This window comes from Microcaecilia unicolor, chromosome 14 (assembly GCF_901765095.1).
Source record: "Microcaecilia unicolor chromosome 14, aMicUni1.1, whole genome shotgun sequence".
NCBI lineage: Eukaryota > Metazoa > Chordata > Amphibia > Gymnophiona > Siphonopidae > Microcaecilia > Microcaecilia unicolor.
This window is the reverse complement of record NC_044044.1, coordinates 21,461,391-21,585,412: the sequence shown is the minus strand read 5'-3', so window position 1 is coordinate 21,585,412 and position 124,022 is coordinate 21,461,391. Positions and strand designations below refer to the sequence as shown.

The following is a 124,022-nucleotide window of genomic DNA, read 5'->3' as shown; positions in this document are numbered from 1 at the left end:
GGGACCCTCCCCACAATAGCCAGGCCCCCTGCAAACAATCACAGAATCTATGATGAGGCAGAATTGGTGTGTAGAGCCTGAGCTCTTTCAGTAAAACTTGGGGACCATTGGTCAATTTTAGCAGTCAATATATTTTTCTTTCCGTTCTCTTAGTTTACCCGCATTTCACCCTCTGTCAACTTCCCGTTTGCTGCCCCTTTATTCCCATCCGTATTCTCTTATTTTAGCCACTCTGTACTTAAATTTGTAAACTTTGTGTACTGGATCAACTTTAACCTGTTGTATAATGTAATTTTCTAGTAACTTTGTTAGCCACATTGAGCCTGCATAAGCTGGGAAAATGTGGGGTACAAGTGAACCAAATAAATAAATAAAAGGTGCCGGAACTCAGTACCCCCAAGTACCCCTTCAAAAAAAGCTCTGGGTATAAAGTAGCACATATGAGTTTATCTTGTTGGACAGACTGGATGGACTGTACAGGTCTTTCTCTGCCGTCATCTACTATGTTATTCACATTAACATAGTAACATAGTAACATAGTAGATGACGGCAGAAAAAGACCTGCATGGTCCATCCAGTCTGCCCAACAAGACAACTCATGTGTGCTACTTTTTGTGTATACCCTACTTTGATTTGTACCTGTGCTCTTCAGGGCACAGACCGTATAAGTCTGCCCAGCACTAGCCCCGCCTCCCAACCACCGGCTCTGGCATAGACCGTATAAGTCTGCCCAGCGCTATCCCCGCCTCCCAACCACCGGCTCTGGCATAGACCGTATAAGTCTGCCCCGCACTATCCCCGCCTCCCAACCTCCAGCCCCGCCTCCCACCACCGACTCTGCTATCCACTCGGTTAAGCTCCTGAGGATCCTTTCCTTCTGAATAGGATTCCTTTATGTTTATCCCACGCATGTTTGAATTCCGTTACCGTTTTCCTGTCCACCACCTCCCGCGGGAGGGCATTCCAAGCATCCACCACTCTCTCCGTGAAGAAATACTAATTCCTTTTGGCTTCCTCGCGTTTGTCACACTGGAATCGCTAGCGTGGCTTTGTAAAAGAAGCCCTTAAATGGTTAAAGCTATCCATGCAAATGCCCCCAATGTTTTTGTTTTAAATAAAGAAATGATGCTATCAGCCACCTAAAGTCCTTTCAAAATGTGCCCTCACTATGTATCAGCGTGATGTCTGCTTGAGTTTCTGAAGAAAATCTGCTTTTTCAGCTGTCCGTGCTGTATACATGCTTTACTTTTTTTTTTTAATGTGACACCTGCATGGGGGTGAGGGGGGATGGAGGGGTGCTCTGATGACAATAGCACAAGGACACCCCTTAGTTATATTGATAGCAGTACTGCAGAAGATAGTTCAAGTCTGAAATTAAAAAAAAAAAACAGGACACCAAAAGAAACAGGTGAAGAATCATTCCAAAGTCTCTTCTCACTATCTCAGGAATGTATGTGTTATCCCTGCGGTTTTCTGATTAGCAGATATTGGAGCTGACAAGGATCAGCAGAAGGACTTAAGTCCACATTACATTGCATTGGGATAAACATAAAGGAATCCTGTCCGGAAGGAATGGATCCTCAGAAGCTTAGCCGAACTTGGGTGGCAGAGCCGGTTGGGGGAGGCGGGGCTGGTGGTTGGGAGGCGAGGCTAGTGCTTGGCAAGACTTCTACGGTCTGTGCCCTGAAAACGGCAGATACAAATCAAGGTCAGGTATACACAAAAAGTAGCACATACGAGTTTATCTTGTTGGACAGACTAGATGGACCGTGCAGGTCTTTTTCTGCTGTCATCTACTATGTTACTATTTATACAGCTGTGACGATAATAAATAGAAATATATTCTGATATTTGTCATCTTTTGCTCGTACCTGACCCAAGGAAGAGAGAAAATGCATCTTCAGTCCTATAAAAAGCTATCACCTTATTTTCCTTTTGTTTTATTTCGATGTATTACCTTTAACGTGGACTAACATGGTTATCACATACCAATACATAGAGCCTTGGCAGGATTACACAGGCCGTTCCGGGCTCCAGAGGCTTTACTTATTAGGAAAGGGTTATGGAGAGGATGCCCAGCTCCTACAGATACTTCCACAACGTCCTCAGGATGACTTATGAATGACAAGGCACAGGAGAAGACAGCCTGAATCCCTGTGGAGCATTTTCAGGTACCTGCAGCCTTCGGGGAAAATCCTCCCTCTGGTGCACCTAAGCCACTAACCACCAGGGGGCAGGCAGCACTAAACTTTTCAAAGCCGCTCTCGCATACCATCTGCCAGAGTGACCTGGAAAGTTTCCATTGTCATTCTTCTTTCCTATGGAAGTTATACATTCTTTTTCTTTCTTTTCAACAATGTATCTGTTATATGCTTGTGATTTGATATAATATATCAGACATTATTGTAAACCGCCAAGATGGCTTCCAGTAGGTAGTGTATGAAATACACATGAAACTTGAAACAGGAGCAGCAATACATCTTTTGGGGGGAGGTTGTGGGGAGAACAACTCAACCTCTTGTCTGTCACCCCACCACCGCCATCCTCACTAAAACACGCATACCCCATATCTGCTGATGCTGTCTGTGTGAGTCAAAAAGTTGGTTGGTGGTCGATGTCATTCCTCTGCCTCTGTGTACAATGACTGGGGTGGGGCAGGGTGAAGGGCAGAAAGGCATCTTGTGCATTGTACAAAGTAGAGTTACTTATCTGCAATGTAGGTTCTCTGTGGACAGCAGAATATTCTGTCCAATGGGAGCCATCGGGTGATAAGTACATATAAGTACATAAGTATTGCCATACTGGGACAGACCAAAGGTCCATCAAGCCCAGTATCCTGTTTCCAACAGTGGCCAATCCAGGTCACAAATACCTGGCAAGATCCCCAAAAAAGTACAATACATTTTATTCTGCTTATCCCAGAAACAGTGGATTTTCCCCAAGTCCATTTAATAATGGTCTATGGACTTTTCCTTTAGGAAGCTGTCCAGACCCTCTTTAATCCCCGCTAAGCTAACTGCCTTTACCACATTCTATGAATTCCAGAGTTTAATAACCTATTTGTGGCTGACGCATCCTGCTTGTCCTAGGAGAACACTATTTATCACAGAACCAAATTCACATCAGCGTAATGTTCCTTCAGCCCCTGAGTATGAGTGTCTGCTAATCTGGGAGAAGCTCAAAGCAGGGTTATAGCCCTGATAAATCATTTAGAGTCCAAGAGAGAAAATAAAGAACTTAACAGGAAGATCTCCGCTAATCATCAGAGTCCAGAGACAACCAGACAAGCACCGAAAGGCAGGGATTGTCTGTCGTTTCTCTTCGGTGCTCTTTAATTACATAGAAACATACAAAATGATGCCGAAGACCACACGACCTATCCATTCTGCCCATCCATGCCATCTGTTATTTCTTCCTCTACCTTTGCTTCCATTATAACACTTTTACGTGCTGATAGCACATGCTGCCAGATTCTGTACAGCACACCTAGCATTCCACGCTGAAATCTGAGTGTATTCCATAACACTGCGTTCAAAATTTGCACCCTGGCCCATAAAATCGTTCACGGTGAAGCCCCGATCTATATGTCAGACCTCATAGACCTGCCAACCCGGAACACAAAAAGGTCATCACGCACATTCTTGAATCTCCACTACCCCGGTTGCAAAGGACTGAAATACAAATCAACATATGCATCCAGCTTCTCCTACATAAGCACGCAACTATGGAACGCACTACCAAACGTTATAAAAACAATGCACGACCTAACAATCTTCCGAAAACTACTGAAAACCAACCTGTTCAAAAAAGCCTACCACAACGATCCATCCTAAATACTAGAAAACGAAACGTCACCAAAACTAGACGAAACGGAACTCTCTTACACTCGACTGCTTCGTTTACGCAGCCACTAATGAACGTTACGCACTACTCATGACCACTCTACTTTCTTATGCAGGATATGAACTTTCTATATTTGATTGTTTATAATCTACTCTATAATTTATGAACTTTAATGCAGTATCACTTTGTATTTCTCAACCCGGAAACGGCGATGGCCACTCCGGCACAATGTAAGCCACATTGAGCCTGCAAATAGGTGGGGAAATGTGGGATACAAATGCAATAAATAAATAAATAAACAAACAACATGCGTAACTTAATTGGCTTAACAAGCCTATCAGCATTTTTAACAGCACTTAACAAGCAATAATGGACACTAATTGACAATAATTAGAATTGACGCGCGCAACTTACTAAGCGTATTCCGTAATGAACTGTGCCTAAATTCTTATGTGTGCAGTTCAAAAGGGGCGTGTTCATGGGTGGGGAAATGTGCATTTCGTGGGCAATCCCAAATTTACACACTTAGTTATAGAAAACGACCCAGTGCGGGTAAATCTATGCACGGGGGATTTGCACCACATTTTCACTGGTGTAGATAGAGGTACGTAGTTTTAGGCGCTAGAATATCAACTAACCATATCCCGTATACTGCGCCTAAATCTTATAGAATACGCTTAGGCAGAAATGTTTTCCGTGCGGATTTTTTAAGCAGCATATATAGAATCTGACCCATAATGTTTATGTTTATTGTAGTCCTAATACCATCTTAGCTTAAGAAAAAGGTCAAAGCAGGGCTGTCGAGAGGGGAGGGCGGGAGGGGGGGGGGGGCAAAATTCCTCCAAGGGAGGCCCGGTGCTGGGGTCAGGCCGCCGGCGCTGCAGTCCCCGGTCTCACCTGCCTGCCTCCACGGCTCCGGGCCCCCTTCATTCAAAGCGGCAGTCGCAGATTGCCTCTCTTCTGGCCTTCCCTCCCTGTGTCCCGCCCTCGTGGAAACCGGAAGTTACATCAGATGAGGGCGGGACACAGGACGGGAAGGACAGAAGAGACGCGATCTGCGACTGCCGCTTTGAATGAAGTGGGCCTGGAGCTGTGGAGGCAGGCAGGTGAGACCATGGACTGCAGCAGCGGGGGGGGGGGGGGGGGGGCGGCAGCGGCGGGGGGAGCGACAGGGGGCAGCAGTGGCAGGGGGCAGAGGCGGGGCAGCGGGGGGGTTGAGGCGGGGCAGCGGGGAGGGCGGAGGCAGGGCGGCCTTGCCCCAGGCCTGGCCTAGTCTCTCGGTGGCCCGGGGTCAAAGCAGTGTTCAGCACCATATATAGAATTCCCTAGAATATTCTACATGAGTTCTCACCAGAGTCTTATACAGGGGAATCATCACCTCCTTTTTCCTGTTGGCCATTCCTCTTCCTATGCACCCAAACATCCTTCTGGCTTTTGTCATCGACTTTTCTACAATGTTTGGCCACCTTAAGATCATCCCATACGATCACACCCAAGTCCTGCTCCTCTTTCATGCAAAGAAGTACTTCAACCCCTAAACCATACCATCCCCTTGGGGGTTTTGTAGCCGAAATGCATGACCCTATATTTTTTTAGCATTAAATCTGAGCTGCCAAATTCTGGGTCATTCGTCAAGTTTCACTAGGTCCGTCCTCATGTTATCCACACCATCAGGGGTGTCTACCCTAGTGCAGATTTTAGTTTCGTTGCCAAGAGGCAAACCTTACCAGACAGCCCTTCAGCAATATCACTTACAAAAATGTTTAAAAAACCCAGCCCCTTTCCTTTCCCCACCTACTGCATTATTTTAGAAACACAGGTACCAACAACCTAGCCAAGAAAGTTTCTTCAAACTGAGACAAGATAGGTGCAAGAGAATTTTTGAATTTAATTATCAAAATCTTGGTGAGGGACGGGGACAGACTAGGGACCTGAAGTCCCACACACATGCACATGTATAGGGAGGCAACACCCAAAAGTCATTTACTCTGGCAAACAGGCTATTTGAAAATCAACCACAATCCTTGTAGGTCAAAGTACATGCTGATGGTTCTTCGGATTTGTGTGGCTGTCAAGACATGTTTTTTTCTTTAATCTACAGCTGTTCTTTGCTGACACCCCAGGTGACCACCTAGTTTTGCTAAATGGTTAAGCCGACCCTGATCAAAGGGACACACCCACCCACACCGGGAGATGCAGGCAACGCTTTCTCGACATGGTGCAGCTACTCCATCACATGAGTCGTAGAGAGAGATAAATGAACAAGTTTTATTGAAATCTGATTATCCTCCGATTCCAGTGAACTGTCACGCCAACAACCCTCTCTCCCCAATACACTATTATCTCATTAGCTGGGAGGTGGGATGGGAAGGAATAAAGGGTGATCAACTATGACGAAAGGGGCAATTAGCCAAATATTAAGGGCAGTGGCCTATGCTATAACACACATACACTGTGGCTGGGGAATACCAGGACTGTTACTAGGTGTAGGTAATCGCTCTGGTCCCCACCCCCAGCCCTACGTGCCACAGGGGACGGCACATACCAGCCCTGCATAAAATCCCTCTACACGCCCAGATCTCATGAATGGGGTTACACAGACAGATATCTTCTTCTTCAGATCAGACAGAAGGCAAGTGAAGGACACACATAGGAGATTAGGGATCACTAGGGGAGTGAGGAGAGGCGTCATTCGCAAGTACTTTAGAAGCAGGGAACGAGCAATAGGGCAGCTCCCTCCCCATCCCCCACCATATACAGCTTGACTGATTGGGGAAGGACCATGCCTCATATTTACTACCCCCCCCCCCCACTACGTCCTCCAGTTGTCCCTCCAGACAGGGCCAGCACCCAACAGTTGAAGGCGTCTCTTGCTGAGACATTAGACAAGGTTGAGATGTTGATGGTCTGCAATCCCATATCGAGTCTTGTGCGTCTCAAACAGCTGGATGAGGTTCTGAAGATAGATTTTATGCAAGGCCTCAATCTCCTCAATGCTGGGGTTCAGGTTCTTTGGAACAGGGATCGGCTCCCCAACTGCGAAGAGAGAAGGGGAGAGTTACACATAGAGTCGAAGCGCTCAATCTACAGTATGTAACATCACTCATGAGTGGAGACATATTATAGGCTATCAAAATGTCTTGGGGAGCGTGGAACACTCTAGTATTGAAACAGCAACCTAGGGCCAGATATATTAGGGGATTTCCTTCCATTTTGTGCCCATGGGGAAGCATTTTTGGCCAAAATACACATAAGGAGAAAAACTCGCATGGTCAATCATCACTCATAAACAAGCGACTGCCAAATTCATCATTTCATTTTGTTTCGTGATTTTGATGTTTTTGAAAAATATAGGATTTTTATCATATGGAGGTTTTTCTTCCCATGTAGAATTTGGCGATCCTATTTTCCAACTTGATTATTATAATACAGTACACAGTACACTGTGTCAAGGTAGTCTCCTGTTTTCTTCAAGCGGTTTTTCAAAGAAACGTGGATCTATGTCGGTGAATCTGGGTCTCCATTATGGAGTCCAGGTGTGCGGATGTTATAATGCCGTTGTATCGCTCCATGGTGCGACCGCACCTGGAGTATTGTGTTCAGTACTGGTCTCCGTATCTCAAAAAAGATATAGTAGAATTGGAAAAGGTACAGCGAAGGGCGACGAAAATGATAGTGGGGATGGGACGACTTTCCTATGAAGAGAGGCTGAGAAGGCTAGGGCTTTTCAGCTTGGAGAAGAGACGGCTGAGGGGAGATATGATAGAAGTGTATAAAACAATGAGTGGAATGGATCGGGTGGATGTGAAGCGACTGTTCACGCTATCCAAAAATACTAGGACTAGAGGGCATGAGTTGAAGCTACAGTGTGGTAAATTTAAAACGAATCGGAGAAAAGTTTTCTTCACCCAACGTGTAATTAGACTCTGGAATTCGTTGCCGGAGAACGTGGTACGGGCGGTTAGCTTGACGGAGTTTAAAAAGGGGTTAGATAGATTCCTAAAGGACAAGTCCATAGACCGCTATTAAATGGACTTGGAAAAATTCCGCATTTTTAGGTATAACTTGTCTGGAATGTTTTTACGTTTGGGGAGCGTGCCAGGTGCCCTTGACCTGGATTGGCCACTGTCGGTGACAGGATGCTGGGCTAGATGGACCTTTGGTCTTTCCCAGTATGACACTACTTATGTACTTATGCAAGCTGAAGCTTAAAAGCTTAAAGCTGTACTAAAATTAAATAGATATTAAGCTTAACGTATAGTTATGAAAAAAAGAAAAAAGAAAATCTTGAAAAATGTAAGCAAATAATAAGGATCGATGAGGATTACGATAACACCCATGAATTATGCTTGGCTCATTTAAGCCATTATTGAGGTAGTTACGTGGATCTGATGATCTTATTAAAAAATTGAACTAGACCATACTATTTTGAATATGACATTATTAAGGTGATATTGAAGGTGAGTATAATGAGATATTATCATAGGAACATATGAGTATCTCTAGCATTTAGTTCGCTAAAAATGCTACTGTGCCTTTGCAAAAGACCCCCTGAATGAGGGACTCGGACAGATGAAGCCAAGAATCTATACATTTCTATGCTGATATTAGATTTTTTTTTATAATTTTTAAAAAAAAATTCTATAGTTACTCTTTCCTTGAATGATTAATACCTTTCCTATGAAAGACTGTAGTTCTTTTGCTTTTCTGTTGAAAATTATTGGTCTTGTAAACTGCTTTGATACGTGAGCCAGTGAAGGGCAGTGTCTTAAAGGCAACCTAAGCTTATGAGTGATTTAAGCTTGAGTCCGGGATTTTTTCCTCCTTATGTTTATTTTGTTTATGTTTTATCTTTTTCGAAGAGAGTTGATTATCGGGCTCATTTTTGAAAGAGAAGGACGCCCATCTTTCGACATAAATCGGAAGATGGACGTCCTTCTCTCAGGGTCATCCAAATCGGTATAATCGAAAGCCGATTTTGGACGTCCCCAACTGCTTTCCGTCGCAGGGACGGCCAAAGTTCAAGGGGGGCGTGTCGGAGGCATAGCGAAAGCGGGACTTGGGCGTGCCTAACACTTTGACGTCCTTGACCCATAATCGAAAGAAACAAGGACGTCCCTGACGAACACTTGAACAACTTTACCTGGTCCTGTTTTTCTTACGACCAAGGCACAAAAAGGTGCCTGAAATGACCAGATGACCAGCGGAGAGAATCGGGGATGACCTCCCTTTACTCCCCCGGTGGTCACTAAACCCCTCCCACCTTCAAAAAATATCTTTAAAAATATTGATTGCCAGCATCTATGCCAGCCTCAGATGTCATACTCAGGTCCATGACAGCAGTTTACAGGTCCCTGGAGCAGTTTTAGGGGTGCAGTGCACTTCAGACAGGTGGACCCAGGCCCATCCCCCTCCCTGCCTGTTACGTTTGTGGAGGAAACAGTGAGCCCTCCAAAACCCACCACAAACCCACTGTACTCACATCTAGGTGTCCCCCTTCACCCCTTAGGGCTATGGTAGTGTTGTACAGTTGTGGGTAGTGGGGTTTTGGGGGGGGTTGGGGGGGCTTAGCACACAAGGTAAGGGTGCTATGTAACTGGGAGCAATTTATGAAATCCACTGCAGTGCCCCCTAGGGTGCACAGTTGGTGTCCTGGCATGTCACGGGGACCAGTGCACTACAAATGCAGGCTCCTCCCACAACCAAATGGCTTGCATGTGGTCATTTCTGAGATGGACGTCCTTGGTTTCCATTATCGACGAAAATCAGAAACGACCAAGTCTAAGGACGACCAGATCTAGGGATGACCAAATTTAAGGATTTGGGCGTCCCTGATGGTATTTTCGAAACGAAAGATGGACGTCCATCTTGTTTCGAAAATATGGGTTTCCCCGCCCCTGGATCGGGACGTTTTGTGAGGACGTCCATATCAAAACATTGACGCCCCTTTCGAAAATGCCCCTCTATAGGTAATTGGCTCTAGTCTTTATGTATTCATTAGTACTTCTTGATATTTTTGTGTTGTTATTTCGTGAAAACGTTTTTTGTCTCTCCTGGTACGGTTTGCAACGCAAATCCCATATCATTTTTGTAGCTTTCCTTTGCACCGCTTCCAGTCTTTTTACGTCTTTAGCAAGATACAGCCTCCAAAACTGAACACAGTACTCCAAGTGGGGCCTCACCAATGACTTGTAGAGGGGTATCAACGCCTCCTTTCTTCTGCTGGTTATACCCCTCTCTATTATTGTGTATTGACTCTATTCTTTTGCATTGACTGCAGCTGCTCTTTGCCACCAATCACAAGCTGCTGCCCTAGGAAACTGCCTGGTCTTGCATGATGGTTAAGCCAGCCCTGAATAGTAGAGGGTGATGCATGACAGGAGTGAGACGCATTGCCAGAGCTGGGGAGGGGAGAGGAAGAGTCTTAGTGCTAGGCTCACAGGATGCATTTTGGTTTCACAACCCTGAATTCTGAATGTATTTATAGGATATCCTTTTGTCCACTACATAGGGAACTTTTACCCAAAATACTATTTGCATACCAGCTGAGAGAGAGAACCAAAATTAAAAGCTCTTTGAAGTGTTAACTCCTTGCACCCCAGCTCTGGATGTTTCACAATCACTCACTATGTGGAAACACATCAGGGGAGGATAAGCTTTAACCTGGTCCAAAGTGCAAATACTTTTGGAAAGGAACAAGCTTGTCAGCAGCTTGCAGGGCTGAGGCCCAGTGTCTGGGCCAGAGAGGAAGGCTCCCAGACACGGGGCTCTTGTGAAATACGTGAATGACCTCTGTATCTCCAGCTGGCACAGCAGAGTGCATTCTCACCAACCCATAGCCCACCCCCATTCCAGGGTCAGGCCAAGCGGATGAGGACTCACCCACGGTGTGAATGGGCCGGCGGAAGGGCAGGAGGCCGAAGCTGTACTGGAAGACTCCCCGGGCATGAAAGAGGGGCAGTGCCAACCCCATGAATTTCTGCAACTTCTCCTGCATCAGTCGGATGAGGGAACCTGGTGGGTTCTCCACCTGGTGGAAAAGTTCATTCTCCCCGAAGGAGAAGACGGGGACCAGATGAGCCCTAGGGAAAGAAAATGACAAGACACAGCATTACCAGCATGGATGTTACCTTTCTAAGCTAAGCAATGCATTCTGGGATCTGTAGTCTTACTCTAAGAACTACATGTTCCACCATGCCTCAGAAACTAACTTCTGGGGCTCAGAGGAGTTTAAGGAGGTGATGCCCTCATCCATGGTTCAGTATGACGTTGGGGTCAAAAGAGGGTTAAAGGTGATGGTGGCTTCACCTGAAGCTCAGCACGTTAGGGTTAAGAGAGATTTGAAGCGCATGGTGGCTTTACCCCTGGCTCATTGCGATCTTGATGAAACCTTTTCTGCTCAGGATTTGAAGGGTCAGTGCCCCAGGTCGGGCATCCAGGGACTCTGGGGGACCCCCCACAGCTATCACTGCAACTTGGCCCCCGCTTTTCTGGCTCAGCAGGTGAACAACGCTTTTCTTCTCAGAAGAGACCAGACCTAAAGAAGAAGGAAATTCAAGGGATTAGGAAAGAGAGGAAGAAAGAGCAGCCATAGAACGACTCCTCTACTGGGACACAGACAGGCTTATTTTCGAAAGTGATCGCCGGGCATCTTCCGACATAAATCGGGAGATGGCCGGCAATCTCTCAAAAGCGGCGAAATTGGTATAATCGAAAGCTACTTTTTTGACACCATCGCCGCTTTCTCGTCGCCGAGCCGGCGAAAGTTCAAGGGGGCGTGTCGGCGGCGTAGCGAAGGCGGGGCATGGGCGGGCATGGGCGTGGCTACCAGATGGCCGGCTTTCGCGGATAATGGAACAAAAAAAGCGGCGTTCATCAGTATTTCGCCGGGTTTACTTGGTCTTTTTATTTTCACGACCAAGCTTCAAAAAGGTGCCCCAACTCACCAGATGACCACCGCAGGGAATGGGGGATGACCTCCTCATACTCCCCCAGTGGTCACCAACCCCCTTCCACACTAAAAAAATAAAAATAAAAACCTTTTTTGCCAGCCTGTATGCCAGCCTCAAATGTCATACCCAGCTCCCTGACAGCAGTATGCAAGTCCCTGGAGCAGTTTTTAATGGGTGCAGTGCACTTCAGGCAGGCAGACCCACGTCCATCCCCCCCCCACACCTGTTACACTTGTGGTGCTAAGTGTTGAGCCATCCAACCCCCCCCCCCAAAACCCACTGTATCCACATGTAGGTGCCCCCCTTCACCCATAAGGGCTATGGTAATGGTGTAGAGTTGTGGGGAGTGGGTTTGGGGGGAATTTGGGGGGCTCAGCACCCAAGGTAAGGGAGCTATGCACCTGGGAGTTGGTGTCCTGGCATGTCATGGGGACCAGTGCACTACAAATGCTGGCTCCTCCTACGACCAAATGCCTTGGATGTAGCCGGGGTTGAGATGGCCGCTTTTAGCTTCCATTATTTGCTGAAAAACAAAAGCGGCCATTGGCCGGTTCGAACCATATTATCGAAACAAAAGATGGCCGGCCATCATTTTCGATAATATGGTTACGGCCAGCTGTTGCGCCACCGCCAAAATAGATCGCCGGCGATCTATTTCGTTGGCGCCGTTCAATTATGCCCCTCAGAGCGACTTAGAGAAGGGGAAAATGGAGCTGGTCACATTTCAAATGAAATTATTGCTCAAAATGATGGAGGCTTAACAGTATAGAGCCACTGCCTCAAGGGAACTCGAGAACTCTTTGACAGAAACAACCACTGCTTGACAAAGGGTAGGTAGCACTGTATTATAGTACTATGCACCTACATTTCAGATGCCCTCTACCCCAATTATTTTAGTGAAGTGGAGGAGCATGAACGTGGGGGGGGGGGGGGGGGTCAAGGAATTCTCTCAGCTGGCGTCTGTTCTCACCCGATTTCATTATGTAGTCCCTGAACAGCGGCACCTTGAACCAGAAGGGTAGTATCAAAAGGTGGGGCCTGAGCCCTGGGAAGAGCTTGGAGAAGCCCGTGGCCTCCGTGCAGAAGTTCCCGAAGGCTCCGGCCACCAGGACGCCATGGGGGTGGAAGCCAAACACGTAATTCTTGACCGGGTCCAACTCTGCCGTCTTCACCAGCTGTGAACAAGAGCCGATATGAAAAGAGAGAGAGAGAGGAGGGCATGAATTATTTAAAAAAAGAAAATCGTATGACTCTACTTGTTTCCTTTGTATTTGAACAAGACCTAGAAGAGGTCAAGCGTTTATTCTTTAGAAACTCTCAATCCTTATTCTATGGTGAAACGATTTGGATGTATAATCTAAAGCCTGCCCACGTGATTCTTATCGATGATTGTTATACATTGACCATGTTTCTCATTATCCTTATTGCTACCCCATATCCATTCCTCTCCATCTTCCTATGCCTACCTTCTAACGCTCATTTCCTTCTGCACCCAGTTCCTCCCATGTTCAATTTATGTATTTATTGTATTTGTATCCCACATTTTCCCACCTTTTTGCAGGCTCAATGTGGCTTACAATGTATCGTTCTTGGCGCTTAATGGAACAGAAATAGACAATTAGTGTTACATAAAGATCAAGCGTTGCATAATAGAAAGTTAAACTATCTTACAATGTATCGTTCTTAGTGGATAATCGATCAGGAAGTAGACAGTTAGTGTTGCGAGAGGGTGCATGACATTATAAAGAATTAAACAAGCAGATATCTGAAAAGGAACCATTCCGATTATAGGTAAAGTGGAGATATATTACGTTTACACTTGTTGGTCTTTACTTACCTGTTAACTCCATTAATATTGCGTTTACTACAAATTGTATATTCTTTTTTACACTTTGTAATTCTTCATATTGTTACTATGTAAGCCGCATTGAGCTGCCATGAGTGGGAAAGCGCGGGGTACAAATGTAACAAAAATAAAATAGATACTATTGGAGATTCTACATAGAATGTTGCTACTATTGGAGATTCTACATGGAATATTGGAGATTCTACATGGAATGATGCTACTCTTTGAGATTCTACATGGAATGTTGCTATTCCACTAGCAACATTCTATGTAGAAGGCTGCGCAGGCTTCTGTTTCTGTGAGACTGACGTCCTGCACGTACGTGCAGGACGTCAGACTCACAGAAGCAGAAGCCTGTGCGGCCACATTGGTGATCTGCAAGGGCCGACTTCTACATGGAATAGCAACATTCCATGTAGAATCTCAAATAGTAGCAACAGTGGAGGAGTGGCCTAGTGGTTAGGGTGGTGGACTTTGGTCCTGAGGAACTGAGTTTGATTCCCACTTCAGGCACAGGCACCTCCTTGTGACTCTGGGCAAGTCACTTAACCCTCCATTGCCCCACGTAAGCCGCATTGAGCCTGCCATGTGTGGGAAAGCGCGGGGTACAAATGTAATAAATAAATATGGATGTGACCAGGCAAACTCAGGTAGAAGAAGAGCTTTTCTGGCTATTAGGAAGGATGTTTTTGGCATTAGGTGCCTCATTCTATCTTAATTACCCTTGCAAATGTGTAATAAAATATTTAGGTCTTGGGCCCCTATGTTACAGCAGCCCCCTAAGCCTGCTTGAAGCTGAAGGGGGTTCAGCCTCTTGATGGGCATTGGAGGTCCCCTCAAAACTTTCTGACCTGAAGTTACAGAAGAGCACCATACACAACTCGGACCTCGGGTCGCTCCCTCCCAGTCAAGCTTTCAAGATATCCAGAATGATATCAAAATGCAAATGGACCACACCTTCTTTAAGAAATTATTGAAGACTTACTTCTTTGTTGCAACCTACTCCCTTTGTTCCCCTGCTGATTTATATTCCCCTTCCGTTCCCCACCCTGCTAGTTTTCCACTGTTAGTCAATGCTCCCCTTGTTTGACCTTTTTTTTTTCGCTTTATCTGTATCTTCATAATTTGTAATTCCTCCTAATTTTCTGTAAGCCACATTGTGCCTGCATGTGTGGGAAAATGTGGGATATAAATGAACCATAAATAAAATAAATAATATGCATTGAAAGATTTTACATATGAGGGAGGCACTTAATGCAAATCTCTTATGCATATTCAGTTAGATACCATGAAAACCTGACTGCTTGGATGGGTCTCAAGAACTGGGTTGAAAACCATTGCTCTGCCCTCACAGGAATGGGGCTACCATTGTGCCACACCTTACTTACAAATAGGGATCTCTCCACTAATGGAAAGAGGAAGAAATATTAAGAGAAAGTTGGAATAATGTTTTTTGAAAATTTTATAATAGACATAAATATCTCCAGGTCCAGCCCAAAGCTATCTGACGACCTAGGCGAGCTTTCAACCATGAATTCCCCATCCCCCCGAGAGGCAGCTCATGGCCCTTCTCGTCCAGCACCTTCCCTTTCCTTTTGTATCCCAAGTGTCCACATCACCCCTTCCTTCCCCCCCCCACTTCTTCCAAGGTGTCTAGCATCTCCCCTTCCCTTTCCAACCAGTGACGTAGCTACATGGGGCCAGGGGGGCCTGGACCCCCGTAGATTTGGCCCTGGACCCCCCGCCAATGACCCTCTCGACCCCCTCTCCCGCCATCGCTGTCGCCTGCCTTTGCTGGCGGGGAACCCCAACCCCCGCCAGCCGAGGTCTTCTTCTTCCCGCAAAAGGCTTCCTTCTGTTTCTGATGTCCTGCACGTACAACGTGGTTGGAATCCCCCGCCAGCAAAGGTAGGCGATGGCGGGTTGGCGGCGGGAGGGGGGGTTGAGAGGGTCGGCGGCAGGGGGAGGCAAAGTCGGCAATGACGGGGGGGAGGGGGTCGGCGGCGCCGGGGGGGGGGGGGCTAAAATGTGCCCCCTCACCTCGGGCTCTGGAACCCCCTCCCGCCGAAGTCTGGCTGCGCCCCTGTTTCCAACCCTTCAAGGTGGCACAATTTGAGGGATTGGCACTTGCATGACAGCATCTCTAAATAAGACAGCACAGCCGGTACGGGTTTGGGGTCTACTGCGGAGGTCAGTGTAAGCTCAAGGCCCTGCTCTGCAGTAGTGCTTCCCCTCAAATTTTGCCACTCTAGGCGGATGCCTACTGGTTGGACTGGCCCAGCCCTGAATATCCCCCCCCCCCCCCACAGCGCCTCAGCTCACCTTGATAGGAAAGTAATCCCGGAAGTGTTTCCATATGGTCCAGCTCCTCATCCAGTCCGACCTTCGACCTCCTGAGGCTGGAGTGTCCCTGTCCAGGTAGAGCCAGGCCAAGCAGAGCAGACCAAGGTACCAGACGTCACTCAGTAGAAGAAGGACAAATAAAGCCAGACAGCATTGAGCTGAGTAAAGGAGAGAGAGAGAAAGAGAGACCACATTAAAGGCACTATGGGATTCCCAACCCCCCTCTCCCCGGATCATCAGAGACTGCTCTATACACAGAAGAGGATGAATTAAGATACTAATGCTTTACCACCCCTATGATCAGAGATAATAGCAAGTAAATTTATGTTTCTCCCTTACATGATGTGAAACCCTGCCCAGTGCATCCCAGGATGCACTGGGCAGGGCTGGACGCCTCCTTTTTCGAGATGGCGCTGTTGAGAGAGGAGAGGTCTACCTCCCTTCTCCAACAAAAGTACAGGGGGCAGGGAAGAGGGCTGCTAGACCACCAGGTCAGGGGGGGCTTGATTTGCGGCCCACTGGGCCACCATGGATTTTCTTGGGGGATGCTAGGGGGGGTTAGGGGGGCTGGAGACCCACCAGATCTGTGGCCCCACTGAACATATATTGGGGGGGGGGGGGTCAGGGGGACTGGATGTTCCTGCTCCTGTGGGGGGGGGGGGCCTGCTAGCATGCAAATGCATGTTGGACAGGGCTCATCATTCCTGCCCAATGGTCTGTAAACCCCAACGCCAACTCCAAGCTGGAGTAGGGTTTGCCATGGACAGTGCACCAATGTTTGACTCACTGCTCACTGGCCATTGGGAAGGAATACAGTAGCATGCATTTGCATGCTAGTTGCGTTCAGAGCCCACGAGCGCATTGTTTCACATGCTCGGGGGCTAATAGCCTCTAGCGCCTGCGTTTGCTTCTGATCATCGGCCCCTAAGAGCCCCAGGGTAGACCCAAGACATGAGGGACCTTGATAAGGACTTTTGTTCTAGGGCTGGATTTAAAATTCTGCCAACAAAAAAAAACCCCATAAATGCATAAAAGGTTTGCCACAGTTTCAAAACACTGTGGCGTTGCCTAAGATTATAACCCACTGCATCTTCTGCAAGGGGAAAAGCGATTATGCAAGTGAAAACTGTACTTACTGGGTGGGAGGACAAGAGAACATCTGTCTGATTTTTAAACTTAATCCTTGGGACCTTAGACCCTGCTATGCATGCTGTAGAACATTTCCTGGAGCATTTCCTGCATGCCTCCCCCCTCCCCCCACTCCCTCCCGGAAGCACCCGAAAATTATGAGTCAATATTCAGCATCATTTAACCAGACAGGGTGTCTCCTCCTGCCACACTGACCAGGCGGGGAGCAGATAGTCAGTGGCACTTAACTGGAGAGGGCAGCTGAAAACTCATTGCCTTATCATCTCTACCTATAATAAGTTCAAACCCTCAGCCTTAATCACTCCTGATCTTACCCTTCCGGTCTCTGAGAGTCTAAAAATACTTGATGTAATTGTTGATCGTAACTTATCACTCGTGAATCAAACAAACTCTACCACCAAGCATATCCGGTGGCAGCACTCGGACAGATGTGTTCTAAGTTAACTTGGTGGCTACCCAGGTACCTTCTCTGAATATTGGTGGTACCTGGGTAACTCCTGGAAGACCTGGATGGGGGGTCGACATTGAATATCTGAGACTAATTCAATTGGTGGCAGCCGACATTAAAAAAAAACCACTGACCACTTCTGGAAGAATAATGCCCTGTGTTTCTGATGATCAGAAAATCTGGTCTTGGAAGCTTTTGGTGCAATATATTTGTTTGGACGTCCTCCAATCAGCACAAGCCTGGTGCTCGTGCACCAATGCCAGAGGCTGGTGCAGAAAGCAGCCGCGGGGGGGGGGGGGGGGAGGCTGAATGTGGATTGTACGTGCTGAGGGATACAGAGAGGAACTGAGCGCAGGTCTTCCGCTCAGCCATCTCTCTCCTCTTCAATCTGTTCAAAACTCTGCCGCACAACTAATATTTCACCAAAGTCGTTATGCCCATATCAGCCCTCTCCTGAAATCGCTTCACTGGCTCCCTATCCGTTTCCGTAAACAATTCAAGCTCCTCTTGTTGACCTATAAGTGCATTCACTCTGCAGCCCCTCACTACCTCTCCACCCTCATCTCTCCCTACACTCCTTCCCTAGAACTCCGTTCGCTAAGCAAATCTCTCCTAATTGCACCCTTCTCCTCCATCGCTAACTCCAGACTCCGCTCCTTCTATCTCGCCGCACCTTATGCCTGGAATAGACTTCCTGAGCCACTACGTCTAGCTCCATCCCTGGCTGCCTTCAAATCCGGGCTAAAGGCCTACCTGTTTGATCCTGCTTTCGACTCCTAACTTGTAACTTTTATCTTATCCTTGTGTCCTTCTGTCTGTCCTTCCCTTATCCTTATTGATCCTGTCTGTTTGTCCTGATTTAGATTGTAAGCTCTTTTGAGCAGGGACTGTCTTCTTCATGTTCAATTGTAAAGCGCTGCGTATGACTGGTAGCGCTATAGCAGTGATTTATAGTAGCAGTAGTAGTAGTGACAGCTCGTGCAGGAAGACACAGCGCAGGTTGCATTAAAATGTATGCTAATTACGGTATTCTGTGCAATGCAGAGTGTACGCTGCCCACTTTTGATGTGTGCACAATGCCAGAATCCTTCTGCGAGGGTCCAGGGTAGTGTAGAAAGTTTTGCAGAGAGGATTTGTTCTCAGTCTTAAAAGTGCTGGTGTTCGAAGTTAGGTGCGAAATCTGCGCTAATCTCATATTCTATACAGGGTGCTCTGCGCCCAGCGCTGTTTCTAGAACACTCATTTAGCGCGGATCTTTCTGGTTCCTAACTTTGGGCACTGTTTATTGAAGGCGGCCCTCTGTGTATATCATTTTTGCACCTACCGATATTTATGCAGGGAGTAGGATTCAACATATGCGCTTGTAACTATGAACGTCATGCAATTTTTACAATCCCCAATTGTCGACAGGCCAGCACACCTTCCCCCTTTTCAAGGAAGCCAGAAAACATTACGGGTACTGTATTCTTGCAGTAACGCCTCAGTTCCAATCTTCCACCCCCCACTTTCTCCGTTTCCAGCAACACCTTGTAGACATCCAGGAGCTCTACCCTTCCTGAAGAAAACCAACCATAACCCTTTTTATTAGAATTATTTATTTATTCATTACATTTGTATCCCACATTTTCCCACATATTTGCAGGCTCAATGTGGCTTACATAATACCGTAAAGGCATTCGCCAAGTCCGGTGGGGGATAAGTACAAAAAATGTTATAGTGGGATAGGGAAGATAAGATTCACCAAGTTGGGTTTGAGGTAAAAAGGTTTGTTCATGTCCAGTACGATCTTTGATAGTGAAGTGTTGCAGGGTTGAGGCATTTAAGTTGGGTCAGTCGGATATGCCTTTCCGAATAGGTGGGTCTTTAATAATTTTCTGAATCTTAGGTGATCGTAAGTTGTTTTCACCACTTGTGGTAGTGCGTTCCACAGGCGCGTGCTCATGTAAGGGAAGTTGGACGCATGGGTTGTCTTGTATTTTAGTCCTTTGCAATTTGGGTAAGAACGTGATGAACTGGTACTATTCCCGATTGGGAGATTGATTGATTAGGTCAATCATGTAACCTGGGACTTCACCGTAGATAATCTTATGGACTAAGGTGCAGATTATCCAGAACCCGGCCAAATAAAGTTGTGTGACCCTCCCAGGTGTGCAGAATGATAATGTACCTATGGAGAGCCCAACTAGGTCGTGAACCCAAATGTGAGCTTTGTGACCCCTTTAGGGGACCTGACGCACAGTTTGCGAAGCTCTGTTCTAGTCCCTTTATATAGGGTAACAGATCTGACCCCTTTTCTCTCTGTAGCAAAGGTAAGTGAGTGTTATAGAAAGGGTTAGTCAAAGCAGAACGAGGCTGTTGTTGAAAGAAAAATTGCCCAAGGATCACCATAGAGAGGGAACTTTGTAGTTGCTATAATGTCCAGAAGAACATTCTGCTTACTTACCCAGTGCCAAGAAGGAGAAGATCCACTGTAGCACAGCCAGTGTCTGCAGCCTCCGTCTCAGGGGGATAATCAGAGGGGCAAACTCAATTTTCATGCTGAAGACCTAAAGAGGAGGTGGGAATCCTTGAGCCCCTCAACAGAAATGCGGGCAGAGTTTAGTAGAGGTGCCCAGGCTCCTGGAGAGAGACTCAGGCACAGATCCTTGGTTTCCTAATAAGAAATAGAGAGCTCCAGGCCCCTGGGTAGAGATGCAGAGACTGCAAGTTTCTTAGGGGAGAGACTTAAGCAAGTAGGATACCTGCAGTATCCTAGAGAACCCAGGCTGAAAGGCTGGGAGAGAAAGAGACAGGCAGAGGGAGGGGAGTTGCAAGGATTTATTCTGAGGACCCTCCCACAGGGGGGGGGGGAGGGGGGGGAGCGGGGCAGGAGCTGGAAGGAGTTCCCTTGGTAGGGGATGTAGAAACAGGCTAGAGGTACAAAAGGATTTCCATGCCAGCTCCAGTTAATAGGAATGACACTTCAGGACTCTGCAGGAGAGGCTGTGATTAGGCTGGTGGATTTTTGGGCAGCTGTCCTGCATCCAGCTATACTTAACCCCTTGTGTTCCCATCTGTGGCACCCTGCGGCTGGTCAGGAGAGAGTTAGAGGTGATTTCTGACTTACAACAGGAGGGTTAAAGGGTAGGGGTCTGTGCAGGTGATGTACCTGCCACACAGGTGGGCCTATGCGCAGAACCTAATGCCGGCGCTAAAGTCAATTAGCGCTGGATTAGCGCCAGCGTGAGTCTGCATAGAATGTTCAGCAGGGTGTAGCGCAGGAAACAGTATTTAAAGTTAGTCGAACGGATGTTAATGAGGTCATTTCCTATTCCCTCCCCAAAGCTCAGAGAACAGTGCAGAAAGCAAAAAAGGTTTGCACAAGTTCCTGGAGGAAAAGTCTTGCCCCGGGATTTGTAGCATGGAATCTTGCTCCTCTGCGGTAAGCGCTACCGCACGCTTACCGCAGCATAAAATGGTATACCGCGGGCATGCGCACGTGTCCTATGGTATGTACCAAATTAGCGTCCCAATGGCTTGATTTTGTGCGTTTTCCACTTGGACATTTTTTTGTTGTTGTTTTAATGGTCCAAAAAGATAGATGTACTGAGCACCACAGTATCTAGGAAATGGTCATTTTCAAAGAAAAAAGATGGGCGCTTTTCTGGTTTGAAAATGGCCATTTTCACTACTTGGGTTTTGGATGTTTTCAGCAAAACGTCCAAAGTCAGATTTAGATGTCATATCAATAAACAAACAAAATAAAACATGGAAAAGAATCACTGCACCAGTGATTTCACAGTAAGAATACTGAAAGGTAATTTTAAAACAATACAGGAACGTAAGACCTTTGAAATAAGAATGATTGAATATTTTGACACCCAACAAACAGGACTTAATAAGGATCTGGGTTTTCTAACCCATTATAAACCATAAAGTTGTATTTCTCTGTTTATTTCTCTGTTTATTACCCTCCTCTCACCTACCAACACCCATTCTGTTAGAATATCAATGAAATGCTTTGATGTCCCCATGCATACCCCCACCCTCCCACTCTGTCAGACTGTCAAAGTAATGCTTTGATGTTTCTCTTATATATACTATCTGCTACCACATTTGCTTATTTCCGATCTGACGAAGAAGGGCAACCTTCGAAAGCTAATCAAGAAATGTATTAAGTTATGTCCAATAAAAAAGGTATCATCTTATTTGCTTATCATCTTGTTTCCATGTTTTATTTTGTTTGATTTCTATTGATAACCTTTAAGAGTGGACTAACACGGCTACCACACCTCTCTACTTAAGACGTCATATCAAAAATGCTCCTGGCATTAGCCTCTACTAAAATGAGAAGAGCCCTCGATAGAATGCAAAGACTTGCTCAGAAAGGTATAGAATCTGTTCTAAATTCTAAAGTCTTTAAAACCATCATCAAGTGTATAATACAGTGCAGTGGAGGGTGTCCAGGACTGTCCTGCAATAGCAGGGGGTGATGCATGGCAGGAATAAGGTGCATTTGCCAGAGCAGTGGGGGCAGAGAGTGCAGAGGAAGAGTCTCAGTGCTAGACTCACAGGAAGCATTTTGGTTTCACAACCCTGAACTCTGAATTTATTTATAGGATAAGTCTTCTGCCCACGATTAGGGAACTTTAACCCAAAAACGGCATTTGCATACCAGCTGAGTGAGAGAAGCAAAATTAAAAGTTCTTTGTATGCAAAAGGATCCCCGCAATTCCCCATTGGTTAAGGGGGATTTGATGGGTCCTAAGATTGCCCCCTATATACCCAGAAATTCAATGCTGGAGCCCAGACGAGGCATTGAATTTCTGGGGATAAAGCCAGCAGTGGTCAGCAAAACTCTGATCAATGCCGGCTGACTATTGGGTCCTGGGTTTTTATCCCCTTGTGCTGCTTCCAGGTCAGGTCCACCCCTGAAAAGGCATGACAGAGAAATTTCACCTTTAGCTTTAAGGGCTTTAGTGACACATGGATCACATGTAAACTCCTTACAGCACAAATGGATCTTTCAGAATCCCTTATTACAGGAAAATGCACTGAGGGGAGATAAGCTTCGCCTTGACCTAAAAGGTAAATACTTTCAGAAAGGAATGAGTGTGTCAGCTGCTTACAGGACCCCAAGCAGTACAATATCTATCCCACCCTGTATGGTCAGTGGCCCAACATCTTCCTTCTCCCCTATATCGCTTCTCCTTCCCTATTGCTGCTGTTGTCCAGCATCTCCCCACCCCCCACACACTTCCCAATACCACAGCCCCCAGCTTTTCTTCTTTTTCCTTCCCTGGCAGTTCCTGTCATTTACTGAATTTTAGTCCCTAATGTGTGCGACTTGGTATGTATAGTTTAACCCCCTTGTACTCCTTGTCTGTTGATCCAGCAACTGATCAGAGGGAGGGATAGCAGTGCCGTTCCTGGGGGGGGGGGGCGGGGGGGGTCCACCCCAGGTGCACGCCGCTGGGAGGGGGGGTGCCGCATGTGCCTGTCCTTCGTTCATTCCATGCTCCCTCTGCCCCGGAACAGGTTTCGAACGAAGGACAGGCACGCGCGGCACCCCCCCCCCCCCCCAGCGGCGGCGTGCACCCGGGGGGTTCTTTCACGGGGGGGGGGTGTCCTTTCGCCGGGGGGGCGCGCTGCATCCGGGCGGGGCGCTGCACCCGGGGGGCGGGGCGCATTGGCGATCTGCCCCGGGTGTCAGCCTCCCTAGGAACGCCACTGAGGGACAGGGGTATAGGAGGTCTGTGGAGGTAGCGTACCTACCCATGGAGCACACATTCTCACTCAGTGCTTGGGACACAGTTAGCCAATGAATATGCATGAGATAGATTTGCATAAGATGGTAGTAAATGCAAATCCATCTCATGCATATTCATTGTGGATATCCTGAAAACCTGGCTGGCTGGATGTGTCCCAAGGACTGGGTTGAGCATCACTGCCATAGAGGGATTGGGGTTCCACCTGCAACCTTTGTCAGAGCTGCCAAGCTACCCATTCCAGGAGGGAGACTTTTTTTGGCCGGTCCTGATTTTAAAACTTACATCCCAAAGCAGTGTAGTAATTGTAGTCCATGATTCTATTCATTGAAATCAGTGCTGCAGGTCCCATAATGCACCAGGATGAGGTTGACAGAAATCCAGGACCGGCCAAAACGTCTCCGTCCTGGCAGCTCTGCTTTGTAAACATTAGAAAAGCACAGACATATTGCAGGAGGATGCTGTTTGGGTCTTTCTACCTCTTGAAGTTCCCCCTATGCTAATCTCCGTCAGCTTCAAGATGTCTCCCAGTACAGGAAGGTCCCAGGACTGTAGGAACCCAGTTCTAAAGCTGATAAGTTATCCAGTTTCACGAAAGACATTTTAGGCCCCATAATGCACCCAGATAAGGTTGCCCCCTACTTAAAATGGCTAACTTTGCAGTTATAAAATTCTGTCCCTCCCTCCTCCCACCCAACCCTGCTGTAGCAAGATCAAGGGACAAGACTGTAGGCCATAGTAATCGTAACAGCCAATCAGAGGTCAGCACCACTTATGGGGCGGGACCCTTGCCAGGAGTATCCCAAAATAGAGAACACGTGATGTATCACGGACACACAGACATGATTATTGCACACACCAGTCTGTAAACATATAACCACACAAGATTTTTTATAATGATATATACACATTAATACTACTTCAGTAATTAAAAATTATAGACACCGTATGTTATCACACTGAGTATATGGTACTATTCAGATTCACATAACTTTATTGGTATGACAATATTAAATGTTTCCCCAAAGTAATACATTTAAGGGTTGATATTTGAAAGGACTTATCCATCTTACCTAGTAAATCCCACCAAGACAGATCTTCAGCAGCTCTATCTGGATAGTGCTGGGATGAGCCACGACCCAAATAAATATCCAGATAACTCGGGACTGTGATAAATCTGTCTGGAAGGTGGCTGGATATCACCTCTGTCCAGATAATGTCAGCAGCTCATTGCTCTATCTGGATATTCAATGGTCGCCATTATCCAGGTCAAGAGTTCCCAATCCTATCCTGGGGGAACCCCAGCCAGTTGTTTTCAGAATATCCACAATGAACATGCGTGTGAGAGTTCTGCATACTAAGGAGGTTGATCTCATGCATATTCATTGTGGATATCCTGAAAACCTGTCTGGCTGGGGTTTCTCCGGAAACCCACCAAAATACAGTTCGGAATGAAGAGAGTCAAATATCCAAGAAAATACTCCTCAAAGCCTACAAAATGCGTCACAATACAGGGACCAAATGAATAGATGCTGGTACTCAATTGCCAGGCCATCCTTCAGGGGTGATCACTGAGGGACTCACCCCACAATAGCCAGGTCCCCTGCAACCAGCCATAGAATCTATGAAAGGGCAGCACTGGTATGCAGAGCCTGGGCTCTTTGATTAATCTTGGTGAACAAGGGATCAATTTTAGCAGGCAATAGAAAAGGTGCCAGTACCCTCCCCCCAAGTGCCCCCTGAAAAAAGCCATGCATGCAGTCCACTAAATATGTGAAGACAGGGAATAGAGGCCTCATTACCAGTGCAAGAGCACACACCTTAGCCAAGCCAAGTCAAGAGGGAGGAGTAGCCTAGTGGTTAGTGCAGTGGACTCTGATCTTGGAGAACTGGGTTTGATTCCCACTACAGCTCCTTGTGACTCTGGGCAAGTCACTTAACCCTCCATTGTACCAGGTACAAATAAGTACCTGTATATAATATGTAAACCGCTTTGAATGTAGTTGGAAAAAACACAGAAAAGTGGTATATAAGTTCCATTCCCTTTCCCCTTTCCTCCACCATTAGGCTTCTTAAATCACTGCAGTGCAAAAGTGCTTATTGCATGCCGAAACTCATCTCCCAACCATCTTTCAAATATGCACAAAAATAACATGTGAATCAGCCCAAACCAAACTTAATGTAGCTTGAGTCCTACCCTCTTGAAAATCTACCTCTCATCCCTCAGTTATGGTATGGGCCTTAGATAGCACCCACCCACCCCCTCGTGATTTGATTACATCTCAGGTTTCCCCCCAAATTCCTGTTTGCAGTAGTTTAAGGTTGAGTCTGGAGTTCCATACAACATCAAAGGCTTTTGAAAAGTCAATAAGACATGTAAAGATTATGTCTGTTGATCAGTGTCTGTAGGGTAAAGATATGGCCAGTGGTTCGACGCCATGGAAAGAGGAAGGCGTCTCTAGGGATTAGACACCCCCTTCGCTCAGAGCTCTGTATTAACATTCTTTCCTCTGAGTGGGGGGGCGGGGGGGGGGGCTATGGTGATGTCACACAATCATTATGATCAAACACCATGCCTCACAGCTGCATATACCGTCCCCTCTTCAGAAGGGGACACTCTGGGTGCCTCCTTTCTGGCTGTGTTGGAAATCTTGTGATTCAGGCTGGAATAGATGAGTCCACCGTCCGACTCCACCTTCAACGGAGACAAAACAAATCTGAGTCATGCCAGGACCCTTGACTCCTCCCTACATTTCCCCTAGATCCCCTATCACCTTCCTCTCCCCACCTCTAACCATAGGAGCCAACTTTTCAAAATTATTGGGGGTGCTAAGCCCAATGAAAATAACCCCTCCCTGGACACATACAAGGAATTTTCTCAATATTGAGGGTGCTCAAGCACCCACAGCACCCACAGAGTCGGCTCCAATGCCTCTAACAACCTCTGCTCCCCCCCCCCCCCCCCAGTCCCATTACTGACCTTCTCCTGGGATTCCGGTGAAGACTGTGCAGGTTGTCCAGACACTGGGGGAAGAATGTAAGCAGGTTAGAAAAGAGAAAGACGGGTACGATTTCGTCAGACTCAAAGTGTACAAGCCCTAAAGGCTGGAACTAACCTCCTTTCCTGATGTTTTCATACATCTCAGGCTGAGCTGCTTCGTTTTGGCTTCTACAGAGCAATAATGTAAAATTATACAGTGTTACTTGCATATAAGGGACAGTGGGGAGAACCAGCGTTTTAACTCTAATAAAAACATCTACACTGTAGTTTATGTATTGGGGACAATGGTGGGAGCAGGTATATTATCCTTAAATGTTTATGTTTTCGTTTTTATTATTGTTATTATCCAAGGTGGGTAACAAATCAACATCAAACATATAAACGGCGAGTGACCGTACTCACTCGCAAATGCCCAGTAGAGACTTCCCTCTCTGCCCCGCCCCCATACGTGATGACAGGGGCGGGACAGAGAGGGAAGTCTCTACTGGCATGCTGCAGACGTCGGAACCGCTCCCCCTCCCCCGGAATCGCCGCCGCCCCTCCATCTGGCCCGAGCACTGTGAACTTATATCAGCACGCAGCAGCAGGCACATCAGCAAAGCTGCCGTCGGGTTTCCTTCTCTGCCTTTGTCCCGCCCTCGCCGACGTTACGTCACACGAGGGCGGGACACAAGCAGAGAAGGAAGCCCGCCCTGACGGCAGCTTTGCTGATGTGCCTGCTGCTGCGTGCTGATATAAGTTTACAGTGCTGCTCGGGCCGGGTGGAGGGGCGGCAGCGGCGACTCCGGGGGAGGCGGGGCGGCGCCGACCTCGGGGGGGGGGCCTCAGAAACCCCCCCATTCCAAAAGTAGCCCGTTTTCACGGGCTCAACGGCTAGTACACAATTAGAATACATTCAATGAGCAACTGAAGAAACGCAAATCAGGGGCGTAGCCAGACAGCCAGTTTTGGGTGGGCCTGAGTCCAAAGTGGGTGGGCATGGAATTAATGTCCTCCCCCCCCCCCCCCCCGTCCCTAGCCCCCCTCTGCTCTGCTTTGCTCGCTGCTCTTTGTCCCTCCCTCCTCCTGCAAGCTGAAAATATTAAATACCTGAGTAGCTGAACATTTCCTCCTGCTCTGGCAGTCCGTGCTCTTCCAAACAGCAGGCCAGCAGCACTTTCTTCAAGCTGATGCCACAGCCAGCAGGCTGTGAATACATGAAAACGGGCTGATGTCAGTGTCAGCTCAAGGCAAGTGCTGCCAGCTGCCGTTTGGAAGAGCACCGGCTGCCTGAGGAGGAAATCTTCTGCTGGTGGGGTTTGAGGATCTCTGCCAGTCATAGAAAGTGTGCCACAATTTTGGGTGGGTCTGAGTCCAAATAGGGTGGGCCTTGGGGACATGAACTAGGGCACATGAATTGAGGTAGAAGGGTGGGGGGCAGACTCAGGAGTAATGTCAGGAAGTATTTTTTCATGGACGCTTGGAATGCCCTCCCGCGGGAGGTGGTGGAGATGAAAACGGTAACGGAATTCAAACATGCGTGGGATAAACACAAAGGAATCCTGTTTAGAAGGAATGGATCCGCGGAATCTTAGCGGAGATTAGGTGGCGACGCCGGTAATTGGAAACAAAATGGGAGCTGGGCAGACTTCTACGGTCTACACCCTGATCGTGACTGAATAGATATTGATGGGCTGGATTGTAAATTTTAAGGGGTTTCGATGTTAGCGTCAGAACTTAGTACAAGAAGAGTGCTGGGCAGACTTCTATGGTCTGTGCCCTGAGAAAGGCAAGGACAAATCAAACTCGGGTATAAAGTATCACATACCATGTAAAATGACTTTATCTTGTTGGGAAGACTGGATGGACCGTAAAGGTCTTTATCTGCCGTCATTTGCCATGAAGAATCAACATGAGTGATTTGGTTTGTATTGTCTAGTAGGGATTGCGGAGAGGGGGTGGACTAAATACATTTTTTGATTAGCTTTCGAAGGTAGCCCTTCTTCAGATCAGACTAGACTAGTATAGAAACTGTATGGGGGATGGGAGGGGGAGCTGAGAGTGCAGGCAACCTGTGTATTAAGGCAACACCAGCTTTATCCCTGAGGGGACAGGAGCTAAGGTGCTAAGTTTCGGTCCAGAGAAAAGGAGATGGGAAGAGAGGAGAATTGAGAAGACATTAAATTGCCGGCCCAGATGTCTTTGATTCCCACAGCTTGACCGATGAGTAAATCATTCCTTTTGCTTACCCACTAAATTTGTAACCAGATTCACTGAGTTGGGGGTTAGTTTATGTATTTATTTATTTTCCAAATTTATATCCCACCCATTCTAAAATCCTTGACGGGGTTACAACAGCAACAACACACACACAATTATGAGACCAAAGGGCAAAAAGGTGAGAGAACGTCTCCTAGAAAGGAATTCCCTCTCTTTCCCAACCCCTGCCCCTAGACCCATAAAACAAACTGTAGACCTCAAAGCTGCCAAAACCTACAGACCAGCAAGGGGCCGGCTAAAATAATATAAAATCAAATGGTTCAATTCATGTACGTGGGAAAGTGAGAGGAATGTCAAACAATATGGTGTAACTCACATATGGGGGACAGAGAGAGGTGAGCAGCCATTTTATCCTTAATAGAGAGTTGATCTGTTTGACGTAACCCAAGGACCTATTATTCTGTAATTAGAATATGATACCTTTTCCGTCTGAAATAATTACATGGTATCTGCGTAGAGGGGACACTATGTGGAACTGATCAGTTAAAAATACAACTTACCCCTCTTTAGTGTCTTTTCCTGCTTGTCTTTGTCCTATCAATGGAAGAGATATAAAAAGTGTTTATACCACAGGTGAAAGGAGGGAAAGAGAAAGGGTGAGAGGTAAGTGGGATAGAGAAAGAGACAGGGTGGGATGAGAAACAGGGAGAGAGAGAGAGAGAGAGACGATAGGATGGGAGAGAGAGAGAGAGAGATGGTAGGATGGGAGACACAGAGAGAGAAAGAGAGAGATAGTAGGATGGGAGACACACAGAGAGACAGAGAGGGCAGACAGGGATAAAGAGGTGGAGAGAGGGTGGGATGGGAGATAGTGGGAAAGAGAAAGAAAGAAAGAAAGAAAGAAAGAAAGAAAGAAAGAAAGAAAGAAAGAAAGAGACAGGGAGGGATGGGAGACAGAGAGAGAGAGAGAGAGAGGGATGCTAGGATGGGAGAGAGAGGGGGGGTTGGAATTGGAGAGAGAGACAGAGAAACAAGGCGAGATGGCAAACGGAGAAAGAGGTGGAGACAGGGTGGGATGGGAGACAGGGGGAGCGAGAGAGAGAGACAAAGAGAGAGGAGGGTGCGATGGGAGAGAGAGAGACAGGGTGGAATGGGAGACAGAGAGAGAGAAAGAGAGAGAGGGAGGGAGGGATAGGAGATGGAGGAGAGAGAGAGAGAGAGAGAGAGAGTGACAGAGAGAGAGAGAGAGAGAGAGGGTGGGATGGGAGACACTGAAAGAGAGAGGGGAAGAAGGAGGGAAAGAGGCAGGATACATGAAAGAAATAAAAGAGGGAGACAGGCTGTGTTATGGGGAGGGGGATACAGGGGACTCTTGAGGTAAAGGTGATATAGAGAGAGGCCACAATATCATTGGAACAAGGGCAACTACATAAACCCCTTTAAGGAATTATGGTCTCTGGAATCACCTGCCCCAGGGAGGAGGGAGGGAAATCTTGTTTCACAGAACTAATTAGAATAGAATGAATTCAGCAAAGGCCCTGAAATCCTATTACCTCTGTTCCTCCTCAGGACGAAGCAGGTGGTCCCAATGATACAGATCAACAGGAGTGTGCCAGCCACCACACCAATGATCAGAAAGATGGATGGTTTCCCGCTTCCCTGGTCTCTGTCGATGGGTTCCCTCCATGTTTGAGTTGCTACAGAGGTGGTCTGAGTTGATGTTTGGATTGTGGTAGAGGTGCTCACTGATGAGGAACAGAGCAGAAAAGAGAGGTGAGGGTTGAGAAGGGAACCATTTATCTGCTTAGAATGTGCAAAGAAAACCCAAGCCCTGCCCCTTAAAGGTGATAAAAACAAAATGGCCGCTCTTAAAGCCCCTCTCATGCCTCCCTTCCCTCCTGTTTCAATGCAGAGCTGCTGTGGGAGAGGAACTGTAAAAGGGAGCTTTCCAGAGTGCCACGCTGACTCCCTCCTCCTCCCCCCATCGCCCACCCTATCCATGCGGAGAAAGTCAGCTGCTGACTGCCACCCCCTCCGCTGCAGCTGGAAGCCTTCTGACATGAGGCTTCGTTCCTTCGTTCCTCGCTCCTCACTAGCATGTTGCCAGTTGACTCCATGCCATAATGGACAGGCTAGTCCAATCCTGGCTTTGCCCCATGGAATGCATAGAGTTGTATGTTTATTTAAAAGATTTGATATACCGCCATATCTTGTCACAGGTCATAGCAGTTTGCAATAAAAAAATAAAATGTAAAGCACACACTTAAAAGAATAGAAAGGAACTTCCTAAAAAATAGGAAAGAACATGTTGCATTCCATAAGAACAACATAAAAGTTGCCTGTCCGGCATCACTTACAAAGGGGGTCCCAAATGAGAACTGAAAAAAAATGGGTTTTCAGCAGTACTTTGAATTTACATACAGAGAGTTCTGATTGAATTCGAAGGGGAAGGTTATTCCAAGCTTTGGTGCTAAAAAAAAAAAAAAAAAAAGCTGAGTTCCTAGTTGATTCGTAATTAGAATATTTTGGTGATGGAAGTGAGCATTCATAGATCAGAAAACATGAGATGGCATATATGGAATTGTTAAAGAGGAAAGATAAGAAAGTGTACCTGAATGAAGTGCTCTATGTGCGATGTATAAGACCTTAAAACGGGGGCAAAGGTTTATTGGTAGCCAACGGAGATGCATAAGTAGTGGATTTCTGATCTTCTTATGGAACTCAATGGGACAGTTGGAGCTTTAGGTCCACAAATGCCATGTAACAGACCAGGTCTGGTTTAACTTCTTCCATGTGGAATGGAGCCAGTTGGCAACCCTACTCTACACCCAAATGGTCACAGCCTTTGCTCTTCACTAATGAGTTGCATAGGTCACCACCAACTTCCCACCTCACGCCCTTCCTCATGTCTCTCTCAGGCCAACTCATTTCCATCCTTCCTACCCTCTTCCTTGCCATTTACAGCTATAGTAGCAGCAAAGGATCTAATGGCCTCAGCAACAGCAGATCTGCAGCAGAAAGTCAGTACATTAAGTCCTTCTAAATGGGCTTCCTGCTAACAGTGGAGGAGGAATGACCATGGTGCAGTTACGAACAGAGCAGAGAAGGAGTAGGGGGAGTTGGCTCTTCCCAAACAACGAAGGAGATGTATAGATGGTTAATCGTCTTTATTACAAAACATCAAAAACGACTCGACACAGCGGCTGTGTTTTGGCGTCTAAGCGCCTGCTTCAGGAGTCCACGTAGAAAACGGTAGAGGAAATCTCTCTCGCAGATGGTGTCCAAAGAGCTTTGATTCCCCAAATCTTCAGCAACATTAAAAGAGACCCGACATGGCTCGTGTTTCAGCCTTGCATCAGGGGTCAATATGTGAAACTGCAAAAAGTACTGACTGATTGCCATATCCACCAATGTTCCTGAAGGTTATACTATCTTTTTGTAATATTTGTTTAGAAACTACTCACAATTGTATATTTAGCGTCATGCTCCCAACCATTTGGAATTCTCTGCTACGCTATCTTCACCTAGAATCTTCATTTCAAGCATTCAAGAGAGGTCTGATAATTTTCGTCTTCACTGATGTCTTTGGTAGTTAATATGTTGCTAGTGGTTGTATGAGAGTGTGGGAACTTGACCCAATGGCCGAGAGACTTACATAATCTTTATTATCTTTATTATGAACAGAATTAGAAAAGGTACAGAGAAGGGCGACAAAAATAATTAAGGGAATGTGACGACTTCCCTATGAGGAAAGTCAAAAGCAGCTAGGGCTCTTCAGCTTGGAGAAAAGAGGGGAGATACGATAGAGGTCTATAAAATAATGAATGGAATGGAACAGGTAGATGTGAATCACTTGTTTACTCTTTCCAAAAATACTAGGACTGGGGGGCACGTAATGAAGCTACTAAGTAGTAAACTTAAAGAAACCAGAGAAAATTTCTTCACTCAACGTGTAATTAAACTCTGCAATTCATTGGCAGAGAATGTGGTAAAAGCAGTTAACTTAGTGGGGTTTTAAAAAAGTTTGGATAACTTCTACCCATTATTAAGATGGACTTGGGGAAAATCCACTGCTTATCTCTAGGATTTCCAGTGGGTGATCAGCAGCAGTAGGAGAAGAGACCGACTGTCCCTTGACAAAGCATACGAGCGAAACAGGCACCTGTCGGGATAGTAAGGAGTCCTGGAATCGTTTGAGGACATGCACACAGATAAGTGTTTGTTATCTCCACTGCAGTAAATGAGAAAACTCCTACTGAAAGTACATTGGTCATATTTTTGAACAAGTTGACATTTTAAGTTTGACACAAAAGAAGAAAAAAGGACACTATAAGCATTAAAAAAATATACAAAAATTGATACGGATGGCAGGAGGCCGTCTATGATTATAATTGTCATGTTGATTAGGCATATCAAATCGATGAGAATCTATTTGCCTCGGTGACTGTATGAGACTCCCCCTTATCATAATAATTTGGTGACCAGTTGACTTGAGTTCTACCATTTAGTTGGGGGTATACACATACATTTGTGGTAGAGCACCGCCACTAGGGTTTTGACAGTATCTCTAGGATAAGCAGCATAAAATGTATTGTACTCTTTTGGGATCATGCCAATACTTGTAACCTGGATTGGCTACTGTTGGAAACAGGACACTGGGCTTGAAGGACCTTCAGTCTGTCCCAGTAGGGCAAACACTTAATGTACTTATCTACATATTTTATTTCATTTTTTAAATATTGTTTTGTAAACCACCATGACGACATCGCCTTTGGAGGTATATCAATATGCAATAAACTTGAAACTGAAGAGACAGTAATGCATTTCCTCCCGTACTGAAATATAAGAAATGCACATTTTCAAAGCTTACACATCTCATTCTCTAAAAATTGACAGTAGAATTCTTTTGTGCTTTTATTATCTGATCATTTCCTTTTCTGTTGAATTGGTCTATGTCTCTCTTTACCACTTTCTATTGTTGGTTTTCTCCTAAATCCTTCTTCAGGGTCTCATTTCCATTTTCTGTTTCTTCACTCTCCCTGTTTTCTCCCCTTCATTCCCTAAATGAAGGGGAGAAACACAGCAGCCGGACTCGTATTTGGAAAAACGAAATATGAAAGCGCCAAACCCTTAAGAGAAAAACTACATTGGCTCTCATTAAAAGAACGCATTGCGTTCAAAGTTTGCACCCTGGTTCACAAAATCGTTCACGGAGAAGCCCCGATCTATATGTCAGACCTCATAGATCTGCCAACCAGGAACACAAAAAAATCAGCACGCACATTTCTTGAATCTCCACTACCCCAGCTGTAAAGGGCTTAAATACAAAACCAAATATGCATCTAGCTTCTCCTACATTAGCACTCAACTCTGGAACGCACTACCAAAGACCATAAAAACAATGAACGACCTAACAATCTTCCGAAAACTACTGAAAACTGACCTATTCAAGAAGGCATACCATAATGATTCTTCCTAAATACCAGACAACTAGACGTCACACGAACTAGACAAAACCGAACTCTTTATACTTGACGGACTACCTCGTTGCTACCAATATAAGCTACGCAATACGCACTACCACTTTATTTCTTATGCTGGAAATGTTCTTCTATAGACGACTAGTTAACTTATGTTATAACCTATTCTATCAAGCAGGAACTTCTACGTAATACCATTCTGTATTCCACGTTACTATGTGTGTGCCTTAATGCAATATCATTTGTAATTCTTCACCCGGTAATGGTGATCGCCATTACGGCATAATGTAAGCCACATTGAGCCTGCAAATTGGTGGGAAAATGTGGGATACAAATGCTACAAATAAAGAAATCTGACATTGATCCTTCTGTTTCATTTTTTTTATATCCTTATCTCTCATCTGCCTTTTTACCTAACTAGATTTCATTCTTCTCACCCCTTCTTCAGTCTCCCTTCTTTTCACCTACTTCCCAGCTTTCTAGTTCCAACTCTTACTTCCCTAAATCTCAGATTCTGGATCTGGTTTGGGAGGCAGTTGAAAAGGACAAAGATATTTGGACAAGGCCAGAGACAAAGGAATGTGAGGAAAGTTGGGCATGGGGGAGGTAAAAGGGAGATCCTCTGTCCTTGGCCTTCTTCAAATACCTCTGTCCTTTTCAACTGCCTCCCAAACCTTCCCCAACCATCCAGATCCTTCAAACTGTTTTTGCTTCCCATATTTCTGCACTTGCTCTCACAGCCCTACTCATATTCCTTACCCCAGTCCCTGTTGTCCTCATAACCCTTGCTCAGTTTCTTAGTCCCCAGTCTTCCACCCTATCCAGTCCCCGAGTCCTCACTCACAATCCTACCCAAACTGTGATTCCCCGTTTACACTCCAAACCCAGCCGGTCTTAGAATCTGTCTTCTTCTGCCCCCACCCACAGGAGCCAGCTTTGTGGATGCCAGTGGGTATCGAGTACCCCCACTATTGAACAGGCTCCTTCATTGTGCCCATGGAAGGGTACTTTGTATTGTGCTTGACAAGCACCCCCCATACATTTTGAAATTTCGGCACCTATGCGCCTACTAATTCTAACAGTACCCACCTAAGCCTGAACCCAGTACCTTCTTTCCTGCCTCCTTCTCCACTTCCTCAGCACCTGCCCGTCTACATGTGTATTGTTTGTTTACTCTTTCCAAAAATACTACATAAGTACATAAGTAATGCCACACTGGGAAAAGACCGAGGGTCCATCGAGCCCAGCATCCTGTCCACGACAGCGGCCAATCCAGGCCAAGGGCACCTGGCAAGCTTCCCAAACGTACAAACATTCTATACATGTTATTTCTGGAATTGTGGATTTTTCCCAAGTCCATGTAGTAGTGGTTTATGGACTTGTCCTTTAGGAAAACATCTAACCCCTTTTTAAACTCTGTCAAGCTAACCGCCTTCACCACGTTCTCCAGCAACGAATTCCAGAGTGCGTTGGGTGAAGAAACATTTTCTCAGATTTGTTTTAAATTTACTACACTGTAGTTTCATCGCATGCCCCCTAGTCCTAGTATTTTTGGAAAGCGTGAACAGACGCTTCACATCCACCTGTTCCACTCCACTCATTATTTTATATACCTCTATCATGTCTCCCCTCAGCCGTCTCTTCTCAAAGCTGAAAAGCCCTAGCCTCCTTAGTCTTTCTTTATAGGGAAGTCATCCCATCCCCGCTATCATTTTAGTCGCCCTTCGCTGCACCTTTTCCAATTCTACTATATCTTTCTTGAGATGCGGCGACCAGAATTGAACACAATACTCAAGGACCAGGGGGCATGCAATGAAGCTACAAAATAGTAAATTTAATACAAATAGGAGAAATCATTTCTTCACTCAATGTGTAATTCAACTCAGGAATTCGTTGCCAGAGAATGTGGTAAAGGCAGTTAGCATAGCAGGGTTTAAAAAAGGTCTGGATGAGTTCCTAAAGGAAACATCCATAGACCATTATTGAAATGGACTTGGGGAAACTCCACTGCTTATTTCTGGGATAAGCTGCATAAAATGTATTGAACTTTTTTGGGATCTTGCCAGGTATTTGTGCCCTGTTTTGGCCACTGTTGGAAACAGGATGCTGGGCTTGACGGATCTTTGGTCTGTCCCAGTGTGGCAATACTTATGTACTTATTTTCTTCTCTAATATTCCTTGATCCAGCCTTTCATCCTTTTTACCCCAGCATCTATCCCCATGCCTCCCTTGCTTTTTCCTCTCCCTTCTCACTGCTGAGCGTCCACCCGTTTCTCCCACCCTCCCTCCAGCGTCTGCCAACATTAGATTATTGGCCCAGTCCCAGCTCCAGCTCTCTTCCAACCCCAGTAAAACCTTCTTCCATACCAAGAGTCTCCCTTCCAGCATCATTAACCACCCCTAGAATCAGCCTCGAAGCCCCCCAGTTTCATTCCTCACCTCCTCCCTCCCCCCTTCTTGCCACTACCCCCACTCCTGCAGTCCTGCTCTTCTTCAGCCCATCTAACCTCCTGTGGCCGGAGCCCGGGTGCTGGAAGAGGCAGGGGCGGGTTTGGAAAGAAAGCAAGATGCAGATTTCCAGTACAGATATTAATGGTCTTCAGGAGTAGCTGCTAATAACAGTACAGCCACATTTAATCACACTTTACCTGCCACACTGAGCGCCGTCCCTGAGATGTTTTGCCACACTTCAGTTCTTCCACCGCTTCCTATCACTTCCACTCGGCAGAAGTACCTTTCACTGTCCTCCTTCCTCAGGTCTGTTATTTTGATAGAGGCTGTGTTTTTCCTCAGTGGGTCCCCATCCAGGAAGATCCGTCCCCTGTAATCCTGATGGGTGAATTTCTCAGTGTGTCTATAGATATAACCTCCATGGAAGTTGTTAATTCTCCAGTACACGTTCACATTCTGGGTGGGCCCAAAGTCCCTGGGGTAGGAGAAGGAGCAGGGAAGGGTGACGGACCCCCCCACCACAGCTGAGACTGACTCCGGCTGAAACACATCGAACCTGGGATGCTGGGCAGAGACTGGAAGCAGAGAGACAAATTATAAACTGGATAAACTGATTGTGCGAACTGTGGAAGATAATTACTCGGAGACATTTCAACTATGGTCACCGACAGTGACCTAACAGATGTCACAGGTCAGGAACTTGTGACCCATCCACTCTGCCTACCTATCCTTTTCTTGTGTTTCTACTTGATAACATTGAAATCCCCATTAAGTACTGAGAGGGGAAATTATCAACATGGGCTATTGTTAATTTGGCTTATTTTAGAACAAGTTGGGTTATTATAGTACAAGGGACAGGCAGGGATGGAGGAGATTCCATTGGGGATGGGAGGGGGTGTGAATGTTTCTGTCATTGCTTGTTCCCTCCAGTGGGTACACATGAGTGCGTTAAGCCAGTGGTTCCCAAACCTGATCCTGGAGGCACCACAGCCAGTCAGGGTTTTGGGATATCCACAATGAATATTCATGAGAGAGATTTGCATGCAGTGGAGGCAGTACACTGACCCAACATAACAATACCGGTCACTTGCGACACAACATAACCAAAAACTGCAACGGACATTACCTGACTCTTCTTCCCCCTTTTCCTCTCTAAGTTCCCCCCAACTGTTTCCTACCATACATATACCTCATTATACCACAATATCACTTTGTATTCATTCATACTATGTATTTGTTCGAACCGTAACTGGCTAACGCCGTTAACGGTTATATGTAAGCCACATTGAGCCTGCAAAAGGTGGGAAAATGTGGGATACAAATATTACAAATAATAATAATAATGCAAATCTCTGTCATAAATATTAATTGGGGATATCCCAAAACCCTGACTGGCTGGGATGCCTCCAGGACCAGGTTTGGGAACCTCTGCCTTAAGCCCTGGTATTTAAAGGTTTGAATTTAAGACCATATATCATTTTGCTATCCTTTCTCTGAACCGCTTTCATCTTGTCAAAATCCTTACGAATATCTGGCCTACAGAAATCAACACAGTTCTCAAAGGTAGGCGATCATTGGTTGCCTATAATTGTGCTATTTCTACAGAGCAGACGTTCTTGACCGAGGACACACCAAACCAGTCTGGTTTTCAGGATATCTGCAATGAATATACCAGTGACGTAGCTACGTGGGGCCAGGGAGGGCCTGGGCCCCCATAGATTTGGCCCTGGACCCCCCTGCTGATGACCCTCTCGACCCCCCCTCCCGCCGCCATGGGCTACCTTTGCTGGCGGGGGAGCCAAATCCCCGCCAGCTGAGGAGGTCCTCTTCTTCCCGCGAAGGCTTCGTTCTGTTTCTGACGTCCTGCCTCACAGAAAAAAAAAAGAAGCCTTGCAGATCAGTCAGGCTTCGTTCTGTTTCTGTGAGTCTGACATCCGACGTCAGAAACAGAACGAAGCCTTCGTGGGAAGAAGAGGACCTCGGCTGGCGGGGATTGGGATCCCCCGCCAGCAAAGGTAGGTGACGGCGGGGAGGGTTGGCGGCAGGAGAGGGGGGTCGAGAGGGTCATCGGCAGGGGTCATCAAAGTTGGCAACGACGGCAGCTATGGGTGGGTCGATAATGACTGGGGGGGGGGGTCGGTGGTGCCGGAGCGGGGCTAAAATGTGCCCCCTCACCTCGGGCTCTGGACCCCCCTCCCGCCGAAGTCTGGCTACGCCCCTGGAATATACATAAACAGGGTATCTGTATTTCAATATAGCTGTATCAATTTCTACAACACAATATATCAATCACAACTGTACATAATTACAAATCTATATTATCTCTCAAATCTACTCTTCCAAAATCCATATACTATTATGTGTATTTTGGAAGAGTAGATTTGAGAGATAATAAAGGTTTGTAATTATGTATAGTTGTGATTGATATATTGTGTTGTAAAAATGAATATACATGAGACATATTTTCACGTACTAGCTCCATCGTATGCAAATCTATCTGATACATATTCATTGTGGGTATCCTAAAAACCTGACTGGCTGAGAACCCCTGCCATAGTGAATGAGACCTTAAAAAAAGAATATTCCCATTGCCACGGCCTTCTCTTTCCTGAGGTTCATCTACCGAAAGACCTGGGGAAATGCTTTAATTGAAGGGCGGCTGCCTCCATTCCCAGGCCCCCCCCCCTCCCCTACTGCCAGAGTTGGCTGCACAGGGTAATGAAGTGGTCCCCAGGCCTATCTGAAAGTGAAACGCTTATTACAACAAAATACAGTTGAGCGGAGACACAAGAACAGGCAAGTGGGGGGGGGGGGGGGGGGAAAGGGGAGCAGGGGCGTAGCCAGACCTCGGCGGGAGGGGGGTCCAGAGCACAACGCTAACCGGGCGGTAATCGGCAGTGTACGCACACTGACGCTTACCGCCCAGTTAGCGCGTGAGACCTTACCGCCAAGACAATGGGTGGCGGTTAAGGTCTCAGGCCGAAAATGGACGTGCGCTCATTTTGATTTTGCCGCGCGTCTATTTTCGGCCACAAAAAAAAATGACTTTTTTTTTTCCGGGCGCGCTGAAAAATGGAACTGCGCGATCCAAAACAAGTGCCTACAGCAGCGCAGGCCACTTTTTAGTGCGCCTTAGTTTTTCCACCTTTCTTAATACGAGGGATTCCCAATTCTATTACCATCCTGGTCGACTTTCTGTGCGCCTTCTGGAGATCAGCCCCCACCCTTTTTTTCAGGTGGGGAGGTCAAAGCTGAACAAAATATTCCAGGTGTGATTGCGCCAAAGCCTGACCAGAGGCACAGTAATGCCCTTGAATTTCTTATCGATGCTTTTCCAAATCAAATTTAACATCTGGATGACTCTTTTGTCCACCATTGCCCACTGTGCCAATGGTTCTCCACAGTAACTCCGAGTCCCCTCTCTTGATAGCAGTTCCCCAGAATGCCCCCCCCCTCCTCTGTACTGGAAGTTTGGATTTTTTTGTCCCTGTCTGCTGCACTTTCTACTTGTCTATATTAAATTGCATTTGCCATTTGAATGCCTAAGTTCCTACTCTTTCTAGATCCTCTCTCACTTAGCTGAGATTGGGAGGCAGGGCTGGTGTTTGGGAGGTGGGGCTAGTGCTGGGCAAGACTTCTGCGGTCTGTGTCCTGAAAATGGGGCTAGTTCTGGGCAAGACTTTTGCGGTCTGTGTCCTGAAAATGGGGCTAGTTCCGGGCAAGACTTCTACGGTCTGTGTCCTGAAAATGGGGCTAGTTCCGGGCAAGACTTCTGCGGTCTGTGTCCTGAAAATGGGGCTAGTTCCGGGCAAGACTTCTGCGGTCTGTGTCCTGAAAATGGGGCTAGTTCTGGGCAAGATTTCTACGGTCTGTGTCCTGAAAATGGGGCTAGTTCCGGGCAAGACTTCTACGGTCTGTGTCCTGAAAATGGGGCTAGTTCTGGGCAAGACTTCTGCGGTCTGTGTCCTGAAAATGGGGCTAGTTCCGGGCAAGACTTCTACGGTCTGTGTCCTGAAAATGGGGCTAGTTCCGGGCAAGACTTCTGCGGTCTGTGTCCTGAAAATGGGGCTAGTTCTGGGCAAGATTTCTACGGTCTATGTCCTGAAAATGGGGTAGTTCTGGGCAAGACTTCTACGGTCTGTGTCCTGAAAATGGCAGATACAAATCAAGGTAAGGTATACACAAGAAGTAGCACATATGAGTTTATCTTGTTGGGCAGACTAGATGGACCGTGCAGGTCTTTTTCTGCCGTCATCTACTACGTTACTATGTTATATTGTATTGGCAGTACTTTGTCCGGTGGTGCGGAGGGCTACCCTGATCCTTAAACTTTTAGATGGGAGGCGGGGCTGGTGTTTGGGTGGTGGGGCTAGTTCTGGGCAAGACTTCTGCGGTCTGTGTCCTGAAAATGGGGCTAGTTCTGGGCAAGACTTCTACGGTCTGTGTCCTGAAAATGGCAGATACAAATCAAGGTAAGGTATACACAAGAAGTAGCACATATGAGTTTATCTTGTTGGGCAGACTAGATGGACCGTGCAGGCCTTTTTCTGCCATCATCTACTACGTTACTATGTTATATTGTATTGGCAGTACTTTGTCCGGTGGTGCGGAGGGCTACCCTGATCCTTAAACTTTTAGATGGGAGGCGGGGCTGGTGTTTGGGTGGTGGGGCTAGTTCTGGGCAAGACTTCTACGGTCTGTGTCCTGAAAATGGCAGATACAAATCAAGGTAAGGTATACACAAGAAGTAGCACATATGAGTTTATCTTGTTGGGCAGACTGGATGGACAGTGCAGGTCTTTCTCTGCCGTCATCTACTATGTTACCACGTTACTATGTACATAATAGTTTGTGTTCTAACTCTACACAGTTTTATAACCTCTCTGAATTTCACAATCTCACTCACTACTCCGTTCTCTAGATTATTAGTAAACAAGTTTTAATAGTGCCCGGCCTAGTACCAACCCTTGGGGCACTCTCCTGCGTACCCCTCCAGTTTGAGACCTGGTCATTCCATTCAACTCACTATCACCTTCCCTTTAGCCAGTGTCTGTACATTGTCCCCCATCCCATAGCCTCTCAGTTTCTCAAGTAATCTCTCATGTATTACTTTGCCAAATGGCTTTTTAAAGTTCAAACATATATTATGCTCACTGGCTCATCTTCTTCCTTTTGTGTGGTTACAACCTCAAACATTCTAATGATGAAACAGCCTTAGGAATGACAATTACCGCTTTCACACAGTATTCCTGTCACACCCTCCTCTATCGCACTGTATCTATCATGCTCATCTATATTGTATATCAGACCCATCACATGCTGAACATATGATTGAGATAAATATTTCTTTGAAAAGAAAAAAGTCCTTTGTCACTTACCATCAGAGGTACAGCACAGGAACATTACCGTCAGTACCAGGAGTGCGGCCATACTGATATGAAGCACTAATCTTCCCTTCCCAGAGATGGACCTCACGTTACCTTCTGCCTCTTTCTATCCCTCCCCAGTGCAACCTGTAATTACCTTCTGACCATCTCCTTTCTAGCCCCCTCCTCATCAATATAGCATCTTATTAATATCTGACTGAGTCTATCTTTCCTCTCCTCTGCCTTTCTCTATTCCTTCCCCAGAACAGTATCTTTTCTGTCTTTTCTTTGGGTTATCCTTTGTCTGTCTTTTTCTACCCCTAGCCTCAGAGTCACTCTTCAGCTGTCTCTTTTGGCTTCCCTCCGATTATTCAGTTCTCTGTTGCCCAGCTGCTGTTGTTTCTTTCCTTTACTTCTGCTAAACACTATCATACTGACATCACACTCTGGTGTAATTTCCTTCTGTAGTATTTCCCCCAAAATGTTTGAGAAATACCAAGAGGCATCACAAGAGACACAGACCCCAGCACTTACCCTCCCCCCCCCCCCGCACAAAAGCGCTGTTTCCCCAAGATTCACCCATCACCTCCCCCTCCCCCACTCCAACACACTGTCATAAGATTTACACATTTATTGATTGATTTATTCTATGACTTGGATTAAAATGTGTTCAGTTCATATTTGTTTTTAACGGTTCAATAGGCACTTATTATTGTATACTTTGTGTTGTTTTGGTTTTATAATGAGTGGAGTGGAACAGGTGGATGTGAAGCGTCTGTTCACGCTTTCCAAAAATACTAGGACTAGGGGGCATGCGATGAAACTACAGTGCAGTAAATTTAAAACAACGCATAATTGCATTTGTATCCCACATTTTCCCACCTATCTGCAAGCTCAATGTGGCTTACAATTTTCCGTCATGGCTTATGTCATTTCAGAATACATATACAATTGGTCATATATATAGAACATGAATGCTAAATGAACAGTCGGGCAAAAAAAGGGAAAATATTCAAATGGTTTCACATATTGAACATGGATTGCATATTAAAATTAAACAATACGATATAGGGATAACGTAATCCAATTGTTAAGTAAATGATGGTGAATTACAGTTCCAATTATGTCATTATGGTCTTATTAAAGAGATGTGTTTTCAGTGCCTTACGGAAGTTAATTAGGTTACGAATTATTTTCAGGTCCAATGGTAGAGCATTCCACATTTGTGAACTCAAGTATGAAAAGCTGGATGCATGTATTAGCCAGGTGGAAAAACCCACTGATCATCCCTGGAAATGAACTTTGAGAAATAGTATCTACTTTTTCAGATCTGCTGGTACTTGTGATCTGGACTGGTCCCTGTTAATGCAAGATACTGGGATGGTGGACCTTGGTCTGGCTCTGCTTGGCTTTTCTTATATATGTTTGTTTGTTTTTTAAATTCAGATTTCAGTTTACAGTCTTTTTCTCAAATGGTTTTGAGCAGAGAAGTGAAATTGCAACATCAACCACCTTGAGAAAGAGAAACGGTTGCAGGAGGAAATCATTTGCACCCGATGGCCAAACCTATCTCCGCTGCATTTCGCTTTCACTGGATTATTTTTACCGCAGGAGGGGTTTGGACACAGGAGTTCCATATCTCTCCCCTACGGGTAACATTTCTTTGCTGGTGTGAGTTCGATTTACAGAGAAGTGACAGTAGGATCACACTCCAGGAAGCATCAGCAAGAGACGCAAGCTCAGGATGAAGAAGAAACTGAGCCGGAAATTTTCCCTGTTGGTGTTAATCTTGGTGACCGTAGGTAAGCAGAAGCTCCCACACCCTTTCTTCTACCAGAGGGTTCTGAGGTCTTCCCAGCCCGCTGGCAATGTTTGCCCTTGTAAGTGGTTACCCTTATTCTGTCCCTCTCTGACAAACTCATAAGACAGCCACTGGTCTTGAGCAGTGCTTCTCAACCCAGTCCTTGAGGCACACCTAGTCCAATCAGGTTTTCAGGATGTCCACAGTGAATATGCATGAGATAGATTTGCATTCCGAGGAGACAGTGCAGGCAAATCTATCTCATGCAGATTCATTGTGGACATCCTGAAAACCTGATTGGACTAGGTGTGCCCCAGCACTGGGCTGAGAAACATTGGTCTAGAGGAAGGCATTACAGTCCAGGCAATTCCTCTGATGCTGCATGGAAGGGGAATTACTGGGTTCAATGACATAACAAATTGCTTGTGTCTGGATTTCAGCTTTGTTCTTCTGGTCTTGTTCCCCATTCCTCTTTCTTTTCTGTCTCGATTTATTTTATACTTAACTTCTTTTTAAGGTCTGTCAGTTTTTGCCTGCTCCTTTGGACTTGCAGATCAATTAGAACCAGCTTCTGTTGGGCTAGAGTGGCCTGAGTCTTTTCAATGACCTAAGTACCTACCCACATTTCTTTTATGTCTTCTCAGCCCCGTTATTGCAGCAATGGAGTTTGACCACAGGCTGCCATCGCTTGTCTCTGAGAAACTATCTAGGTTTGACCCTTAGGTGTCACTGTTGAGCAATGGCCGATGTGTTCTCCATTCCCCATCCTCTCAGAGGGTGTGAGCTCTGCCTTTGCAGCATCCCAGCCCCAGCTGGACCAGGGAGCAGAAGTCTGCCCTGGGAACTGATTTTTAGATCAACCCCTTCCCAATACAGCCTTCCTCACAGTCTCCTTTTCAGGTGTCAGGTTTTTAAAAAAAAAATCTTTTTCTGTATTTATATCATTTTAACACATTCTACATTTGGGATCCATTGTAAGTTAAATACACCCTACAAGTTCCACTTACAAACTGGAATACCTCTATGCCATACTTTGTATTGCTGTTTGAATATTTTTACATCTGTAATTGCCTATTGCTCATGTTTGATCTATTCTTATTGTACACCACCTTGAGTGAATTCCTTCAAAAAGGCGGTAAATAAATCCTAATAAATAAAAACATAGCACTGAGGAAACATTTGAGTAGCCAGAAGGATTGTATTTCATAGCAGCATCTGTTGACCTTTCTTAATTTCCTGAGTGTGTGCAAGGTTTCTGAGGTTTTCAGTCCTCTGCCAAAAAAACTATTTCTTCATTCTAAGTTCTTCATTCTAACAACAGGGGGACTTCTTCATTTTGACAGAAACCAAGGGGGCAAACAATGAGACAATACATTGCATTCAATCATTTAACGGACTGTAAAATGAACATATCCAACAGACTGCCAAAACCTGTCGCTTCTTCCTCTTCAACATCAGCAAAATTCGCCCTTTCCTCTCTGAGCACACCACACGAACTCTCGTCCATGGTCTCATTACCTCTCGTCTTGACTACTGCAACCTACTCCTCACCGGCCTCCCACTTAGCCATCTATCCCCCCTTCAATCCGTTCAGAACGCTGCCGCACGTCTTATATTCCGCAAGAACCGATATATCACCCCTCCCCTCAAGTCACTTCACTGGCTTCCGATCAGATACCGCATACAATTCAAGATTCTCCTCCTTACCTACAAATGCACCCGGTCTGCGGCTCCTCACTACCTCTCTACCCTCATCTCCCCCTATGTTCCCGCCCGTAACCTCCGCTCACAGGACAAATCCCTCCTTTCAGTACCCTTCTCCACCACTGCCAACTGCAGGCTCCGCTCATTCTGCCTTGCCTCACCCTATGCCTGGAACAATCTTCCTCAACCCCTACACCAAGCCCCCTCCCTACCCATCTTCAAATCTCTGCTTAAAACTCACCTCTTCAATGCTGCCTTTGGCACCTAACCTTTCGAGAAATATAGTATGCCCTATCAGATCGACTCTACACTTGTCTTTTAGATTGTACACTTGTCTCTAGATTTACACCTGTCTTTTAGATTGTAAGCTCCTTGAGCAGGGACTGTCCTTCCATGTTAAATTGTACAGCGCTGCGTAACCCTAGTAGCGCTTTAGAAATGTTAAGTAGTAGTAGTAGTAACATTAGCAGGAGTCGCATTTGAGGCTAAGTCCAGATTCTATATACGACGCGGCGAGTTATGTCTGTTAAATTGGGTGCATGACCAATTTACGTGCGCACCTTAATTGAGTAACAAACCAATCAAAGTTGTGCCAGAAACACTTTGGGCAGAACATTGATGGGTTTTGCCAGTCAAGCTCTCAAGCAACCCTACCGACCCAACTTAAATGCCTGTACCCTGCAATACAATGAAACCAAAGCTCGTAATGGACATATAATTCTTCCTTTCTATGATTCCCTAATGTGTCTATACACACGAACCTTATTCTACCACAACATTACTGTATTTGTTCATACCGGAATTGGCGAACGCCTTTACGGTACTATGGAAGCCACATCGAGCCTGCAAATAGGTGGGGAAAATGTGGGATACAAATGTAACAAATAAATAAATTGGCCGATAACAACCAATTAGTAGCACTAATTGGCAACAATTGGAATTTACATGTGCATCATTTTAGGCGTATTCTAAAAAAGAGGCGCGCGTAAATTCTAAAATGTGTAGCTGAAAAGGGGGGCGTGGCCATGGGAGGAATGTGGCCGTGTTGAGGGTGTTCTTCAAATTTAACGTACGTGGTTACAGAATTTGGGGGAGCGCACCTACATTTTGGAGCGGGTATTTGCTCAAGGCTTTTAGTGGCAGAAATGTAGATGCGATCTCCAGCCCTATATGCTATTCTGTAAACCACACCTAACTTTAAGCGCGGATTGTTGAATAGCGTTAAGCAGTATTTTTGGATACGTTTCTTTTTTTTAGACGCCATGTGACGCTATAAGTCTGTCTCCGAAGAGAGGGACTGTATATGCATGACCTGTTCTGAATTATGTGCCTCAAAACTCTAAAAGCAGGTCAGAAACACAAAATATGAAAAACCTTTAAATACACCCCTTCGTTTATATGGATACTGATAAGCAAAGAAAATACTTGAATTAAGCTTTTCCAGAGGTACTTGAAGGAAGTGTCGCCTCCTGGCTTTCATGATTTCTCTGACACTGGGGAAAATTCTGATCAAGCTCCCTAAAACCTTCTTTTATAACTTAAGAAAAAAAAAATCATTCTAAAAATCCAGCCATGATTCAAGTCCAGAGCCATATAAATGTTATTGAATGATAAGCTATGTTTTACATGGTTTATGGAGGTCTCTTAGACTTGTTAGTTGATGCGAAGTGCTCATAGTTAGAAGTTATCATTGTTCACTTTTGTTTTGTGAAAACTTAACTTAGAATATATTACTGTGGGATAAACATAAAGGAATCCTCCTCAGAAGGAAGGGATCCCCAGAAGCTTAGCCGGTGGTGGGAGGCAGGGCTGGTGGTTGGGAGGTGGGGATAGTGCTGGGCAGACTTATACGGTCTGTGCCAGAGCCGGTGGTGGGAGGCGGGGCTGGTGGTTGGAAGGCAGGGATAGTGCTGGGCAGACTTATACGGTCTGTGCCAGAGCCGGTGGTGGGAGGCGGGGCTGGTGGTTGGGAGGCTGGGATAGTGCTGGGCAGACTTATACGGTCTGTGCCCTGAAAAGGACAGGTACAAATCAAGGTAAGGTATACACAAAAAATGACACGTGAGTTTATCTTGTTGGGCAGACTGGGTGGACCGTGCAGGTCTTTTTCTGCCGTCTTCTACTATGTTACTATGTTACTGTGTGGTTCCTGGAGTCTAATGGGTCTCAGTAAGTTGCTGAGTGGCAAAGATACTGGGGCAATTTACCCAGTTACCTTCTTTAGCCGAGTTTTCAGCCAATGCTAGCCAGATAGGTTTGTAGCTAAATCATAATCAATTCCCCTAAATGTAGCCAGACCAATTTCTCCAGCTAGATTTAGAGAAAGCGACTTCTGTGTCCAGAGAAGTGCACCACAATTTCGCTGGTCCAGCAGAAACTCCATCGCCCCTGAAATAGTTTCAAACTCATCTTTTCTTTTCTCATCGGCTAATTTTGTGCATCCTGCGAATTTAGCTGGATGTTTTATCTGTTCAGCAGGAGAAAGTTTTCAAGGTCAAAAAGGTTAACCAGCGAACTTTGCAAGTTAGCCAAGTGAAATGTTATAAACTGGCCCTTCCATTGTCCAGAGAGGAAAGAACTTGCTGACCTGGAGAACGGGAAAGACTGAGGTTCACTCCTGCATCTGTCTTAAGACTTGGCCCTGGACCTCGGGTACCAGGTCGATCAGCCGCAGCATCTCCCCTATCAGGAGAGTAAAGACTGTCACTCTTCCTTTCCAGTATCCTGCAAGGACGGTGAGGTGTTCTCAGGATGCATCTTCTGTTTCTTTGGCAAACCTCATTCCTTCATTGTCCCACAACAGAAATCTCTCTTCATACTAAAGACAGTATAGTAAATTCTAAATAAACAAGAAACAGAAAAAAAAATATTTAGGTTCTATCAGGTTTTGTGGTTTATGATGTATGTCTCTCTCTTTGCCTTTCTCTCCAGCCTCTGCCCAGGATTCCAGGTATGAGGTGTTTCAGCCCGAACTGGTCTCAGCTGTGGTGGGGGAGGCCATTATCCTCCCCTGTTCCTTCTCCTACCCCCGGGAGATAGAGCCCATCTGGGACGTGAGAGTGTACTGGAGGATTAACAACTTGCACGGAGGTTATATCTACAAAGACATGAAGGATTTCATCCATCCAGAGTACGCAGGACGGCTCTCCTTACACGGGTTGCCTATGGTGGATAAAACAGCCTCCCTCCGAATAACAGGCCTGAGGGAAAGTGACAGTAACAGGTATTACTGCCGAGTGGTGATGACGATGAATGATGAAGGGACTGAAGAGATGCAAAACGTCAACGGGACGGAGCTCAGAGTGTCAGGTAAGTATTACAGATCAGCGCTTTCACTTGAAACAGGGGGTAAAATAAAGAGAGCAGTGAAATACGGCAGCTAAAGAAAATGAAAGGGGCCTGGAGGGTAGAGGAAACTTTGCTCAGGGACTGAACTGGAGTAAATTTTAAAACATAGAAATAGAACGGCAAAAATAGGCTGAAAATTGTGAATCAAACGTTCAACGTTGGTTATCCAGGTAGCAGCGCTGCCGAGAGACTAGGCCGGGCCCGGGGCAAGGCCGCCCCGCCTCCGCCCCCCCCCCCCCCCCCCCCGCCGCTGCCACTGCCATCGTCTGATGTAACTTCTGGTTTCCGTGAGGGCGGGACACAGGGAGGGAAGGCCAGAAGAGACGCGATCTGCGACTGTCGCTTTGAATGAAGGGGGCCTGGAGCCGAGAAGGCAGGCAGGTGAGACTGGGGACTGCAGCGCCGGCGGCCTGACCCTGGCGCCGGGCCCCCCTTGGAGGCCCGGGGAATTTTGCCACCCCCCCCCCCTCTCGGCGGCCCTGCCAGGTAGCAGGGGCTGGTACTATGTGGCCATAACTGGATTTTCAGCGGCGTTATCCAGATAATGCCACCGAAAACTGGGTGGAGCCAAGAGTTATTTGGAGATTGGCAATATTTAACCGTGTTAACTAACCAGATACTGAGGACAGCAGAAATAAAACAAAACAAAATAACCACAATAAAATAAGGTGATACCTTTTTTATTGGACTAACCTAATACATTTTTTGACTAACTTACAAAGGCTAGGACTTTCTTCCTCAGGTCAAAAAAAACATAAAATCATTCCAATGAGATTCTCAAGGGGAAAGACAGGGGTGTGAAACAGGGAGAGACGGTTGGGCGATCAGAAGGTGAAAGGAGCAGTGATTTATAACGTATGTCTCTTTGGTTCCAGTCTCTCTCCTAAATTCCAGTTATGAACTCTTTCAACCCAAGTCAGTCTCAGTTGGGGCAGGGGAGTCTGTCTTCCTTCCCTGCTTCTTCTCCCACCCCCGAGTGATTGACCCCATCTGGGACTTGAAGGTCTTCTGGAGACTGAATAGCTCCAATGGAGATTATATCTTCAGAGACAAAGAGCACTTCGTCCATCCAGATTTTGCGGGACGCATTTCCCGGCACAAGGCCCTCTGGGTGTCGAAAAGAGCCTCTATCACAATCAAGAATCTGAGGGAGAATGACATTAACAGGTACTTCTGTGGAGTGGAGTCAGCGAATGAGGAAAATAGGGAACAGTGGCAAAGCGTTGGAGGGACGGAGCTCATAGTTTCAGGTAAAGTATGATATTGTGTCAACCTCCTCATTGTTATTCTTAATATTAATCTCCACTGTTTTATTTATTTATTTCTTACATTTGTACCCTGCGCTTTCCCACACATGGCAGGCTCAATGCAGCTTACATTGTAACAATATAAATAATTACAAAGTCGTAAGAAGAATATACAGTTTGTAGTAAACGCAGTATTAATGGGATTAACAAATAAGTAAATTGAACATAGGAGGAATTGGGTGCAGAAGGAATTGAGCGTTGGGAGGTAGGCGTAGGAAGATGGAGAGGAATGGATATGGGGTAGCAAAAAGGAAAATGGGAAACATGGTCAATGTATAACAATCGTCAATAAGAATCATATGGGCAAGCTTTGGTTAGGTTGAATCGTTAGGGTAGGCTATCTTGAAGAGATGGGTCTTCAGTGCTTTTCTGAAGGGCAAAAGGCCGTTAATGGTACGGATGGATCTTGGTAGAGCATTCCAAAGCTGGCTACCTGAAAAGGAAAAATTGGATGCGTAGAAGGATTTGTACTTAATACCTTTGCAGTTGGGGAGGTGTAGATTAAGGTAAGTATGGGAAGACGTCAAACTGTTCCTGGTTGGGGAAATAATCCCCAAATAATGTGAGGGAGGAGATTGGTTGCACATGTAAACATCTGCGGCTCCACCTCCTTCTCTCTGAGGTTTGGCTTCTTACGTGTCCTTAGAGCAGCAGCTGTCCTGCATCTGGACCAGACCACCTTATCTAGGGTATAGGTGGCGCTTTCGTTTCTACTCTATCTTGCCCCTCACTACCTTTCTACCCACATCTCCCCTTACGTTCCCGCCCGTAACCTCCGCTCACAGGACAAATCCCTCCTCTCAGTACCCTTCTCCAACACCGCCAACTCCAGGCTCCGCTCATTCTGCCTTGCCTCACCCTATGCCTGGAACAACCTTCCTGAGCCCTTACGCCAAGCCCCCTCCCTGCCCGTCTTCAAGTCTTTGCTTAAAGCCCACCTCTTCAATGCTGCGTTCGGCACCTAACTCTTACCGTTCACAAAATCCAGACTGCCCCATTTTGACCGCCACTATTGGACTGACCTTTAATTTGTCTCTTAGATTGTAAGCTCTTTGAGCAGGGACCGTCCCTCTATGTTAAATTGTACAGCGCTGCGTAACTCTAGTAGCGCTTTAGAAATGTTAAGTAGTTGTAGAATTCACATACCACATGCGCTGAAACCTTCTGCAGCCACTGCTAGAGACCTGCCCCTCACACTGCCAGCACAACTGAGGCTGTGGTGACACCAGATTATGAGGCATCAGTCAGGGGTATATAGCTACCGTTCAGTGAGCCCTGGCAAAAAGCCCAGGGTCACCCAATGGATAGAGTTGTCTGTTGTGCCACCCTCTTTACATTTGCTTCAGCTCCTCGGTCTTCCTTCTGTCACATCCCACCCACAGGAAGTTGCTTCAGAAGAGTCGAGATGTGACAGAGGGAGGACTGAGGAGCCAGCTGGAAGCAGTGTGTCTTTACGTCACTGCTGCTGAGGGATAGTGATCCAATGTAACATAGTAACATAGTAGATGACGGCAGAAAAAGACCTGCACGGTCCATCCAGTCTGCCCAACAAGATAAACTCATGTGTGCTACTTTTTGTGTATACCTTACCTTGATTTGTACCTGTCCTTTTCAGGGCACAGACCGTATAAGTCTGCCCAGCACTATCCCCGCCTCACAACCACCAGCCCCGCCTCCCACCACCGGCTCTGGCACAGACCGTATAAGTCTGCCCAGCACTATACTACTACTACTACTTAGCATTTCTATAGCGCTGCCAGGGTTACTATCCCCGCCTCCCAACCACCAGCCCCACCTCCCACCATCGGCTCTGGCACAGACCGTATAAGTCTGCCCAGCACCATCCCCGCCTCCCAACCACCAGTCCCACCTCCCACCACCAGCTCTGGCACAGACCGTATAAGTCTGCCCAGCACCATCCCCACCTCCCAACCACCAGTCCCGCCTCCCACCACCGGCTCTGGCACAGACCGTATAAGTCTGCCCAGCACCATCCCCGCCTCCCAACCACCAGTCCCGCCTCCCACCACCAGTTCTGGCACAGACCGTATAAGTCTGCCCAGCACCATCCCCGCCTCCCAACCACCAGTCCCGCCTCCCACCACCGGCTCTGGCACAGACCGTATAAGTCTGCCCAGCACCATCCCCGCCTCCCAACCACCAGTCCCGCCTCCCACCACCGGCTCTGGCACAGACCTTATAAGCCTGCCCAGCACCATCTCCGCCTCCCGCCACCAGAGGGGGTGGGGTAAGAGAGGAAAACATGCCAGACCACAAGGGTTCTAAGTAGTCCAGGGAGCAGAAGATCCCAGGGGGGAATTGAACTCAGGTTCTCAATGTAGCAGCAAACAACACCTACCACTGAATCAGTACTAGCATAAAGTTTCAAATACTTTATAAACCCTACTACTACTGGTTTCTCTGCTCTGGGGACTAAGCCTAAAGGAAAGGAAAGAATGAGGTTCATACCTGCCTCCCTCGCCATCTTTGCACTGGATCTGAGGTGCTGGGTACAATAGCCATTTCATGGGGCAGGGGGAATTCATGCATCTTTTGTTCCTTTGGACATCTCATTCCCTCATAGCCCCACAGCAGAAATCTCTCATGTTTAATTTCTGTCATCACAAATGAAAGGTCTGTGGTTTAGAACATTTGCATTTCCGTCTCTTTCTCTAGGTTCTGCTCAGAAACCCCAGTACCAAGTGTTTCAGCCTGAGTTGGTCTCAGCTGTGGTGGGGGAGTCAGTCATCCTTCCCTGTTACTTCACCTACCCCCAGGAGATTAAGTCCAACCAGGGCATGAACGTGTCCTGGAGAATTAACAACTTCCATGGAGATTATATCTACAATTACGGACAGAGATTTACCCATTCAGATTACAAGGGACGGATCTCCCTGTCCGGATTTCCATGGGGAGATAATACAGCCTCTGTCAGAATAAGTGACCTGAGAAAGAATGACAGCAACAGGTACTATTGCCAAGTACAGCTGAGGAAGAACGATGGAAAGATTCAAGAGGTGCAGAGCATCAACGGGACGGAGCTCAGAGTGACAGGTAGAGAGAATGTCACCCCCATCCTTACCCTTAATATAAATCTCCATTCCTGGGAGACAATTCTGAAGTGGGTGAGAGTAAGTTGATGTGGAAAGGAAGAAACGGGACGCAGTTTTATCTGATCCAGCCCGCTAATTCTCCTGCCCAATGCTCCCTTTAAGGTGGATGAGAATCCACTGCCCATGTTCCTATCATTGGGAGTGGAAAAAGGGGTGGATAAGTTACTGTTTCAGTCTGAGAGGCATGAAGGTGCCCTTGGCTTCTGGTAGAACTTGCTCACCCCTTGAAATTGAAATTGTGACCTTCCTGTATCGTGCCCAACGATAGGAACAGAGGCAGAGGACCTCCATCATGGTGCCCCCATACCAAGACTTTAATCCACCGCGCTCCATCAGGTCCCTAAACCTCTTCTTTCAGCTGCTGTCATATCCACTGAGTTCTGTCTCTCTTTCTCATTGTTAACTAATTAAACATCTAGTAATCTATACTACAATAACATTTATCATTTTCACGTTAAATTCTGTGGCTGGTTTTAACTGGAGAAGCCATTAACTTCTGTCATGAGATGTTTATCCCAAACTTTTCTATTAAGTGGCATATCTTGCTCCACCACCAGGGGGGGGGGGGGGTTATATTTATTCACCCCCTTCCCCAACCATACTGTAATCCTGTCATTACAGAGACAGTGCTCAGATGAGGGCTACACACCAGTTCGCCTCCTGGGATCATAGGTCCTAAATCTTGCTATTAAGTGTCACCATTGCACAACGAGTACAAATCCCTAACCCCCAAGCTCTAAGTAGTATCTGTAGCTTTACTCAGTCCAGGGAGTGGAAGATCCCAGGGGGGGCAATTGAACTCAGGTTCTTCACATAGCAGCACACAGCACTACCACTGAACCAGTCTTAACATGAAATTTTTAAATGCTTTAAAAATCCTACTACCTCTGGCTTTTCTGCTCTGGGGGCTAAGGAAAGAATGAGGTTCATACCTTCCTCCCTTCCCATCTGAGGTGCTGGTACAGCAGTCATTTCATGGGGCAGGGGGAATCTTCTGTTCTTTTGGAGATCTCATTCCCTCATATCTCCACAGCAGAAATCTCTCATGTTTACTTTCTGTAACAGATGAAAGTTTTGTGATTTAGAACATTTGTCTATCTGTCTCTTTTTTCTTCTTCTCTAGATTCTGCTCAGAAACCCCAGTACCAAGTGTTTCAGCCTGAGATGGTCTTAGCTGTGGTGGGGGAGTCAGTCATTCTTCCCTGTTCCTTCACCTACCCCCAGGAGATTGAGCCCATCCGGGATGCGAGAGTGTCCTGGAGAATGAACAGCTTCCGTGGAGATTATATCTACAAATTTATCCCGAGTTTCACCCATCGGGATTACAGGAGACGGATCTCCCTGACCGGGTTTCCCTGGGGGAACAATACAGCCTCTATCAGAATAAGTGACCTGAGAAAGAGTGACAGCAAAAGATACTACTGCCGAGTACAACTGATTAAGAATGATGGAGTGGCTGAGGAGGTGCAAAGCGTCGATGGGACAGAGCTTAGAATGATGGGTAAAGTATTAAAGAGACTGTCACCCCCATCCTTATCCTTAATATTAGTCTCCACTCCTGGAAGACAATTCCCAAGTGGTGAGAGTAGGTTAATGTGGAAAGGAAGATATGGGGAGACGTCTTATCTAATCCAGTGCTCTAACTCCCCCTCCCCTGCCCAATGTTACTTGTAAGGTGGATGAGAGTCCACTGCCCATGTACCTACCTTCGAAGGAGGGGGGGGGGGGCAGCAAAGTTGCAGCTTCAGAGAGGCAGGTAAGTCCCCCTTGTAATTGAAACCGTTGACCTACCTGCTCTGTCCCCAATGATAAGATCATGGGCAGTGGAGTCTCATCCATCTTAGAGGGAACGTTGCCCCCAATCCAAGGCTTTTATCTACCACTGCCCCTGGCCCTGGCCTCATCCCCTCCACTCCCAATAGGAGTCTCCCATCAGGCCCTGAGGCCCCTAATCCTCTTCTTTCAGCTGCTGCTTGCTCCAGTGTACACTCGTTTCCTTTCTGTCTCTTTTTCTCTCTGTCTCTCTCTCTCTCTCTTTTTATCTTTCTCTCTTCATTCTATCTATCTTCTCTTTCTCTCACTCTCTCTCTGTCTGTCGATCTCTCTCTCTCTCTCTCTCTCTTTATCTTTCTTTGTTCCTCTTTCTGTCTCTATTGGTCTCTCTCTCTCTCTCTTTCTCTCTGTCTCTATTGGTCTCTCTCTCTTTCTCTTTGCTCCTCTTTCTCTGACTTCTCTTCCTGTCTCTATTGATCTCTCTCTCTTTCTCCCTCTCTCTCTCTCTCTCTTTCTCCCTCTTTGTTCCTCTTTCTCTGTCTTCTCGTTCTCTCTGTCTCTATTGGTCTATGTGTGTATCTCTATCTCTCTCTCTTTCACACACAGACACATGACTATATGGGGTGAAAACCAGGGATCTAATGTTATCCCAGTAATTGGTGAAAGGACAAAGGAATATTCTCATTTTTTTTTATTTGCCCTTCGGGGGAGGGGGGCAAAGAGGAGGGGCTGGAGCAGACACTTTCAAAGCCTGCAGCAGTCTACTCAACTGGGATGATGAGTAGGGGTGGGGTGGGGAGTTGGGGGGAAAGCAGAAACCTCAGAAGTTCAGAACACAAGTCAGAGAGCTGTGATGTAGGTGGAGGGAGAAGATGGAAATAATGAAAGGGGCTGACGTGAGGAGGGGGGTGAATGATTGGTGGGGATTGGTGCCAGAGGACGAATGTTGGGAAAGATATGAAGGGGTTCAATGCTTTGAAGATGGGTGCAACAGAGGGCTGATGTTGGGGCAGTTGAGGAGTAGGTGAATATCTGGAGAGGCTGAGAAGGGATGAATGGTTGGGGGATGGTGCAGAAAGGGAAAGTTAAACCCTGCTGATAGTCAGGGACACTTAACCAGTTAGTGCCGGTCTTGGGCCAGAGCTAAACGAATAAATAGCTAATGGTTAGTGCAGTGGACTGAGAATCTGGGGAGCTGGGTTTGATTCCCACTTCAGCTCCTTGTGACCCTGGGCAAGTCACCAGTGGCGTACCAAGTGTTGTCCAGCACCAGTCTCTGGCGCCGCCACGTTGCCTGCCCTGCTCTGTCTTCCCCTCACGTCCGGCACGCTCCTTTTAGTGAAACTGAGCATGCTCAATTTCACTAAAAGGAGCATGTAGGACGTGAGGGGAAGACAGGGCAGGGCAGGGGACCGGCGCTGGACAAGACTTCGGCTGGTGGGGGTTGGGGATCCCTGCCACCTAAGGTATTTGCTGCAGCAGTGGGTGGGGAGTGGCAGGGGGGGTCAGTGAGGCAGCGGGGCGGCAGACCAATATGTGCCCCACCACCTCGGGCTGTGGCCCCTTCCCACCTCTAGGTCTGGCTACGCCCCTGGTGTTCCTTTTTTTAAATCTACAGACAAGCAAATAAATAATGATGTCTCATTTTCACCGAGGGCAGAAGAGGCTCCCACAGTGGACATAGACGACAGAACAAGGGAAGCGAATCCAGGCATGGATGAGGAAGGCAGAACCAAGACAGCGAATTCCGACGGAGACTACCACAACTACTAAACATCCCTAAGCACTGTCCCCTGGAATCTATATATGGCGTCGATTCAAGATGTGCGCTCAACTAAATTGGCTAACAATTCAATTAGCGCCAATAATTGAGTGCTAATTGACACTGATTTTGGATTTGCGTGCACATCTTGTTATGCATTGTTCTATAAAATGCGCACCCAAATACTAAAGTGTGCAATCCAAAAGGGGGTGTGGCCATGGGAGGAGCATGGGTGGGTCAGGGGTGCTCCTAAAATTTACACGCATCTATAGAATTCCAGAGATGTGCACCCAAATTGGGCACCAAGAATTATACTTGGTTTTTAATCAGGCGTAAGTCCTGGTTGCCCAAATTTGGGCGCTGAAATTGACACTCAATGATATTCTATCATTGAGTGCCCATTTTAGAACAACGTTGAGTGCCGATTATTGACCACCAGGACATACGCCTGGTTAAACCAACCCACAGTTCAAAAATCCTTCCTTCAAATTTTAAATGTTTCGAATCATTCAAAAATACTTGCGCTCTACAACAAAAAAAACCCTTAGCTTCTGTTGTTGGGTCTTCCTCCAACGGTGGCCAGTGTTTCATGGTCTTCATTCAAACAACCACGGCATAAGGGAATACGTTTGACCCTGTTATGAATATATTGCCTTCTTTTCAGCATTGACGCTGAAACCCAAAAGGCGCTGGCGTTAAAAAGAACACTTAAAAGCTACCGACCAGCCACCACTCACCTTCATCATGACTGGACCAAAACAAAGCAACATCATCTGGAATTTCAAGAAAATCTGTCATCGAAGAGCAGCACACAATTGAGAAAAAATCTTGCCCACGCTTCAATTAAAAACATGAATCCATTCAATTGAAGCATTTAACCCACGGGGGAAGACCCAACAACAGAAGCTAAGAGAGTTTTTTTTAAATATTGATTTTGATGTACAGCAGAAGTATTTTTGCATAATTCAACATTTAATGCCTATGATGGATTTTTGAACAGTGGGTTGATGTTTTCTGAAGCTTTTTCCTTCCTGCCTTTTTCCTTTAACTTTCACCTGAAACAATGGAATAATTTTGCTATAAGGTATTGTAGACACACAAAACAGATCCTTCCCTGTAGAGCTTACAGTAGTCAAAACAGTGCTGTGTACATCTGATATGAGCTATGCAAATAATTATACAGGGTAGATATTCATTCATTGGCGCACACCTTGTTCCCATCATATATCTACTCTTGGCCCCTCAGCTATATGGTAAGCCGTATCGTAGAAAATCTTTAGCATCATATCTATAATAGTTGAATGTTCTAATGCTGTTTATTAGGTGTTTCATTAGTATTATGCTAACATTGTATTATATCTCTGATATTTGAATTCCAGCGCTGTTAAATGTGTATATTTTTGATACCGTTTCATGGTAGTTCTGTTATTAGGTTTCAATGTACTGTTTTCAAATTTACTTCATTTATTCTATTTAGTTTACTTTTGGTTATTTTACTATTGTTATGCTGTTAACAAAGTTATTAAGTTTTATGTTCAACTGTACACTGCCTTGGATGAATCTCCTCATAAAGGCGGTTAATAAATCCCAATGAATAAAAATATTATCTCTGGATATTCAATGCCAGGTCATGTACGGTCACTGGTATTGAAAATCTAGGTTTATAAGACTGGTTATCTCTTTTCTGTACACTGCCTTGGGTACTTAAGTAAATCACTTCCCAGGGGAATACGTTGTCTGACACGACATCATGTTTCGCTGTTTGGCTGCTTCAAGGATATCTCCCCGTCTTGGCGCTATATCATCTTGATCGGTTAAGAATGATGTAGCACCAAGACGGGGAAACATGATGTTGTGTCGGACAACTTATTCCCCTGAGAAGTGATTTACTTAAGTTAAGTGCTAATGTGTCATTAAGCTGATATAAGAGTGATTAACCCTTTGTAGAAGTTTTGAATTTAATGGAGAATAACTAAAATACAATAAGAAAGTTATATATAAAAGCAAAGCATAAAATACACTTGAAGACCGGTGATGACAGGAGAGTGGAGGCCAAAATCAAAGAGTGCCCCATGATTCCGCCAAGCTGAGGACTTCTCCAAAACAAATTTTAAGTTCTAATACCACAAGCTCAAAATATATGTTTTGAAGTATCGTCTTTTGAACTTCTGCTAAGTAGACGAGCTTTAAGGGAGTCTAATGGGGAAATTAGCATGTGTGGTAAATATTGGAGTGGAGGAGTGGCCTAGTGGTTAGGGTGGTGGACTTTGGTCCTGAGGAACTGAGTTTGATTCCCACTTCAGGCACAGGCAGCTCCTTGTGACTCTGGGCAAGTCACTTAACCCTCCATTGCCCCATGTAAGCCGCATTGAGCCTGCTATGAGTGGGAAAGCGCAGGGTACAAATGTAACAAAAATAAAATACATACTATTTGAGATTCTACATGGAATGTTGCTACTATTGGAGATTCTACATGGAATGTTGCTATTCCACTAGCAACATTCCATGTAGAAGGCTGTGCAGGCTTCTGTTTCTGTGAGTCTGACGTCCTGCATGTACGTGCAGGACGTCAGACTCACAGAAGCAGAAGCCTGCGCGGCCACATTGGTGATCTGCAAGGGCCGACTTCTAGTGGAATAGCAACATTCCATGTAGAATCTCAAATAGTAGCAACAGTGGAGGAGTGGCCTAGGGGTTAGGGTCAGTGGAGGAGTGGCCTAGTGGTTAGGGTGGTGGACTTTGGTCCTGGGGAACTGAGTTCAATTCCCATTTCAGGCACAGGCAGCTCCTTTTGACTCCGGGCAAGTCACTTAACCCTCCATTGCCCGCTGCATTGAGCCTGCCATGAGTGGGAAAGCGCAGGGTACAAATGTAACAAAAAAAATAAATAAATTAAACTGTATTTCTATCTTGTACATCAACATTAATAAGAAGAAATGGAGAATTAAGGAGGAAAAAGCCTCTATAAGTCAGTGGTCTGAATTGAACACAGAACAGCACTTCTTCACTGGCTAGAAAAAACTCCAGTCCAGTTCACTCTCCTCCCCTATTTTTCAGTTTATCAATTTTTTTAATTTTATAACTTTTATCTTCTCGTTTCTCATTGCCCAAAAAATGTTGAGTATGGCACGTGCTCTTAAATGTTTTCACAAAATTCAAAAGAATATTGCTTATCTTTTATGTGCTTTCAATGATGTACAGAGGTGGGTTTTTTTTCCCTTCCTTAATGCTCTGTTTCCTCTTCTTAATGCTGACCTAAGCTACAAGGTAAAAATACAGTTTAATATTTACCACAGCATATTTTTGTAACCACATTTAGATTTTGAAAAGCGCTTTTCAATTTTTGTGGAATAGTTCTTGATATTTTGAAACAAGCATGTGGCATGTGGAGGAGTAGCCTAGTGGTTAGTGCAGTGGACTTTGATCCTGGGGAACTGGGTTCAATTCCCACTGTAGCTCCTTGTGACTCTGGGCAAGTCACTTAACCTTCCATTGCCCCTGGTACAAAATAAGTACCTGAATATATGTAAACCTCAGAAAGGCAGTATATCAAGTCCCATTTCCCTTTCCCCCTTTCCCTTATGACATCACAATATCAGAAGTGAGCCAAGTATAGGCATGCAAGCCATTGTGACATCACTGATGAGGTTGGCTCTTATTGGTGGAATGAGTGGAGGAGTAGCCTAGTGGTTAGTGCAGTGGACTTTGATCCTGGGGAACTGAGTTCAATTCCAACTGCAGCCCCTTGTGACTCTGGGCAAGTCACTTAACCCTCTATTGCCCCTGGTACAAAATAAGTACCTATATATATGTAAACTGATTTGAATGTAGTTGCAAAATACCACAGAAAGGCAGTATATCAAGTCCCATTTACCCCCCCCCCCCCCCCCCACACTTAATGGAAAATGGGGCCATCTTATTGCAGTGCTAAAAGTCACCTCAGTGCACATGAAGGACCTGCACTGGGGATAGCCTAAAATTTGATTTAATTCTTGCCTTTGATTGCCATGCGTATCGTCCCTTTTTTTCCCCATCATTATTATTATTATATTGTAAACCGCTGAGATAGTTTTTCTTTTTTTGCATTAAATCAAACCAAGATGAAATTTGAAATGCCATGCTAGTAGATTTGACTCTTGCCACCCCACTGCTTATTCACTACCATTGGCTTCCCGTCCAGTTCAGGGTATAAGTTAAGATTCTGGTCCTGACAACCAAAGCCCTCTATACAGAAACCCCACTTTATTTGGCTTTCCAGATCTCCTCAATCTATGTAAGAACACCATGTGATGGCCCCTATCAGGGCTTTTTTTGAGGGGGTACTTGGGGGTACTGTGTACCGGCACCTTTTCCATTGTCTGCTAAAATTGACCCATGGACCCCAAGTTTTAATGAAAGAGCTCAGGCTCTACACACCAATTCTGCCTTGTCATAGATTCTGTGACTGGTTGCAGGGGGCCTGGCTATTGTGGGGTGGGTCACCTCATCCCTGAAGGGTGGCCTTAGCATTTGAGTACCGGCACCTTTTTTGCTAGAAAAAACACACTGGTCCCTATTGTGGAAAAAGCAGAGAGTGGGAACAGAATCAGGCTCTCCAAAGAATACCTTAGTCGTTAGATGTGACTTAAAAACTTTATTGGAGGATGACTCAACAAGGTACCAAGTTTCGGCATACACGGTGCCTTCCTCATGAGTCTTGTTGTCTGTATATGATGGTGTAGATCCTCGGTATGCAGATTTTAGAAGAGTGTGGTCTTTAGAAAGACCTTTTGATGCAGGGAATGTGTCACTCTAGACGTCCCTAGTCATCCTCCGATAAAGCTTTTTAAGTCACATCTAACGACTCCGGTATTCTTTGGAGAGCCTGACTCTGTTCCCACTTTCTACTTTTTCCGCACTAGGGATCATCGTGTGCTGTTCTCACATAGATTGAGGAGATCTGGAAAGCCAAATCAAGTGGGTTTTCTGTATACAGGGCCTTGGTTGTCAGGACCAGAATCTTAAAATTACACCCGGAACTGGACAGCAAGCCAATGGTCGTGAATAAGCAGTGGGGTGAAAGAGTGAAAGACCAAAATTGTCACAAGCATCAATCATACCCTGTGCAACATGTTCCCAAATACTCCCAGCAAACTCACATGATGCTAGCAAGGGAAACCAATGGCGTCAGCTGTACATAGCTAGCTATGACGGTGATTAGCAGCACCTGACCTTTGAGTGTGTCCCTCTGTTGCATTATTAATGTTTACAGTGCTTTCCTGTGCAATGATAAATTTCTTTTCTTTTCCAGTTTTATTACACTGTATGTGCCTTGAAATGCTTGCTAAGATTGTATATCAAATTCCCAATAAACCATAATAGTGATAGGAGGGGTTGGCTCTTTCTGTTGCTGGAAGGTGGAGTGAGAGAGTGACAGGCAAGATGGGGGGGAGGGGGAACATAGAGTGACTGGTAGAGAGAGGGGAGAGAAAGTGATTGGTAGGGACAAGGGGGGAGGAGAAAGTGACTGACAGTAATGGGGGAGGGGAGAGAGAGTGACACAGTGATGGGAGAAGGGGAGGAGAAGGTGACTGGCAGTGATGGGAGGAGCGGAGGGCAGAGAGAGTGACTAGGGAGACAAGGTGGGAGGAAAGAGCGACTGGTAGGGACGAGAGGAGAGGAGAGAGTGACTGGTAGTGATGGGGGGAGACAGAGTGACTGTTAGGGACAAGGGGAGAAAAGAGAGTAACTGGCAGCGATGGAGGAGGGGAGAGTGTGACTGGATGGGACAAAAGGTGGAGTGAGAGAGTGACTGGCAAGATGGGGGGAACATAGAGTGACTGGTAGTGAGAGGGGAGAGAAAGTGATTGGTAGGGACAAGGGGGAGGAGAAAGTGACTGACAGTAATGGGGGAGGGGAGAGAGAGTGACACAGTGATGGGAGAAGGGGAGGAGAAGGTGACTGGCAGTGATGGGAGGAGTGGAGGGCAGAGAGAGTGACTAGGGAGACAAGGTGGGAGGAAAGAGCGACTGGTAGGGACGAGAGGAGAGGAGAGAGTGACTGGTAGTGATGAGGGGAGACAGAGTGACTGTTAGGGACAAGGGGAGAAAAGAGAGTAACTGGCAGTGATGGAGGAGGGGAGAGTGTGACTGGATGGGACAAAAGGTGGAGTGAGAGAGTGACTGGCAAGATGGGGGGAACATAGAGTGACTGGTAGTGAGAGGGGAGAGAAAGTGATTGGTAGGGACAAGGGGGAGGAGAAGGTGACTGACAGTAATGGGGGAGGGGAGAGAGAGTGACACAGTGATGGGAGAAGGGGAGGAGAAGGTGACTGGCAGTGATAGGAGGAGTGGAGGGCAGAGAGAGTGACTAGGGAGACAAGGTGGGAGGAAAGAGTGACTGGTAGGGACAAGAGGAGAGGAGAGAGTGACTGGTAGTGATGGGGGGAGAGAGAGTGACTGTTAGGGACAAGGGGAGAAAAGAGAGTAACTGGCAGCGATGGAGGAGGGGAGAGAGTGACTGGATGGGACAAAAGGTGGAGTGAGTGAGAGAGTGACTGGCAAGATGGGGGGAACATAGAGTGACTGGTAGTGAGAGGGGAGAGAAAGTGATTGGTAGGGACAAGGGGGGAGAGAAAGTGATTGGTAGGGACAAGAGGAGAGGAGAGAGTGACTGGTAGTGATGGGGGGAGAGAGAGTGACTGTTAGGGACAAGGGGAGAAAAGAGAGTAACTGGCAGCAATGGAGGAGGGGAGAGAGTGACTGGATGGGACAAAAGGGGGAGGAGAGAGTGACTGGCAGTGATGGGGGAGGGGAAGAAGAGTGACTGGAAGGTACAAAGGGGCAGGAGAGAGTGAATGGTTGCACTGGATCAAGATGTTAATCACTTAAAGAGAAATTTTGTAATAAGTCACTTATTTATGCTCCATCTTGTACGCCTAAAGGTACAGAATGCTGACATTTAAGTGCCCAAGTGTACACTTACCTGTGAAAATATCATTTGGGCATCCACTTGGTGAGTGCTCAAATGGCTATTTGTAGTGTGCATGTGGGTTACTCCCCGTCTATGGCAGGTGTAGACTGGGGCACCTAGACGTACACAAATATTGGGGACCCTAATGTTTACCAGGATTCAATAAGGACGCTTGGGCCCATATTATCAGGCACCTAAATGGGGGGGGGGGGGGGTCCTGTGGTACAATTGCCCCTTAGTGCACAGACGGACCCGCCCCCCCCCCCCCCCCCCTGTGAATTCTACTCAGGGCATCCACTAGATCTGTTACTAGCTGGTAAAGCCAATTTAACAGAGGTTGCGAATGTGGTTCCAACACAAGTCTGTATACTTACAGCGGAGAAAGACTTAACACGTTCTAATGCACAGCAAGCCGCCGTAAGATCAGCCTCAGAGATTTTACGACAATCCTGGTTTTCAACTTACATCCCAAAGCAGTATGGGATTTGTAGTGCCTGATCCCTGCCCATTGAATTCAATTCTGCAAGTCTCATTATGCACCAGAATGGGGGTGGTCAAAAATCCAGGACAGAATCAAAATATCCAGTCTAGGAGTGGAAAACCTGGCATCTCCGCAGCCTTTAACGTTACATCCACAAGATGCATTTCTGGGCAACCTGGGCACTGCAGCATCCAGCCTCCCAAGACTTCTAGAGCTGAAGTCCCTGCCCCCTTGAGATGAGGGTTTGAAGGAAGTGGGGAAAAGGAAGCTGGAGGTGACCTTTTGGAGAACTCAAGGTCTGTGAACCTTGTCATGGAAGTACTCGGCCATAGTCTTAGCAGAAAGTAAAGGATGAGTTGGGTGGTGGCATGTTTTCAGCAGGGTAAAGAGACGGCAAAGGCTGGACGCAAGAAAGTTTGTCAAATGGACATAAGACTCTTGTTTTGCAAGTGCAAGAGCAGACTGGAAGGAGGTCAGCAAGAATTTGAAAAATAAAAAAGCCAGCATGGGAAAGAGATTTTAGCCCAAGGTGCTCTGCAGAGCAGGCACAGGAATGTGGCTAGTGGATTCTGGAGGGCAACCAAGGCTGGAGTTTGGAGCATCTTACAGAACGGACACTCCCACTTATCCCATTCTCCATTCTGTAAGATGCTCCAAACTCCAGCCTTGGTTGACCTCCAGAATCCACTAGCCTCTTCCTCACTGACAACAAAGGTAACCTCCATGACAGAATCTTCAGGGAAAAGCCAAGTCTTATAACATCGCCTCTGCAGGTGGGGAGATTGGGCCCTGCCTGCCTAAGAAGTGAAAGGCACCAGATTGTGGCAGCAGGTGGGGAAACTGGGCCGGTCACTAAACAAGAGCAGGGTACAGAGAAGGAGGAAAGGCTGCTCCAGGGGCCTCACACCCTACTTGCTGTAGGCAATTCCTCTTTCATGTCCCATTGACTTAGTTCCTTGCACTATTCTTTAATGTTCCTGTGCACTCACAATTCTCCCCCCCCCCCAAATAATCCAACTATTTATTCACTCAGCCCCCCTACTAACTCACCACTTCATCCTCAGCCACATTTATTAAACACCCCTATCCACTCACTCCACTATTCATCATCTCTGCACCTACTCACTGACTTAGTCCCCTCCCCCCCAATCCCTTACACACTCAGTATCTTGGCCTCCTGCCACTTATAAACCACTATTCTATCATTCACTCACTCTCCTACCACTCATAATCCCCCACCACCACCACTCATAACCCCTCCATCTACTTATCACCATGACTACTCATAGCCACTCTGTCTACTTGGTCACTCATTCTCTCTGCTCCAGCTGTTCAGTCGCTCACATTCCAGCCTTGCACTTGGTTAGTGAAACATGCTCTTGTGTGATGCATACAGCATGACACGTACATTTCAACTTGTTCCCAAATGCTTTTGTGATCAGAGAAGTGATTTTGCTGCATCACCCAGCACAAGAACAAGACCACGAGAAGAGATCAGAAAACTAATAACAATACCCTTTGGCAAAAGCCTTCTTCCTCTGCATCTGTCCTCCCCCCCCCCCTCATCACTGGATTATTTCTACTACACAAGATATTTGGAAACAAGCATTGGTTTCACTTCTTCCTTTTGCTAGTAAATGTTCCTAACCAGACTCAGCTTCATGTAAAACATTTCTAAGGAGGTTCAGCCAGAGAACAGCCAGAGAAAATACAGCCGAGGTTCCAAATGGAGAAAAAATTCACCCAGAAAGTTCTGGAGACGCTCAGTGGATTCTCCCTGTTGGTGCTAACCTCAGGCTTAGCGAGTAAGTACAGGCTCCCACCCCTTCTGGGGATCTCCCCCATCTGCTTTTATGTCTGTTCCTGTAAGTCGTGGAGGGGCATAATTGAACGAAAACGTCTATCTCCATGGGCGTTTATCTCCGAGAATGGGTCCGTGAAGGGGCGGACCGAACCGTATTTTCGAAAAAAATAGACGTCCATGTTTTATTCGACAATTTGTGAGCTGGGCATTTTTGTTTTTCAGTGATAATGGAAAATGAAAGCACCCAGCTCAAAAACGAATAAATCCAAGGCATTTGTTCGTGGGAGGGGCCAAGATTCGTAGTGCACTGGTCCCCCTCACATGCCAGGACACCAACCGGGCACCCTAGGGGGCACTTTTACAAAAACAAAAAAAAAGGTAAAAGAGCTCCCAGGTGCATAGCACCCTTCCCTTGTGTGTTGAGCCCCCCAAATCCCCCTCAAAACCCACTGCCCACAAGTCTTCACCATTACTATAGCCCTAAGGGGTGAAGGGAGGCACCTACATGTGGGTACAGTGGGTTTGGGGGGGTTGGACGACTAAGCATTAAGCAGCACAATTGTAACAGGTAGGGGGGGATGGGCCTGGGTCCACGTGCCTGAAGTCCACTGCACCCCATAACAACTGCTCCAGGGACCTGCATACTGCTGCCAGGGAGGTGGGTATGACATTTGAGGGTGAAAATAAAAAGTTGTGAAACATCATTTTTTTTGTGGTGGGAGGGAGTTAGTGACCACTGGGGGAGTCAGGGGAGGTCATCCCCGATTCCCTCTGGTGGTAATCTGGTCATTTAGGGCACTTTTGGGGGCCTTATTCGTGAAAAAACAGGGTCCAGGAAAAGTGCCCTAAATTCTAGCTACAAACGCATACGTTTTTTCCATTATCGGCGAAAGGCGCCCATCTCTCCTCGGCCGATAACCACGCCCCAGTTCCACCTTCGCCACGCCTCCGACATGCCCCCGTCAACTTTGTACGCTTCCGTGATGGAGTGCAGTTGAAAACGTCCAAAATCTGCTTTCCATTATACCGATTTATTCGTTTTTGTGAGATAAATGTCTATCTCCCGATTTGGGTCGAAATCTAGGCGTTTTTCTCTTTCAATTATAAGGTGGATAGTCTCCCGTCCTTCTCTTTCTGCTAAAATCGCTGGAGAGATGTGGTAGCCGTGTTAGTTCCCTTTTAAAGGTAATCAATAGAAATAGAATAAAATAAAACATAGAAAAGAAAAGACGATGATACCTTTTTTATTGGACTAACGTAATACATTTTTTGATTAGCTTTCGAAGGTAGCCCTTCTTCGTCATTGCTTATTCGTGCGGCTATATGCGGTGTCTTCGACCTTGAGTAGACAAAGGTGGTAGCCGCGTTAGTCCAGATGAAGAAGGGCTACCTTCGAAAGCTAATCAAAAAATATTAAGTTAGTCCAATAAAAAAAGGTATCATCTTATTTTCTTTTCTATGCTTTATTTTATTCTATTTCTATTGATTACTTGTTCAAAATCAGGAATCTCAGCCGCTTCTCAGTCCTTTTTTTTAATTTTGTACCACACTTTCAAATTTGTTTGATCCCTGTGGCACACTAATCCAAATTTTACACAGTCCTCCTCTCCCTCTCAGGAGGAGTACATCTTATTCTGCCAGCTTTTGATGTCTGAATATAGAAGGCCAAATGTGCTCCCTCACCTCGGCTCTGGACCCCCCTAACGGTGAAGTCCAGATACACCCCCGACTCACGCTGATCCCACAAATTCAAACAACCTTCAAAAATTGACTCTATCACCCATGGCAGCTATGAAATCTCTCTCCATATATTGAAAAGACGAGTCTGACTACAGTGGTCCATGCCATGATAACATCACGACTAGACTACTGGAATGCCCTGTACACTGGCCAAACCAAAAAGAGTTTGTATCAGCTCCAACTAATTCAGAATGCTGCAGCGCAACTGACAGAAGGCTGCAAGTGGGGTGACCCCATCACACCCTTCCTGCAAAAACTACACTGGCTACCAGAGCCTTACAGGGCTAAATTTAACACTTTGTGTTTGATTTTCAAGGCCCTCAGACAAAATGGGCTAGAGTACTTAAAGAATAAGTTAGCCCTTTACACATCTTTAAGACTAAGGTCCTCTCAAAGATCATCAATATCTGTACCCTCATCAAAAGAAATCATACGATGTGACACCCACCAACAAGCCTTCTCAGGAGTAGCCCCCACGTTCTGGAATTTACTCCCAGATGGCTACGTACAACTCGAGACTACCTCTACTTCAGGAAGCAGGTGAAAGCTTGACTCTTCACCCAAGCCTTTAATACATAGGGTGACTGACTATACACCCATTTTGCACCTGGACTCGCTTGGTACACACACTGGAACTTAGATCAGTTCCTTATCTCTTGCTTAACTATACAAAGAACTTGCCTTGAGTTTAGCTAACCATCAAATCATCCCAACTGATTCTGTACCATTCATCTTGTTCCCATCACATATCTGCTCTTGGTCCTTCAGCTACAGTGGTGGAAATAAGTATTTGATCCCTTGCTGATTTTGTAAGTTTGCCCACTGACAAAGACATGAGCAGCCCATAATTGAAGGGTAGGTTATTGGTAACAGTGAGAGATAGCACATCACAAATTAAATCCGGAAAATCACATTGTGGAAAGTATATGAATTTATTTGCATTCTGCAGAGGGAAATAAGTATTTGATCCCTCTGGCAAACAAGATCTAATACTTGGTGGCAAAACCCTTGTTGGCAAGCACAGCGGTCAGACGTCTTCTGTAGTTGATGATGAGGTTTGCACACATGTCAGGAGGAATTTTGGTCCACTCCTCTTTGCAGATCATCTCTAAATCATTAAGAGTTCTGGGCTGTCGCTTGGCAACTCGCAGCTTCAGCTCCCTCCATAAGTTTTCAATGGGATTAAGGTCTGGTGACTGGCTAGGCCACTCCATGACCCTAATGTGCTTCTTCCTGAGCCACTCCTTTGTTGCCTTGGCTGTATGTTTTGGGTCATTGTCGTGCTGGAAGACCCAGCCACGACCCATTTTTAAGGCCCTGGCGGAGGGAAGGAGGTTGTCACTCAGAATTGTACGGTACATGGCCCCATCCATTCTCCCATTGATGCGGTGAAGTAGTCCTGTGCCCTTAGCAGAGAAACACCCCCAAAACATAACATTTCCACCTCCATGCTTGACAGTGGGGATGGTGTTCTTTGGGTCATAGGCAGCATTTCTCTTCCTCCAAACACGGCGAGTTGAGTTCATGCCAAAGAGCTCAATTTTTGTCTCATCTGACCACAGCACCTTCTCCCAATCACTCTCGGCATCATCCAGGTGTTCACTGGCAAACTTCAGACGGGCCGTCACATGTGCCTTCCGGAGCAGGGGGACCTTGCGGGCACTGCAGGATTGCAATCCGTTATGTCGTAATGTGTTACCAATGGTTTTCGTGGTGACAGTGGTCCCAGCTGCCTTGAGATCATTGACAAGTTCCCCCCTTGTAGTTGTAGGCTGATTTCTAACCTTCCTCATGATCAAGGATACCCCACGAGGTGAGATTTTGCGTGGAGCCCCAGATCTTTGTCGATTGACAGTCATTTTGTACTTCTTCCATTTTCTTACTATGGCACCAACAGTTGTCTCCTTCTCGCCCAGCGTCTTACTGATGGTTTTGTAGCCCATTCCAGCCTTGTGCAGGTGTATGATCTTGTCCCTGACATCCTTAGACAGCTCCTTGCTCTTGGCCATTTTGTAGAGGTTAGAGTCTGACTGATTCACTGAGTCTGTGGACAGGTGTCTTTCATACAGGTGACCATTGCCGACAGCTGTCTGTCATGCAGGTAACGAGTTGATTTGGAGCATCTACCTGGTCTGTAGGGGCCAGATCTCTTACTGGTTGGTGGGGGATCAAATACTTATTTCCCTCTGCAGAATGCAAATAAATTCATATACTTTCCACAATGTGATTTTCCGGATTTAATTTGTGATGTGCTATCTCTCACTGTTACCAATAACCTACCCTTCAATTATGGGCTGCTCATGTCTTTGTCAGTGGGCAAACTTACAAAATCAGCAAGGGATCAAATACTTATTTCCACCACTGTATATGGTAAGCCGTATTGTCAAAAATCTCTAGCATCATGTCTATGTTAGTTGAATGTTCCAATGCTGCTTATTAGGTGTATCAGTATTATGCTAACATTGTTTTATATCTCTGGTATTTGAATTCCAGCGCAGTTAAATGTGTATATTTTTGATACTATTTCACTGTAGTTCTATTATTAGGTTTCAATTTACTGTTTTCAAGTTTACCTCATTTATTGTATTTATGTTTATTCTTGGTTATTTTACTATTGTTGTGCTGTTAACAAAGTTGTAAGTTTTATGTTAAATGTCCACCACCTTGGGTGAATCTCTTCATAAAGGTGGTTAATAAATCCCGCTAAATAATCTCCTTCCCCCAGTATGCATTTCTTACAGCATATCTCATACACTTTCCCTTCTGTCTCATGGCCACCCTATCCGACTTAGAACCAGAGGTGATGTTGACAAGTGGAAGGGGTGAGAGAAAGAGGTAGGGAGAAGGAGAGAGAGAGAGAGAGAGAGAGGAACTGAGTTTGATTCCCACTTCAGGCACAGGCAGCTCCTAGTGACTCTGGGCAAGTCACTTAACCCTCCATTGCCCCATGTAAGCCGCATTGAGCCTGCCATGACTGGGAAAGCGCGGGGTACAAATGTAAAAAAAATAAAATACATACTATTGGAGATTCTACATGGAATGTTGCTATTCCACCAATGTGGCCGCGCAGGCTTCTGTTTCTGTGAGTCTGACGTCCTGCACGTACATTGCTGATCTGCAAGGGCCGACTTCTAGTGGAATAGCAACATTCCATGTAGAATCTCAAATAGTAGCAACAGTGGAGGAGTGGCCTAGTGGTTAGGGTGGTGGACTTTGGTCCTGAGGAACTGAGTTCGATTCCCACTTCAGGCACAGGCAGCTCCTTGTGACTCTGGGCAAGTCACTTAACCCTCCATTGCCCCATGTAAGCTGCCATGAGTGGGAAAGCGCAGGGTACAAATGTAACAAAAATAAAATAGATACCAATGTAACAAAAATAAAATAGATACTATTGGAGATTCTACATGGAATGTTGCTACTATTGGAGATTCTACATAGAATATTGGAGATTCTACATGGAATGTTGCTATTCCACTAGCAACATTCCATGTAGAAGGCTGCTGCGCAGGCTTCTGTTTCTGTGAGTCTGACGTCCTGCACGTACGTGCAGGACGTCAGACTCGCAGAAGCCTGCGCGGCCACATTGGTGATCTGCAAGGGCCGACTTCTACATGGAATAGCAACATTCCATGTAGAATCTCAAATAGTAGCAACAGTGGAGGAGTGGCCTAGTGGTTAGGGTGGTGGACTTTGGTCCTAAGGAACTGAGTTCGATTCCCACTTCAGGCACAGGCAGCTCCTTGTGACTCTGGGCAAGTCACTTAACCCTCCATTGCCACATTGAGTCTGCCATGAGTGGGAGTGGGAAAGTGTGGGGTACAAAAATAAAAAAAAAAATCTTATACAAAATGTGTTTGTGTCCTCTCTTTCTTTCTCTTAAACCTTTCCCCTTCTCCCAGTCTCTTTCTCTCACCCCTTCCACTTGTCAACATCACCTCTGGTTCTAAGTTGCCCTCCCCATCATCATCTCCAGCTCACATCCCCTGAGGTTATGATAGTTAAACTCAATAAATATGATTACTCAAACATCACCTCTCCTAGATTTATCTTTTAAGAACAAATAATTGGTCACCAGAACACTCACATGGAACCCAAACTTGTCCCGATAAAAAATGGCGAAGGGTCTACATTATAGACCATGAGTTCCAAAGACTATCAAGGTTCATATTAAATATGATCTTACATAAACAATTATGCTCAACCATGTATAGCTAGTTAATAAGATGTAATGTAATATTGTTTACTATATACTGAACAGTTCCACTGTAAGTTATTACTAATTAATGTTAGCTAATCGTTTGATAACATACTGTTAAATGTAAACCAATTAGAACTTGTTAGTAAAGCAGGTTATAAACTCAACTGGCTGGGGATCCTTCAGAAAAGGTATGGAAACAAACCTCTCTTTACAAAAAAAAAAAAATAGTAAGGTTAACTCCAGCATCTCTCCCTGAGTGCCAGGTACATTGGACAGCGGCATTTCATTTCTGAAGGGGAGTCTGTCACTGTTCTGTTCTCTCTCTCCTGCAGGCATCTCATTCCCTCACTGTCTCACAGGAGAATCTCCCTGGCATGTCGTTTCTAGGACAGAATCAGATCTTTTGCTTTTTAATGTATATCTATCTGCCTCTCTCTTTGTCTCCAGTCTCAGCCCATGGTTCCAGATACCAGGCATTTCAGCCTGCATCAGTCTCAGCTGTGGTGGGAAAATCAGTCATCCTTCCCTGCTTCTTATCCAACCCCCAGGAGGTCGAATCCTTCTGGAAGATGAAAGTGTGGTGGAGACTTAACAGCCCAGATGGAGATTATATCTACCCAGGCAACGAGGGCTCTACCCCTCTGGCTTACAGGGGACGGGTCTTCTTGATCGGGGATCCTTGGGGAAGAAAAACAGCTTCTATCACAATAACAGACCTGAGGAAAAGTGATCGAAACAGGTACTTCTGCGGAGTGGAGGTGGTGAAAAATGACGGAAGACCTGAAACATGGCACAACACCCAAGGGACGGAGCTCACAGTGTCAGGTAAAGTCCAACACGATCATTTAGGTGTGTTTATATAACATATAGATAATGTCACCCCTATCTATATTCTTCAGATAAATCACCGCTCCTGGCAGATAATTCTGAAGTGAGATCAGGTTGAGTGTGAGGGAGGAGAAGACCCACTTTTGAGACTGTCCTCCTTCCTTCGGAGGTTTGACTTCTCATATGACCTTCGAGCAGTAGCTGCCCTGCATCTGGATCGGATCACCATATCTGGGGTACAGATGGGGCCTTTGTTTCTGCTCTGTCCTGCAGAGAAATTCATGCACTGGCACACCCAGCTGCTGTTTCCCACCTGCCCCATTCACGCTTCTCAGGTGCCCAGAAACCTCCCTCAGGCAGTATTAGAGACCTGCCCCTCACACTGCCAGTAATACATGAAACTGCAGAACCATGGACAGTGAGGCATTGTGATGTCATAAGCGTGAGGCATTTGTGTCCTCATGATAAGAACATAATGACATCATAGAGACAGTAAGAGGAACCTGTCCTGGAAATCAATTTTTAGAATCTTACGGAAGACAAATCCCTGATTGGTTCAGGTTTCTTCACAGACTCTGCTTCAGTTGTCTGCGCTGTATTCATATATTATGTCCCTTATTTTAGAAGTCTAATTTGCGATATACACAAGTAAAACTCGATTTTTGAAAGCCGTTTTTTACATGTGTATATCTGCACGATGTGTATGTTGGGAGGAGGGGGATAGAGAAGAACTGAAACATACACATGTATTCCCTCTCTTAGAAGGGGAATGCACATGTGTGTCCCCAATATGTAAATGACAGCAACTACACCTGCTCCTTCTCACCTACATCGGTGGCAACCTTCCTGTGTTTCCGGGTACCTGGACATTCAGTCTGACTTACACGTTGCCCGATTTGACAATCTACTGTTTTTCCTATTTATTTTTTCCAACTATGATCCTTTTTCTAAAATACTGCCGTCTTGGAAAAAGTAGTGCGGTTGCCATATTAGTCCATGTCAAAGGTTACGAATAGAAATAAAACAAAAGAAAATAAGGTGATACTTTCTTTATTGGACTATCTTAATACATTTTTTGACACGTTTTGGAAAGCAGAGGCCCTTCTGCTTCAGATTGGCTAACCAGTCCTTAAGCCACTCCCTTCCAGGAGTGTCTCTACAGGACCTCCAGCCTTAGGCTGGGGAATGGAACCCAGGTCCTGTGTAGTCCTATCACAGAGCCAGCCTTTCAAACACCTCATAAATATTCATACTGTCTCCTCAGCTCCCCCCCCCCCCCCCAGATACGTCTAAAAGAGAGTGAGGTTCACACCCACGTATCTTTCCAAACTTTGCCCCCCCCCCCCCCACCCTGGTTTTCAGGCATCAGGTACATCAGTCAGCAGATGTTTCACTTCTGGAGACGAGTCGCTCTTCACTTCTTGCTCTCCTGCCGGAAGGACTGGGCGTTCTCAGTACATCTTTTGTTCCTTTAGAGATTGTATTCCCTCATAGTCCCACTGGCTGAAATCGCTCGTGTTTAGTTTCTGTAACAGATGAAAGTTTTGTGGTGTGGTGAAAGTCTGCCGAAGCAGAGGAACACTGAGAGCCCAGGAGGACAGACAAACAAGGATAGTGGGAAGTAGACCAAGCTGCCCAGGAACAACGCGTGCTCTCCGAGAAAAGAGCATGGATGGCTCGTTGTTTACTACAATCTCGTTTTCTCTAGAAAGGTCTTTTTCAAGACCATTGTTTTATCCACTATTACCAACTACCATTTATCCATTTGTGCTTTACATATATATTACTAGTGAAACCCAGCCCGTTTCCTCAACAATGAAACGGGCCCTAGAAAGGCTCTCTTGTAAGCGATTTTTTTGTCTCTCCCCTGCCCTCCCCTCCATGTCCATCGATTCTTCCCTTCCTTCCCTCCCATCTCCTCCCCTCTATGTCCATCGATTCTTCCCTTCCCTTCCCTCCCATTCTCTCCCCTCCATGTCCATTGATTCTTCCCTTCCCTTCCCTCCCATCCCCTCCCCTCCATGTCCATCGATTCTTCCCTTCCCTTCCATCTCCTCCCCTCCATGTCCATCGATTCTTCCCTTCCCTCCCTCCCATCTCCTCCCCTCCATGTCCATTGATTCTTCCCTTCCCTCCCATCCATGTCCATCGATTCTTCCCTTCCCTTCCCTCCCATCCCCTCTATGTCCAGTGATTCTTCCCTCCCCTCCCCTCCATGTCCAGCGATTCTCCTCTTCCCTGCCCTCCCATCTATGTCCCGTGATTCTCTCCTCTACTGTCCTCCCATCCCATCCATGTCCATCAATTCTCCTCTGCCCTTCCCTCCCTCCCTCCCCTCGATGTCCCGCGATTCTCTCCTCCCCTCGATTTGTACCTGAACGTTCTCTGGCTGGCTGGCGCTGGCTTCCGTTCCGTTCGTAACATCCCTCCTGACATCAGCTCACCTCCAGTGTTCCCTTCCCTCTCACTGTTCCACCCTCTGACATCATTACGTTTTGACACGAGGGCGGGGCAGTGAGGGGGAATGGAACGGAACGCTGGAGGCTGGCTGGCGCCATCAGATGTTACGAACCCAGGCAGCCAGACAGCAATGGAACGTTGGAGGTGCAAATTATTATATAGGATATGAAGTCTCCTGAAGTAGGCTTATCGCCGAAACGCAAGTCTCTGTTGAGTCTCCAAAATAAGGGCCCCATTTACTAAGCCGCATAAGGCTCCACGCGTGCCCAACGCATGCCAAAATGAACTTACTGCCCGACTACCATGTGCCTCTTGCAGTAATTTCATTTTTGGCGCGTGTCCGCTACGTGGGTCTGGAGAATATTTTTTTATTTTGGGACACGCGTAGCTGACACACACCAAGTGACATCTGATGTGCGTAGGTCATTACCATTGCAGATTCTTTACCGCTAGGGCTATGGCAGGCAGTAAGGTCAGACACCCAAAAGGGATACGCGGCAATTTTGATTTTGCCGCACGTCCATTCTCAGCAAAAATAGAAAAAAGGCATTTTTGGTACGCGCATTGAAAAATATTTCTGCGCGCGCCCCAAAACCGCACCTACACTACCGCAAGCCACTTTTTACCACGGCTTAGTAAAAGGACTCCTAAATGTTTCCACAGCATTAGAAGTCGACTTTCCACTATCCTTGTCTGTCAGGTTTGTGGTGTTGAATATTTGTATTTCTCTCTATCTCTGTCTTTAGTTGTTACTCAGGGAAGCGGGTACCAGGTGTTTCAGCCTGAGCTGGTCTCAGCTGTGGTGGGGAAGTCGGTCATCCTTCCCTGCTCCTTCTCCTACCCCTGGAAGATTGATCCCATCCGGAATGTGAGTGTGTATTGGAGAATTAACAGCTTGCATGGAGATTACATCTACAAACACAACAGGCAAGGCTTCTTCACCCATCAAGATTACAGGGGAAGGATCTCCCTGAATGGGGAGCCTTGGAGTGAGAAAACAGCTTCTATCAAAATAAGAGAGCTGAAGGAGAGGGACAGTAACAAGTACATCTGCAGACTGGGAGTGACGACAAACACTGGAGAATCTAAAGAGTGGCAAAGCAACCGATGGACGGAGCTGAGAGTGTCAGGTAAAGTATTCGGGTCAATGTCATTCTATCTTTTGTTATTATAAATATTTGCTCCTTGGCCATAAATCTTGTTTAACTCTTTACCAAACACAATATGTACTGTTGTTTCTTCAGTGCATGGCATAATCAACAAACTTCTTGTCCTCCTGCCCCACTCCCTAAACCCCAGACCTCCATCCCCCTCTGTCCCTAATTCTGAAATAGTGAAAGCAGGTTAATATGTGAAAGAAGAGGTGTGGGAGGGGTTTTATCTGACCTAAGGGGGTCCTTTTACTAAGCCGCGTAAGCTCTTGTGGTAATTTCATTTTTGGCACACACACGATACACGCATCCGAAAAAATATTTTTTTAATTTCGGACGTGCGTATTGGGCGCGCGCCAAGTGGCATTGGATGCTCGGAGGTCATTACCGCCCAGGTTACCATGTGAGACTTTACCGCCTGGTCAATGGCTGGCGGTAAGGTCTCAGACCCAAAATGGATGCGCGGCAATTTTCATTTTGCCACACGTCCACTTTCGGCAAAAAAATTTTTTAAGGCTTTTTTTATTTTTTGCAGGTGCGCTGAAAAATGATTCTGCACGCGCCTTAAACACACATCTACACGACCGCAGGCCATTTTTTCAGCACACCTTAGTACAAGAACCTCTAAAGGACCCTTTGAGCAAAGGGTTGGCACACAGTAACGAGCATGACACACGCCAATCCAGAACTACCAGGAGCCCGGAGGTACTTCCTTATCCCCAGTGCCATTTCTGGTGCTACAATAAAAATGTATGTTTTTGTAGCACTGGAACTTAACTGGCAGTCATTGGACGGTGCTATGCTCAGCCCAGTTACTGTTGGGTTAACACAGTAGCCCTTATGACCACCTCAAGGGGTGGTGTTAAGGGCTTCCCCTAGAAATGGCCACAAAGCAAATGGTTCATTTACTGCAGGAAATCTAAATACCACTCAGAGCTAATAGAATATCACAATGTCGTAGCAACAACCCAAAATAATGATACCTATTCACTTGTTGTAGTGTAGGTGTAATGTATATATATATGTATATGGAGGAAAAGCCTCAATTGACGATAGGATCCTCCTTTGTTGAGCATTTATTGAACTTAAGGGAGCACCATCCATTCACCGTAGGCTCAAGAACCTCCTTGATCTTAAAGTCCCCCCAAAAACACACGATTCAATTGTCTGTTAGGGTTATGGGGCATACTTATCTTTCCAGCGTATCAGTCTATAAACTTCATGTACGGCCCAACTTCGGCCCGAGTTTCTATCTCTGCATCAGGGTCCGTGACACCATTCGACTGTTTGTATTCAATGCTGGTTCTTATTCATCATCTAAATACTCAACAAAGGAGTATCCTATCGTCAATTATTCCCACCTATTTGCAGGCTCAATGTGGCTTACACCTTACCGTTAGCAGCGTTAGCCGATTCCGGTCAGAACAAACCCATGATATGAATGAATACAAAGTGATAATGTGACGGAATGAGGTACAAGTAATGTTCAATTGCGGTCTTTGGTTACATTGTGTCGCAAATGTCCAGGTTTTTTTTATGTTGGGTTGGTGGGGTATGCTCTTCTAAACAGTTACTTCTTTAGTGCTTTCCGGAAGTTTAGATGGTCGAACGTAGTTTTTACTACTTTTGGCAATGCGTTCCATATTTGTGCGCTTAGGTAAGAAAAGCTGGATGCGTAGGTGGATTTGTACTTGAGTCCGTTGCTGCTTGGGTAGTGGAGGTTTAGGTATGATGGTGTGGTTTTTGTAGTGTTTCTGGTTGGCAGGTCGATGAGGTCTGTCATGTATCCCGATGCTTTGCCGTAAAGTATTTTATGAACGGTCGTGCAGATTTTGAAATTGAGGCTTTTCCTCCATATACATATATAAGTCTGGAACCTAATCCACACCACCAGTACTACCCACACTCCAATCCCTTCCCTACATCTCTTACTAATGTCCCACTCTGTGTTATCTCTGTGCTACATTGTACCATACTTTGTATTATCTCTGTGACACTTTGTACCACACTTTGTAAGCCGCACTGAACCTGCTATCGAGCGGGGTATAAATGTTGCAAATAAATAAATAAATAAATAAATATACACTACACCTACACTACAACAAGTGAATAGATATCATCATTTACTGCAGGGCCATTTCTTTTCGTTAAAAAAAAACCAGCCTTTTATCCGCTATAGTAAAAGGAGGCCTCGTCATGCATCGAAAACACGCACTGATGCTGGCGTAGACCGCCTTTTACCATAGCTTCGTAAAAGGGGCCTTAAATCCCCTGCCCAAAGGTTTGCTCTATTGCTGGCCCTGCCCTCCTAATCTTCCCTTTCCCATTCCCCACATGCCCCCCCCCCCCCCAGTTCTCAAGTGCCGCCAATGGATCCGGTTTTCACAATACCCCTAATTAGTTTAGATAAGTTCCACTAAAAATGTAAGTAGATCACCTTACAGGCTTTTTTCAAGGAAAAGCAATGAGATTTACAATCTTATATAATAATTAAAAAAAAAAAAAAAAAAAACCAACCTAAAAAGTTACAATCCATCATGAATTTGCATGAAAGAGATTTGCAAGTCTACTGCCCCCATTATGTGCAAATCTCTCTCATTAATATTTATTAGCTCATTAATAAAAACCATATTCTACGTACTCCTGTATTAATCTTGAAAAAAATACACCTTAAAACCTAAAGCATCTTATTTTGTTACCAGCAACAATCCTACATGCAGAAGTTCAATTTTGTATAGATGTTAAGTTCATACTTATAAATTTATAGTTTGTTTCAATCTGTCCAAACATTCCACGCAACAAGTTAACTCCGTAGGTGAAAAAAGATCCTGCACAAATTTCAATACATTAAACTCTGGAATTCAACGTATAATTAAACTCTGGAATTTGTTGCCAGAGAATGTGGTAAAAGCAGTTAGCTTAGCAGGGTTTAAAGAAGGTTTGGATAACTTTCTAAAAGAAAAGTCCATAAACCATTATTAAGATGGCCTTGGGAAAAAATCCACTGCTTAATTCTAGGATAAGCAGCATAAAACGTATTGTACTGTTTTTGGGATCTTGCCAGGTATATGTGACCTGGATTGGCCACTGTTGGAAACAGGATGCTGGGCTCGATGGACCTTCGGTCTGTCCCAGTGTGGCAACACTTATGTTCTTATTAGGCATGGTACATCATCAAACGTGCCAAACATAAATCTTGCAACCATGTTCAATACCTTCCAAAAAGTTGATGCTGCTATTCAATCCTTGCCGAAATCTTTCTGAAGCATATCAAATCAGATTGAACCCTTAAACTGTGAATTTATTTTACGATAAGTAGAAACTTAACATCTTTAGAAGGTCAGGTTTCTGCATTTAAGACTGTTGCTGGTAACAAAATAGGATTTTATTTTTAGTTTTAAGGTGTATTTTTTCAAGATTAATAAAGGAGTATGTTGAACAATAGAATATGGTTTTATCAGTGAGTGGATATAATTTTTAGACCCGTTTTGCTAAAGAGCCCAGTGTTTATTGTTAGAATGTTCATTAGGGATATCCTGAAAACCTGACTTGTTGGTGGCCCTCAAAGAGTGAGAGTGACGACCACTGACCGAATGTGTTTGTCTTTCTTACACACAGACACACAATCAAACAGGGTCACCACTATTTCACCGTGGGCAGCAACAGTAACATCGACCCATGGAGTGGACATGGGAGGCAGAACCAAGACAGCAACTCCCAGAGTGGGGAAAGGAGGTGTAACTAAGATAGTGACTTCCAGTGTGGATCTGGAAGGTTCAACCAGGACAGCAACTTCTGGAGTGGCCTTGGAAGGTAAAGCCAGAGGCACGTGGCAATTCCACAGCAGAGATCTGATCTTGCTTGCCACGGTGACCTCAGTCTTCAAACTCGGGATTTGCGTGTTGGTGGCATTCTGCTTCCACTGGTGCAGAACCTGCAACTCCAGAACGCTGGAGGAGGATTATCCCATGATGCTTAAGGAGTGATCACATGACAAAGTCATTTTTTTTTTCAAGTGTTAATATTCCAGTGCAGGAGAAACTCTGACCACGGATTCATCTCCCACCAAAGTTAAGAGCAAGCATGAGAGGCCAGTCAGCCACCAAGGCTCTAGAGTACCTCAAAGAAGGTAAATGCTCAGAACAAATGATTTTAGTTTTAGTCACAACCTAAGAGGTGATAAAGAGAAATGTTTTCTACTAAAATGGCCACAACTGGTGAGAGTTAAATTGGGACAGAAATCTAACCCAGCCCCACCCGTCCCTGTGGGGAACCTAACCCATCCCCACCCATCTCCACCTCAAGTAATCTCCTCCATCCCAGCCCACGGCCCGCCCTGCCCTTACCATGCCGCAGGCACCTTGACCCCCCTCCCACGAAAGCCAGATTCTATAAGCAGTAAAAATACTAGTAAAAGTAACATACATCATTTTCTTCCATATTCAGCTAAATACAAAATTCAGGGTTCCTTTTACAAAGGCGTACTGAAAAGTGGCTTGTGGTAGTGTAGGCGCGGGTTTTGGGTGCGCGCAGAATCATTTTACAGCGCGCCTATAAAAAAAAGGCCTCTTTTTTTGCCAAAAATGGATGTGCAGCAAAATCAAAATTGCCGCGCGCCCATTTTGGGTCTCTGACCTTACCGCCAGAATTTGGGCGGTAAGGACCTATGCACATCAGATGCCACTTGGCGTGCATCCGCTACACGCATCCAAAAATAAAAATTATTTTTCAGACGTGCGTAGCGGACGCATGCCAAAAATGAAATCACCGCAAGAGCCACGCGGTAGTCGGACAGTAAGTCCATTTTGGTGCTTGTTGGGCGTGCATAGGCGCCTACGCGGCTTAGTAAAAGGGGCCCTCGGTGAGATACTCATATTCATGAGCAGCATGTCCCCCTCCCCTCCCCATCCCCTTCTATCCCATGTGCTCTGTTTCCCCTTTCCCCTTCCCCACTCCTCCATGTATGTCCCCCTTACCAATCTTTTTTTCCCTCTTCCCTGCACCCACCCATACTTCCTCCACCCTTTTTACCAAGCAGGTTAGATAAAACAGGAGACAGGGTGAGCCTATCTAGCCCATTATATGGGCTGAAGCCAGTAGGCGGAGATTGCGGCCATACTGGTTCACCCAAAACAATAGCAAACGCTATTGAAAACAATAGCAAAAATATTATTGTTAGAAATAAAGGTCTTTTTTTAACATTTATATCACACATTATCCCAAGCAAACTTGGATTCAATGTAGCTTACATTTGAAAATACATTGAGACAGAATAATAGAATTCAGTTATATCATGGGAGCAAAGTAGATGGATATGTCTGAAACATTTAACAAAGTTGAGAATAGCATATATACCCAACTGGGCATTTTTTTTAAAAAGGCAAGTGCATTTTTATAATATACCACTGCAATCCGAAAATCAAAAGGAGCATGTTCCCACATGCCATCTTTTTCACTGGCTTCCGATCAGATACCGCATACAATTCAAGATTCTCCTCCTTTACCTACAAATGCACCCGGTCTGCGGCTCCTCACTACCTCTCCTCCCTCATCTCCCCCTATGTTCCCGCCCGTAACCTCCGCTCACAGGACAAATCCCTCCTCTCAGTTCCCTTCTCCACCACTGCCAACTCCAGGCTCCGCTCATTCTGCCTTGCCTCACCCTATGCCTGGAACAATCTTCCTCAACCCCTACGCCAAGCCCCCTCCCTACCCATTTTCAAATCTCTGCTTAAAACTCACCTCTTCAATGCTGCTTTCGGCACCTAACCTTTCGTGAAATATAGTATGCCCTATCAGACGGACTCTATACTCTATACTTGTTTTTAGATTGTACACCTGTCTTTTAGATTGTAAGCTCCTTGAGCAGGGACTGTCATTCTATGTTAAATTGTACAGCGCTGCGTAACCCTGGTAGCGCTTTAGAAATGTCAAGTAGTATTAGTAGTAGTTTTGATGTAGGCACGGGGGGGGGGGGGGGGAGATTTTAACTGCTCCCAGTTTTCAACCTAATTCATGTTTAATGTGGGATATAAATGCCATAAATAAGTAAATGAATAGATAGATAGATAGATAGATAGATAGATAGATAGATAGATAGATAGATAGATAGATAGATAGATAGATAGATAGATAGATAGATAGATAGAAACTCTGAATGTTGAGCACCTGATAGTGGCCCTTTACTAGGATAAAAAAAATCTAGGGTGTCCCTTTAACCAGCCCCTCCAAATGACACACTACGATTTATAACAAATTACTACTCTACTTATGAAAAGTTATTCCGTTACTATATTTCCCCTGTTTAAATCCGTATGCACGAAAATATAAGTGAGATTAAATAAAAAATGCTTGCAACCATAAAGAACGGCAGTGTGGATGCAGCAGCTCATAGGTTTGCTTGCTTTGTTTTGAGTGCACAGGGATGATGGCTGTGCGAGGAATGGGAAACAGATAACCTTGCTTTTTTACAGTTCCCTCCCTCCCTCCCACATATGACTCCAGACCTCCCCTTCAGCCCTGGGAGCCCTCCCGGCACATACCTCAAGCCACCCTGGTGGTCCAGTGGCTTCTTCGGGGTAGGGTTACCATATGGCTCCAGAAAAAGGAGGACGGATTGAGCCAGCCGGGTTTTACTTCCATTGCTTTCCATTGAAAGCAATGGAAGTAAAACCCGGCTGGCTCAATTACTTCCATTGAAAGCAATGGAAGTAAAACCCGGCTGGCTCAATCCGTCCTCCTTTTTCTGGAGCCATATGGTAACCCTACTTCGGGGCAAGAAAGATCCCTAGTCTTTCCTGCTCGCTGCTGCTGACCCTCTTGCTGGTGCACTTCTTCTTTGAAATGGCTGCCGAGACTTCCAGCGGTGGCCTCGCAAGACTTCCGCAGAAGTCTCGCCAGGCCGCCGCTGGAAGTCTCAACAGCCACCTTAAAAAAGTGGAGACAGCGAGAGGATCAGCAGCAATGGGCAGGAAAGAGTGGGGATCTTTCCTGCCCCGAAGAAGCCACTGGACCACCAGGGTGGCTTGAGGTATGTGCTGGATGGCACCCTGCAGCTCGGGGAGGAGAGGCAATGCTCAGATCGCCTTGCATTTCTGCAGGGACCCTGCAAGACCTGGGTCCATCCCCGTGGGATCCCCGCAGATCTGGATCCATCCCCGCAGGATCCCTGCAGACCTGGAGGGGGTCCCTATGGGATTCCCGGGGTACCTGTGGGAATCCCGCCATCCCTGCTCCTGTGCAGCTCTCTAATCCTAACTCTGCACAGAGCTGTCTACGTGAAGAAGGATGTTATATTGGGGAGACAGGTCAGATGCTAAAGACAAGAATCAGTTCACACAGCTGCCACATTAAACACCACAAAGCTGCCCGAGGTGACAGCTCTTGTGGGAGAGCACTTTGCAAGATCAGAGAAGTCCATTAATGACCTCAGAACAGTAAGAGGACATTTTAAAACAATCCAGGAACATAAGATGTTTGAAGTTAAAACGATAAGATGTTTTGACATCAACAAAAGAGGTCGTAACAAAAATCTGGATTTCCTCTCACATTATGAACCATAAATTTCCACTGCTTTGGTCACCTTCTCCCTCCCCTCCCCCCCATTCCTACCTTTACCCCGTGAGACTGTCATTGGAATGCTTTTCTGTTTCACGTATATGTTCTGATATTCGTCATCTTTTGCTCATTTCTGTCCTGAAGAAGAAAGCATTGCTTTGAAAGCTAGCCAAAAGAATGTAGTGTTAGTCCAATAAAAAAAGGTATCACCTTATCTCTTTTTTGTTTTTATTTATTACCTTTAAAGTGGACTAACAGGGCAACCACACCCGTTTTATCCAAAGTTATTTATGGCGCTATAAATCTTATCTTTCTCCCATGCCATGACAACCAGGGGGCCCCCTCTTCTCCTGATATTACATTGCTTCCCCTTCCGCCTCCACATACAGCTCCAGCTTCTCTGCTCACCCACAAGTGCCCAGTGCCCTCGCTACCCCTCCCCCTTATTTCCCTCCTCCCCCCTCCTTATGACTTCTGTGCGATAGGCAAGCCGCTCTTCCAATCTCTGTGCCCTCTTTCTCCTTTGCCAGCTCCTAACATCATACTTTCTACCTTGCTGTGCCAGCGTGCAGCACTGCCCGATTACTGCCGGGTACACACCGGCGCCGCAAAGGTAAATATATTTTTGTGGCGCCGGATATGATGGGACACTGGGGGGTGGGAAGTACTGCTGAGCTACTTCCTGTTTAGAGAGAGTGGTAAGCCCGCGTTGGGCTTACCGCCTCTTTGTAAAAGGGGTCCTAAGTATTTAATTACGTCTGTTTTACTGGTCTAACATTATGGGCCCAGTTTAGAAAGCAGCGTTGCAGGCGCATTAACATTTTTAACGCGCGTTAACCACGTACGTGCCTACAATATCCCTATAGGCGCCGATGTGGTTGGAACGCTAACAGGCTTATTTTCAAAGCACTTTGGGAGGCTAAGTTCCATAGGTTTCTATGGAACTTTGGGAGGCTAAGTGCTTTGAAAATATGCCTCTAAGTGTAGGCGTGCTAAAAACACTAACGCACCTTAGTAAACAAAGCCCTGTATGATGTATTTTACTTTCTGTTAATATATTTGGACCGTGTTCATGCTTTTCTAATTGTTATGTAAGCCACATTGAACCTGAGTTCTACTTGGGCTAATGTGGCATATCAATGTAATAAATAAAATACATAAATAAATATGTCTAGAATAATATTCCGAAGCTCAGTCATGCTCCTCTTTTGGGCTTATTCAAATCCTGCCTTTTGGGAGGGGAGAGGTTGCTTTTCAGTCTTAAACCCTGGCTCTCCCTGGTTACTGTAATAAATTTCCTGAAACCTTCTGTTTGTGTTTTCTGTATATCCAGATGTGCAGTATAGCACTTTAGAAATGAGTAAAGTAGGAACACGTGACCCATGACCACAGAGAATGAAACGAGGCTCATCACCCATATCATACCAAGGCTAGACCACTACCTAAGGACACCTCCAGATACCCTCACACATCACTGCAGACAATGTTGTCACAGGTCTTGAATAAAAAAGTCCAAGGAAATGATCATTTATCATTTGTTAAAACTTGCTATCCTGCCTTATATGCCATGCAAGTCAAAGGGGTTAGCAATTATAAAATGAGATTAAGAAAAGAGCTCCACATTCCGTGGTAGGAAATAAGATAATCCTTCAAGATACGTATCATAAGAGTAAATTCAGGTTGAAGTGTTCCCCTTCCTGCTGCCACCTTTCTTCAGTCAGTGAATGGGATAGGTCGGGAAAAATTAGATCGCTACATTTATATCCTCATTTACATATAGTGATGTCACTTGTGCAACAAGCAATGATGATGTCACTTCCTCTCACTTGCTTCTGTCTATAACAAGCAACATGATGTCATTTCCGCTCTGGAAGTAAGGGGGAGGATGTCACTTCCTCTCACTAGCTTCTGTCTATAACAAGCAACATGATGTCATTTCCACTCTGGAAGTAAGGGGGAGGAGCACATCGTTTCAGCAGCACAGTACATGCCCATTTGGCGGTATGTTAGTCACTGATGCATGTATGTGAACATAAGCATTGCTGTACTGGGGCAGACCAAAGGTCCATCAAGCCCAGTATCCTGTTTCCATCAGTGGTCAACCCAGGCCACAAAGATCCCAAAAGATTTTATGGCAATTATACCAGGAATAAGCAGCAGATTTTCCGAAGTCCATCCTAATAATAGCTTATGGACTTTTCTTATAGGAACTTATCCAAACCTTTTTTAAACCTTGCTAATCTAACTGCTTTTATTACATTCTCTAGCCAAACATGCCTCCTGGAATATACACACAGTAACATGATAGTGTGTTCTTTGATGGTGAGCATGTGTATGGGTGGAGGTTGAGTGGTTTGTGGGCGGGGCACGCAAGTACATGTATCCCACTTCAGGCACAGGCAGCTCCTTGTGACTCTGGGCAAGTCACTTAACCCTCCATTGCCCCATGTAAGCCGCATTGAACCTGCCATGAGTGGGAAAGCGCAGGGTACAAATGTAACAAAAATAAAATAGATACTATTGGAGATTCTACATGGAATGTTGCTACTATTGGAGATTATACATGGAATGTTGCTATTCCACTAGCAACATTCCATGTAGAAGGCTGCGCAGGCTTCTGTTTCTGTGAGTCTGACGTCCTGCACGTACGTGCAGGACGTCAGACTCACAGAAGCAGAAGCCTGCGCGGCCACATTGGTGATCTGCAAGGGCCGACTTCTAGTGGAATAGCAACATTCCATGTAGAATCTCAAATAGTAGCAACAGTGGAGGAGTGGCCTAGTGGTTAGGGTGGTGGACTTTGGTCCTGAGGAACTGAGTTTGATTCCCACTTCAGGCACAGGCAGCTCCTTGTGACTCTGGGCAAGTCACTTAACCCTCCATTGCCCCATGTAAGCCGCATTGAGCCTGCCATGAGTGGGAAAGCACAGGGTACAAATGTAACAAAAATAAAATAGATACTATTGGAGATTCTACATGGAATGTTGCTACTATTGGAGATTCTACATGGAATGTTGCTATTCCACTAGCAACATTCCACATAGAAGGCTGCATAGGCTTCTGTTTCTGTGAGTCTGACGTCCTGCACGTACGTGCAGGCCGTCAGACTCACAGAAGCAGAAGCCTGCGCAGCCACATTGGTGATCTGCAAGGGCCGACTTCTAGTGGAATAGCAACATTCCATGTAGAATCTCAAATAGTAGCAACAGTGGAGGAGTGGCCTAGTGGTTAGGGTGGTGGACTTTGGTCCTGGGGAACTGAGGAACTGAGTTGGATTCCCACTTCAGGCACAGGCAGCTCCTTGTGACTCTGGGCAAGTCACTTAACCCTCCATTGCCCCATGTAAGCCGCATTGAGCCTGCCATGAGTGGGAAAGCGCGGGGTACAAATGTAATAAATAAATAAAAAATAGGCTATAAAATCCTATAATTTAAAGCATTCCTAGCCTCTCCATACTGTCCCCTTGAGATCTTAATATTAGACCATCTTATCCCCTTTCTGTTTCCTGTGTCCCCTGAGAGTTTCATCTGAGCTTCCAGTGCAGTAATGCCGATTCACTGCTGTGTGGCAGCCACTACCATGGTGTGTGTGTGGGGGGGGGGGGGGTTAGATTGTAAGTTCTCAAGGGCAGGAAAATTCCTATTTTCCCTGAATTTCGCTCACATGGAGCTGCAATTGAAAAGGACATGGGCTTTTGACCCCATTCTTAGAAACATCTTTGAAAGCCAACAGACTCTATTCTCCGCAATCATTAATTTCCACTTTAGTCTTTCTCTTGTGTGCTTTCATCACCCAGAGCCTGGAAGAGTTTGCAAGAGGAAATGATGGTGTTTTGAGGCCGAACCTTCCTCTTATTTCCCTGCCAGCAGTTCTGCTTCTCTCGTTATTAGCAATCTTTCTGGTTTGTGTCGATTTAATTTCTCAAGAAGAAACAGCAAAATATCACTCCAGGAAAGATCAGCAGCAAACATCCAGGGAGGTGATGCTCAGACTGGAGAAGAAAATGAGCCTGAAAGTCCTGCACACGCTCAGTGGGATCTCCTTGCTGGTGTTAATCTCAAATTTAGAAGGTAAACATAGGTTTCTCCATCCTTACTGTACCTGGAAAGGGGAAGGGGGAGGTCTCTGCCCCTCTCTCTCTCTCCTCCTTCCCTGTGCCTTTTCCCTTCTCTTTCCCCTTTCCTCTCCTTCCTCCCTTCCTGTCTGTCTTTCTTGTCTTTGCTCTTTTTTTTCCCCCACCACTTCCAGACAGATTTTAAGTTTAATTTTATCAATTTGATATACCGCCTGTTTCAATTTCTTTAATACCAAAAGGACAGTAACAGAGATAGTTCCCTGATTCAGATACTGGTCCATAGCCTTTCTGGCTTGTTAATGTTCTGTCCTGGTCATAGAAAACAGTGTATTTTACTGCTGTTTTAGCTCTTTTCCCCAAGCATTGGAGTTTTTCTCCGGTTCATTCTTTTGTTTGTGGGTCGTTATGCTCATATTAGCCCTCTCCTCAAGTCACTTCACTGGCTTCCTATCCGTTTCCGCATACAGTTCAAACTCCTCTTATTGACCTATAAGTGCATTCACTCTGCAGCTCCTCAGTACCTCTCCACTCTCATCTCTCCCTACATTCCTCCCAGGGAACTCCGTTCACTCAGTAAATCTCTCTTATCTGCACCCTTCTCCTCCACCGCTAACTCCGTTCCTTTTATCTTGCTGCACCATATACCTGGAATAGACTTCCTGAGCCGGTACGTCAAGCGCCAACTCTGGCCATCTTCAAATCTAAGCTAAAAGCCCACCTTTTTGATGCGGCTTTTAACTCCTAACCCTTATTCACTTGTTCAGAACCCTTATTTTATCATCCTGACTTTAATATTCCCTTATCTCTTGTTTGTCCTGTTTGTCTGTCCTAATTAGATTGCAAGCTCTGTCGCGCAGGGACTGTATTTTCATGTTCAAGTGTACAGTGCTACGTACATCTAGTGGCGCTATAGAAATGATAAGTAGTAGTAGTAGTCTTTGGGATTCCGGAATCTTCATACTCTTTGGGATTCCGCACAGAATCTTGCTACTGCGGGATTCCGGAATCTTGCTACTCTTTGGGATTCCACACAGAATCTTGCTACTCTTTGTCCTTATCCCTTATTTGTCCTGTTTGTCTGTCCTAATTAGATCGCAAGCTCTGTCGAGCAGGGACTGTCTCTTCAAGTGTACAGCGCTGCGTACGTCTAGTAGCGCTTTAGAAGTAATAGTAGTAATTTGGAAATCTGATTTTTCTCTCTCAGTTTTAGAAAATAAGCATCTCTTCTATATTTGTATTTTGCTCTGTACAGGACAAAATGTATTTCGCTTTCTCCTTCTCTTGTACTCCACTGCATGATCAGAAGCATAGCCAGGTTTTGACATCAGGAGGAGCAGACCCTTTGTAAAACAGGTGTCAGTTAAGGGCTGATCTACATAGTCACCATTTCATTCAAAATCCTGTAGGGTTACCCTATGGCTCCAGAAAAAGGAGGACAGATTGAGCCAGTCTGGCTTTTACTTCCATTGTTTGGTTTGGTTGAGTCCCTGTTCGCGGACCCAGTACATTTTAGCATCCTCGCACTCAAGTTTGGTTTGACATTCAGCAGAGGATCTTTTTTACCGACCCCCGAGGAAGACTTTGGACGCCGAAACACGGACCGTGTAGGGTCCCAATAAAACTTTGTCTGGAGCTCTTACTCCTGTGTTTGGGCTGGTCACTTGGACTTGGTTTTCTTCCACCCTTTGTGGAGGGAGCGGACCCCCTCTTTCTCCTTTTTCTGGAGCCCTATGGTAACCCTACTTTTGGGGAAACTGTCGCTCCTCTTGCAACCCCCCTCCCCTAGCTTGTATTGTCTGGTTTCCTGGAGTTTCCAGTTCAGTATTTCAAATTCTTTTTCTAGTTTCTGTTCCCTTATTCTGGAGGTAGGCCAAGCAGAGGGATTCTGTCACGTGCAGACTCTGTGTAGGGACTGATAGCTTCTATTTCCCAGTAGGATACGTAGTGGGGATCCAGGGCCCAGTGTAATATTTGCAGTATTGCCTTTTCTAGGTAAGGTGAGTCCTGGCAGGTAGAGCTATGCTGTCACATTTCCGAGCACCTTCCAGTCACCTCAAAGGAGAATCAGCATGATAGGCTGGTGATGATACTCTGGAAGTACCACATGGACTAAATGGGGTGGAGGGATTGAGGAAGAAAAGCATTAGTTTACTGCAGGGCTGCTGAGAGACTGAATGGGGCCTGGGGCAGGGCCGCTGCCTACCCCACCCCAAATCGTAGTCCGCTGCTGTCCCCTCCAATCACTGCCGCTACCACCCCCACCCCCCACATTGCTGCCGCTGCTGAAATACCTTGGCTAGCGGGGAAGCCAGACTCTACCAGAAGAAGACTGACTGCCTGCCCCTGAGGCTGCTTTTCCTCTCAGGGTTTCAAAACCGAGCATGCGCGCCTGAGAGGAAAAGCAGCAGCTCTGGTGGAAGCTCTGGGTCCTTCCCAGCCTCCAAGGAGGGATCCGGTGCCGGAGTTTTCTCTCTCCTGCTCCTGTCAGGATGCAATCACTCGGGTCCCATCAGGAGTGGGAAAAAGAGAGAGAGAGAGAGACCCCGGCACCAGGCCCCTTTTGGAGGCCCAGGCCCCTCTCAGCGGCCCTGGTTTATTGTGGGGGGGGGTTCTTTCATGTTCTTCTTCTGTCCCATTCTCCAGCTCTGTGCAGAGGGGTTTGCAGTGCCTCCAAAAGCTTGGTGGAAGTCAGCCATCTTAATTGTTCCTGGAACGGGATTTTTTTTCCCCCCTTTCTGTTAAAATAGTTAACAGCTCCCTTTACCCTTCCCTCAGCAGCTCTGAAGGTTGCCTCATCTGCAGTAACCCAACCCCAGCCAGTTTGGGAAGCAGAAGCGAAACCCAGGAATCAACTTTTTAACTTTTTTACAATCTAAAGATAACCCAAGCAGCCTTCAGTTCAGGCTCCTCTTTAGCGTCCATGCTGTATATGTGTAGGCTGCCTTCTTCCTCCCCATCCCACCCCACCCCACCCGTGTTCTCACTCTATGGAAATCCTTGAACCTAACTTTCACCGCTGCAGCTCCTCAAGAGATGCTGAGTACTGACAAACTCTCTTCACTATCTCTTAGGCAGCTCTGGGGTACTATACGGGCAGAGCCCAGGGTTAGTTTTGAGGGCAGGAGCTGGCACTCTATTCCTGTCATTTTAGAGCTATGTGAAATTGGGGTGGGGGGGGGGGGGGGAAGCTTTCAAAGCCCTACCATTGAAATTTTCTTCATGCTTCACACGCCTATCCCACTTTCAGTCTAAGAAGGAATTTTACTGAACAGTTTCTTCCAAGCAGCTTCAAACTAAAGCTCAGAAGACAACGCAAAAGCAAAGGGTTTCCGGGACCCCGGGTTCTTCTTTCCTCTGCTCTGTAGCTTCAATAGTGCATGAATTTCTCTGCAGGACAGATGCAAAGGCTCCTTCTGTACCCCAGATAGGAGGTGATCATTCTGGGGCTGCCACATTTAGTGGGTTCTTTTGATGGAAGGGGGAGGGGAGGAGGGTGGAAAGTGTATAGTGCGACTGGGACAGAGAGACAGGGAAAGCGCTGAGGATCTGGGGAAACGTAAAACTTGAGGCTGCGAGTACTGAGTTTACAGGGGCTACTCTTCTGGTTATCTTTTAAAAAAACAACACACACACATTTTATAAGCAATTAGAATTAGAAACCCTACTTGCAAAGCTCCTCTCCCCACCCCTCGCCTCTACCCACACTCATATAGCCCTAAATGTGACAGTCCTCCAGGGCCCTTCTTTCCCATCCGGGGCCCCAATTTCAGCACTCAGCCCTCTCCGCCTCCAGGACTTTCACCAGTAGGGCAGATTATTGCAAATGTCAGGGGCATCCATCTTGCCACCAGAATTGCATTCCATGGTTGTCTCTCTGCATCAATATTAATGGACAGCCAGCCCAAAATTAACCTTAGAGGAGATTCCTCCACCAATGTTCCCTCTAAGCAGAGCACATGAGCAACTGATTATATATTTTAGGGGCGTCGCTCACAGATTTTACACGGTTGCTGACAGAAATGGTTTTTTGTGCTGTATACAGAAATGCATTGCTAATACAGGCACTCAAAAAATCATAGTTTTTAAAACTTGTTGCTCACACACACACAAAAAAATTTGCACACACCAGGCCACTCCTTAGAGGAAACATTGTCCTCCACCCAAAACTTTGGAAGGGGACAGCAAAGAGATTACCCCCTGCCCCCCAACAGACCCTGCATTCTCCAGAACCAGTCCTAGTTTCAGCACCAACCCCCCCCCCCCCCCCCCAGAACTCATATCCTCACCTCACCCCACAGCTCCAGTGTTCATTCCCCAGGCCAACACTCAGGATCAGATACTCACTGCTCCGCCCATTCCCCCCCCCCCCCCCCCCCCACTCACTGCTTCAACCTTCCCATCCCAGCCTCAGGCACCTATTAAGCAAAGTTACTTATTTGTAATGGAAGTTCTCCGTGGACAGCAGGATAAGTCAGCCCTAAGTTTTCCATCCAGTAGGAGCCATCGGATGACATCACACCTAGATGTGGCTGGTGCATCCTGCTTGTCCTAGGAGAAACTGGGATTCAGGACAATATTGGCACATGTATCTGAGGGTGAGAGGAAGCAAGAAGCAACCAGTTTAGTACTGTGACCTACATGATGGGGGAGGAGAACCCCTCTGATGAAGGATCACTTGCACAGCTCAAGCAACCTAAGACTCATCTCACTGGCTCCATGTGATTGCAGGGATCTAAAGAGATAGGTGTCCCTCCCCCTCTGAAGTGTGAAGGAGACACATTTGACAGGGTCTTTCTATCCTGCCCCTTTCATTCCGAGAAACCTCTCTCATGGGCAGAGGATCAGAAGCAAACGCAGGCGCTAGTGGCTATCAGCGTCATACTGGCACCTGCGTTTGCTACAATCCCATGATCAGAGCCCCTGAGCACGTGAAACAACAAGTTCACGGGCTCTGAACGCAACTAGCATGCAAATGCATGTAAAACAGGACTCTTAGTGCAAATAGCATGCAAATGCATGTAAAACAGGACTCTTAGTGCAAATAGCATGCAAATGCATGCTAAATGTTTTCCTCCCCAATGATCAGCGAGTAGCGCGCCAAACCCTATGCCAGCTTGGACCTGGCATTAGGGTTGAATGCTGAGCCCTGTTCAGCATGCATTTGCATGCTAGCAGGTCTCCTATTCCTCCCAATGCAGCAGCCCCCCCCCCTACAGAAGCAGGAAGTCCAACCCAAGCCTCCCCCAGCAACAAGGGGGCTGGAGGTCCGCTGGATCTCCAGTCCCCCTGACCCCCCCCCCAACACAGGCTCAAGGGGCTGGATATCCAGTGGGTCTCCAGCCCCCTTAACAACCCTAGCATACCCTGAAATGGAGCCCTGGTGGCCCAGTGGGCCACGAGTCAACCCCCCCCAACCTTGCGGTCTAGTGGCCCTCAAACCCTACCTTTGTTGGAGGGAGGTGGCCTCCCTACTCTTCCATCGGCGCTGCCTCAAAAATGGCATCCTGGGATGCGCTGGGCTTCACACTATATAAGGGAGAAACTTGTGTCGGGGGGGGGGGAGGGCTCTGTGTTGCTTGGCATGGGGTCTGGTGGTCTCATGGACCTCCAGCCCCTGTGTTTGACAGGTCTGGGCTTTTGACAGCCCGGACCTGTCAAACAAGTGCGGGAGGATGCGCTGAGGCACAGTTCTCTCGCACTTTACCCTATGATCAGAGATAATAGCGTGCTTAAATTTGCATGCTATTATCTCTGATCATAGGGGTTCCAGCGCTATTTTTAGAGCGCTGTTGGGAACAGTGCAGGGCTTTCGATCATCTGCCCATCAGCCAGTATAGTTACCTGTCCCTGGCAATGCCAGGACATCTGGCACTGGGTTATGCAGCTGTGAGCTGAACAGCAGATGTGAATGAACTGCAGCGGAAAGAGTGTTCAGATTGGGGGGGGGCAGTGTGAGAAGGAAAAGGACTGGGGCTGTTTTGGGGGGCGAGGGTGGATCATCCTTGAAGTTGTTGCCATTGGGTGGACTCCCCCCCCCCCCCCCCCCTGGTGACTCAGCTCACTGTCCATTAATAAGGACACAGATACAGGCCATGGTATAGACTGTCACCCCCGGGAAGTAAACACCAGTAAATTAAATACATACAACATTTCTATTTATAATGTAAAATATGTATTTCTCATTCCGGAATTGGTGATCGCCATTACAGAACAATGTAAGCCACACTGAGCCTGCAAAAAGGTGGGAAAATGTGGGATACAAATTCTACAAATAAATAAATAAAATAGTTATAACCTACTGTCTCTGCTTCCAGTCTCTGCCCAGCATCCCAGGTTCGATGTGTTTCAGCCGGAGTCAGTCTCAGCTGTGGTGGGGGAGTCCGTCACCCTTCCCTGCTCCTTCTCCTACCCCAGGGACTTTGGGCCCATCCGGAATGTGAACGTGTACTGGAGAATTAACACCTTCCACGGAGATTTTATCTACAGTCACACTGAGGAATCCACCCGTCAGGATTACAGGGGACGGATCTTCCTGGACGGGGACCCACTGAGGGAAAACACAGCCTCTATCAGAATAACAGACCTGAGGGAGACAGACAGTGAAAGGTACTTCTGCCGAGTGAAAGTGATAGGAAGCGGTGGAAGAACTGAACAGTGGCAAAACTTCTCAGGGACTGCGCTCAGAGTGTCAGGTAAAGTGGGAGAAATTTCATTCTACCTTTAAGAAGAATCTTAATTACTGTGAAATCAGTCCCATGCAGTGAGGAGCTGGAGAGATCTGATCCTTTCATATATAAACTACCCCCTCCCTCCCCAGTCTCCTCCTCCTCCTCTCCAAAGTTAAGCTTCTCAATTTCAGTGGCAGTGTCCAAGGGATATGTTGGGCAGGTACCATTTCCTCTTCTGCTGGTCAATTCTCAGAACACCTGCAGTAGAGTCAACAGTGCACAGGAAAATAGCTCTCCAATGCTCAAAGGATATGCTATTCAAATTATTTGCAGGCTGTAATAGGGAAAGAAAGTGGGGAGGAAGAGTTTTGCAGTAAGTACAGCTCTTGTGTGCTCGGGCAAACCCAACCTGGAACCACACATCAGTGCCGCTCTTCTGCACCTTTAAATATAAGCCTTTGAATTTTTTTTTAATTGAGTAAAGTGGTGTGGTAGCCCTGTTAGTCCACTATTAAAGGAAATAAATAGAAATAAATCAAAACACAGAAAAGAAAATAACACGATTCCTTTTTTATTGGATTAACTTAATACATCTTTTGATTAGCTTTCGAAGATAACTTATACCAACATAGTAAATGACGGCAGATAATGGCCTGAATGGTCCATCCAGTCTGCCCAACAAGATAAACTCATTTTTCATGGTATGTGATACTTTATACCCAAGTTTGATTTGTCCTTGCCTTTCTCAGGGCATAGACCGTAGAAGTCTGCCCAGCACTGTTCTTGTACTAAAAGTTCTGAAGATTCTGGAATCCTAAAGAGTTACAAGATTCCAGAATCCCAATTAGTAGCAACATTCCATGTAGAACCCCAAAGAGTAACACAGTAACATAGTACATGATGGCAGATAAAGACCTGAACGGTCCATCCAGTCTGCCCAACAAGATAAACTCATTTTACATGGTATGTGATACATTATACCCAAGTTTCATTTGTCCTTGCCTTTCTCAGGGCACAGACTGTAGAAGTCTGTCCAGTACTGTTCTTGTACTAAGTTCTGAAGCTAACATCGAAGCACCTTAAAATTTACGCTCCAGCCCATCCATATCTATTCAGTCACGATCAGGGCATAGACCGTAGAAGTCTGCCCAGCATTGTTCTTGTACTAAAAGTTCTGAAGATTCTGGAATCCTAAAGAGTTACAAGATTCCAGAATCCCAATTAGTAGCAACATTCCATGTAGAACCCCAAAGAGTAACATAGTACATGATGGCAGATAAAGACCTGAACGGTCCATCCAGTCTACCCAACAAGATAAACTCATTTTACATGGTATGTGATACATTATACCCAAGTTTCATTTGTCCTTGCCTTTCTCAGGGCACAGACTGTAGAAGTCTACCCAGTACTGTTCTTATACTAAGTTCTGAAGCTAATGTCGAAGCCCCTTAAAATTTACACTCCAGCCCACCCTATCTATTCAGTCATGATCAGGGCGTAGACCGTAGAAGTCTGCCCAGCACTGTACTAAAAGTTCTGAAGATTCTGGAATCCTAAAGAGTTAGAAGATTCCAGAATCCCAATTAGTAGCAACATTCCATGTAGAACCCCAAAGAGTAACGTGGAGGGGCATAATCGAACGCGAACGCCTATCTCCATGGGCGTCTATGTCCGAAAACGGGTACATGAAGAGGCGGGACAGACCGTATTTTCGAAAAAATGGACGTTTTTCAGCTGGGCGTTGTTTTTTTTAGCGATAAGGGAAACTAAAAACGCCCAGCTCAAAAACATCCTAATCTGAGCCATTTGGTCATGGGAGGGGCCAGGATTCATAGTACACTCGCCCCCCTGACATGCCAGGACACCAACTGGGCACCCTAGAGGTCAGTGCGGTAGACTTCAGACAACGCTCCCACATGCATAGCTCCCTTACCATGGGTGCTGAGCACCCAACCCCCCTCCCCCAAAACCCCCTCCCCACAAATGTACAACACTACCATAGCTCTTAGGGGTGAAGGGGGCACCTACATGTGGGTACAATGGGGTTTGGAGGCCTCTCATTTACCAGCACAAGTGTTACAGGTAGGGGGGATGGGCCTGGGTCCACCTGGCTGAAGTGCACTGCGGTACGCACTAAAAGTGCTCCGGGGACCTGCATACACGCAGGCCTCTAGGACTTGTTGCTGCTGTATAACATTGGCACACCAGTTGACACCTGAAGACTAATCTCTCCGAAAACGTCCTTTATTGGAATAAGCACGCTTACTCACAGTTAACTGCAGATCAGAGGTTGTGCCCCACTGGCAACGAGTCTCCCTGGTACTGAGATGAGCAGTAGGTCAGAGCTGGCAGAATGTTGTACAATGCCCTCTTTCAGCCACATTCAAGGGAAGAACTAAGTTCTATAACGTGGCTAACACGTGAAAGGGATCTAAAGCTGGCTTACAAAAATGGCCACTACCTCATGGACTACCGGAAACAAAACAGGGCACACCCTGACCCAGTAAGCAGGGGGGAAAGCACCATGGGAGTAGAGCCTACCAACATTGTGAGCATTTGCCACAAGCTACTGGAATCACGGAGCCCAATACCCTACACCCACCACAATGCATTGCTGATGTGACTCTGCAGTGCGCATAACAGAAAAGGTGTCACACTCACCCGAGAGCCACATCAGAACCAGGGAAAGGCTGTCACAGGATAGAACGCATTCTGCTGTCATGGAGGTGGGTACGGCATTTGAGGCTGGCATAAAGGCTGGAAAAAAAGTTTTTAAAGTGGGATTTTTTTGGTGGGAGGGGGTTAGTGACCACTGGGGGAGTCCGGGGAGGTCATCCCCGATTCCCTCAAGTGGTCATCTGGTCAGTTGGGGCATTTTTTTGGGACTTGTTCGTGAAAAAAAGGGTCCACAAAAAGTGACCCAAAATCGCGGTAAAAACGCCTTTTTTTCCGATTATCAGCTAAAGACACCCATCTCTCCTCGGCCGATAACCACGCCCCAGTTCCGTCTTCACCACGCCTCCGACACGCCCCTGTCAACTTTACCCGTTTCCGCGATGGATTGCAGTTGGACACGCCCAAAATCGGCTTTCGATTATACCGATTTGGGCACCCACGGGAGAAAGACACCCATCTCCCGATTTGGGTCGCAATATAGGCGTTTTTCTCTTTCAATTATAAGCTGGATAGTAACATAGTAAATGCTGGCAGATAAAGACCTGTACAATCCACCCAGTCTGCCCAACAAGATAAACTCAGTTTACATGGTATGTGATACTTTATACCCGAGTTTGATTTGTCCTTGCCTTTCTCAGGGCACAGACCGCAGAAGTCTGCCCAGCACTGTTCTTGTACTAAGTTCTGAAGCTAACATCGAAGCCCCTTAAAGTTTACGCTCCAGCCCATCCATATCTATTCAGTCACGATCAGGGCGTAGACCATAGAAGTCTGCCCAGCATTGTTCTTGTACTAAAAGTTCTGAAGATTCTGGAATCCTAAAGAGTTACAAGATTCCAGAATCCCAATTAGTAGCAACATTCCATGTAGAACCCCAAAGAGTAACATAGTAAATGACGGCAGATAAAGACCTGAACTGTCCATCCAGTCTGCCCAACAAGATAAACTCATTTACATGGTATGTGATACTTTATACCAGAGTTTGATTTGTCCTTACCATTCTCAGGTCACAGACCGTAGAAGTCTACCCAGTACTGTTCTTGTACTAAGTTCTGAAGCTAACGTCTTGAAGCCCCCTAAAATTTACACTCCAGCCCATCCCTATCTATTCAGTCAGCCTGCATATAACTTTTCTTCTTCAGTTCGGAAATAAGCAAATGTTGCAAATATCAGAATATATAAGTGAAACAAAAGCATTCCAATGACAGGTCTCGCAGGAAGAGGGTGGAGTGGGTTAGGGTAAGGGCGTAGCCAGACTTAGGCAGGAGGGGGGTCCAGAGCCCAAGGTGAGGGGGCACATTTTAGCCCCCCCCCCCCGGTGGCACCGACCCCCCCCCCCCACCATTGCCGACTTTGCTCCCCCCTGCCACCGACCCGCTCGACGCCCCCTCCCGCTGCCAACCCGCCATCGCCTACCTTTGCTGGCAGGGGACTCCAATCCCCACCAGCTGAGGTCCTCTTCTTCTCGCAAAAGGCTTCCTTCTGTTTCTGACGTCCTGTGTCCTGCATCAGAAACAGAAGGAAGCCTTTTGCAGGAAGAAGAGGACCTCGGCTGGTGGGGGTTGGGGTCCCCCACTAGCAAAGGCAGGCGACGTCGATGGCGGGTTGGTGGTGGGAGGGGGGGGGGGGTCAGGCGGGTTGTCGGCAGGGGGTCCAGGGGCACATCTATGGGGCCCCGGCCCCCCCCCCCAGGCCCCACATAGCTACGCCACTGGTTAGGTGAGAAACAGGGAGGACTGGGTGGATGAGAGACAGAGAGAGATGGATGGCAGATAAGAGAGTGACAAAGCAGTAGAATTTTATGGTTTATAGTGGGATAGAAAACCCAGATCTTAAGATGTGTGCAGAGGGATTATGAGGTGTCATCTTCCCCCTTAAAACTAGCCCTACCTTCCCCCCCAGCAGCTCCTGCCACCTCTTCTGAGTTAGGCTTGTGATGTAGCCTGTTTGCTTAATTCCTGCCAGGTTCCTCCTGCTCTTTTATTGCCTCATTTGCCATCATCATATTAATTCCAGCCCTTGACTGGAGGGCCGCACACCAGGGCTCCTTCTGTAATCCTGAAATTATGGACTCTAAATCCAGGATCTAGGTATCACCTATGAGGTTATCTTGTTGGGCAGACAGGATGGACCCTGCAGGTCTTTATCTGCTGTCATCTACTATGTTACCTTATCTTTGCATAATGACTCTGACTTTCTTTACCTGGGGGGGGGGGGGGGCTGTGGATTCTGTCTCTGTGGAGTCTCCGCCCAGTCCCAGCCAATCTGCCACTGAGTCACATGAGTGTTTCTGGTTTACATACAAATACATGCCCTCAACCAGCTACCCCTCCACCATCATTTTATTCATCTAAGTGAGAACCTGGTGCTCTTCTACCTTCTACCAGAGAAGGGCGACTAAAATGATAGCGGGGATGGGACGACTTCCCTATGAAGAAAGATTATGGAGGCTAGGGCTATTCAGCTTGGAGAAGAGACGGCTGAGGGGAGACATGATAGAGGTATATAAAATAATGAGTGGAGTGGAACAGGTGGATGTGAAGCGTCTGTTCATGCTTTCCAAAAATACTAGGACTAGGGGGCATGCGATGAAACTACAGTGTAGTAAATTTAAAACAAATTGGAGAAACTTTTTCTTCACCCAACGTATAATTAAACTCTGGAATTTGTTGCCGGAGAAAGTGGTGAAGGCGGTTAGCTTAGCAGAGTTTAAAAAGGGGTTGCACGGTTTCCTAAAGGACAAGTCCATAAACCACTACTAAATGGACTTGGGAAAAATCCACAATTCCAGGAATAACATGTATAGAATGTTTGTACGTTTGGGAAGCTTGCCAGGTGCCCTTGGCCTGGATTGGCCGCTGTCGTGGACAGGATGCTGGGCTCAATGAACCCTTGGTCTTTTCCCAGTATGGCATTACTTATGTACTTCTCTAAATTTCTTCATTGTCACTTCCCCCCCCCCCCCCCCCCCCCATGGACAGCAATGCAAACATCGACTGCGATAGTGACTTCAGGACCGGTTATGGAAGGTAGAAACAGGACAGTGGACGTGGATGGAAGACCCAGAAGCATGTGGCGACTCCACAGAACAGATGTGATCATACTTACCACAGTGACCTCAGCTTTGAAACTCGGGATCTGCCTGGCTGTGGCGCTCTGTTTCTACTGGCGCAGAAGCGATAAACCAATGCACCTGTGAACCCCCGGCATGACATTCATGTGCTGCAGAGCCAAAGAGCTATGCAGTCCCATGTCAGACACACATCCGGGGATCTGATTCATTAAAGACTAATCATAGGACAGAATCGGTCAATGTAAATATTTCACAGCTGAGCCTTCTGCCATAATGTTAAGTACATTGGCAGCGGATCTTGAAAAAGCTAAGTTCACTTTATAATTGAAATTATGCTTAAATTTAATTAGGAATCATTTGATAAGATATTGATTGATAAAACGTTGACTGACGTGGACACGACTCCACGTGAAAAGACTCACTGCTGAGGTAATTTAAATCTAATGTAGTAACATAACATAACATAGTAGATGACGGCAGAAAAAGACCTGCATGGTCCATCCAGTCTGCCCAACAAGATAAACTCATATGTGCTTCTTTTTGTGTATACCCTACCTTGATTTGTACCTGTCCTCTTCAGGGAATAGACCATATAAGTCTGCCCAGCACTATCCCCGCCTCCCAACCACCAGCCCCACCTCCCACCACCGGCTCTGGTACGGACCGTATAAGTCTGACCAGCATTATCCCCGCTCCCAACCACCAGCCCCGCCTCCCACCACCGGCTCTGGCACAGACCGTATAAGTCTGCCCAGCACTATCCCCGCCTCCAAACCACCAGTCCCGCCTCCCACCATCGGCTCTGGCACAAACCGTATAAGTCTGCCCAGCACTATCCCCGCCTCCCAACCACCAGCCCGCCTCACACCACCGGCTCTGGCACAGACCGTATAAGTCTGCCCAGCACTATCCCCGCCTCCCAACCACCAGCCCCAATAGCAGTGGCGTAGCTAAGGGTGGGCCTGGGTGGGCACAGGCCCACCCAGTCAGCAGCCCATGAGGCCCCCAAAGCTCGTCAGTGGCGGCGCCTGACTACTCTCTCTCCCTCTTCTCCACTCGTGGCCTGGCATCTGCCCGTCTCTCTCTGGAATCCCCCCTCCCGGTCTACCTCAGAGCTGGCATCCTATGGGCATCCTGCACCAGCCCTGCAGGCTTCTCTCTATCATGTTCTGCCCTCAATGATGTCACTTCTTGTTTCTATGGCGGGAATGTAGTAGAGAGAAGCCTGCAGAGCCAGCGCAGGTTGCCTATAGGAATTGCGACAGGCAACGGCTCTAAGTTAGGACCGGGGGAGGGGGTTCAGAGAGAAACAGGCAGACGTCGGGTCATTAAAAAAAAACTATATTGTATGTATGTACAGGGATAGGAGTGGGGGTGGGAAGGTCCCATCCAGGTTAACTCTGTGCCCACCCAAAATGGCAGGTCTGCCTACGCCCCTGTAGTTTGGTGGAACGCTGAGCGTTATATTTATTTGATGTGTGGCTCCTGAGCAAAAGAGAGAGTCACTGACGTATTTAAAGGATATTGTTAAGAACAAGTTGCAGATGCCAACCACCCCTCCTCCCCCAAGTCTTTTCACCGTCAGAGAGGTGAAAAGCACACGGTACAGATGGTTATATTTCTAAGCACATCCCGAGAGATAAGAAAGAGAAATGCTTCTACTAGGGATGTGCATTCATTTGAAATGAGATTTCCCATGTCATTTTGTGGTATAGTTGGCCCAAAATGAGAGGGAAAAAAGTGAACATGTCAGCTTTTCCCTGTGGTCTTCATAGTCAGCTCTCGTTTGCAGTAGTGTGCCGTAGTCACAAAGACTTTGGAAAGAGTGCCCGGTCTTTGGGACTAGGGTGAACGCTACTGAGAGTGTGAACTAATAAAAATATTGCTCCAGGAATGAAAAATGTATTTCAAAAATGAAAATTTGCATAAGTCACTTCCCAAGATGCAAGGGACTGAAATATAAATCAACATAGGTGCCCAGTTTCTCCTACATATGCACCCAGCTCTGAAATGCGCTACCAAAAGACCTTAAAGCCACGAACACTCATCTAAACTTCCGAAAAAACCGAAAGACTCACCTCTTCAGAAAGGCGTACCCTGTAGAACCGACCTAAACATCAAATAATGAAACACAACAATTAAACTAAGAAACGGACAACGCTCAATGACTTTCCATATGACCCCCATTCTTGTAAACTGCATGGGACAATCCACACCAATTCTAATTCATTGTATTTCTACTCTGTATTTGTCCACCGGAGTCTGTACTCACCTCTCCGGAACTTTGTAAGCCACGCTGAGCCTACTAATATGCGGGGAAAATGTGGGATACAAATGTAACAAAAATAAAAACAAATCAATAAAACAATATAGCCAATGATACAGACTGAAAATGTTGGTTTCACACTCTAGGTATCCTTCCTCTGCAGAAAGTAGTCCATTTCTTTCTCCGGTGTTTTTAGGACTTGCTGTGCCCTGCTGCATTGGCACATTTATTTCCCTCCATATCCAGTTAAGCTTCACCTGTTCACCTACCAGTGCCCTCACTCTGTTGTTCCTCACAAGCTCTCCTCCCTGCACCCCTCCTCATGATCTCTATTCACTGTTACCCCTCATGTGCACCTGGATTTAACCAGTGAAGTTGAGCTGCAAGAGAAACACAGACTTATGGAAAAGACAGGGTCCTGATCTCTGGAGTTTACAGTCTTCTCGAGACACACAGACAAGAAATGTCCAGAATTTGATCACCAAAAACTAAGACCTTGACCTGAGAGGATCAGCTTCAGGATGCAAAAGCTGCCTCCAAATGGTGGGATTTTAGGCCTGCGTTTATTTGGGCCACATTGAGCAAAAGGTTTCTCTGTCTTCTAAAATCTCTAGAAAGAAATGAGCAATGAGGAAATAGCAGCATTTCAGAGACTGCTTAAATATTCTTCCAGCTGAAGAAGTAAGGAGTTACAAGCAAGAACAAAATACACAATGAAATAGAATTTTATTTAGCACATTTATAAAATGTTTTCCAGTCTTAAAACAAGTTAGCTATGTTCAGTGTTGATTCTCCAGCAGAACCAGGAATAAAGTTAAAAGTAACCTTAAAAGGTTGGGTTTATAATAGATCACTTGACAACTGGCTACAGCTACCCATGTCAGGTTTCTTTATGTGGTAAAATTCTAGCTAAGAAAAGCAGAAGTGGGTTGGGGGGAGAGAAAACAGATAAAAAGCAGAATGGGCAGACTTATACGGTCTGTGCCAGAGCTGGTGGTGGGAGGCGGGGCTGGTGGTTGGGAGGCGGGGATAGTGCTGGGCAGACTTATATGGTCTGTGCCCTGAAGAGGACAGGTACAAATCAAGGTAAGGTATACACATATGAGTTTATCTTGTTGGGCAGACTGGATGGACCTTGCAGGTCTTTTTCTGCCGTCATCTATTATGTTACTATATTATCCAAGAACAGACAGTGATGACAATGGAGGAATAGGGAGGGAGCCCTAGGGCTGATTTGTTCTGAGGAGGGCAGGTGCCTTGGAGGGGAGGGGAGGCACATCTCTGCTACTCTTTGACAAGGACTAGAAACAAGACATAAGGACACTGTCTCTCACCATCTAAAACAGCATAGCCTCATCTTTGGGGTGGGGGGCTTCATATACACCCCTTTGTCTTGAGAGGAAAGAGAGATCGTAGGAAGAATTATACTGTTTCAAGGGTCTATGTGGTCCCAGAACATAGGCAACTGTGATACCCTGTCCCAGACCCTTAATACTCTGAACACGAATTAATAAGTAACACAATCACTTTGCATTAAGTGGGAACAGCTTGGTCACGGCTTTATTAGAAGACATAACTGTATATAATACAGACAATCAAGAACAGGATACCCGAGCCACACTGTAAGCTCTTAAAAAGCTACAATGAAAGCGCCCAGGCCACCGCCATAACAAAGACTGACAAAGGTGCTATATGCAGTACACAAGACGCTCCCGCCGCCCAGCAAGGTGCATCCAACCCGGTTGCAGTGTAAGCAGATAAGACAGAACAACAGGAGTCAGATAGAAAATACGAGTGACTAACACAAGGAAAATTGCACATGAACTCATAAAAGGTACATGAAAACGATTCCAGCTAGGGAAGGATAAACATTTGCAACTGGTGTTAGTCTTTGTGCATGCATGACTATCTAGTTAGTTGCTTCTTCCACCAACAGTTTGGAAGAAGAGTCAGATTTTCACCTGCTTCCTGAAGTAGAGATAGGCTTCACTTCTTAGAGTACATTCCAGAGCGTGGAGGCTGCTCCAGAGAAGGCTCATTGGTGGGTGTCAAATCGAGTGATGTCCTTTGGAAGGGTCTGGTTTGGATATTCCTTGGGAGGACCTTAGGACCCCGGAGGACCATAGAAAGAGATTCTGTTCTTATCTGTCTTATCTGCTTACAAGATGTTGTAATGAGTATTGTGTTGTATTACTTAAAAAAAAAAAAAAAAAAGAGGTAAGTTCCTAATAAATAAGGCAGAAAAGCATTTCATTTTTCTGAGAAAGCAGAATGAAAGAAGCATCTCCAAAAAGGCAGCAGAATCCCTCCTCTCAGTACCCTTCTCCACCACTGCCAATTCCAGGCTCTGCTCATTCTGTCTCGCCTCACCCTATGCTTGGAATAAACTTCCTGAGCTCTTACGCCAAGCCCCCTCCCTACCCATCTTCAAATCCTTGCTCAAAGCCCACCTCTTCAATGTTGCTTTCGGCACCTAACCTTTAGACCTTTCAGGAAATCTAGACTGCCCCTATTTGACTGACTGTACATTTGTCCTTTAGATTGTAAGCTCCTTTGAGCAGGGACTGTCCTTCTATGTTAAATTGTACAGCGCTGCGTAACCCTAGTAGCGCTTTAGAAATGTCAAGTAGTAGTAGTAGTAGTAGTTGCAGTGAACCCATCTGCACCAAAGTCTAACTTGATGAATTAGCGCTCTTCCAATCACTCAGGCTCGGGTATTCCCGCCCTCCAAGCTGCCACATGTGTAATATAATGTAAACAATAAATAGAGCAAGGGGTGGGTGGGAGGGCAGGCTGCTCCTGTTCGTGTCCTCAGGGAAGAAAGAGGGAGCGTGCAGTAATTCTGTGGGCTTTAAGCCCATGGTTCCAGCCCCTCCTTCCCTGCAGGGAGCCCCTCGTGGTGCAAAAACTCCCTTCCGGTCACCATGGCTCCCCACCTATCGCAGCTCGCCCTCCCCCTCACAGCTGAGGCGTGGTTGCACGGTGCCATGTCATGGGCGTGTTTCAAGGGTCCATGTGGGCATAAACCCTCCTCTGAGTAACTAAGAATGTCCTTGGAGTCATCCTCTCTCCATCTCAGATCAAGACCCCTTTCCTTGAATTTCCTTTTGCTATGGAAAATGTTGTCTTCCTGCACTTTTCCGAAGCTTCTCAGATATCTGAATGTTTCTGTCATAAAGCACCCCCACCTCTCCTTTCCTCCAGCAACCTCACTGTAGAGTTTAAGTATCTCCATATAGGGTCTGTGTTGCAGACATTGGCCGTTTTCTGAATCGCTTGCATTCTCTCAGGGTCCAGCCTCCAGAACTAAGCACGGTACTCTATATAGCTGTGTTACCTCTGTGATACATTGTAACACACTTTGCACTGTCTCTGTGATACTTTGTAACATACTTTGTATTGTATCCGTGATACTTTGTATCATACTCTGTAAGCCGCACTGAACCTGCTATCGAGCGGGAAAGAGCGGGGTATAAATGCTACAAATAAATAAATAAATAAATAAAGGTGAAAGAAGATTTAGATCTAATGCTTGTTAGCAATATGGTTTTATTTATTGAGATTTATTTATTGGGATTTATTAACCGCCTTTATGAAGAGATTCACCCAAGACAATGTACAGCAGGTACAGTTTAACATCAACCTTACCATTTTGTTAACAGCATAACAATAGTGAAATAACCAAAAGTAAATATAAATGCAATAAATGAGGTAAACCTGAAAACAATAAATTGAAACCTAATAATAGAACTACCGTGAAACAGTATCAAAAATATACACATTAGACAGCACTGGAATTCAAATACCAGAGATATAACACAATGCTAGCGTAATATTAATGATACACCTAATAAGAGGCATTAGAACGTTCAACTAACATAGATCTGATGCTAAAGACTTTCTACAATATAGCTTACCATGTAGCTGAGGGACCAAGAGCAGATATGTGATGGGAACACGATGAGTGGTACAGAGTCGGTTGGGATCATTTGGTGGTTAGCTAAACTCAAGGCAAGTTCTTTGTATAGTTAAGCAAGAGATAAGGAACTGATCTAAGTTCCAGTGTGTGTAGCAAGCTAGTCCAGGTGCAGAATGGGTGTATAGTCAGTCACCCTATGTATTAAAGGCTTGGGTGAAGAGTCAAGCTTTCACCTGCTTCCTGAAGTAGAGGTAGTCTCGAGTTGTACGCAGCCCTCTGGGAGTAAATTCCAGAACGTGGGGGCTACTCCTGAGAAGGCTTGTTGGTGGGTATCACATCGTATGATTTCTTTTGATGAGGGTACAGATATTGATGATCTTTGAGAGGACCTTAGTCTTAAAGATGTGTAAAGGGCTAACTTATTCTTTAAGTACTCTAGCCCATTTTGTCTGAGGGCCTTGAAAATCAAACACAAAGTGTTAAATTTAGCCCTGTAAGGCTCTGGTAGCCAGTGTAGTTTTTGCAGGAAGGGTGTGATGGGGTCACCCCACTTGCAGCCTTCTGTCAGTCGCGCTGCAGCATTCTGAATTAGTTGGAGCTGATACAATCTCTTTTTGGTTTGGCCAGTGTACAGGGCATTCCAGTAGGCTAGTCATGATGTTATCATGGCATGGACCACTGTGGTCAGACTTGTCCTGTCAACATATGGCGAGAGATTTCATAGCTGATGTAGCTGATAGAGACAATTTTTGAAGGTTGTTGAAGGCGCTGATTTATCAACTAAACATATTCTATAGACTGCGCCTAAACCTAGGTGCCAATTAAAGAATATGCTTAGTTGGCGCTTATTTCAGTGCTGATTTTTTAAGGCACCACATGTAGAATCTCCCCTTAGACAGACAGTACCACTGTGATCACAGGCAATATTCAATTAAGTGCTGCTGAACATTGGCGGGTGGCCAGCTCAGTGGGATTTAACTGGACAGAAGCTTCTTCTGCCAGGGTAAACCGTTTTGAATATTGAGCTCACAGTTTTTAAAGGTTGTTTGAATTTGTGGGATCAAAGTAAGTGATGAGCTTAGCAGAATCCCGAGATTCTTTATGTCATAGTAGGGGAAGTTCTTACTTTCTAACTGGTCTTTTGAAGTCAGATTTCTGTCCACTGTTTGGAACCCACTTGGGTTCAGGCAGAGTTTGTTGGGTTTTTAGCCCATTCCTGAGTAGCTGTTAGATAGACAGTCAGTTTACCCAAAGTACATGAGCATTTATAAATGAATTAGGTTAATGCCATTTGGGTGTTGGTTGTTGACTTGAGTTGAGGTCGTAATTCTAAACATGCTGATTCTGTTCCGGTTTTGCTTTCGCGTCACGCATGGATTTGCAGTTCTGATTTTCCCATGATTAAAAACATACAGACTGCTGCGGTCTAAATATTGACCCGTTAGATTGCAGGTCCTCTGGGTTCAAAGAGATACTTACTATACCCTGAACGTAACTCAGCTTAAGCTACAACTGAAGAAGGAATGAGCTGCCTGAACCCTAATGCACAGTAAGGAATGTCTTGAAGACTCAAATTCTCCACACCGCAAAGAGACTGAAAAACTCAGAAATTTCTACTTCAGTTGTCCTCTAGCAGGCATTCATGACCTCATCTAGTATGAGAAAAGAAATCAAACTGTGTACAAGAGGAAGTGATGGTGTTGTGTGGGCCAACCTTCCTCTTCCAGTTCCTTATCACCAGATCAGTTTTTACTAAACAAGATATCTGGAATCACCAGGTCTACTTCTCTCTTTCAGTGGTAATGTTACTGGTTAGTGTCAATTTAATTTCTAGAGAAGCAAGAGTAAGATATCACTCCAGGAACGAACAGCAGGAAAAAAAATCCAGGGATAATACAGAGGATGCTCAGAATGGAGAAGAGAATGAGCTGGAACGTGCTGAAGTCGCTGGGTGAGCTCTCCCTGCTGGTGTTAATCTCAAGCTTAGAAGGTAACCACAGGATCCCCCACCCTTTCTGTACCTGGGGTTGAGCGTGGGTCAAGTTTACCTGCATGTCTATGTTTTTCTCCCCCCCCCCCCCCCCCCCCCACTACTGTTTCTGCTCCTGTCTTTCCTCTTCCTTCCTGGTGTGTTTTTCCCTGATGTGTCTCTGCATTTTTCTCTCCTCCCCTTCCAGATGTCTCTGATACCAGGACAGTAATATCTGGTTTACTGGAGTTTCCAGTTCAGTATTTCTAGTTTCTGGTCCTTTATTCTGGAGGGATGGACAAACCATGCAGTCTCTGTGTAGGGTAATAAGCTGATATGCTAATTAGATAATGATTTTCTGGTTAGAGATTGTGGCTTTTCTCATCTGTTTGGGGTATGAATTTGTCTTTATGTGGTCCCAAAACAAAGATAAATTTCTTATGAAAGTTTTGCTGGCAATATAAGAGAAGATGACAAATTCTGGGGAAATATTGCAATTCATTGATTGCAATTTATTCATAATATAAAAATAGATGTACCTTGGTATGGCAACATTTCATAGCAGCAAAATATTATCGCAGTACTGATCACAACAGTGACAGATAGCAACTTATTAGCATAAATAATGGTTCTCTTATCTACACCCTTCTCCTCCACCGCTAACTCCAGACTCCGTTCCTTTTATCTTGCTGCACCATAAAGGTGGAAGGAGCACACATCTGATTGGGTCTTTCTGTCCTGCTCCTTTCACTCTTCCAACATGCCCAGAAACCTCCCTCAGCCAAGATTAGTGACCTATCCCTGGCACTGCCAGCACTCCTGAGAAATTGGGCTGCCATGCACTTTGCAGGTAGTAACATAGTAAATGACGGCAGATAAAGACCTTATGGTCCATCCAGTCTGCCCAACAAGATAAACTCATTCTACATGGTATGTGATACTTTATACCTGAGTTTGATTTGTCCTTGCCTTTCTCAGGGCACAGACCGTAGAAGTCTGCCCAGCACTGTTCTTGTACTAAAAGTTCTGAAGATTCTGGAATCCTAAAGAGTTACAAGATTCCGGAATCCCAATTAGCAGCAGCATTCCATGTAGAACCCCAAAGAGTAACATAGTAAATGACGGCAGATAAAGACCTGTACGGTCAATCCAGTCTGCCCAACAAGATAAACTCATTCTACATGGTATGTGATACTTTATACCTGAGGTTGATTTGTCCTTGCCATTCTCAGGGCACAGACCGTAGAAGTCTGTCCAGTACTGTTCTTGTACTAAAGGTTCTGAAGATTCTGGAATCCTAAAGAGTTACAAGATTCCAGAATCCCAACTAGTAGCAACATTCCATGTAGAACCCCAAAGAGTAACATAGTAAATGATGGCAGATAAAGACCTGAACGGTCCATCCAGTCTGCCCAACAAGATAAACTCATTCTACATGGTATGTGATACTTTATACCTGAGTTTGATTTGTCCTTGCCTTTCTCAGGGCACAGACCGTAGAAGTCTGCCCAGCACTGTTCTTGTACTAAAAGTTCTGAAGATTCTGGAATCCTAAAGAGTTACAAGATTCCGGAATCCCAATTAGCAGCAGCATTCCATGTAGAACCCCAAAGAGTAACATAGTAAATGACGGCAGATAAAGACCTGTACGGTCAATCCAGTCTGCCCAACAAGATAAACTCATTCTACATGGTATGTGATACTTTATACCTGAGGTTGATTTGTCCTTGCCATTCTCAGGGCACAGACCGTAGAAGTCTGTCCAGTACTGTTCTTGTACTAAAGGTTCTGAAGATTCTGGAATCCTAAAGAGTTACAAGATTCCAGAATCCCAACTAGTAGCAACATTCCATGTAGAACCCCAAAGAGTAACATAGTAAATGATGGCAGATAAAGACCTGAACGGTCCATCCAGTCTGCCCAACAAGATAAACTCATTTTACATGGTATGTGATACTTTATACCCGAGTTTGATTTGTCCTTGCCATTCTCAGGGCACAGACAGTACAAGAACAGTGCTGGGCAGACTTCTACGAAGTTCTGAAGCTAACATCAAAGCCCCTTAAAATTTACACTCCAGCCCATCCCTATCTATTCAGTCATGATCAGGGCGCAGACCGTAGAAGTCTGCCCAGCTCCCGTTTTGTTTCCAATTACCAGCGTTGCCATCCAATCTCCACTAAGATTCCATTCCTTCAAAACAGGATTCCTTTGTGTTTATCCCAGGCATGTTTGAATTCCATTCCACCACCTCCCGCGGGAGGGCATTCCACATATCCACCACCCTCTCCGTGAAAAAAATACTTCCTGACATTAGTCCTGAGTCTGCCCCCTTTCAACCTCAATTCATGTCCTCTAGTTCTACCGCCTTCCCGTCTCCGGAAAAGGTTCATTTGCGGGTTAATACCTTTCAAATATTTGAACGTCTGTATCATATCACCCCTGTTTCTCCTTTCCTCCAAGGTGTGAACTGAACACTAGGTCTAAGTGAGCTGCACAGTTTACCTCAATCAGCTGGAACAGCAAGAGACTGTAGTGCTCAGACTGGGGGTGTGTGTGAGGAACATAGGCATAGTGGGGAGGGGGGGTGATCCCCAAAATGTTATGGACGGTAATGCTTTAATTCATCCCCCCTCTCCCACAGCAATATGACTGCCTCCTCCTCCCTTCCCACATATAAAGTAGGCAGGAAGGGGGACTGTGGCTACACATTTACACACCAGTGTTCCATTCCAAAGTTGCAGGTGGCGGGTGAGGAGGGAAATCATCGCATGGGGTGGATCTCCCCACCCAATGACTCAGTTGGCTATCCATTAATGAGTAGGGTTGCCATATTCACAGAGGCAAAAAAGAGGACCCCGAAAATAAAAATGGTTGCTACCTTTGCTAAATAAATATTTAATCAGAGCAAATGTGGCTTTTATACGGTTAGCGGACACATATCAAACAGTGACTGGCTTACAGTACAGCAGCGGATAATCAACTTTTCAAACATTTCCAGATTTGAGTCTGAACCCAAGCGTCACAGTGCCTGACGCACACCTACCTCATTCGACCTTGTATTTGTCATCAACCGACTTGGCGAACACCTTTACGGTACTATGTAAGTCACATTGAGCCTGCAAATAGGTGGGAAAATGTGGGGTACAAATGTAACAAATAAATATATAAATAAAACAGTAGAAATCCCTCAACAACTTTAGCTGGCTTCTGATATACATATGAAAGCCTTTACATGAGCTTAAAGTTGTGCCTGCATGAATAAAATTCCTTTGACAGATTCAACCAGCAAGGAAACAGAGAGGAGATCAGCAATGCCTTTCTCTTTAGCACCCCCTTGTGGACAGACTAATAGGCCAGAAATGGTTTCTTTCGTTATGTGGGGAAGTGTGTTGTTTATAGGCACATTAAAAAAAAAAAGAAGAGGACATTTTCCTAAAAATTAAAAAAACCCTGGAAGACATCTATACTCTATATTAATAATTCTCACCTCAAACATTCTGAAGCTCACTCTGTGGCAGGGAAACCCTGGAGCCCTGCACTTAGGCTGTCACCACTCACCACTCACTGTCACTCATGCACCACTCTCACTGATAGACCCACCCACAGCCACGCCCCTTCCGCACATAATTGCCTACCTCAACGTTCTAATGAAGCTCCAACTTCCGGTTTGTGAGGTGCCAGAGATCGGAATTTTGCCCCATTACTATTTGCCCCGCCCTCGCATCAAACGTGATGACGTTGAGGGCGGAGCTATGACACTTGACCAATCGCATCGCTCCGCCCTCAACGTCATCACGTTTGACGCGAGGGCGGGGCATACATCGATCTACTACACGACGACGATTGCAGGGAGTGAGCCAGGCAGGCTGTACATCACAAGCAGTGAGGGAGCCAGCCAGCCACTCTCTATGTCACGGGGCGGGTCGCTGGCCGGGGCGGGGCGCCCACCACCACCCTGAAGCACGGAGGGTAAGTCCAGCATCATGGGGAGGGGGATGGGAACGAAAGCGCCTTGCTAGCGCCCATTTCATTGGCCTCAGAAACGGGCCTTTCTTACTAGTATCTCAAGAAGGCTTTCCCCTGAAGGTGCCTCCTATTTTGCTGGCTTCCTTTTCTTCCATGCCATGGTCTGACCATTCCTTGGTGATTTTTTTCATTTTTAATTCCTTCTCTGCCAACACCTCCCACAGTTGAATAGAGATCTTTCCCATATTAATCCTCATAATCTTTCCACATCGTATTTTTCCTTTCCCCCTAGATTTTGATGCACTGGCCCTGAACGATCAAGCTGATTGTGTGTATTCTGTACTTTCCAATCTTGGCTAAGCTTCAAAGAATGGATCCTCAGCAGGGTTGCCATATAAAAAAAATAATTCCCACACAAAACAGCCCAAAAACCGCACACACCCCACCCCCGACGTCATCACCCCCGCCCCTTCCGTCATCACCCCACCCCCGCCGTCATCAACCCCGCCCCTTCCGTCATCACCCCCGCCCCCGCCGTCATCAGCCCCACCCCTTCAGTCATCACCCCGCCCCCTCCGTCATCAGCCCTGCCCCCACCGTCATCGCCCCACCCAAAACGTCGGCAAACCCCGCCCAAAATGTCACAAACCCCGCCTCTGTCGCCATTAGCCCCACCCCCCACCGACCAAAAAACCGCCCCAAAACCCGCACAAAAATACCAAAACCAGCCCAAAAAAACGCAACCCGCCGCAGGCAAAAGTTTCCTGCGGCGGGTTGCGGAAAACCGCCCAATTGGGCGGGAAAACCGCCCATCTGGCAACGCTGATCCTCAGAAGCTTAGCCCAGATTGGGTGGCAGAGCCGGTGGGGGGAGACGGGGCTGGTGGTTGGGGGGTGGGCCTTGTTCTGGGCAGGCTTCTACGGTCTGTGCCCTGAAAATAGCAGAAACAAATCAAGGTCACGTATAGACATATGAGTTTAAATTGTTGGGCAGACTAGATGGACCGTGCAGGTCTTTTTCTGCCGTCATCTACTTTGTTACTACTATGTTACTATGTCCTCTTAAAAGAGGACATGTGGTAACCCTATTAATGAGGACATCGATGCAGCCATGATACAGACTTCTAGTGGCAAGGGAATGGTCAATCCCAGTAGGAAGTAATGTATAGTTAATTTTGAGATAAGCAAAATAGCAACTGAGTAGTCACAGCCCCAACTTTTACATGTCCCCAAAGCCTCAGCATTCTCCTATCCCCTCCTCCCAGTCCCAGTGATCGTCCCCTCCAGGTCCCAGTTCCACCCTCCCCCAAACCCTCAGAAACCAGTAAATGTGATAGACACAGAAAACAGCAATAAAACAAACACTAATTTAAACCATCTTTAGAAAACCATAATTAAAAAAGAAAGATTAACCCCCCCCAAAAAAATATATATATATATATTTATACCTGACTCTCTTTGTCTTCAGTCTCTGCACGGGATCCCAGGTGCCAGGTGTTTCAGTCCAGGTTACTCTCAGCTGGAGTGGGAAAGTCCATCGTCCTTCGCTGCGACTTCAACTGTTCCCAGGAGATTGAGCCCCTCGAGGACGCGAAAGTATACTGGAGAATTAACAGCTCCCGTGGAAATTTTATCTACAATCACAGCGAGGGATTCACCCGTCAGGATTTCAGGGGACGGATCTCCCTGGTCGGGGACCCACAGAGTGAAAAAATAGCCTCTATCAGAATAAGAGACCTGAAGATAAGGGACAGTAACTCGTATTTCTGCCGAGTGCATTTGACAGGAAACGATGGAAGAACTGAACAATTGCAAACGGACAAAGGGGTGAAGCTCAGAGTGTCAGGTAAGGTTGTAGAGAAATTTCATCTTACCCTTAGTCCAGTGGTTCCCAAACCTGGTCCTGGAGGCACCCCAGCCAGTCAGGTTTTCAGGATATCCACAATGAATATTCAGGAGGTAGATTTGCAGATCTCTCTCATAAGTATTCATTGTGGATATCCTGAAAATCTGATTGGCTGGGGTGCCTCCAGATCTAGGTTTGGGAAGCACTGCCATCGGCAGTGGCGTTGGAAGGGGGGCGGTGGGGCGGTACGCCCCGGGTGCACCCGCTGAGGGGGTGTCGGCTCCGCTGGTTCCATGCTCCCTCTGCCCCGGAACAGGTTACTTCCTGTTCCGGGGCAGAGACAGCAAGGAACCAGCGGAGCCGACGCAGCTCCCAGCGACGTGCACTCGGGGGCGGATCGGCCCTCTCGCCCGCCCCTCGCTTCCTAATTGAAGTAAGAATGTGCTCTGGGGGGGAGGGTGCGTACCAAGAGGGGTGCCGTGCTGCACCGGGGGGGGGGGGGGTGCGCAGCGGCAACCCGCCCAGGGTGTCAGCCACCCTCGCTACGGCACTGGCCATCGGTGTAGTACGGGAAAGGCATGGGCAGCAGCTGGCTCCCCACCAATTCACGGATGCCGCTGCTGAATTGGTCCCCCTCCCTCACTACAGTATGACTTATTTGCATTTTGCACACATACCCTCCCCCCCTCAAAAAAAGTATGCTGGCAAACTACCCCATTAATCTTATTATTCTTATTTTAATTATTATTAATGTCTACTCCTGGGAGATAATTCTCAAGCAGGTTAATGAGTGAGGGAAGAGCTGGAGAAAAGTTTTGAGCCTTTCACATGTAACCCCCCCCCCCCCCCCCCCCCCTCCCCGACCCACCTAAGACTCTCCTCCCAAAGTTTGGCTACTCATCAGACCTTAGCTTAGGCAACAGCTGTCCTGCATCTGCACTGGATCTCCCTATCTGTGGTACAGGGGCGGAGCAGCGGCAGCAGTAGCAGCGCATGGACAGTGTTGCCCGTTGACGTAAGAAGAAAAGGGAGCACAGACATTTACTGTAAAGTTGTGACTTGGCACCCGGGGTGGGGTGGGGGGTTGTGGAGACTACAGTACATGTAACCCACCCAGTTTGTCCAGTGGCCCATCCAAAATTTAAGGTCTGGCTACGCCTCTGGTCACTGTGCCACTGAACTGGACAAAGCTGTAGCCTCTAAACTGAATACTGTTCCTTTTCTAAGCATAAACACACGCCTCCGCTCTTGATACTCGGGGAAATGGCCCCGAGCATCTGAAGAATAGGATGATCCTCCACACACCGCCAAGGACACTATGGTCCTCCCTAGGACTTTCACTAACTACACCCTCTCCAAAACAAATTACACGATGTGATACCCGCAAGCGAACCTTCTCCGGAGTAGCCCCCACACTCTGGAATGCATTGCCTGAAAGGTTCCACTTAACACAAGACTATCTTTACTTCAGGAAGCAGGTGAAAGCTTGGCTCTTCAACCAAGCCTTTAACAGAAGAAGTAACTAACTTGTTAGTCTCACTCACACACACACACAAGGATTGACTCGGGCTGCACATACTGCAGCGGGACATGTTTATCCACTCCTACCCTAGCTGAGATGATATTTAACCATCTCTCTGACCTCACGTGCAACTTTCTTCAAATCAATCACCTTACTTTCTAATTCTTCCTACTTTCTTACTCATCTATATGTTACAACTTTGCCTTACCCTTCACTACCAATTATAATGTTCTATTACGTATTGTGTTGTCATTGCAAGTAGTATACCATGCCATACTTTGTATTGTTGTTCGAATATTTTTACTGCTCTAATTGCCTCCTGCTCATGTTTGATCTATGCTTGCTATTCTTGAGTGAATTCTTTCAAAAAGGCGGTAAATAAATCCAAATAAATAAATAAATAAAACCAGAGTAAGTCCCTGGACACTCTCACTGTCTCTAATTTCCTCGTTCTTGCCTTTTTCCCATCAACAGCAGCGGGCATGGCCACGACAATGGCTCCCAACGTGACCATGGAAAGAGAAGCCAAAGACACGTGGCAGCTCCACAGGACGGACGTGATTATACTTGCCGCAGTGACCTCGGTGTTCAAACTTGGGATCTGCCTGATGGCGGGGTTCTGCTTCCGCTGGCACATAGGCGGCAAACCAGCTGCACCTTTGATCCCCCCTGGTCTTCGCCAGGTGTCAGGTCATGGAGGTGAATGATCCAGTTGGAGGAGTAGCCTAATGATTAGAGTCAGCGGAGTAAAGAAACCAGGGAAACTAGATTCAGAGTCCACTTCAGCAACTTGTGAAATTGGGCAAGTGATTTAACCCTCCCTTGTTTCAGGCACAAAGTCAGATTGTGAGTCCTCCAGGGACAGCAAAAAATACCTGATTGTACAGAGCTTTGATGGCTGTATATAAGAAATTCAATTAATTATATAAATCGATTAACAGCCTGTCAACATGACAGATTTAGGTGTTAATATTTCATTACTGGGGTCCCCAACTCCCAGCAGCTGAAGCCTTTTCCAGCACTGGTCCAGCGTGCAGGACGTGAGGGGAAGAGAGAACAGGACAGGCAACACAGAGGCACCGGAGACAGGCGCTGGACAAGGCTTCAGCTGGGGGGGGGGGGGTTGGGGACCCCTGCCAGCCAAGGGATTTGCTGCGGCAGTGGGTGGGGAGCAGCAGGGCAGCAGGCCAAAATGTGCCTCCCCCACCTCGGGCTCCAGCTCCCTCCCACCGTGAGGCCTGGCTATGCCCCTGCCTCCTGCTATGAAGTTAGGAGAAAGTGTTAGAAGCCAACACTCTCACCCAGACAGCTGGCACACTTGATGCAAATACTTTTATTTCTAGACACATCCTAAGAGGTAATCAAAAGAAAAACACTTTCTACTGAAACAGCCACAGCTGGTATCCTTCCTCTGCAGAAAGTAGTCCACTAGTCTTCCTCCCATGCAGTTAGTACTGTGTAACTATCAAGACTCTTGAGGCTTGTTAACTTGAGGCCTCAATATCTTGGAGTATAACCTTGGCACACCAGAACACAGCTGAAATCTATATTATTTTCTGATGTTTCTTTATTGCATAAACACAGGTAATTTACTCACAGTCAGATGTTCAGAAGTGTGGCCCCAGGTCACAGAGACTCTGTAATGCTGAGGGCTGCATCAGTGGTTGGAGATAGAGGTCTGAAGGAGGCAGTTCTATTGCAGAGGTGAGAAACAGTTGAACAGGTAGAAATAGTTCAGCGCTGGGTGACTGGAGAGTAAAAAGACCGTTCCAGGGAGTTGGAAGCAGGACAAGAGCTGGTCAGAAGCAAGATGGAGACTGCCACATGGCCAGAGAGACAGGGGGGTTAAGAAGGCTCACAAGCCCAGGGAGGAGGAGGTCAAGACCAATTGGGACAGAGCCTGCCGTAGGCTGGCAAGGGTGGTCCAAGAGGACGGCCCTCGATTGGAGGGAAAGGTCATGCCTAGCTGACCTCTCAGGACAGAGTTAGTAAGAATGATCAGGAAATGACAGCAGTTAGACAAAGAAGCCAAGCTTGGCTGGAAAAAAGAGGAGGTCTAGGCAGAGACACAAACCAATGGGAATAGTTCTTATTCAGACAGACAAGTGTGGTTGCATTGCCTGTGAACTACATTACCCACAATGCCTTGTTCACATATCTTTGCCGAGGAAACTACAACAGGGAAGGTCCTTAGAAATGAGATTAACAGTAAAAGCACTAAACACATTTTAGGACCACGTTATAAACTAGTGCAAAGCTGTCGGAGGACAGAACAGTAACCCCTCTTCTCATAGAATTCTATTGGCTCCCCATTCGCCTCCACGTAGACTTCTAACTTGTCTGCACAATTCCCCTTTCTGGGGGGCCACATCAGCACAGTGGCTTAGCCACAGGTGGGCCTGGGTGGGCCGGGGCCCATCCACTTAGGGCTCAGGCCCACCCAACAGCAGCACATACTTAGTGCTAGCTAGTGGGGATCCCAAGCTCCGCCAGCTGAAGACCTCCCCCTGATGGTGCTGAAAACACTGTTCTCCACTTCAGCAGTCTAAGCTTCCTAAGCTCTGATACTGGCCTCATCGCATTGGGGGGGGGGGGGGGGGGGGGGGGAGGAGGAGAACACTTGGTGCCCACCCACTTCTTGACTAGGCCCACCCAAAATCTGCTGTCTGGCTGTGCCCCTGCATCAGCAACCTTCATATCCTGCCTACCCTCCCCTCTCTTATCAGCATCATCCCAGTTTCCCTGTAGAACAGCAGGGCATAGGAGCCAGCTCTGTGAGTGCAGTGGATGCTGAGCACCTCCAGTATTAAGACAGCTCCTTCGCTGTGTCCAGGGAGGGGCAGTTTGCATGGTGTTTAGCACCTGGCATCATTTTGAAATGTTGACACTTATGAGCCAACATCAGGGGTCAAGCAAAAGTTCTAGAACATCGAGATAAAAACATTGACATGTCTTGTATTACAGTTTCCTGTATTAAGGTTTGCATTGATTTTATTTGTTTTGTTTTTTAATATATGTATAACTTTTTATGTAATTTTTACATTTACATGTTTTTATCTTTGTGGCGCTGAAACACGGACCTTGTGAGGTCACCCTGTATATCAGCAACAATAAAGTACTTCTGCACGGTATCTCCAGTGGTGGATTCTCAAAAGGTGGGTTTATAGACCCCTTATGAGCTGGGTATAGCTTCAAAAATCAGGTCCCTGTCTCACTATCTAAGAAAAGCAGGAAGTGGGGTGGGTGGGTGAGGGGTAGGGTGGTGAGTCTCCCTACTGAGACAAGGCCTTTCAGTACTGTATGTCAATGCACTTCAAGACAGATTTTAAAACCACAATTAGACAAGAATGAGAGCACACAACCCCATTGCAGCTGTCGGAAATGAGTAATTCTGGGTATCTGGGACAGGCTGGAGGAGTTGGTGTTTCCATAATCAGAGGCTGTTTCTATAAAAGAGATAAGGTTTAAAAAAAACTCTCAAGGACTGAATAATTTGTACCTTCTACTGAGATAACGTGTTCCATTGAGCTTTTATCTGTGCCCTTCTCTTCCAGAACCAGCTCCACTGCAATTCCAACTTGCTGAGCTGCACTTCTCCGTTTCTCTGTCAGGCTTCCACACTGAAGCTGATTTTAAACTTCAGTTCTGGCTTTTCCTAATAACAGCCTTGTTGATTTTAGCCATGGTTACTGTAATAAATATATTTCCTGAAACATTGTCTTGTCTAGACTGTAATCTCTATGGGGCAGGGACTGCCTCTTATGTGTAGCTCTTTACTGCTTTTTAAGACTGCTAGCACTATGTAATATGTGGTAACTGTAGTAATGAATCATGGACACGTGGCCACTGCAGCAGCACAAGAGAAAGGGAAATGGGACTTGATATATTGCCTTTCTGTGGTTTTTTGCAACTACATTCAAAGTGGTTTACCTGATTATGTGGGGGTAATGGCGGGTTAAGTGACTTGCCCAGAGTCACAAGGAGGTGCAGTGGGAATCAAGCCCAGTTCCCCAGGATCAAAGTCCACTACACTAACCACTAGGCTACTCCTAGTGGTTAGTATTTTTTCACAGAAAGAGTGGTGGATACTTGGAATGCCCTCCCGCAGGAGGTGGTGGAGATGAAAATGGTAACGGAATTCAAAAATGCGTGGGATAAACATAAAGGAATGGATCCTCAGAAGCTTAGCGGAGATTGGGTGGCAGAGCTGGTGGTGGGAGGCGGGGCTAGTGGTTGGGAGGCGGGGCTAGTGCTGGGCAGACTTCTATGGTCTGTGCCCTGAAAATGGCAGATACAACTCAAAGTCAGGTATACACATAAAGTTGCACATATGAGTTTATCTTGTTGGGCAGACTGGATAGACCATACAGGTCTTTCTCTGCCGTCATCTACTATGTTACTAATGTTACTATGTTAGTAGTTAGTGCAGTGCACTTTGAGGAGGAGTCACTGCTCATGCCTCACCAAAGTTAGACCACCACCTAAAGACACCCCAAGATACCTTACACTGCAGGCCCGGGGGCTATCACAGAGTTTTAACTCAGTGTACAGGAAAATGGCAAGTCCCAATATTTACATACAGTGATGATGACAATTCTGCACCTGTCTGCAACAGGCAACAGTGATGTCACTTTCTTTCTAACTCTTATGTCTACAATACAGGCACTGATGATGCCTCACCTTCTATTTAGAAGCGGCAGTAATGATGTCACTTCCTCTCCCCACCCTCTGTAAAAAGTGGGGATGAATGATGTCACTTCCACCCTTTGTCTTTAAAAGACAAGAATGATGCCACTTCCTCCCACCCTCCCTCTGCCACTGCAGGGATGATGTCTGTAACAAATTCAATATGTGACTGGGCATAGAACAGGGTTAGTATCTGAGTGAGGAAATATGTTGTAAGGGCAGGGATGCAAAGAATAAATAACTCTCCATCTTGTTGGAAAGAGGACACAGTTCCTTCCACACAGAAGTTGTAGGTACTGTTACCTGAGTTTATTAGCACTTAGCACTGGTGAACAGGATCTGACAGACTGAAGGTCACCTGAAGCAGCAGAGCTGGGTCCAGATGTCCATTCTTCTGCTTTCATGCTCTGCTTTCCAGAAAGATTGCTCAAGATAGCTGCAGCCAGGAGGGACTTGCGAAATCCCAGAAATTGCACAATGTTGCTGTCCATTCAGCACTGTACTGCTCTACTCAATATGGCTGCCTAGGTAGGGATTGAGGCCTATCCTCCCATCCTGTATCCGTGGCAGCAGGCAACAATGATGTCATTTCCTCTTGCAATGCCTTAACTGGTAGCGAGGATATCATTTTCTTCCAGGCCTCTCTTGGGGATTGAAGCCTCTGGTCCCTTGCTTTTCTTTATCTGTTGTAGCCCAAGCAGATGGAAATAACGATTACCCAAAAACTGGAAAAGATGACAATGGATGGGAGTAGAGAGGGAGCCAGTAGGACTGTCTCATTCTTGGGAGGGCAGATGCTGGGGGCCATCACTCTGTTGCGCTCTGGCAAGGAAGAAACAGAAACAGGATGTTATAACACCACGTGGGATAGCATTGCCTGAGAGGTTTATGCAAGCTTCTTCTGTGTCGAGAGCTTGAGAGTGAACTCTGCTATTTCAGGAGTTCACGTGGGCCTCACTGTAGGAGTTCTGCTGTCTCCTGGACCCTCGGAGGGGACTGCCATCTCTGGAGTATCTGTGATATCCACTTGCTGAAGGAGAGTATTAGCATGAAGTGTGGTCCTTTACAACAAGCCCACAGGCAGCCACTACCGGGTTACAAGATCTAGTGTCCTGCACAATAGACCTTTGAATGGAGAAAAGGTACATAACAATTTTCTTGAATGCTTGGAGCGTTATGTTCCCAAAAGACACCTGCTTTAGACTCCAAGTCATTTTTTAACCATTTCTGCCCCTGGTTTTATGTACCTGGTGAAATAGAGGAACGAGACTTTCTTCTAGTAAGAGAAGACCGCAGAAGAGGAAGACTATGGTCCACTACGTAAAAATGTCCAAACAAATGAGTAGTGCGACCAGCAGGGCACTTCCAAAAACAACAGGAAGACTGAACTACAGTTGAAACAACTTTATTCTTATAATGCCCGACACGGCACCGTGTTTCGGCAAAGTGCCTGCCTCAGGGGCCTTGATATGAATGTATGTAGACTTGAGAATTTTAAGCACTTGCTGTCTTGAAAAAGACACTCAGCGTAACAGAGAGGAACGCAAAAGTAGGTCATCGCTGTGAAACAGGATACAATCTACATACATTCATAGCAAGGTCCCTGAGGCAGGCACTTTGCCGAAACACGGTGCCGTGTCGGGCATTATAAGAATAAAGTTGTTTCGGCACCCTGACATAATAGCCCTGACAAAACAGCCCCTAACAAAGTAGCCCTCTAGAAAAAAATAGCACCACACACCAAAGTCAGTGACACAATTGGGATTAGGATTGAGGCATGAGGAAGTAAGGTTGTCCTAGGACCAACAGGATGCGTCAGTCACATAGAGGTGATGTCATCCAATGGCTCCCATTGGACGGAAATGCTCTACAATAGCTCAGAGAGAGTTTTTTTTAAAAATCCCTCTGAGCATGTGCAGTAGCTGCCCCTATTGGGCGAGTCCCAACAACCCCACTTCCTGCCTCAGTCTAAGTCTTCCGCCAAACGGTCGGATTTTTTTCAGCTCTCCACCAACAAACAATTCTACTCACAGTCTACAATGATCAATACAACAGCGTCAGGAACTGGAATGCGGACACCCACATGGAGGCTCCACACTCAGGAAGTGTATGTCCAAGGTTAGGACTAACACACCACGTCCCGCTTGCTTGCACTATGGCCGCATGTCTCAACGCCCAGATGCACAGGCGGGACTCTCTCCAGGGCACCTTTCCTGCATGAAGCTATATGGAGCTGGGTAATAAAGTGACTTACCCAAGGTCACACCCAAAGCTCCAGCACTCCTCTGCTTTGCCCACAGCTTCCTTACCTTTCACCGTGACATTGGACCCTCTCCCTTGCAGCTGTATGATGGGAAGAGGGCTGAGCACAGACCCCTGGCACCAGTAGACTCCAGTATCCTTCAGCTGAGCACCTCTAATCTCTAGCTGGCTGGACTTCCCTTGCAGATCCACCACCGAGGAGATCCGTTCATTCCCCAGGGCATGGAGGTCACTGTGTGGGGGGTCATCCTTGGACCAGATGTGAAAGAAGGAGTGGTTCTTCCAGGACCAGCGGAAAAGCAGACTGGTAGGGGCTTGAGATGTTCCATTAAAGGTGCAGGAAAGGAAGATGATGCCCCCTTCCTCCAGAACCAGGGCAGGAGGGTGCTGAGTGAGGGTGGCCCAAGCCCAGGCAACTGAAAGAGGGAAGAGAAGGACAGGCAAAGGATTGATACACTGGGAACAATGACCCCCCCCCCCCCCCCCCCCGAATTCTGTAATCTTGCACATCCAAGTCTGTGCTTAGAGGTGAAGTCTATACATGACGCCAAAACAAAAACTGGCACTGGAAAACGCAACGGTTCTATAAACCGCACTTAAAGGTAGACACAGTGTATAGAATAGCACCTATGCTCGGGAATCGTGGCTAAATTTAGGTGCATGAGTATACACACTGGGTATTCCTAAAGTCAGTTTCTTATTTATAGCCATCTATCCCCCCTTCAATCTGTTCAGAACTCTGCTGCACGTCTCATATTCCGCCAGAACCGATATACTCATATCACCCCTCTCCTCAGGTCACTTCACTGGCTTCCGATCAGATACCGCATTCAATTCAAGCTTCTCCTTCTTACCTACAAATGCACTCAGTCTGCTGCCCCTCACTATCTTTCTACCCTCATCTCCCCTTACGTTCCCGCCCGTAACCTCCATTCACAGGACAAATCCCTCCTCTCAGTACCCTTCTCCATCACCGCCAACTCCAGGCTCCGCTCATTCTGCCTCGCCTCACCCTATGCTTGGATCAACCTTCCTGAGCCCTTACGCCAAGCCCCCTCCCTGCCCGTCTTCAAGTCTTTGCTTAAAACCCACCTCTTCAATGCTGCGTTCGGCACCTAACCCTTACCGTTCAGTGAATCCAGACTGCCCCTATCGGACCGACCGTTCACTTGTCTATTAGATTGTAAGCTCTTTGAGCAGGGACTGTCTCTCTTTGTTAAATTGTACAGCGCTGCGGAACCCTAGTAGCACTCTAGAAATGTTAAGTAGTAGTAGTAGTTATATATAAA

At 46.3% G+C, this 124,022-nt stretch overlaps 5 protein-coding genes across 7 annotated transcripts; 2 read left to right on the top strand and 3 right to left on the bottom strand.

The window, feature by feature from the left end:
- Positions 1–6,091: 6,091 nt before the first annotated feature.
- On the bottom strand, positions 6,092–20,404 carry LOC115458197 (2-acylglycerol O-acyltransferase 1-like). Its single transcript, XM_030188056.1, has 6 exons — positions 20,025–20,404; positions 15,964–16,142; positions 12,766–12,970; positions 11,206–11,380; positions 10,726–10,925; positions 6,092–6,879 (listed from the first exon to the last, which is right to left on the bottom strand). Exons 1-6 carry the CDS (start codon positions 20,116–20,118, stop codon positions 6,725–6,727), a joined length of 1,008 nt encoding a protein of 335 aa, XP_030043916.1. The 5' UTR covers positions 20,119–20,404; the 3' UTR covers positions 6,092–6,724.
- Positions 20,405–25,837: 5,433 nt separating this feature from the next.
- On the bottom strand, positions 25,838–42,208 carry LOC115458074 (paired immunoglobulin-like type 2 receptor beta). 2 transcript variants are annotated; one of them, XM_030187884.1, is made up of 8 exons: positions 41,983–42,208; positions 41,838–41,939; positions 36,657–37,034; positions 30,082–30,273; positions 29,089–29,122; positions 26,445–26,497; positions 26,314–26,352; positions 25,838–26,025 (listed from the first exon to the last, which is right to left on the bottom strand). In XM_030187884.1, the coding sequence occupies exons 1-8, from the start codon at positions 42,014–42,016 to the stop codon at positions 25,892–25,894; spliced, it is 966 nt and encodes a 321-aa protein (XP_030043744.1). In that variant the 5' UTR covers positions 42,017–42,208; the 3' UTR covers positions 25,838–25,891. The 2 variants fall into 2 exon arrangements, with proteins under 2 accessions (XP_030043744.1, XP_030043745.1); XM_030187885.1 differs by having other exon boundaries at positions 25,838–26,023; positions 26,309–26,352; positions 41,838–42,208.
- Positions 42,209–43,413: 1,205 nt separating this feature from the next.
- Positions 43,414–57,919, top strand: LOC115458073 (protein turtle homolog B-like). 2 transcript variants are annotated; one of them, XM_030187882.1, is made up of 6 exons: positions 43,414–43,627; positions 48,262–48,639; positions 49,554–49,928; positions 52,662–53,039; positions 54,222–54,599; positions 56,532–57,919. In XM_030187882.1, exons 1-6 carry the CDS (start codon positions 43,570–43,572, stop codon positions 56,642–56,644), a joined length of 1,680 nt encoding a protein of 559 aa, XP_030043742.1. In that variant the 5' UTR covers positions 43,414–43,569; the 3' UTR covers positions 56,645–57,919. The 2 variants fall into 2 exon arrangements, with proteins under 2 accessions (XP_030043742.1, XP_030043743.1); XM_030187883.1 differs by lacking the exon at positions 49,554–49,928 and having other exon boundaries at positions 43,416–43,627.
- Positions 57,920–87,711: 29,792 nt separating this feature from the next.
- LOC115458336 lies at positions 87,712–116,892 on the top strand. Its single transcript, XM_030188225.1, has 4 exons — positions 87,712–87,873; positions 94,193–94,570; positions 113,886–114,263; positions 116,260–116,892. Exons 1-4 carry the CDS (start codon positions 87,786–87,788, stop codon positions 116,490–116,492), a joined length of 1,077 nt encoding a protein of 358 aa, XP_030044085.1. The 5' UTR covers positions 87,712–87,785; the 3' UTR covers positions 116,493–116,892.
- A 4,130-nt stretch (positions 116,893–121,022) lies between these two features.
- On the bottom strand, positions 121,023–123,243 carry LOC115457012. Its single transcript, XM_030186438.1, has 2 exons — positions 122,781–123,243; positions 121,023–121,293 (listed from the first exon to the last, which is right to left on the bottom strand). Exons 1-2 carry the CDS (start codon positions 123,241–123,243, stop codon positions 121,151–121,153), a joined length of 606 nt encoding a protein of 201 aa, XP_030042298.1. The 3' UTR covers positions 121,023–121,150.
- Between the last annotated feature and the right edge of the window lie 779 nt (positions 123,244–124,022).

Coding starts and splice junctions, on each gene's coding strand:
- LOC115458074 (XM_030187884.1), bottom strand. CDS start 42,016: ATGAGGAGGGGGCTAGAAAGGAGATGGTCAGAAG. Junction 29,123..30,081: donor CGTCCTGAGGAGGAACAGAG/GTAATAGGATTT, acceptor TTCCATTGATAG/GACAAAGACAAGCAGGAAAA. Junction 26,026..26,313: donor GTCTTCACCGGAATCCCAGG/AGAAGGTCAGTA, acceptor TGTCTCCGTTGA/AGGTGGAGTCGGACGGTGGA.
- LOC115458073 (XM_030187882.1), top strand. CDS start 43,570: ATGAAGAAGAAACTGAGCCGGAAATTTTCCCTGTTGGTGTTAATCTTG. Junction 53,040..54,221: donor GACGGAGCTCAGAGTGACAG/GTAGAGAGAATG, acceptor CTTCTTCTCTAG/ATTCTGCTCAGAAACCCCAG. Junction 54,600..56,531: donor GACAGAGCTTAGAATGATGG/GTAAAGTATTAA, acceptor CACCGAGGGCAG/AAGAGGCTCCCACAGTGGAC.
- LOC115458336 (XM_030188225.1), top strand. CDS start 87,786: ATGCTCAGACTGGAGAAGAAAATGAGCCTGAAAGTCCTGCACACGCTC. Junction 94,571..113,885: donor GACTGCGCTCAGAGTGTCAG/GTAAAGTGGGAG, acceptor CTTTGTCTTCAG/TCTCTGCACGGGATCCCAGG. Junction 114,264..116,259: donor GGTGAAGCTCAGAGTGTCAG/GTAAGGTTGTAG, acceptor TCCCATCAACAG/CAGCGGGCATGGCCACGACA.
- LOC115458197 (XM_030188056.1), bottom strand. CDS start 20,118: ATGAAAATTGAGTTTGCCCCTCTGATTATCCCCCTGAGACGGAGGCTG. Junction 11,381..12,765: donor GGACTACATAATGAAATCGG/GTGAGAACAGAC, acceptor CTTCTTCTTTAG/GTCTGGTCTCTTCTGAGAAG. Junction 10,926..11,205: donor AAGATCGCAATGAGCCAGGG/GTAAAGCCACCA, acceptor TTCTTTCCCTAG/GGCTCATCTGGTCCCCGTCT.
- LOC115457012 (XM_030186438.1), bottom strand. CDS start 123,243: ATGTGCAAGATTACAGAATTCGGGGGGGGGGGGGGGGGGGGTCATTGT. Junction 121,294..122,780: donor GTCCAATGTCACGGTGAAAG/GTAAGGAAGCTG, acceptor CTTCCTTGCCAG/AGCGCAACAGAGTGATGGCC.